The sequence below is a fragment of the Manacus candei genome, unplaced genomic scaffold (assembly GCF_025592945.1).
Source record: "Manacus candei isolate 608988 ecotype Guabito, Panama unplaced genomic scaffold, ASM2559294v1 h1tg000033l, whole genome shotgun sequence".
Lineage (NCBI taxonomy): Eukaryota > Metazoa > Chordata > Aves > Passeriformes > Pipridae > Manacus > Manacus candei.
In genome coordinates this window covers 9,148,048-9,276,143 of record NW_026138081.1, presented here as the reverse complement: position 1 = coordinate 9,276,143, position 128,096 = coordinate 9,148,048, and the positions used below count along the sequence as shown (strand labels likewise).

The following is a 128,096-nucleotide window of genomic DNA, read 5'->3' as shown; positions in this document are numbered from 1 at the left end:
CTACTCCTCCCAGGTAAAGGTAGGTGTCAAAGAGGATTCTGCCATGACCAGTGACTAAGTCATTTGTTTGTCAGTCATGCTTGGCCAAAGTCCAGACAGGGTGTGAGGAAAGCAAACCTTTGTGTTTTCATGACAAAATGTATTTTAGCATAGCAAGATCTGATTGTTCATTTTGTTTAAAAGCCCCTCTGTTTTCAACCTCCTGAAACTGCCAGGAAACACTCCTGCACCTTTGCAGTGCCTCTCCAGTCCCCACGCCTTAAAGCCTTGCCCGTTGTCAGTGCTGAATTGAGGCAGCTATTTAAATCAGGGGTGGGGAATTCATTGATGCTGTGTGCTTCACAGATACAAAAGAAAGAGATCAACCCAGCTCTGAGGAGTTTATGAGCTGATGCAAGCATGACCCCATGCCATCTAAACCTCCTGGAAGCAAGTCAGATTGATGCTCCACAGATAAACATATCAGCAGCTGAGGAACTGTGCACAATGTGGCTCCCATAATTACTAACTCTGGTTCAAAGGCTTTTATGCAAAGGAACAATGGGCACCAAAACAGCGCTGTAGCCTGTTATACACCACAGTGTTTTGCTGTGATGGAAAGGCTTGCCCTGTCAGAGAAGCCTGCTTTCCATGTCCCTGTCCTCTTCACAACACAGAGGCAATTTCTACTGGTAAGGAGGCTATTGTCCACCTTTTAAGAACGGGGATATATATTCTGGCTAAGAAGATGAAAAAAAGGTTTTAGTAAACAGGGAAGAGCCAGTCCAAAAAAAAGGCAGAAGACATTTGCACTTTCGCCTCATGTCCATTTTTTCTCTCTGCTCTCTGAGTTGAGGTTCTGCCTTTGAAAATAGGTCAGTGTTCAGCATGAACTGGTAAACTATGGGATGTGAGCTGCTGTCCAGCCAGCCCCTGCCGGTTCAGGGTGCTTACAGAGCTGCTTTCATCAACTTCAGAACCATCTTCTTCTTGTGCAACTCTGCAATCAGCGATGCATATTATGACTGGGCAGCTTCCTTACATCCAGAGCGATATTTATTTTGCAGGGAAATGCTTTGCATAAAGCATTCATACCCTGCTCACTCAGCACTGCTGAGACAGGACTCTGTGGGCAGCACCCTACATGTGGGCTGAGTCCCCCACAAGGAGCTTTCCAGCCCTTGTGAGAGGTAGCCCTTTTTCTCTGGCCCTTCTACACAAAACTGAATTACCTCTTAGTATTTTTCATCTCTTTACTGAGATGTGCTTTATTTTCAGTCAGTTGCTTTCCTTTCTGCTCATTTTATCTTCTTGACCCCAGAATACCAAAGCAGTGTATTTGCACAGAAGCACCCCAAAGCCAGATCTACAGACAGAACATCCACATTATTTCAGAACAGCAGAGAAATCTGTCCTAGCTGGTGGGTTGCTGGGAGGGGAAGGGAAGAAATAAAAGGGCAGCAATCCTCATACCATTATCCTAACAGGCCCCTAACACTCATACTTTTCCAACTTCATTTCATAGCATGGCAGGTGTGACGTGAAATGTTCCGCTCCCTGACGACCCAGAGAGTTTGTGTGGAAAGTTTGTTCCCTTTTAAATCATCAGATTTCTTTTGCTCTCCTGCAAACACTTGCTTGGAGCTCTGGAGGTACATGCAGGTTGGTGGGCCAGGGCCACCTGAGTGTTATTTGCAGTCAGGGTCTCAAAGAGGTTGACACAGGCTTCAGTGGGAAGGGTCTCTACAGCCAACACTCAAGAGTAGGTGTTGGCAGGCTGAGCTGAATAACAAAAACATTATTTAGTAAGTAGTAGTAACATTAGTGGTAACAAAGTATCTCTTTCATATTGTGCATAGTTATAATTTTTCACTTTCAAGTGCTACAGCTTGCTGGAACTCCATTTTTTCTCTGGGACGTATGTTTCTACTACTTTGGAATATTCCTAGCAAACATTCCAATGTATATTTTTCTTGTGACCCACACTGAACCCTGGGATTTCTGTAGGACGGAAAACTTTCCCTCCAGGAAATCATGAGTTCTTTCTCTCATGAATGAAAGAAGCGGCACGGTCTGTTCACCTCTGAGGGATCTCTCTTCCCACAGAAGATGCATCAGAGCTGCAAAGGTTGAAGGTGCAACTCATTCCTTCTCAGCCAGAAGGCGGGAATCCTGGAGATGTCTGCATCAGGAGTGGTCAGTGTGATTGGGTTCCTCCAAGGTTCATACAGACTCACTGCTGAGAACAGGCCTGTGATCCAGCAGCCCCGGCTGCATTGATATAGGTGGTCACCAAAACAGGATAGTTCCACCCAAAAATCCCTTGAAAAAAAATAATCTATCAAAATGTGAAAATGTTGTTTAGATAATTCCTGGCCAGCATCTGCCTGTAACCCTCTTATCAGTTCCACCAAGTGAGATGAAAAGACAGGGATGTGGAGCACATGAGGCTGTGTAGTAGTTGGGGCTTGTTCCTTGCCAGGAGAGTTTCCCAGGTGTAGAATGACCAAAGGCACCAGCTGAGGTCTTCAGTCAAAGGAGATGTCTGGAAGAACCTTAGAGGGGAAAGCGATCTTGCAATGAGTCACTCTAGGCTCAGGTCTGATATCCCTGCCTAAAGAGGCAGAGGTAATTGCCTCTGATTAATGCTGGCAAACCTCTGTGAACTCCAGTGAGGATATGAAAGGACTGACATGCCTCTTTGAGATGGGGGTAAGATAGAGTACAGCCAAGTGGGGGAAGAAAATTAAGCTAAGATGTAGTTTTTAATTACCAATGAAGCCATGCTCTAGGATGGAAGGTTGAGAGCAGAATTCGGTCTCTTCCTACTTATTTATGCTTCTTGATGTATAGAAATGAGTTTAGGGAAGAGTAAACAGGGCTTGCTGTAGAGTCCCATTTGTAAAATTTAAATGCTCATGCTGCCCCTTCACCCTTTCTTGCTTGGAGGATGTAATTATTTAGACCACAGATGTGGCCAGAGATTTCCAGTAGGTGCCAATAAAATACAGAAGGGCAGCATCAGTGAAGTCAGCACTGATATTTAGCAGAAGCAAAACTTCCTCTTTACTGGCTATGTATCTGGATGATGAAGAAGAAGGAAGGCTGCACCCCGGAGTGTGCCATTCCCTCCTGATGAACACATTGTCAAGGTGCTCTGCAGCTCCATTCTGGTCTCACCTCTGGAAAAGGGAGACGGAAACTGTCCAATACATGCCTGACAGCAAGTGTCAACAGGAGAGTTTTGTGCCCCTCAAATATATCTTTTTGCACCTGAGAATCTGGCTGTACCTTAGCTGGGAGGCATGATCAGAGTTTGGTGGTGGTAAGCTAGCTTCATCCAGCCGTGTATCACGACAGCCCAGCAACACAGAATTCAGTATGGGTTCGGGCACACCTGCCTGGGCCATCAGCTGCTTACCCAGAGAGCTGGCCTTGGAAGCATGTGCTGCTCCTGCCAGTTGCTCTTGTCTACTAAGCTCTGCAGAGGTGTCTCAATAGTCAGAATACCTCTTCCTCCTCTGCCCATCCTAAAAATGATAAACTCAGAGTGCCATGCTCTTTCTCCATCCTTGATTAAAACTAGTTCTGAATCTTGTTCAAAAACAGTTCTTGCTGCTGCTGGGTCCCCAGACCTCCTGTGTGGTATTGTCTCATCCGCCCTGGCTGTGGCTATGCTCAGATAGTTCTGCCTGAGCTACAGATATCAGGTGGAAGCAGCAGAGCAGACATGAATGTCCCACATTCTGCATATTGGGTCCAACTCTTTATTATTCCCTGGGGACTTTATAGCTATATAAAGACACTGTGTTTCAGTCTTCCTCCTGTCCTACCATATCACCAAGGTGGCATATGTACCATTTAAATAGCAATAGGTATAGGGCTTTCTTTTAATCACCTCCTAATTTTGCAGACTACAGTTTTTGTGTTTCCTTTAACAGCTCTAAAGGTTGGAGACATTTGCTCTAAATGAATACTGAATTTCTCCCTTAATTACCTAAACCCCAGATCTTGAGCTATAATCAAGAGAGTTTGGTTTTCCAGTTCTCTCTGGAAACTCACAAAAGACAATAATGGAGACAGGTGTCTGGACACATTTCAGAACCTTAGTCCCATTTTGAGGACTGTGTGGAGAAGTGCTCTGATATTCCTGGCAATAACCCTTATCCTGCTAAGGCACTCCATGAATATCACACTATGGAGGGCAAGGAACTGTCTCTTGCAAATGGAAAAGGGAAAGTCATTCCCTCAAAACCACACAGGGAAATGATGTTAATGCCTGGGTCTGCATTTCCAGGTTTCTGACAACAAAAATTATATCTAGACTTACCCTCTCTACAATACCTAATGCAGTGGCTTTATAATCCAAAAAGAAATGTCTGGAGATGGTGAATAAATGCACTGCACAGAAAGAGGTAGGATACTGCTGTTACTGGCACTTATAAGGCAGCCAGGCAGGCACTGCAGGATGTCCTCTTCCTCCCTAGGTATGGTTGTATTTTATTGGTTAGCATACAGTCCCCATATTTCAGGCTTAGCATCCTGTGAAAGGAGTCTTGTACATGTAAGACTTTACTGTTAGATGCTAATAACTTGTTATTCTACAAATCTATTCGGCTTACAAGAAATAAACCAAATCATCCTATAGAAGATATCACAACATTAGATATCCTCTCCTACCCTCCCTTCAAATTACACACTGCTGCCCAGATAATATTCCAGGGTGGCTGACGTCTTTCATCTGCTCCCTTTTATTAAAACCCCTTAGCAAGTGGAATGAATATTCCTCTGTGCTATATATAGCACCATGTGTACTACTATCCACAGCTGGGAGTACAGCTTGGGTACCCACACTTGGATCTTTATGGTTTGGTTTTTGTAAGCCTTTTTTTCTCTGTGCCTGCCAAGTCTCTGGCTGGCTGGTGGCGTTGGTGTTCCGTGAGAAGCCTGCTGCTCTTCTTTCCTGGCAGAGGTTTCACAGGGTTTCAGTGTCTCCCTCCAGTGCAGTTATTAAAGGCTTTTGTTTATCTTGTGAAATCTGCCCTGTGAATGCTGACACTGACTGAAGTGCTGGGAGAGTTTCCCTGACTCTTCCTCTCGCTGTCTCTCACGGGTCTATTCCCATGAAAATGATCTCAGGTGTGCTGTGCGTCATCAGCCCGCCCCAGGCGCTCTCTGGCTTACTGGCAGGGAAGATGAATGCCCTGTTTCTGAAGCCCTGCTGGGTTGGCTGCTCCTCCTGCCTCAGCGCTGTGAAGAGCCATCCCAGTGGTTCTGGCCACAGCAGGCACCAGCTGTCCCCAGGCACACGCTGCTCCCCAGGCAGGAGCCCCAGCAAAGGGCTTTGCTGCAGGAGAGCAGCAAGGATCCTGCAAAACCATCAGAAACCCATTTTCACTGCTTGGGCAGCATTTTCCCAGCCTCTCTCCCATCCAGCCCTGCAGGGATGCAGTCTGTGATGGGAAAACCAAATCCTCCCACAATGAGCCCTGCTGCAGCACGTGATGCTGACTTTCCCTTTCGTATGAGAAAGCACCTCAGTCTCCGGGGCTGAGGTGTTGAAGCGTCGCAAGTGAGTTCCAAGTTAGATCCCTGACAGATCCCAGCTAGATCCCTGTGTCCCTGTTGCCACTGAGCTTTGTAACTAGGTGTTTCCCTGGTGAAGCAGAGGTAGCAGGGCAAGATGCTTATGCGGATGGCGGAAGAAGGGGCAAACCCACAACTTGAGTGCCCTGAGCTCCCCAAAGTCTAACGTCTGTGTTGTTAAACGACCGCCACAAGCATTCACATGTAGGTAATTGCCTGGAAATCAGCAGTGCTGCCCCTACCAGAAAGCCCCACTGTATCACCAGCACAATGATGGCAGTGCAGCCGTTGGGGTGCCACGGGCTTTGCTGTCCGTGCCTGATTTGCTAAACTGCATTCTCCCACTGTCCTCCTCTGCAGGTCTATGGAGGTTCCTCCATGGGAGGTCAAGCTCTTCCACCCTCACCACCAGCAGAGCCAGGTCCCGTGGGTGGGCCCTGGGTGCTAGCTGGGAGCTGGGGGAGCAGCAGGTACCGTTCCCTGGCCAAGAAATCAGGCCTGACTGTGAGGCTGCCACTGCAGCATTTCCTGCTGCACCAAAAGCCTGGGGAAGGTTTCAGCAGAACCTGGCTTGCTTTCTGAGAAAACAAGGAAAGGGAGCTTTACCCTAGACCCTGGGAAGCCCTTGTCTTTTCATTGTATTTTAATTTTAAGAGATTGTCTGCCCCGCCCAAGATTATCTCATGGGAAAGAAAAGCCTGGCTCAGTGACTCGTGGTGAAACTTGTCCGCAAGCCAAATTTCTCTGCACCTGATGTTCCTCCATAGCAGCAGAAACCAGAGTATTTCAGTTCACAACACTGCCCTAGGGGCAGTGCTGGGGATAAGGGGTTGGAGGGGGAGGATGGGACCCACATCTCCTCCTGCTCCTCCAGAACAAGTCCAGCAAGTTTGGATGCTGAGCAGCTCAGTCCAGGAGCTGGAAAGGGCACGGTGTCACCCTGGGAACGGGGATCACGTGGGTCTGCAGCAAAGGCAACCTGTCTCAGGGATACGTTGAAACATACCTTGCTCTCTTGTGCAATAGGTCTTTGCAAGTAAAATGCTGTATTTATACTGTGGGAACAGAGAGCCCAGGGCTGAACTCAGCAGAGTCATGAGTAAGCAGCTTCCAAGAGGGCCAGGTACCAGCTGGGCCAGCTCTTTGATTCCTTTTCTGTGAGCAGATGCAGACTAGGTGCTGGGTCTCAACCAACATCCTCCGGTACAGCGAGAATAGTCTTGGAACCATACTGTAAAGTTCAAGTGGTTTCTTTGTATATCTGCTTTATCTCCCAGCCTCACTACAGAGTGATTTAGCAGGGCTCCAGGAGAGGAAATGCTGTAAAGGAGAGCCAAGATGTATAAGCAGATCATAAGGACAGCATATTGGGCAGAGGGGACCTCTCAGCAGGATGGAAGAGCAGCAGTTCCATTAACACACTGTCTGTGACAGGACAAACATTCCTTGTGATGACAGTGTCTGTTTAAGCAATGTCTCTGCTCTCTCCTGCTCCTCTGGTGTTCCCGTGCTGCTCTTTGAGAGGCTGCAGAGAGGACCACAGGAGGGGGCCAACCTAGCAGAGAGGTATTAAGAACAAAGGTGAAGCAGATTACTTAGCTGCCACTACAGCTGAGAAAAGTCAAGCCAGACCCTGCTTCCAAGCTGGAAATGGTTGCTTAATTCATACATAGCATTAAACTTGGAGCAATCTGAAGAAAAAAGCCGGTTAGCACCTGAGGATTATATTGAGGGGTGTTAAGAAAGTGATAAGGTTGTTAATGCAATCACACCCCTCTCAGGAAATGGGAGAGGATGCCATTCACAGGTAATTGCATTTCAGCAGGGTTCCTCCTGCTGGACTCTCCTCAGCTCACTTCATAATAATTCAGCCTGTCCCTTCAAAGTAAGTAGGATGTAACTTACAGGGCATAAAGATCTCCAAAAGGACTTTTAGACCTGCCCTTCTGGTGCTGGAAGGAGGCTGTGCTGAGTCAGACGAAACTTGGTATTATTTTGGGGATTAATTCTCAGTCAGGGTTCAGTGGAAGCTCAGGAAAGTGTTGCCAGCTGGGAACCTTCTTGGCATAATTTAGCCTATTTAGAGTGTGCTACCTACTGAAAAAGGAAACTAAAGGGTCCTTCCTTTCCATACTGTGTTCCTACCACTGCTGACACCTGAGCTCAGCTCCTTTGGAGATGGCAGCTGAGAGTGGCAGCAAGCACACTGGCTTTCATATGGATTTATATAACATGGTATGTACCTGAAGTACTTGCAGTGTTGCCTATGCAGGTGGGAATCCCTGATCAGTTACTCTGCTGGATGCAAGGACTGTGAAGGAGTCTGCTGCCCAGGATCCAAGTTAGAGTCCTGAGAAAGAAAGGAGGTACTTTTAACATCTGATGCTGAACATGCTCTGATGGAGCAAGTCAGATCAACTAATCATACGGATCCTTTCTTGTATAAAAGTAGGCATCATTTGTGAGGAATTGTGCTGGCCTAGTAATGGGCTGAGCTAGCTTCATCCAGCTTGGTGGGGCGGTTTGTGTTAGCAACCATATCCCAGGAACTCCCCTGTGCTCCCAGCAGCATCTGAAAATACAGGTTGGTCAAGCAACACTGCAAGGCAGAAACAAGCCCAAACTACCAAAGCACAGATCCAGTACTGCACCACGGAGAGGACTAGAGCAAGGCTTTACAGAGACTTCAGGTGGCTTTAGTAGGAAACTCCATTTAACGAGATAGATTCACACCCCCACCCAGGAGTTCAGCTTTGTTCACGGGTTTCAGGGAGTTTTAGAGTGCTTATTGTGCACATGACAGGATATGGCTCAGTGGAATGACTCACTCCCCAGTAAAGTTAATTCACACTTTGCTGCTATTTCCATTCACAGGTTCTTCTGTAAGCTTTAGTGCCAGGAAGCTGCAAAGCTGGGAGCCTGTTCCAAATATTCCCACAGGTTACTTTACATCTAGCAAACAGTAGATTGCAGGAGGACAGTGTGATCTCAGACTTTGTTAAACAAAAGCAAAAATCCAACCAAAAAACCCCCCAACGACAAACAAACCAAAAAACAATCACAAAACACCACTACCCCCAAAACCCCACAACAACCTCCCCACACAAAACACAAGTTCCCCAGTCGTGTTTTGTTGGTATTAGTTTCCTATTCCCTTCTAATTTCTGAATCCTATTTGCTCATTACCTCTGTGACATTTTGGGGGTTTTGTCTATTTTCTCTCCTATCTCTCTGCTGAACCACCACACTGCACCCTCAGCAGCCTCATTTCCCAGTCCTCTGACTTTGGAGCAGCTATGGGAGCCCAGATGTGGACAGGCAGGGGTCTTGACCAATCTGTAATGCTGAAGATAGGGCTAAAAGGAGGAGTCCTGTGAGCTGTCTTGGAGAGAACCTTTGCATCCTGTGTGACACAGGCAAAATTTTTCAGCACTTGAACAGTGTTTAACTACCAAGGTACATTAAATAAAACTGGTTGCTAAATTACCCACCAGCCTAATGACAGAGCAGCATACTGTTATTAAGGCTCCAAATGCAAGTCCTACATGGGCTTGATTCAGAGAATGCTGGGAGGGCCTCCTGACTGACCCCTGGATGGTGGCTTCTGGGGAGAGGCATTGAAAGCTTTGGATGTTTGCTACTCTGTCTCCCCCAGGAACTTTCACCCTGAGTGGCTGCTGAGGTAGAGAAAGATTAACTGAGGTGACAGAAGGAACTAGGAAGGTTTCAGGTATGAGGTGATTTTTACCATTGCTAATGGTGGTTAGGACATCGAGTGAGAATTGAGGCTATTTTCCCTCTTATGCTGTTGTCAGTAAAATGGAATAACTCTTCCTCCATGTTAAAGCCCAACTTGATTTGCACTGACAAAATTACAAACACAAATTGTGGACATTAAAAAAATTTATTTGACCAAATATTAGATGCAATCACAGAGGAAGAAAGTAGCTCTTAGTACAGTTTCTTTTCCAGAATGAAATAATCCCTGTTTCATACCAAGCTACTGCAGGACAACCCTTGCTCTCCTCAGCAGGAGAGAGGTTGGTGCTCTTTCCACCTGTGGATTTTCTCCATAGGGGTATGGCATGCTCTTTGGCAGGTCACACCACAGCTCCCGGTCTCACAGGCTAAAGAAATGTGTAAAGACCCAACAAACTGAACTAGTCATACAGCAAAGGTGCCTGTACAGGTAGGAATACATGCAGGGATGCATTGCTGAGGGCTTTGTTCAGGAAGTGGTGTCCTACCTAAACCTTTGTCACACATGTCACTCCTAGCTACTGCCTCTATACTCACCACCTCTTAGGACTCCTCCTGGACCTGAATGGCATTTCAGTAGGAGGAGTCCTTTCAACATTCAGCTCATTTTGCTACACCATCCTTTTCAGGTCTCGAAGCTTTACCCTTCAAGTAGCTCCAAGGCTGTGGGCAACTTCCCTTTGCAGGAAAACTCATCCACCTCTTTCATCCTGCAATACTGCCCAGGGAAACAGCAGTCTTGTCTCATGTCCTAGGGACTATGTGAGCTGCACCACAAAAAGAGATAGTTGTGAGAGATGTTTGCAGGCATTTCTTTAGAGCCAGACTGCGTTACTTGCATTTGTCTTTTTACAGGCTCACTAGCTCGTGTAAGCTTGCTTTTGGACCAGGGCAAACCATCCATAGCTATATCTCTTTCTGTCACATCACTCCAGAGCATTCCCAAAGTGATGGGTCATGGCCAGATGCAGAGAACCCCCTGAGTACTGAAAGTATTGCTTGACAGACCTGTCACACCCTCTGCTACATAAACCAAAATGAAATGTCTCTGCAAAGGAAGATTTAGAAATTGATGAAAGTTCTGTAATAAAATGTGAATAGAGCCACAAGGATATTAATCCCCTGAGAAACAGGTGAGAGGGGAAGGGAGCAAACACAGTGAATGTTTTTCTCCAGCAGAAATTTCATGGATTGCCTTTGCTTTTGATTTCAGCAGATAAAGCAGTGACTTTTAAGAAATGGAAGCACAACAGAAATAAGCCCTGTACCCTCCCTTCCTGTTCTGCAGCCTCAGGAAGAACTGTACAAGGTAAGTTCTGTTCTCTTGTGTAGATCTGAAATGGAGGATTTTACTGATGAAGAGGAACTCTCACTACAACATCCTCCTTTTGATTCTGAACTGAATGTATGGATAATATTACTTTGAAATTGATACCACTAGCAAATTTTTCAGGTCCCTAGAATATTCCCTGAATATTAGGATCTCAGCTAAGTAAAATCACAACTTTCATTTAATAACATTCATTCTTCTTTCCTTCTCCATCTCCCTTTCTTCATTCCATCTTTTCCCTTTTTATTCTCTTCTTTTTCTTCCTTCTCTGTTCTTTCATTACATGCATGGCTCTCCCTCTACATTTCACCCCTTGGTAGTGTTATAAAGCCTTTGCTGACAGAGTTTTGTCGCTGCTAGACAGAGCCGCTCATCACCGTTCCTCACCTGTTCTTTCTCTCAAAACACCACACACACAAAAAGCCTCTCAAAGTAGGTCCCCAAGTTCACAACTACCTCTTAAGATAGGACTATAACACTGGCCCCCAGTAGACAGTCCTCTCAAAAAAAGTTTTGCTCAAAGTATTACTGTAGCTCCCAGTCCATTTTCTCTTCAGCCTGCTAATGGCATTTATTTAGGAAATACCTTCTCAAGGGTACTCTCAATAGAGGGCCTTTAAGAAAGAGTGCTGCTTTTTCACAGCCATGTAACTTCTACCTACTTTGGCAAACAGAATCAGAGGGGGAACCCAAGTCTCATGTTACAAACTCTGCAGCCCATGTCTGACCACATTGCAGTTGCCCCTGCCCTACTCTCTGCCAAGCCTGTAAATCAGCCAAAACACAGGCCGATTTCGAAAGTCCCCCACATTTATTATGCTGCATCAGAACTTCAAAAGTGTGTGAGCTTCGACCAGGAAACCGGTCATTTTGAACAATGTAAGGAACCTGCCTGTTCTGGGGTACTGAGTCTTCATGTATTAAAGGCTCCCCTTAGTCTGGGACACTACAGACATGTCCAGCAGGTATTATAGCTGCCTGGACCATTCTACATCTTGGCACAGTGGCAATCTAGTTCATGTCTCCCAGGCATCTGATACCGTACCCAGCAAGACACAGGTTTCCAAGCCCAGCAGCTTATCATACCCTCCTTGCTGGGGCCATAGGAGCAGTCACTCCAAGAAGGTGCAGAGCCAATACTGGCTTTAGGTGTTTCTCCCCTTCCTTTAAAGCGGCTTCAGACAAAGCAAAAGAACTTCTTCCAGCGGCACTTGGAGAGAGTCTTGATGCCTTTGGCAGTCATCTTCTTTTCCTGCCGTGCTTTGTGCTCAACACCACTGACAATGGCCATGTCAAAAACTTCTTTGAGGTTCTTTTGAGTCAGTGCTGAGCATTCCAGGTAGGCTTCAGCCCGGATTTTGTCAGCTAGACCTTCTGCCTGAGGCCGGGGCACAGGCTTCACATGGTAGCGATCCAGGCTGATGAGGACATTGACATCGTCCCGCAAGTCTGCCTGTGTCCCCACTAGCAGCACTGGTGCCCGGGGGTTGTGAGTTCGTATCTCAGGGATCCACTTCTCAGTAATATTTTGGAAGGAGCTTGGGTTTACCACACTGAAGCAGACAAGGAAGACGTCGGTGTCAGGATAACAAAGAGAACGCAAACAGTCAAAGTCCTCCTGTAGAAAAGGAAGGGGGGAAAACAGAAGAGGGGAGGGAAGAAAAAAGAAGTCTTCACTGGACTGATCTTCTAACAGCATGATACTTCAGTAGCTTTTCCACACGTTAACTAGGATAGAAAGACCCTCAGAGGCAGAGCATTGTGCTGATTTTGTGGCCATGCCACGTTTCAGACACAAGTTTCGGAGCTGTTCACCAAATGGCTGGTGCAGGGCTAATGCATTTTCTTTCTTCCCAGTTCAACACTGCCTTCCTCAAAGCCTGCAACAGTCCCTGTCCCACAGGATCAGAACTGGAATATGCTTTGATAGAGCTTACCTGTCCAGCAGTGTCCCACAGCTGAATCCGGACAGGGGCTCCATCCACAAGGACCTGCACTGTAGCAGAAAGAGAATGAGGATGAGTCTAAAGCAGTTGATCAGCATTCACACACACACTTGTACGGGCCATTCCCAAGCACTGTGGGTCGTATCCCATTGAACAGACTCACTGAAGTCACTTAAGTCTGTCCTCCTAGCTGACCGTCCTCCCAAACCTCCCTAAAACAGCTGAAGCTTGCACTGGGAACATTAAGAGACCTGCAACAGACCTTCTGATTTTGTTGGCTCTCAGGTGTTTTGTGTACTTGTCCAGTATTTTGAAAGAATAGTTCCACATTACTGAGCAACTGTTCCTCTAGAGAAGAGGAACCCTTAGCCAAACAGTGTCCTCATTAACCACTCATCCTTCTTCCACAACACAGGAAAGAAGATAAGGATAAAAACAAATTGAGAACTTCAGCAACTTGCTCCTAGCTTCTTGGCCAAGGAAACTCAAATCACTCTCAAACAAGCTATTGAGAGATTTTTCCCATTCAGACCAGAAATCTGGCTTTTAAAAAAAAATTCTGTGAGTGTCCTAGCTAAGGAAAAACAAAGACCTAAACCCATCTTTGAAATGAAGAAGCTATTAAGGAAACAGTGATGAGTGACATCCCCTTTAGAGACTATCCACACACTGAAAACTGGAAAACTGCTTAGTTACACATGTAAAGTTTGCTCCCATTTCACTCCCTAATCACAGTAAGCCTTCATGTGGTATCAGCTGACTCAGACTGAGGGCTGGCAGTCTGGAATGAAACTGTTAGATGTTTAAGCACATAGATACCACAGAGACTGGTTAGGAATTGAGGAAAAGGAGAAAATGGCTAGGGAGCTGGCAGTCACTTGAAAATCCAGACAAAGTGGATGGGGTTGTGGTTGGGTGAATAGAGGCAGACATCGAGGCTAAGGTGACAATGGCTGGCACTTGACACGAGCTAGCAAAACTCCATTTCTCTGTGCAAAGAGGAGGTTTTATTGTCTTCTTCATTAAAAACAAAAGCAAAAGCAAACAAAAAACTCCCAACCAGAAGCCAGATCAAGTTTTTGGAATTCTTGAAGTAATCAGTCAGGTGAGAAAACTGATAGAAACAACTGACTCAGAGAGTTTAACACAAGCTTCTGAAGGAGAACACTCCTCCCTGAAAGGGGGGGAGGGGGCGGGGGGAGGAAGAGGGAGACACAGACAAAAGATGGCCTGAAGTTTGGTGGGAGACTGGAGGAAAAATGAAGGGGTGGGTGCGTCCACCACAGTGCCACTCCTCACGGCATAGCTGAAAGTCATTGCTTCCTTGTGACTGGGAAAAAGTTGGGTTGTTACCATATCTTTGCCCCAGAGGAGGAAGAGAAACCTGTTCCTGATCAAAGAACCTGCTAGATCCTGACTTGATCTTCAAGGCAGCAGGCATTTGCCTTTCTAGTATCTGGTTTCCTCTGTCTCATAAGTGCATTGAGAGAAGGAATTAGCATCTCTGAAATGTTTTGCTGTCTTCAGAAGACAGGCACCACATATATTACCTACTGCTCCAGTGTTTGCACGAAGTTTTGTCATATCTCCTGCTAGCCTGAGCTACACTAGCAACTCTGCAACAGCCCTCCAAATACCGCCCTCGCAAGGTCCGCACCCTCAGGATGAGGATGGATCACGGTACAATAGCGAAGGGGCCGGCAGAACAGGATAGCCTGGTGGAGAAAGGTCACTGAGTACGCGTTTCACCCAAGGCTGCTCTACCTGGCAGTGACACCCAGCAGGAGGTAGCACCCAGAGATGTATGTGGCTGGGTCACTGTCCCAGAGCCGTTTCCCTAATAATGCAATACCTTGCTCTATCTTGTTATTGGCATCGCAGTCCCATGACCAGGATTAAAGTCAGGATGTAAACTGCTCAGTTCTGCTGGCAGTTGCAATTGCAGGTATTCCCCAAGAGTGGGAGGAATTGGGTTGAAATTTCTGAAGTGGATCCTGAACCATAATTTTTGAATCCAGGAAGGGACTTTCCTCAGATTTATTCAGGTTAAGAGCAGGGGTGGGAAGGGAAACTTATCTGTTCTCCCATTTCCTCACAAGAAGCAGAAATTGAACTTCAGAATACCTATTTTTAATGTTTTTGATTTCTATCAGTAGCAAATCCTATGCACCTCTGAAGGCAGGCTTAGTACTTGGGACATCCAAACTGGGGCTAAACCCATGTGCAGCTATTTTCAGATTGCCTATTGCTAATGTGGGCATCTCTGCACTCATGCTGCCTTCACCTTTCTGGATAATTTTATTATGGATTTGCCCTTTCAAAAAAAATGTGCAGGCTAATAACAGTAATTTTAAGCCTCTCTTAGCCCAAATCATACAATCAACAATTCCCAGTATAAAACTGAGCAAGTGGGGGGACATTCAGACAAACAAAACACTCCCTCTAAGCACCCTGAGACTATGACACATTAGATGTCTCATTCCTAGTCTGACTGGAGCACATCTCTAATCTACCAATCTGTATTATCAAGGACTGTTGTGTTTCTTCATATCAAATAAAGATAAGAAATCTTTCAAAGGGCTTTGTATTCTTCTGGGGTTTATATTAGAAATCGGAGCACAAAGGAAGAGGAATGTAGAACAAGAACAAAGATAGCATTTAGAAAAGTGGAAACTAATGAGAGCTCATCAGCTGAAAGGGAAGGCAATTCTAGCCTGACTTACAAAGCTCTTCAACTTTTTGCCAGCTTCTCTTCAATGCTAACTTCAGCACACACGTGGGGAACAGGATGGTTTTCCTGAATGTCAGTTGAAGCTACAAAGCCTAGAGTGCAATGCTGTGATATTTCTGAAGCTAAAACCACCACAAACAACAATAACGAAAAAATTAAGCCCCCATCTATTTAGTCATAACAACACCACAAAACCAGGAAGGTGCCCAAGGTCATGGCACTTGCAAACCAACTCGATACACGCTGGGTTGACACAGAGCCGCAGAACGCAGGACCTCCATCTGCTAAACCTCGAAAAAGCCCGAAGGAGTCGGTCCGAGTCACAGAAACGCCCCCGGGCTGCGCTGACCGCAGAGCGCCCGGCGCGCAGCACCGCGGGCAGCTGCGGCACTGGGAGCGCTCACCTCCGCCCCGCTCGTCCCGATGCCGCGTCCGATGGGGATCATCCCCCGCCGCCCCAGATCCCGCGCAGCCCGGGAGGGCACCTACCGGAGAAGGTGTCAAGGGCGGTGGGCTGGTACTCGTCGGGGTACCCGTTGGTGGTGTAGCTGACCACCAGGCTGGTCTTGCCCACGGCGCCATCGCCCACCAGCACGCACTTGATGCCCAGCTCCGGGCCGCTGCCCCGGGGCGGGCTGTGTCTCCGCAGGGCGGGCGCGTAATCCAGGAGCTCCTGGGGAGGCATGGCAATTGCAATGGCACTGGCAGAGGAGGCTCCACAGCACTCAGCGACGGGAACAGCGCGGCGAGGTCACTGCCATCCCGTGCGAGCGGGCCGCTGTCGGGGCTGCCGTGCGGGGCCACCTTCTCCAGCCCGCCGAGCCTCGCTCCTCATCACTACACCTGCCACCCTACGCACAAAACCGGCCCCTATTTCCCTAGTCCCGCCCCGGTCCGCCCCGCCGGGAGGCGGCCTGGCTCACCCCTGCCCGGCCCAGCCGCCTCCTCCCGCCCCGTCCCGCGGGCGAGAGCCCCGGTCCTGCACCCCCATCCGCCGCGATGCCCTCCGAGCAGCTCCTGCCCTCGGAATTTCGGTGGGTGCCACGCCGTGCTCTGTGTCGTGCACACATGGGAAAGCTGCACTCCATCCGTCCCCCTCCTGCTTCCTTTTCAAAAGAAGCAGGGCCATTGCCCCACCTGGGGCATCTGTGATTTCTGCCATAAAATCAGGACAGGAATAAAGCCAACAGCGCTGGTCAATATTCCGAGGGACACTGAAAAACAAATGCCCAAAATACATCACATCTGTTAACTGTGTGATTGTCATTACAGTCATTTATCTGATCCAGCCAAGCTCTTGCTTTATGCTGACAAAAGCCACAGAGTGTATTATTTTTCCAGCTGCATGGACATGTGCAGGAGTTCCCAGCCTGCTGCCTTTTTTCATATTCACCTTTGGTAGCTCACAAACCACACTGTGCCCTTGGCAGCTGAGAAGACGGCTCCATCCCTGCCCTCAGGAGCCTCCTGTCTAAAGAAGTAGGACTAAACAAACAGAAGGTTGGGAGCACACCACTTAAAAGGAGAGATGTGGCCACAGTATCGCAGCAATCATTGCACACCAGCCATAGCACCTCCAAGTGATTGAAAACACTAGAGGGAAAATATTAATGCCTGCAATACCCAGTATTGCAACATCAGCTTTGAACATGGATCTGTGTCCTAATGGAGGAGCTAAACTCCGGCTGTCTATGAACACCACTAATTTAGTTACCATGATGTCCTTCATGGTGCTCTCAGCTTGTGTCCTGCTGTGGTTTGCATCCACACTGAGAAGATACACAGGTGTTTTACCTGTATTAACACTAAACTTGAGAAGACATCTTTAAGCCAGGCACAGTCTAGAATGCTTTTCCCTATGGTTGACAGAAAGTCACAAGCGCTGCAACCCTTCAGACTCAGTGGACAAAGCATAACCACTCTTTGGAGACAGCCCACAAGCTTCTTGGGAACAAGAAGGAAGACGGCTTTTTCTTTGCAGTTTTCTCTAGCAGTTTGCTTTAATCAACCCCTTCTGTGTTTTCACTAAAGCACAGCCTTAAATTTCTACAGCCACAAAAAAAGGGGATGGTATTAGAAATTAGACTGCTGCTAAAACATGTGCCAGATAGTCTTACTACAGCAAGTGGCTGCAGTCTCAAGGAACTGGCTTGTATTAGATTAGCCTTTTCTGGTGCCACGTTCTTCAGTGCTAGTTCAGAGCCAGGTGACAGCTGAACTGCTCCAGAAAAGGCAAAAAGTGCTGCAACGTGTGAGGTGTGGCTCTGCCTCCAATGAGACAGGCAAGGACACACTACCCCAGAGCAGGCAGCACATCAAGTGAGGACCTTGCAGAGCTTTTTCGGTGCACTTCAGACACAGGCTAACATTCTGTGAACTATGACATTTCCATTCAATCAGAAGAAATGAATGTAAATGAGGGATTATTCACCAAATTGTTTGCTGTTAGCAGTAGCAGGGGGGAGAGATGAAGCTGACAGTTCTTGTTTCCTGTATACTGTTTATTTGGGAATGGATGTCCCTTAAGAAGATACACTGTTGCCCCACTCCACTCTTTTTCTCTCATTCCTCTCCTAAAATTTCTTCCTTCTGAGACCATGCCCTGAGATTATGCTCTTTTTTCCTTGCAGCTTCTGACAGCTGTTGGCTGGCACACACAACTTGTCAATGAGCTTAAGTGATTTTTAATCTATATTTAAACTAAGTGATTAAGCAAACAAACAGGGCAGCTCCCATGGGTTCATTTCTCAGGTCTTGCCTTGCTCCTGACAGTGAACTGAAGATGCAAGTTTAGTTTCACAACACAGGGAGGAGTCAGACATTTTGAGTTTTCTAGATTTTTTTGGTACAGTTTAGGGTTTTTTGCAGTGCAACTCTGTCCCATTCCCTGAGTTGCTGAACCGACAGCCCACAGGGACCAGCTCTGCCACGTGGGTAGCAGGCACAGCAGGAAAGCCCCACTGCATGCTGCTTGCCTGACATGCTCCTCTGCCAAAATCAGCTGTGTCTGAGTGGGAAATACACAGTCTGCAAGGCTGTATTTGGCCTCTCTCCCAAGAGTTATAATTAGTACAAATTATGATGGTCTTTCTCATGATGTGAATTCCCATCCACCAGGAATTAAGTGCAGAAGGTCAAACTCTTTTCAGGCAGATCAAATATAGATTTCAGGTACTGTTAACATTTAGCTGTTACTCAGCTGAGCTGCACTATCATGTGTAGCTTCTAAAATGAAATAGAAAAGCTGCTCCATTAGAGTACAAAGTGATTTACAGTGGAAATAAATCTATATATTTAGGCAGTGTGTGATTGTTACCATCAAACAAACTTTATACATCTGTACAAGTCTTGTTTTTAAAAGAAACAGTCATTTAGATGAAGACACTTCCTTTTCTTCCCATTTCTAATAATTATAGCCATTTTTCTCACTGCTCGTGTGGAAGGAAAAATTCACCTATTGACCAAATTAAGACCAGTACATAAACCAATTTGGATGAGGAGGAAACTAGGGCTTGTCCCTTGTGGGGACAAAACTATGGATCAGCTCAAACTATTCCACATAGTTTCCCTTCTGAAATGCAGTGTTAAAATTTTGGGAAATTGTGACACTGGGCTTTTTTTGTAGCTACTGGTCCTGACTTCATGGGCTCCTGAGAAATATTTCACCTCCAACAATCTCTTATTCTTCACCTCTGACAACGTTGTCTTCTGTGTACCTGGCTTATATTCTGCTCCCGAGTCTTATCTGAAAGTCACAGACTGGAAGCCACTATTGTTTTTGCAAAGCCTACCGATCTACTCACATTGCCTCAGAAAAAGTATCTCATGTTACGGGAGTTGGCAGAACTCAGTTTTAAAAATATTAGGGCTCCCTTCTTACCAAGAGAGAGGGAAAAAATTATCAGCCACTCTTAACACAGTAGTGAGCAAACACAGCCTTCAGCGTTACTTGCATTTGTGCAGGTGGGCTGCGTATGTCAGTATGCTTCCTTTGCAAGTGGTGCCCTTGGATCACATTTCTGAATCCTTTTGCGGTGCTGTGCAAGAAAAACCTTAAATGATGAGAAATGGGGGGACGGTGAGAACAGGTGACAATGTCATTGTGCATTGGGGCTGGTGAGCAGGGATCTAAGACTAAGAGTGGGGCTAAACTGGAGTGCAGGTTCCTGAGCAACCCGGGTCCCGCGATGCCAAGGGATACGTTGAAGAAATCAAGATACAGCCACTGTCCAGCCGGTTGCATTCATAGTCATAAGCAATGAGACAACCAGTGCTGAGTCACCCAGTGTTTTGTCATGCACCTGAGTGAGTATCCTCCCTGGGAAAAATCAAGTGTAATTACCAGTTAAAAGAAATGACAGACAAAAGGGTGAAGACAAGAGCCTGAGCCCAGTTTTCCCTTGCGGTGTGCCTTGTCTGGTCACTGCAACGTGCAGGAAGTGATGTCAAATGCTTCTTCATGTCATTTTCTATCAACTTCACAGAGACAGAAACAGCCACAACACAAAAGTCAGTGAAAAATCAGGCTGTGGTTATTGACAGAAAAATTACTACAACTGAAATCAAAGGAAAAAATATTCTAGTATTTGCTTTCTAATATAGAGTTCTTGATTGATAGGAACTCTGTAGTTTCTGAGTTCACAGCAACAAAAATACAATTCTAGAACAGCTAATGGGTACTTCTGGGGTGAACTGGAGATGTGTGGTTTTGAAATACCTTTTGGGAAAATAAAACAAAAAAAAAAGGGAGAGAAACAACATTTAATGCAGCTCTCACTATCCTAGTGCTTCTTCAAAATAAGAGCATGCCATGGGAAATGCACAGAGATGTTCTGGTTCAGCTGTTCACTGCCACTCTAATTAAATGGGGAGGCAGAGCCACAACAATTTAAGACTACAGAATAATAAGTTTAAATGACATGACAATGTCACTAGCTCAGAAAATATTTTCTTAAATGTTCCAAGGAAAGACAAGCACCGTTCTCAAAGAGAAATTCATTTCCCATCTGACTTGCACAGGAATGAGTCCTACCTCTCATCTGTTCTGTAAATAATTTAGAAGTGTGTTGCCATCTGCTGGAGAAGGTACATCTTTTAATACATCAACTGATAAATGTGAAAGAACAGGCAAGACTTAAGGCACTCAAAGCCCTTTCTTTAAATCTGAAAGAGAAACAGCAAATTTCAGACTACAGACAGGTTGGGAGAGAATGGTCTGAGCTTAATTTATTATTATGTAAATCAATTAGACACTTTATCAAAAAAGAGGAGTTAACAATTAACTGGAATGGGCAAGGGAATTAACAAAAGGAAAGTGATAAAGTTCATATCCTCACTGTGAAACAGGGAAAGGCAGGCAGTTAACACCAGTGAGGAGCTGGGTTGAAGAGGGATTGCTAGGAAAACCATAAAATGCTGAAAGACCACTGTCTCAACCAAGTTACCAGTTTCAGCTCCCAAGCTTATCCTTTATGGATCTTCCTTGAAGATCAGAACTGAGGGATTAGCTACAGGGTCTTGGTGACCAGAAAAAGGTTCCTGTCCTTTTTATCCTCATTGTAGGACTGAGAGGTTACGCTCTAGGTTTCCATGGGGCACTCAGTGGGCTTACAAAGGGCAGAATGATCTGGAATGTATATGTAGCATCAACAGACCTTGGTAGTTCACTTGTGGGAGAACTTCTTAAGGCGTCAGGGTATGCAAGCCTGCAATTGCTGCTCTGGCATAATATGGTTCCACCCAGCGTTTACCAGTCTGCAGGAAGTCTGCTTCTGACAATGAGTCTGAGGAGCTTGGGAGGTTGGTTAATCGTTAGGAGGTGGGCTCTGGCAAACTCATTGTTAGCTTTGATCTCTTTCAGGATAAATTATAATTGCTGTATGGCTCCCCATGTAGGTTCCAATTCAGGTTCTCATGGGTAACTGTGATACCCATGGGTACACAGCCACTGCGATTTCTTTTACTGCATTAATTTGTACATAGCATTCAAGTGGTCACTGAAAACCACTCTCCTTTCTTGTGGGAGAAAGTCTCTTGATTGGATGGGAACATAGGTATCTGCAGCACTATCCTCAAAGCAGGTACAGGAGTGTCTGAGAGCCTGGCTGTATCTTTGTTGGTATCTTATGGAGGCTGTTGGATTCGGAGAATTACACCTATTTGCCTATGGCTTTTATGAATGCAGTGTATTTTTTATGTTGACCACAGTGAAGGAATATTCTATATACAGTGAGGTGGAATGATGATCAGTACTGCATCTGTAGTGGAAATGTAAGAGGAAGTCCAGGGTTTAATTCAAATTATAATTGTGTCACTAGGTTCTGCCCTTACCTCTTCCCACAGCCACATCTTCCGGCTGTCTCCTCTGCATCAGCACTCATGTTCAGATTGTGGGTCACATACTCATCTGCTGTAGGGCAATGAACTGTCTCACTCTACAATCATATATGACCTGAGGTGCACAAAGTGTGGGCTGGACAGGGCAGCCAGGAATGACACAGACAGTGTTGAGGAAGCCCAGATTCAGACAGGCTAAATATTCTAGAAGTCTGGACCTTGGACACATTATATGTTTGTCAAGACCATTATCTAGAATCTGTTCCTCAAGACAGCTGAAGAGATTAGCATGTCATCCAGCATCTGGATGTTGATAGCTGTGTCCATAGCTTGCAGAAAATGTTAACTGTGTAAGTTAAAATTACTGCAAATTACTGCAGCTGTGACCACAGTCACACCAAAACAAGACCAGGATTTAGGTTTCCAATCCAAACATATCACCAAAATCACCTAGGTTCTCTCCCACAAGTTCCTCTTCTAGACTTATACCACTGCTACACACAAAATGTAATCATCTGATTCTCCACACATTCCTGGTGAATCAAAGAGCTGATAAATCTTTTGCCTGCAACCCTTACTCTCCTTCTCAGAATACCAAATCTGTGAATGTAGCACTGGGATATAATTATTGTATATGTTTGTAAATTAAATAATCACAGCAGATGATAGTGCAGATGGACAGAGCAGGATTGTGGGCCTGGATTAGCTTTAGGTTGGTGTTTCATTTCCAAATAAGGTAAGAATCTGGCTTCCAATTTAACCACACTAAAATCAGACACAGGTTTCTCATTAGCTATCAGCCCTAACAGGCTATAACATCTGCCTAAATAAGAAAGAAAATCTCTTTCATTTCTGGATGTGACCAAGAAAAAAAAATTATAAAGATATGTCCTAATCTAGGCTTTGAGTGGAAACAGCCCATAGAGCTGGACACTGAGAAATTTGTGCAAAATGTCAATTTAGCCTGATTTCTAGATATATTTCAAGACAGTTTATTTCCCCCTTACCAAATAACCCTTCAGTCTTCTACTGCTAAAAATATGACTAAGAAGAGAAAAAGTATGAGCATCATTGTTGAAGGCAAGAGGGGGAGACCTCACCTGAAATGAGGGGTTAAACTATGCTCAGCCCTGTTACATAAACATAAGCTGAAGCTACAACTTGGATGCTCCAGGAAAACTAATCACCTCATTTTTTTAAGATGAGAAAGGCAGGAACTTCTTGATAAATCCTGGATTTGGTACATCTGAATGAAGGCTATCATTGGTTATGACTTTTGCAGAGGAAATGAACGCTGTCAGATGTCCTGTATGCTAAAGGACAGTGTTTGAACAAGAACGAAAGGATTCAGACTAGCCACAGTTTATGTTAGGTTGGAAATCAGAGCTTGAAATCAGAGTTTGAAATCCTGAGAGCATTTGGAACAGGTACGAGCTGGAGCAGTTGGGGGAAAAAATACCCACGCTCTCAGACAGATCTTGATAGGAATAGAGAAAGCACTATATGATGTGGTATCTACAAGAGTGGGAGAATGGATCTGATAGTCCAAGAAGTCCCTTCCTAACTCATTACCCTAAAGCTAATGTAATTTGTATGTACCTTTTAAGAAGCTGAAGGAGAACAGTGGCTGCTTATGATGATCAGGATGATTAGACAGCAAAAGAATGTGGTTTTGTTATTTTGGCTCAGAGCTGCCACATAAAGAGGCTAAAGAGTAGAAGCTGGAACTGGGTCTTGGCTCCTGCCAGTGCTTGCGGGCAGGCAGAGTCAGCAAAAGCCATGTTCTGTTTTTAGCAAAGCAGGCAGAGGTGACCCTGTGGAGGCATACCATTGGAGCCTCTAGGAACCCTGCTAGCGTGGGACCTGCATATTTGGCTAAGCACTGGGGAGAAGGCCTGAGGCTGAGTGATGCAGACCACAGCTCTAGTTTATGGGAGTGAGGTGTCCAGTAAAAGACCAGAGAAAAAGGAGATATAACTTTGTGCAAAGGCAACCACATGCCACTGCTGCTAGTGGTGTCTCACTGCCACCTGATGTCCAAACTAAGTTTGGGAAGACCTCCTCGATCTTGTAATGGATCCCTCTGTGTTGCAAACTGTCCTGTACCCTGCGGGACAACATTTCTCTGTTCCTTCCAGAAAGTGAAAATTACATCTAATATACAGTATAAACTCACAGTATAGTATATAGCATACATATAGTATACAGCATACATATAGTATACACATAGACATCTCTATTCATTTTATATAGCCTGGAGGAGACTGAGGGGAGACCTTATTGCAGTCTACAACTTCCTCATGAGAGGATGAGGAGGGGCAGGCACTGATCTCTTCTCTATGGTGACCAGTGACAGAGCCTGAGGGAATGGCCCGAAGTTGTGTCAGGGGAGGTTTAGGTTGGGTATTAGAAAGAGGTTCTTCACCCAGAGGTGGTTGGGCACTGGAAAAGGCTCCCCAGGGAAGTGGTCACAGCACCAAGCCTGACTGAGTTCAGAAAGCATTTGGACAATACTCTCAGGCACATTGTGTGACTCTTGGAGATGGTCCTGTGCAGGGCTAAGAGTTGGACTCATGGATCCTTGTGGGTCCGTTCCAACTTGGCATATTCTGTGATTCTGTGAAACCCAAAGGGTTGTATAAAAGATTAGTCTTTTTGTTAAAGCCATTGTTATAAATTCCGCTAGTTTAATCTAGCAGGTAAAATTGTAAATAACAATTGTTAGCACACCAGAACAAAAGAAACCCTCAAGTTATAAGCACTATTTAGCGATACAGAAGCTGAGTCCAACACATTCAGTCTAGAAAGCCGGGATAAACTTGCAGAGCAAGTCCAGTATAGTTCAAGAACAGCTGGATCCTCATATGCTGTGCCTCAATCATCATTCTAGCAATAGAGGCAAGATTTTACCACTCAGTATTACACAAGAGCCACAACACAGGAGTTTTTACTGGAGTGTTTAAAAACAGACAATCCCTAGCTGCAGTAAGTAGAATCACTATGAAATACTGTGTTTGTAGGACCATCAGGACTGATTCTAGTGCTGCACACTGCTGCACTCAGAAGGGATTTCTCATGCACACGGTGCACGCAACAGGACAGCCTCACCGAAAAATGGGAAAGAAAACTTTCAAACCAGAGCTACAGGTTAGATTACTTTGTTACAGCACCAGGTACCTGGCGGGTATCTCTGCCTATCACGCACATGGAGATTCACATTTCTGTTGCTTATATCCAACTTATTGTAGGCATATGTATTTACATTCTCAGAAGTTTCCACCTATTTCCAAGAATCTTTATTCATGTTCATTAATTACATAGATCTTATTACACATGCACACATATTTGGGAAGGGGTCATTTGAGGGGTCTCTAGCATTTATTTGGGATGGTACCCTACCTCTTTTTATCGTTATTTGGTCACAAATACAGGTTTTCAAGTTTGGCATGCTTCTATCTTGTTATATTCAGCAACGAAACCAGACTGTCCAACTCCCATAGAGGAACTTCTGGTTTATTACTGGCATAAAAAAACTGCCGATAAAAGATCATCTGATTATTACTGACATATAAAACTCCTTTTTTTATTCGAGCAGGCCCTTTCTTATTTCAACAGAAGCTTTTTGGCATCAATGGCAGCGAGCAGAAGGTGCGGGCACTGCACGGAGCCCAAGGCCTGGAAGCAAGGGTACAGGACAGTTAGCCACTCTCGGGGGAAGGTCAGGGACACGAAGGATGCGAATAGAGCCCTGACTGACTCCAGCGCCATTTTGAGGAGGGAGCGGCCCCTCCCGCCCGGGCCCGGCCCGCAGGCGCGGTGCGGCCACGTGACGGGGTCAGCTGAGCGCGGGGGAGCGGCCGGCGCGGCTCGGGGGGCGCCCAGGCCGGAGCCGGGGCTGGAACCGGGCCGGTGTCGGCGTCGGCCATGGCCTCCATCCTGGACGAGTACGAGGATTCCCTACACCGCTCCGCCTCTGTGCAGCAGAGCCGCGCCAGCGTGGGCATCCCGCACTCCGGTAGGTGTCCTCCTGCACTCGGCGGGGCCTTCGGTGTGCGGGTCTTCCTGCTGAGAGCGAGGAGGCGAGTGGGCAGCTCCGGGTGGTGATAGGATGTGTCAGGCTGTGGGGAGTGCTTCCAGGAAAAGGTGTATCGCTGTGTGGGTCGCACAGCTTTCAGCTGCGATTTGTTTCTCCGTTGTTTGCTGTGTGAAATGCTTTGACAGAGGGAGCACCTGATTGCTGGTGGAGCACAGGGGTGATGCAGCGCCTTAGCAGAACTGAGGTGCTGCTGTCTGTGGGAGGGTCTGCACGGCCCCTGTGCCGTGCGGTGCGAACACGCGTGCACCAAGTGGCCTATGCCTTTGTAGTCACAAGTTATAACCAACCACACCTCAGCCCTGCCCCGCTCAGAGCTGTGGTAGCTGGTTGAGAACATTTCATCACTTTGCTTCCTCTTTTATCTCCTCTCTGAGGAAGCCAGCTGTTACAGTGTTATGGATGTGTGCACAGCTGTACCTGTATGAAGTTAGTTTCCTAACTCAGGGGCAGTTTCCGAAGACTTCATTTCTTTCGAGTGGTTCCTTTAGGCTGACTACATGATGGCAAGGTTACCAAGAAAGCAGTCTGTGTCACTATTAAACTTTTCTGTCAAGATCTGTGAAGCTTTGGTATACGGTCCTATTCAGGGAGGTGTCCAATTGATGTAAAGTGATGGTGTGATCCCCAGTCAGTTGTTTCTTTCCTGTGAGAGAAAGCAAACAAATGGCAGGAATATTCCATGATAAATTCAAGCTTTATTAGGTTCAATAACCATTCCCTTTTAGATGCCACCATTCACCATTTTGTTGGGTGTGGCAGGGAAATATAGGTTATGAGACGATTCTGTTCTCTCTGGTATTGTCATGGTAGTACCAGCTGCTGTGCAGAGCTGGCATTTTTGAGTTACAAGTGTGGAAATACATGGACACATTCTTTCAAATTTTTTCTTCATATGGTCTTGCCCACTGTGAATCTTCAGGGAAACCAGGTTGTGAGGTTCATATATGCAGTAAGAATTGATGAATTCTGTCATGCTGTGGATATTATTGAGTGTAAATATGCTGGCAGAATTACTCTGAGCCTAAGTACTGAAGTAGGTATGTTCCTCTTGTTTGTTTTGACAGAAATTGTTATTTTGTATTGTAATGTTAGATAAAGAATAAGTGGCCTGAAGAGGTGTTGTGCAGAACAGTGTTGGGACAGGCCAGGTCACTGAAAATAAATTTTCAAGGCCTCAACTTTTCTTCTTGACTGCTGCAACACCTGTCTCCAGTCATGGCTGCTTTACAGTTGAGAAATCTGCCTGTTTGCTGACAGTTGATGTTGGCAAAGGAAGTTGGGGAAACTGGTAAATGGCAAAGGCACAGCCTAATCAGCATTTTAATTATTCTTAAATCAGACCAGACTGGCAATTTTTAATGAAACTTGGGCTGGTAAAACTTGTGGGCAATCTGAAGTTTAAGCAAACTTATTTTGGAAAAAGATACAATAGTTAATTTCCTGAAAGCAGTCCATAAGGTTAGATTGGAAATTTTGGAAGATGTTGAAACATATTTCTCAGTTTCAGTTAGTTGTCCCCTGCATTTGTTAAACTGCAGGTATTGTTTCTCAAAGTTGTAGATAACCAAGCAGTGACACTCTATCCAACCTAAAGTCCTGCTGAGTTGTGTATTGAGTGTGCTTCAAAGTGGTGCTAGTAGTCCCAGTTTAGAGAGTGTTAGGCCTATGCTCTGTAGGGCAGAAGTAGTGGGGTAGCTTCTATGGTAGTGTCTGCTCAGAGCCCTCTTTGTGCTGTGTAATACCAACCATTCTTTCCTCTCTTGAACAAATAAACAGTCAGTCAAGGAAAACAAATTATTATGTGATTCTACTCTCATTTTCAGCTCTTTTTGCAGTTTATGTGACAGTTTTCTGGCATCCCCTGCAATTCGATGTGCTTTCAAATTAACACTTACAACAAGTCTGCAGTTCTGTGACAAGACAGTAAAGCATATTATTACTTTTCTTTCCTGTTATACATATCTACATGAGTGCTGCTCTCTGTGTTCATGCTCCATGGAGCACGCATTTTTCAGTAAAACTCGGAGCAGGCAATGATCCTTCTAGTCTTTTAGGTTGGATTTTGATGCAGTATGGGATTATTGTTGCGGTGTTTTGTCTTATTTAGTTTTTAAGTGTTCGCATTCTCTCTCCAGGATATGTGAATGCACGACTGGAGAAGGAAACACCAATATTTAACAAGCAAAGGATTGATTTTGCTCCTCCAGAGAAAATTAACAGCTTAGTGGTCTCCTCTAACCAGCTCTGTATGAGCCTTGGCAAAGACACCATTCTCAGGTAATGCTGCCAGAGTCCTGAAGTTTCTGCTTGTTTTCCCCGGCCTGTTTGTTTTTTTTTTTCTTAAGTTATTAGAGAACTTATATTTGCAAACTGGATAAGAAGTCATGAGCCAAATATGGAAAACAGGTAAGGAGTTACATGTACATGGCCTTCTGTTGGAAGCACGCTTTCATGGTTTCTCTTTGCAGGATTGATCTTGGGAAGCCAGATGAACCTAATCAGGTAGAGCTGGGACGCAAAGATGAAGCCAGAGTCTACAAGATGTTTTTGGACCACACAGGTGAGGCAGTGGACCATGTATATTTACAGACAGTGGTCAGTGGTGCAATTCAGCATGCATAACAAAGCTCTGGTGAAGTTTGCTTTCTGTTCTGTATATAAAGAGAACAGGTCAATCTTCTGGGCCAGGCTCTGTTGCCCAGGGACCCTGCTTACTGATTTGCCCTTTTGCTAGTAGTAAATCACTGACTTGTTGTGTCTGTGTTGTGTTTCAGAACTCTCTAAAATGAACACCTGCAATTAGGCTGTTGTAAGCAAGGCTGCTAAAGCCAGTAAAAGGAAATTTTTGGCCATCACTCTGTGCTGTATGGTTTATATAAGGATTTTTAAAAAGGACCATAAAACATCTGCAATTTGTAGCCTTGACTGATTTTAAAAAACTAAATGAAAGTTTGGAAGGAGATGCTTGTATCTCTCACCAACTCCCAGGTGTAGTAGGGAACTCTGGGAACTGTTTATCCTTAGGACACTTATTGAAACACAATACCTTCTTGCTAAAGCATCTGGGACTAGTAATGTAAGTTTGCAACATATGGACTACCATTCTGATCCAACATGGAAATCCCCCACATTCCTGTGAATGCCTGGGAAAGTGTTGGATTAAGTATGTTGATATTAGAATTTATCAAATGTTAGGATTAGAAGCCTCAGGAATTTGGCTTGCTTAGGCACAGTCTTAATTTGTTCTCTCCTTCTCCTTCCCATACCCATCTCCTGTTGGCAGGCTCCCATCTCCTGATTGCTCTGAACACCAGTGAATGCCTTTACCTGAACAGAAGTGTTCAGAAAGTGCGGGCACTCTCTCGCTGGAAAGGACACTTGATTGAAAGTGTGGGCTGGAACAAATTTCTTGGTTCAGAGACCAACACTGGGCCCATCCTGGTGGGGACATCCCAGGGGCAGATCTATGAGGCTGAAATCTCTGTCAGCGAAGGAAGCCTCTTCAGCACTAACCCTGACCAGTACTTCCGACAGGTCTACACTCTGGAAGAGGAATCAGGACCTGCCCCAGTCTGCTGCTTGGAGATTGAACGAGGGATAGAAGGGAAATTTTTTATTATCGCAACCACTAGGAAGAGACTCTTCCAGTTTGTTGGCAAAGTGCCTGAAGGAACAGAGCAGCAAGGCTTCAGCTCCATATTTGCTATGCATGCTGACCATTTGCCCAGCTTTCGGGAGTTTCCGGCCAACTTGGGATTCAGTGAGATAGCCTTTTACACTCCAAAACTGCGCTCCAACCCACGCTCCTTTGCCTGGATGATGGGAAATGGTGTTTTATATGGTACGTTGGATTATAGTCGTCTTGATTCCATTTTGAGTGATGAACGGGTCTGGGTTTATCCTGCTGATATTGACATAACTGTGAACAAGCCAATATCCATTGTACTTACCCAGTTCCACTTCCTGTTGCTGCTGCCTGACCGGGTGAAGGCTGTATGCACTCTGAATGGGCAGGTTGTTTTCCAAGATCTCTTCCTGGAGAAGTTTGGCCTGCTGACGTCCATGATCAAAGATCCCACAGTCCAGCAGATATGGATCCACACTGAGAAAGTAGTGTTCCGCTACCATGTCCAACGGGAATCTAGAGATGTGTGGAAGATGTATATGAATATGAACAAATTTGATTTAGCTAAAGAGTATTGTAAGGACCGTCCAGAGTGTCTAGATATTGTACTGGCAAAGGAGGCAGAGCACTGTTTCCAAAACAAGAGGTATCTAGACAGTGCCAAATGTTATGCACTGACCCAGAACTACTTTGAGGAAATTGCTCTGAAGTTCATTGAAGCCAAGCAAGAAGAGGCCCTGATGGAGTTTCTGATTAAGAAGCTAAGTAACCTAAAACCTTCAGAGAAGACACAGACCACTCTGCTGACCACGTGGTTGACAGAGTTGTACCTGAACTGGCTGGGTATATTGGAAGGAGATCCCTCACAGCGAAATCTCTACTTAGATACACGGGAGAAGTTTCGCACTTTCCTGAGCAGTCCTAAAAACAAAGACTGTCTTTTTAATAATCGGGCATCTATTTATGAGCTGTTGGCAAGCCATGGCGACACAGAGCACATGGTGTACTTTGCAGTCATCATGCAGGATTACGAGCGTGTAGTAGCTCACCACTGCCAGCATGATGAGTACGATGAGGCTCTAAATGTGTTGTCCAGGCACAGAGACGAGAAGCTGTTCTACAAGTTCTCTCCAGTTCTCATCCAGCATATTCCCAAGAAGGTAGTTGATGCTTGGATTTCTATGGGCTCTAGACTGGATGCCAGGAACCTCATTCCAGCCCTTGTTAACTATAGCCAGAGTGCCAGCACCCAGCAGATCAATGAAGCCATTAGATATATGGAGTTCTGTGTCTATCAGTTGGAGGAAACCCAGCAAGCCATTCACAACTACCTGTTGTCTCTTTACGCTTTATGCCGACCAGACTCACTGCTATCATACCTGGAGCAGGCAGGAACCAACCCAAACAGGATCCACTATGACCTGAAGTATGCATTGCGCCTGTGTGCAGAGCATGGGCACCACCATGCATGTGTCCATATTTACAAAGTGATGGAATTATATGAGGAGGCTGTGGATCTCGCTTTACAGGTGTGTGTGTGTCTGTGCATGCTATGATATACAGCAATGTAGCTTATTCAAGTTACCTTGAACAATGGAGCATTGAGAGGAACTGGACAGACTCATCAGGATTGAAGCTGTGCAGCTAAGGCTAGGAGGAAAGACCTGTCTCTATTAACATACTTCTATGCTTTCACAATTGTTTTAAGTAGACAGCTGACTGTTACAAGCCATAACTGAGGGTAGGACCATGGAAAGCACAAGGGGGAGTACTGTCTATCTTAAACTCAGTCTCTGACATAAAATACCTTTAACATATCTGCCTTTATGCAAGACTTGTATAGCTACTGTTAAGGATTCTAATTACTTCCTGTTCCTAACTGTGAAAATTGTCACAGAAGAATGCCTTCGTCAGCTTACTCTGACCTTCGCTGAGATGCTGGATTTTTTTCTATTGGCCTTGCTATGTCTTAGCTGAAATGTGTGACCAGCAAAGATACTCTAACATGGATTTGCCCTTTTTGTGCTGGGCTTTGTTCTCTGTTGGGTAGCAAGCGAATCATCATGGGGGAATACTAGTGGAGAGGAGAGATGTTTGACATGTAAACAAGGAGCAGGCCTGTAGTGCAGTCCTAGGCAAAGAGAAGTTTTCTGTTATTTCCTCCTATAATGGACAGCAGGCTTTGAAGTTGAATGGTGGATAAACAAAGAGGGAAACTTAACTCTGTTTCCTTCTCTGTCCAACTTCTAGGTGGATGTTGATCTTGCCAAGTCCTGTGCAGATCTTCCTGAAGATGATGAGGAACTCCGAAAGAAGCTGTGGTTGAAGATCGCTCGGCATGTTGTTCAGGAAGAGAAGGATGTCAAGAAGGCAATGGCCTGCCTGTCCAGTTGTGCCCTGCTGAAGATCGAAGATGTGCTGCCATTCTTTCCAGACTTTGTCACTATTGACCATTTCAAGGAGGCAATCTGTAACTCGCTGGAGGACTACAACAAACACATTGAGGAGCTGAAAAGGGAGATGGAGGAAGCCACACAGAGCGCCAAGAGGATCCGAGAGGACATCCAAGAAATGAGAAATAAGTATGGGTCTGTGGAACCTCAGGAAAAATGTGCTGCTTGTGACTTTCCACTTCTAAACCGCCCTTTTTACCTTTTCCTGTGTGGTCACATGTTTCACTATGACTGTCTCCTCCAAGCAGTTTTCCCAAACCTTCCTGCCTATAAGCAGGCAAAACTTGAAGATCTTCAGAAGAAGCTGGCAGCTACCAGTCAGCCGTCCAAGAGCCACCATCGTCCCAAGGATGCAGATACCATTAGCCTGGGGAAGGGACAGCAGAGTCGGGAACAGATCAAAGCTGACATTGATGATATCGTGGCAGCAGAATGTGTGTACTGTGGTGAGCTGATGATCCGATCCATTGACAAACCTTTTATTGATCCCCAAAAGTATGAAGAGGAGATGCAAAGCTGGCTGTAGTTTTTCCGAATCTGCAGCTGTCAGTGTGTGAGAGTAGTTTTGTTCACAACTTGTGAAACTTCTGTGGTGGCAGTATAACCTCCAGGAGCAGGAATATGGTGACTTCTGTGGAACTCCAAGGAGAGTAGTGGGGTCTTTTTACCAGGATTACAGAGAAGTAGTCCTGAAAAATGGGGAGATACAGCTATGGCTGTTTAAGAACTTTAGCAATAGTTAGAACTAACTTACATCCTGGAATATATTTAGCAGATGTTTGCTGCTTGCAGTTCTTCTGAGGTTCTCAATGGGAAGCTAATGGAGTGTTTTGCTGTCCAGAAGGAATTGGGAATAGCCCATGATTTGTCTTCCCTGTTGTGTGGTATTTGTTTTGGTGAAGACAAGCTTAAAGGGAAAGATAGTGAAGGACACTAAGCAATGTAGTCTTCATTTATCACTTTCAAAGCTGGAATTGTCATCTGTTTCCTTTTTGCTGAGAATCTATAACCACATACATGGGAGGAACATGAAAGGACAAATGCTCTTGCGTATGTATTTTGTAAACATCATGCTACACAAATACATGTTTCTATGCAATGGCGATGTAAGAATGTGTATAATTCTCAAGCAGGAGTGTCTCATAATACACTAAAATAATTTGCCTGCAATTCAAGATGTGTAATTCTCTTTCTCACAAGCTTTATGCACAAGCCTATCCATTTGAATTTTCTCTAGGTATTGTTTCTGGAAATGCTTGTTCGCCCATTTCTCACTCTCTCCATGCTGTTCCTACTATGACTGCCTTTGTATAGCGGGTCTTGGTTTTGTCTTCACCCCAAACCAAAATTGATGTATGCAGTAATAAGGTTTCAACTGATGTTCTGCAAGCAGAAACACAACCTGTTTGTATTATCCTGAAGTGGTCCTCTTCAAGCTGCACTTGATACAGAGATCTAGTCAGAGTTTCACTCAATCGTAGTCTACGGAAAAGTTCTGTGGTGTGAAATTTTGCTTTGCCCTTTAAAACCAGTACCTTGTGCTTAAAAAGTCTTTTGCTTTCCTGGTAGTATTTGATACTTTCTGAAAATGGCTGTAAGTCACTGCTTCTATCTATTGCTCCAATTTGGAAAATTCTTCCCAGAAGATAGCAATCACTACTTGTGAGTGAGGGAACAAAATATTTTCTTTAGAGATTTAACAAGAGTTCCTTACTTATTTAAAGAAAATAAAATTTTAATTAAATTTTGCCATTTGGGGCTAAATCACAAAGGTAGTAATTGACAGAAGAATTGAATGTTCTAAAAGGAGAAAATCATAGTCTTGTAATTAAGACAATAGAAATTATTGTCTTCTGAAAAACCTTTTCAGTTCTTTCATATGAATGTGCTTGTCTCTCAATCTCCTAATCTCCCTGTTTATAGGGTTGTAGAAATGGGTCTTCATGTTAGTATAAATTGGTGTCCTCAAGGATCTGACCTAAGAATTATGGTAACAATTCAGAACATCAGAAGAACTTATATGCTTTTATTGGGAGCTAACCTGGAATGAATGAATTTTATCTGTGTAAAATGACATGAGTAATAAAGAACAGATCTGACGGTAGGAAGACCTGAGGTTTCGAAATCCTCTTTCCTTTGTCGGAGCCATGGGATAGGCAGTCTTGTTACCACCTGGTGGTGTGTGTTTCTTGGCTTATCAGAAACCACTGTTTCAGTGGTTCCATTAAGAGGCGGCTCAGAAACCCCCACGTGTAGTTTTCTTTGGCTCTAGGAGTGCGCACCAGATGCATATACCACAAATCTCATGTTTCCTCACCATTGTTAACTGAAAAATCATTTACGTGATTTGTTGTCAAGGTTGTGGAGAGTGTTACTGCCAGCAAAGACTGCAGCAGTGATTAAATGACTGGTGCCAGTAGTACAGGAAGCTACATAAAGGTATCTTCTGAACTTTCTTTGCATTGTCAAATGTTTCAAAAGTTTCAATAACCACTCGTGCTTCTTGAAAATTTTGCGGTGTCACTCAGTGAAAAAGGTAAGAGGGTTTGTTTTCTTGGGAGGCAAGTGGGTATGTGGAGGTGGAGGGAAGTGAACTGCTTACTGTTCTCCCATAAATCTAATCTGCAAGGTCTTTCTCTTTGCTTTCAGAATAGCGTTTTTATCTTTTCTCCTTGTAATTTCAACATAGTTACATTTTAGGACTCAGTCCTTTGTTTTTTTAGCTATGAATGAACTGTATACCAGCTGTTACAAATGGTGTGGCCTTGGGCTTTGTCCTTGTCTGTGTGAATAACCCCTACCATTTAGTTTAATGCAGCTAAAGAACAGCATAACCAAAAAGCTGGGTGGGACCCCCAGCCCTGTGTACCCAGAAAAAATACCTGTAGCTAGATCTACACTGAAGAAATTTAATTGTGCAGGCAAGACCTAAAGCAAACTTGTGCCTACTACATCACCTCTCCTAGGCCTTGAGCCAAGGGATGGGGGAAATACTCAGAGTTGGGGGAGACAATGGCGAGTGTGTGTGTTGAAAGAGTTTGTAGAGAATTTCAGGTGCACTTGCTGTTGATCTGTGTTGTTGGAAGTAGCTAACTGAAACTTGAAGAGCAGTGTGTTCTGTCTCCTTTCGAAAAATGAATGCCCAGGCTGGAAATTTAGAAAGGCAAATTCTTAACAAGCCACTAGATGTCATTGCTGTCCATTTAAATACTGAGGTTTGCTGCATAGAGCTACAGGTGTTCTGTAGCAGAAGAAAGAATAGTACAAAAGCGAGGAACTGAACCAGGATCCCAGCACCTTTGGAGGTGTGTGGATACAGACCTCTAAGGTAGTTACTGGAGGTAAAGATGTTAAAAAATTGTCTTTAACTAAAAGGCAATTTTGTTCCCAGATCCCTGTTTTTCAGGTTTTGAGTATCAAAAGATGCATTTACTCTGTTAATTAAGTAAGTATCATAAAATTGTAAAATCATTTATGTTGGAAAAGACCTCTAAGATCATCAAGTCCAACTGCTCACCCAGCACTGCCAAGTCCACCACTAAACCATGTCCCCAAGTGCCACATCGACATGCCTTTTAAATACCTCCCAGGATGGTGATTCTGTCACTTCCCTGGACATCCTGTTCCAATGCCTGACCACTCTTTCATTGAAGAAATTTTTCCTGATATCCAATCTAAGTCTCTCCTGGCACAACTTGAGGCTATTTCCTCTTATCCTGTCATTTGTTACCTGGGAGAAGATACCAACCTCCCCCTTGCTACAACCTCCTTTCAGGTAGTTGTAAAGAGCAATAAGATCCCTTCTAACCCTCCTTTTCTCCAGGCTAAACAACCACAGTTTCCTCAGCCACTCCTGCTAAGACTTCTGCTCCAGACCATTGTTACTCTTTGGACACGCTCCAGCACCTCAATATCTGTCTTGTGGTGGGAGGCCCAAAACTGAACACAGTGTTTGAGGTGCAGCATTTTTTGTTAACTGTATTGTAGTGTAAGTTCTCTACAGACCTAGTTGATTTAATAAACTGTAGAGAGATCATCCTTGGGCTTGGAGTTGCAGTATCTGGTGGCCTCGGGCCTGGCCATTTTTGCTTGCTTCCTCTTCACTTTGTCCTGACAGCAGATGCACAGACTGTGAGCCAGCTCCTTAGTTGCCTGAGTTCACATTTAGTGTGTCTTGTTAAAAGCACCAGTAAAGCTGGATTTGTAATATGATATTGGACGCTGGCTTGCATAAACAGGTAAGTTAGTATGTTTGCTTTTGCCTCTGAGTTGGGGGGTCATAATCCCAATAAAACTGCAAGTGTGGGAGTAAGTACATCTTGTACTCCATCAAAATAAGATGTTGTAGTTTGACTCAGACTGTAGTCATGCATTAGCATGTATTTCTTGGAAAGGGTAGTTCCCAGTCGCCACTGTACTGTCAATGTAAACATATAGACTGTCTTTGTTTACAAGTGCAAATTCTTAGTTTCTAGTGGGGTTTCATTCCTTGCATCACTTCATCCAGCAAACCTGTACTGAGCTGTGGGAAGGCAGAATAAAACTAGGCCTCTTCCTTGCAACAAGTATGCTGAGCTGAAATGTGAGGTTTGAAACGTACAGGACTTACAGTGTTTTTTATTTTTAATTTGTTATTATTCAGATGCATTAAGTATTTTTACCCAGAATAGATGGAGTACCATGTGATTCACTGAGATATGTGTAGTGTTCATGGGAGAATCTTAAGGCATCCGCAGAGAGAGGCTGGCAAGGATCTTCTGTCTTTTTTGTACATCAAGGAAGGGACGCCCTAGAAAGGAAAGGGAATGGTGGTTTCTGTAAAATAATTTGGCCAAACTTTATGTATCTGACTTCAGGGAAGCTTCCTCAATGAAACTGTAATATTGATGGATCTGTACTATTCACACTGAGGTACTGAGGAAGAAAAAAATAATTTCCTTTGGAGTAAGAATTTTGATAAAATTGAAAAGCTTAGGGCTTGAAAGTGGAACATTACAGGCATGCTCTAAATTTGCAGTGAATTATGTATGGGTTCAGCTCCTAAGCTGTCTGCTGTCTCTGAGTGTGCCCAGTCCAGACTTAACACCTTTTGAACCCTCTAGGATTTGAGTTTCATGCCTGTACTGTGATTTTGGAGACGTGTGATACTTCCCCCTTGACTCAGTGTTTGTTTTTTTTCACTCCCAGATTTCATGGAAAGGCATCAGGCTACTTATTTAGAGAATAAGCTTTAAGGCAACCTGGCCTGCAGCTGCTTTCAGGTGAAAGGAGGGGAAAAAGATTAAACAAACTTGTTAGATCTACGTGTTGAAACTGGCTGGGATGGAGAGAAAAAGGGGCTCAGGCATTTCCTCTCTGTAATGGCCAAAGGTATTGGAGGCAGCTTGTTTAAGTAAGACTGGTTCCTTAGGAATAGGGAAGCTACAGGAGCACTCTAAGGTTACGAGTAGAGCTGTAACTGATCCTACACACTCTCTTTGTCATGGTGGGACAGCTCAGCAGAGGACAGTTTCCAACTTGCAACAAGTCAGTATTGGGTTCAGACTTGCCACAGAGCTTCACGACCCCTATGATGATGGTGGTAGAGCTGTTTGAATTTAACACTTGAGCCGCAGAGCTTGGCTGGTGCGGGAACAAGCACAGCTTGATGTGGCTGTAGAACATCAGGCTTTCTCACTACACAGAGAGATTTTCATCATATGCTTCCAAGCACCACATAAATATCCTTGTTTTATAAAGGAACATACAGGCTATACGTGATATGTGACAGATAGTAATTTTGGCATTTCCCTACTTTCCAGGAATTCATATATTCCTGCTGTGCTGCTGTGGTGGCTGTAGGCTGTGTTGTCTTCAGAAGAGGATTAGATCTAGCCTTTTGTTTGTTTAACACATGGTTTGTTTGCTTCATCTGAGCTCGGAATACTATTTGTTGGTAGAGGTTTATTACAACTGAAAGTATTCAGGAGAAGCTGAACCATAGCCTAGCCCTCATTTCATGTTGAATGGTTCATTGTAGGTGGCGGCTTATAGAAAAAGGGTTGAACAACTGGTTTGCTATCCAACACCAGGTATTCTCTACTTCATGCAATTCAATTCCAAGTGCCAGTCACTTGGCATGGGGCATGATCTTCAGAACACAGCCTGAACTTGGAGGCTGCTGGACTCTACTTAAGCAGACATCTGTGTTTCCCAATTAGTCAGTTATTCAACAGTCTTTTTTCATCTCTTTGTGTGTACATACTGAATAGATTTTCTAATAAATAAGTTACTGCAGTGGAACTGGGTTCAAAATAAAGTTGTTCTTCAATCTACTGATTCTTCTTTTATTTTCTCACATTTATTAAAAGCAAGGTGCACAGTGTGGTTTTGAGGGATGTCACAGACAAAGAGCATGAGGGTTGATGGATTATTTCTTTAGGACTCTACAGACTCTACATGACATTTATTAGCAGCTGGCCTGACTGGGTTAGGTGGCTGCTGTATTGTTTTTCACCCTGTGAACAAGATACTCTCTGGTAAGAGCCTGTGAAGTCATGAGTAGTAAAAAATTGTTGGCTATTTAATATGATTTTAGCAAAATAACTGTTGTCCAATTTTTCTCATAGTAGCTATCAACATAATTTTTATCTAAATAAAATATTCCACATGTAGCTGAACCATATGTTGCCATCATTGATAACAGGGCTGTAAACTTTGATCTGCTCATGCTGTTTGACAGAGTTGAACAGAATGTTGCTGGGTGAGGAGGAAACAGAGACTTGAGGCTTACTCTCCTAGATGTCCCAATTCTTTGTTTAATACTTGCCTGTGTGTCACAGCATGACTGTCTCAGATCGACATCGGCATTTGTGTTACAGTGATACTTTCCGCTGAGCAGCCTTTTTGGGAGAAAAACAATTCCTTATGTTCTTCAGTCTGTTTCAAACTTGCCTGCTTGGCCAGTTAATGAGATTGGAATAACTAGGACCATGTCATCTTTCTATGTTCTTCTGAAAGGTTGTTTATGGTAATCCTCAGTATATGCTTCAAAGACTTGCAGTGGCAGGGTTTCCAAAGCAAAAAATATTTTAGTACAGGAAACATCTAATGAAGGGGGAACAGAAATGTTCTCTTCTGTGAACTTGAGTGGGCACAAATCAACAGTGATGATTGACATGTACCTTTTTTATTCATTCTTCTGTCACTGGGGCAGGTACCATCTTAGCAGCCACCTTTGTCTCTAACTCACTTCTTTCACCTTCTCTGCTCATTGCTTTAGCAAAGAACTGTTTGATTCTAACATAGATACTAAATATAGAAAGAGTTAATATGGGGTGAGTGGTGAAGCTCCCTTCCACTAAGCTTGAAAACGAAGGAAGAAAGGAAGAGAATTATGTGGAGAAGGTAACAAGATGCCCACTGACTTTCAGATTTCAGAAGGATGAAACACAGGAGACAGACCAAAGCTGTGCCAGGGTAGTGAATGTAGCTCGCAGTCTTTATTCCAATACAGCAGAATAGTACAGGCTCTGAAAATTCTTGCTTCTGACCAGTCTCTCTTGCCTGAAGTGTGTACCACTTTTCTCTGAGTCGTAGACAGGAGCATCACAAGGTTGTGGCCGAGAAGGCTGTGTCAGATTTTATCATTTGCAGCAGACAAGAGGATGATCTACAAGCCTCCTATATTGGTGGAATGAGGAGGAGTTGGAGAGTAGGACAGTAGGACAGAGCATACTTTGGATTCAGGAGACTTCCTGATGTATAAACAGCTCTCCTAGATGCTGCTGAATGTCATACCTGGCTTTTAGGTGGTTTTATTTCCTAAACTATGCTGTCTGTGTATGGAAATACTAGGATCCTTAAAATGTTCTTAGACGCTTACACAGCTGAGTCACTACTGAGGTGTCAGCAGGACCATTCAGTGTCATGTCTGAATTAATACCAACGCTCTCTTGTTTGGAGTAGCTGTGCTGAGCTGTCTGAGCAGCAGAGCAATAGGATGGCTGTTTTAACAAAGTTTGATATTTAAATCTACAGAGATTGCCCACAGTAGCATGGTCTTGTTGAAGAACTGAGTCTGAAGGTTTTGAGGGTTTTTCCCTGCTTTTTCGGTGCCACAACTAACATATGAAGAGGATTTGGCTTTTCACTATGCCCCTCATCTTTCTGACTTATACCATTAATGAGTATGGGAGGCTCAAGATGGTTGGAGAAGGTTGATAAACAGGTATCCAATCTTGCAGAGAAGTGACTGAGGTGGGTCACACAATATCCCTATTCAAAACAAAAACAACCCTCCCAAAAAGCAGTGTGGCAAACCTCTCTACTAAGTCTCTTTCTGTTCCATCTCTGGAAGTTTTAAGTTAGATAATTTGGGTCACAAGCTATACAGAACTCTTGGGTTTTGGCAGCAGTCCAGTTTGGTAGCCTATGAAAAATTATTGTGTCCAGGTGCCTACTGAGTGGGGACATAAATGCAACATGTCACAGGCTGCAGCTGTTAGATGGAGATTGCAGTAATGTCCCTGGAACACTGAATTTAAAAGAAAAAAAAAAAGGCAAATATTTGAAGAAATGGGGGTGTTGCTCTCTGCCCTAATGTAGTCCAGTACATATCAAAGTCACCCCTTTCCTTTAATAGCAGGAAGGAAATAAGATCTGTATCTCTTGGGAACAAACTTCTAAAACCAACTTTCACTTGCATTCCTATGTCTCCTTTTAGTGCCTTTGAATGGTAAAAATTCACATTCTCACTTTTTCGTCACCACAGCCTGGATATTAGATCACTCTAGGATGTTGACTTTTGGTCACAGTCTCATTAACATCTTAGCTTGGGTGTTGGTGCTCCTCTCCCATGCTCGAGTGCCTCATAAGGATTCTTATCGCCCCAAAACAGTTACTTTGGATCCCAGCCCAGCATGTGTGGGCATTGGCAGGATTTGGATATTTATAGAGATTTCTACTTCCTTCTTTTCTTTGGGCCACTTTCTTACTACAAGAATTCCTTATTTCTTCTGTGCCCCAATGAATGCAACACTCCTAGGGTGGTATCTGGGCAGTAGATGTTATGTATATGCCTTCCCAGCTGCCAGGGCCAGTGCAAACAGGTATAACACAGCACTGGTCTGTAAGGCACAGGGGGAAAAAAAAGGCACTACTTTTTTCACACCCTTAGATATAGTTTTGGGAGATTACTTAGCCTTGTTGATTTATTGTGTCATTATTAAACTCAGATATCTTGACATCTCTATCACTATTATAATGTGATTAGAGAGGGAGAGTCAAACGCCCTGACCATTTTTTCTGGTTGAAATGGTCCTCTGGGTCTTTAGAGTGGCAGAAGGGTGGACCTTTCAAACAGTACAGTGATGGTTTTGTTTTGATCCATTCCTTGAAAGGTGAATAAATAAAATCTGATTCTTACAGAAATCTTTACAATTACCAGTTAAAGTTTCATCTGACTTTCTAGGTAGAGAAGGAGAGCAGCAGTGGTAGCTACTTGACAGCTCCACGTGTGCAGAGTAACTCAAAGCATTTGCTGACTGACCAGGTCAGCTGATGATGGGAATGCAGAGAAGCAACTTCCCCTTTGCTTTCCCTTGCTGGAGGTTCTGGCTGGGTTTCTCTGTTTGACTCACATGTCATTTCCCTCAAAACTTATAGGACTCTGGTAACTCTGCCTCATTCTGAAATTCAGCTGAAATTTGTCAGTATGTCTCTGTTAGGAGTTTGGCACCAGAAGTAGGATTTAAAAAGCTTTGTTTCTTTTGGAAGCCAGGGGAATAATGTGAATATTAGATCTGAGCTGCTGTAATCAAGATTTGGAAGGACTACAGGGAATGGGGCAGGACCCTGAATGCATGGCTGGAAAAGGAAAACCTGCAGTGGACATATTTTGAGCATTTCTTACAAGAAGGCACTAAGAGACTTGACTAGGAGACAGTACTTGAAAGAGTGCGTAGTATCCTCTATGTCTCATTAACAGATGGTTCTAAGAGCCAACTGTGGAAATGCAAACTCATGCATGTTTGTGCTTGCTCTGCTTGTGCCTCTCCTGGCAGCACTCGCTGGCATAATCTGTTGGAAATTAACCTTTTGCACGAGGTATCATTACAGAGGCTGGTATAATTCATCCCACTGCCTGTGACAAATCTCTGTATCCCCCCTCCACACTCTTTCCAACAAGAAGGAATTCTATCAGAATGGTAGACAAATGCTGGGTATAGGATCTCACACTTGTGATGGACAAACTTTCTTCTCCTGCTGTAAGTTTTTCTGTGCTTTCGTCCATGATTGTCCACACAATCCTCTACCCCAATTACCCATTGATTAGGGCTCCTCTGGTAATCTGCCAGATGCAGGTTTGTTACCAACAGATGGCAGAAAGCATTTGAGGTAATGAGAGAAAGGATAATGATTGCTGATCTGCATAATAATCAGCTTGTGAACAGGTTTTGTGTTTTTTTTCCTGTTTCCACTGGCTCAAAGATTGCACTGTCAGACAACTAGACACCTCTTGAGTTAAAGAAATAGTAAGGGAAGAACCCATTTCTTTCAACTACTGTTAAGATTTCTGAAGATACATGTACTCTCCATCATACAGATTAAGATTTAGTCAGTCACAGGTTGTGCCCAGAGTGCTAGGAATGAACATTCAGTCCTCTTGCGATCAAGACCTCTAACCAACCAATGTAGTCAGAAAGACTTTCCCTTTTCTGTTTACTGAGACAATTTTCCCCACCTTATCATGAGGCAGGAAGACCCTTGTTTTCCTTGGACCAGCATCACCTTTGCACTCTCCAATACCTAGTCTGAAAAAATACCTTCCTACTTCCATGTGTTTTGGAGTTCTTTAACCAAATTCTGCTGCTTTGCACATTGAGACAACCACACCACTGCCACATGTCTATATCTAAATTATTCTGGAGTCCTTGCAGGAACAAGTCTTTCCTGTCATACTCTAGAGCAGTGTTACTGGAGTTATATATTTTATAGCACCAGTTTCCTATGCTGCACAAGACCTGTAGTACAGATTTTTACTATTTGAAATCTATATACACTTAGACTCTTTCTATTACTAACTATCCCTATATGAAACAAGCCATGTAACACTCAAAAATTGTCTTGGTGCCATCTACAGTGAATTTTGGCAAAGGATTTGGATTGAAGAACTTTGCCCAAAAAGTCGCCTTAGACATGTACAGGAGGTGAGTGCTAAGGCTGAGCTGTTCTACATTTATCCCCCAGGAGGACTGGTAGACAAAGGGCACAAGTTTCCATTGAACCCCTTTACTTTGTGAAATCCCTTTCTCTTTCTTCATTTAAGATGATCTAGATGGAGGTTTTTGAAATTCAGACTTGATTCCACAGAATAGTAAATGCAGCTTATTTCCCTGAGAATTACACTGGGTGCTGATAATGCAGCACCCTCCTGCCAATTCTCTGGAAGGATGGTGTTTATCAGAATCTCAGCTGTATCATGTGCAGCCATGCACTTGTTACTAGTAGTTCTAGCATCTGAACCTTACAAGGCCATCACTATCTACTCCTGTCAGTGTGTTACACCTGTATTATCTGGAGGAGAGGGAGAATTTTTGTTTTTGAGCTTGTACTCTAAAACACAAGGCTTTACTATTAAATCTGGATGCCCAGCTACAGATATTGCTGTTGGTTACAGGATTTTCCTGTCCTTAGCCCGGTTTCTAAGGAAACAGCGCCTGGCCATCTGAGCTTGTGCACATTTGTTATATCCTTTTTTTCTGTGTCCACGTTCTTTCCTCTCCAATTTCTGAATTTATTTGCCAAGTGCAATTTTATTTGACACATACATTGTGAAGTTGCTGACTTGCTGTAAGTTTCCTGAAAATAGGTGATAGGGAGTGTCTCTTACTTGTGGCTCTATAAACAATGCCTGTGGTGTATGCTCAAAGTTTGAGTTACTAGACAATCTGTATGAAAGAAAAATAGGGAAGGCTGCAGCCAGAGGAAAAACAGCTTCTGATGCTGTGGCTTGTTAGACACATGCAAGTCCAAATGCTAATTCATATAACAGCCATTTTCTCTAATTCGACTTCTGCAACTGCTTGCGAAAACTAGTCACAGTGGTCACTGTGAAGGGAAAAAAACTAAATTTCTTGTACTTTTCAGAGACTATCTGTCCTCATTTAGCAACACTGCAACATGACAGACTATCCTTGTAGATGGCTGTGGGACACTTACTAATATGTTCTATTTATTTTCTGGAAAGAGAATGGCTGAACTGTGTCCTGTGATAGAGAGACCAATGTTTCTGAAGAAAAATGGAGCCTTTAGCTATTCTGTTGAACAGGTGACCCTTGATTAAGTTGGGTCTTGCCCAGAAGCCCTGCAGAGAGGGAGAAAAGCCTGAGGCAGAGATTTCATGTGCATCTGAGCTGACATTCGTTTCTTCTGGCTTGTGGATGGCAGCAATGGGCAATAGGACCTGACAAGATATGTGTAGGGAGTGAAGAGGTGAGAAAAGGGAGGAGAACTTTCATCTTTCATCTCTTGGTGATAGTGAGCTTTTTAGTTTACTGTTTCTCAGGCTGCTGAGAGTTTGGATATGTAAAGATAATGTGTATTCCTAAGGCAGGATCTCTCTTGATGGAAACAATAATCATGACAAATGGGAGTCAACTGCGAGACTGTGTGTATCCTGACAGCAGCATGCTGGGTGAAAAACAGACTTCTTGGAACTGATCAGAGTGTAAGTAAAAACAAGTATGCAGGGGGGGAGTTGTTTTTGGTTTTTATGTTTCTCCCAATGAGCACTGTCTGTTAATACTTCTTTCTTTGCTGGTACCCAGAGACCTGCCTGGTGTTAACTGATTCCAGGGGAATTGGCAGACTTTAAAGTTCAGTATTGATGCAGGGTTAATGATTCTCTGCTGAGGGAGACTGGGGCACTCTGCAGCAGGACTGCTTCTTTGACTATGCACAGGCCACTTGGGAGATGGTAACAGCACAGGTAATGCTGTTAATGCTCTGCTGGTAATGCACAAAGCTCTGTCAGGCAGCAGAGACTGGGGAGAGGTGTCTCTCATTCTTAAAGGGGACTTCATTAGCTGGGTTAGGGGTATGTGTGTGTGGGGAAGGGAGGTTTTCCAGGAGAAGAGATGGAGTCTGGACTGTGTCCATTGCCCCCCCCCATTAATCTTTGCAAAAGACAGCTATATTTGTTAGCTGGTAGAGCTGAGTTACTTCACTGCTGGCAGAAGGTAATGCTGCTGAGCTTGCTTCCTTCTGAGGGAGCTCGAGCAGGACTACTCCAGCCAGTGAATTCCCAAGGACTATGTGTAGATTGAGGCTGTCACACTACTTACAGTGCTTCACAGATGTATTGGAACTTTTACGTCAACCTTTTAAGTGAAGGAATGGAGAGTGAGGGTTTATTTAGGGAACAAACAGAAGTGCCTCTAGAGTTCAGAAATAAAACCAGAGGAACTATAATGTTTTTAAAAGCATCCCTCTCTGTACGTTTCTTTGAAAGTGTTTTCAAGGCTGCTGTGCAGTGTAATGTCACTTCAAGCCTATACAAGATCAAAAATGCTGCTCTTTAGCAGGTGAAAGAGAGGCTCAAATGAATGAGGCAGTATTTCTTAAGGCAGTGTATTCAATAAAGCAGTATCCAGAACCTTTCCTGCTAGCAAAAGTGAGGCTAAGCTTAGAAGCCACTGAGCTACTGTTAATAGCTTATGACAGTTATTTTCTCTCTGCTATTATCCTGGCTTTGATTCCTGGCTTTGGTCCACTTAGTGATACTGTGCATCTCCTGTGAAAGATGTCCTGTGCAGTGTATTTTTAGATAGCAGAGAGGTGAAGAGTTTCATGTTCAAAAGCAATTGATTTGTTATTGATTACAATATACCTAACTGCTTTCTCTGGCCTTAGTCTCTTGCAAATGAACATAACCAAAAGGAGTAAGAGGAATTAGAGAACAGATAACTCACACTTCTACATGTCTCTGTCTCATCCTTATTTGCACATGCATATCCAGAGTGCTGCTGAACACTTGTGTCTGCTGCTGCTGAAATTGGTGCTCAGAACTGTTCAGAAATAAATTTCAGGGTTATTGTTATTTATCCAGTACACCTGCTTCCACGTTCTTCTTCCCTTCTTCTATGGAAACCCTCAGGAATGCCACTTTTAAGGCTTCAGAGAGTCAAACTACCACAAAAACATTGCCAGTGACTTCACAGAAACAGTGGCTGGCACAAGGCATTTCTAATTCCTTGTAGTGCTTAACTGAGAGTTAGTTGAGAATGCTGAGCTATTCATTAGCACACATAACAACAGTACTATGTGGTACTTCAAAGATGGAATTTAAACTCTGCAATAGCCCCACTGAGATATTTTATTGCCTTTGGCTTGAGACCCTTTCTTCCCAGTGAAGATGTCTGGCTTCATAAGTGCAGGTTGCTTTATTTACAGATGCCACACTTTTAATTCGTCTTTAAAGGAACTCATTCATAGCAGTCCCAACTCTAGAGTGAATCTGAATGTGTTTTGTGTATGATGTGTGATTCTGAGACAGGACTGGGTACTTGTAGAGGCTAATCTTTCTCTTTAATAAGAGCTAGGAAGCTTTGCAGCTGCAAGTGGTGTAAGTTTTTGGGTCTCCCACAAAGCATTCCACTCTGCTATACATCCTGAGTCTTGGTCAGACCATGGTAAGACAGGATACTTCATAAAGAAGGGGTATTGTTTCATAACTGTCATAGTTTAATCTGCCACCACATATGAGAAGTGCCACAATTCTAGTTTTTGTTCAGCAGGGCTCTGCTTCCTGGTCTCAGTTACTGGGCTGACCAAAGGAAAGATTAAGAGTCTATTTTTAACTGAGTATTGATTATTTTTCCCCTTTCCCTCTTTTTATAGTATAATATATCATGAAGGACTTCATGCCATCAACACCTTTTTCTCAAAACTGATACTAACCAGAACCAAATAAAATAGCTCATGATTAGTTGCCATTTGCTTAATGCTCTTGTCCCTTGAAGGTGTAAAAATCTTAATATGTCTTCCTGGTTGTGATACCTGCTTACTCTGTGACCTTTGAGTCACATGATTATATGATAAAATGGGAGGAATGATACCTGTGGCAGATGGCTGTGTGGCTATCTCAGGCTCTCAAAGCCAACGGGAGTGTAAGACACAATTATTTCTGAGTCAGAAAAAACTCTGTCACCATGCCCATGAAGGGTATTGGGAAAAGAAAGCTCCCAAAGAAAGTCTGTTGGAGGTTTTCTGTCCTCTGCCTGGATTGCTGCCAGAGCTGGTGACGGAATGAGTGCTGCGGCAGATTAAAGTTACACTAATCCAGATCATCCAGAAATGCGAGACCTCCAATCATTCATGAGTTGGCCAGAAAATTAGACTGTTGCCATTCTAAAAAAGAAAATACTCTTTCCTAATGTTCCACTGGGACTATCATATTGCAATCCAATGACCTTACAGTGAGCACCTAGTAAGTCTTTGGTGGTTTCTTGCTGCTCTTGCTTCATGTCTTCATTCCTCAGGAATGAGGAATACTCTAAAGGCTACCATCTGTGAATATCCATTCAGTATTGCACCTTGATTAAGATATGCATAAGTTTTTGAAAGTTTTTATTTATAAAAGCAGTACCTGCAATAGTTATCTAACTGCCCTAAGCTACAGGCTTGGGGATTCAGGGTGCAGATATATTGCTTGAGCATAATCAAACCCGATTTTCAAGAAGGGCAAGAAGAAGAACCCTGGAAACTACAGGCCTGAAAGTCCCACTTCAGTGCCTGGTAAAGTTATGGAGAAGATTATTCTGGGAAGTATTGAAAAACACCTGAAAGACAACGCTGTCATTGGTCACAGCCAGCACGGCTCCATGAGAGGAAAGTCCTCTTCATCAAACCTGATTTTCTTTTATGAGAAGGTAATCTACCTAGTTGATCAAGGGAAGCCAGTTGCTGTAATCTTTCTGGATTTCAGTAAAGTTTTTGATACTGTCTCTCACAGTTCTGTACAAAATGTCCAGCCCACAGCTGGATAAACACATCACGCAGTGGGTGAGCAATCGGCTCACGGGTCGAGCACAGAGGGTAACAGTGAATGGGGTGACATCAGACTGGTGACCTGTCCCTAGTAGGGGTCTGCAGGGCTCCATCTTGGGCCCTCTGCTCTTCAACATCTTCATAAATGACTCTGACACAGGACTAGAAGGGATACTAAGCGAGTTTGCAGATGATACAAAACTCAGAGAAGGTGTTGAATTCCTTGAAGGCAGGGAGGCCCTACAGAGAGACCTTGAGGAATTAGAGGACTGGGCAATCCCCAGACCATATGAAGTTCAACAAGGGAAAGTGCTGGATTCTGCACCTGGGATGGGGTAACCCTGGATGCCTCAGGGCATACAGTCTGAGGAATGAGGTGCTGGAAAGCAGTGCTGTGGAAAGGGACCTGGGGGTCGTGGTTGAAGGTAAGCTGAATATGAGCCAGCAGTACCCTGGCACCCAGGAGGGAAAACTGGCCTGAAGTTGTGTCAGGGGAGGTTTAAGTTTGATATTAGAAAGAGGTTCTTTACTCAGAGAGTGGTTGGGCACTGGTTGGGCTCCCCAGGGTAGTGGTCACAGCACCAAGCCTGACTGAGTTCAAGAAGCATTTGGACAGTGCACTCAGGGACATGGTGTGACTCTTGGGGATGGTCCTGTGCAGGGCTATGGGTTAGACTCAATGATCCTTGAGGGTCCCTTCCAGCTCAGCATATTCTGTAGTGTTGTGAAAGAATTACTATCACACAGTCTCAGTGGGGCTTGAACCTACAGAATGCCTCTGAGGTACTCAGGGCTTCCACGGACAGCTTTCTTTCCTAGTTTAAAATGTGATTGAAATAAAGTGGTCTATGCTGGAATGACACCAGCTGAGCTTCCTTTCCCTGCCTAAAATCCAAGCCTGTGGTCAGTTTTTCCTGCCTTTTTTTTTTTTTTTTTTGCACTTGAGCTTATGCTTATCATCTTCTTAGGGGATTTTCTGTATTACAGCAGAGCATCATCTTGCATATTCTGAGACATCTCGTGACTGCCTTTTTATGTCCTTTTTAATCTACCCAGTAGAACTATTCTCTCTGGCACACAGCACAGTCTGGGCTTCAGTCTGATCCTACAGGTATTGTAGTGAGTCAAAATAGAGTAAGGGGGATATTCTTCTCTGAGGATTGGGCATGCTGGGACTGAAAAACTTTGTGCATATACAAGAAATAGCAGTGAGTGATTCACTTGCAGTCATGTGAGTTTCTCTAGCAGTCTGTTCCTGTTTTCCCTTGTTATAAAAAGTAGCAAATGCACTTCCACCAAAAATCTCTGCAAGAGTGGTTGACTTTCATTGACTCTTCAGGTACAAACAAGAGCAACAACACTGTGGTTGTAGTTTATAGATTTTTCCCCTAGAATAAAACCAGCTCTCATGGAGAGTTAGACTATGCATCTCTCTTGTTAGCTTTCATAAAATAGGAATAACTATAAGAGCAAAAATTGTAGGAAAGCAATGAATGTGTTCTGCATGTTTGTTTAGATGTTGGAGGTCAGGTATGAAAGGCAAGCTCCTGAGGCAGGAGCCCCCAAGGCTTTCAAGCAATCTTGCCAGGTGAAGAGGTGAGATCAAGAAATCTTGACACTTAGAAAATGAGGTTCTATTGCTTCTGTTTTGGGCTGCCAACATTTTTTACACTTCCTTTTACAGCAGAGAAGGACAGAAGCTATCTTTGAAAATACAAGTATTTCATCATTATCTGCTTTCAGAGTCTGGGCTTGAAAACAAAATGTGAAAAGAAAAATGCAAGAGATGGCGTCAGTGACTGTTCCATGTTGCTTTATCAAGCTCTTCTGTACAACTGTCACGTAAGGAGACCCAACCCTTATCTAAAAGTGAAGTCATGCTGCACAGCCACAACTTTGTCATAGCTGCATATGCAATGTATGGTGGGTGATGCCATGTGGCTCTCGAAGTCCGTCAGGCTTGCCTGTTGGGGTCCCCATCCTCAGAACTTCATGCCTATTTCTGTGTAACTGATATCCTTTGCCTTTTGCAAGAAGAAAAGTTAATGCCACTCCTTGTCTAAAGCAGTGCCATTTTTCCCCCTAATGAACCCCTGGCAAATGCTATATCTGAAAAGATATTTTCTTCTGTAGCTTACAAGCTGATTGATCTCCTGTGGGTCAAGGGTACTGTGCCAGGAAAGGGAAGAATTCAATTCTGCCTTTTCAAGACTAATCCTGACATGCCAGTGTTTGCATGCTGGAAAGTGTTTCTGTACATTTCTGAGGATTATGAATATAATCCAATACAGCTTTTGTGCTAGCGTGTCCCTTCCTCTCCTCTGGCACCAGATCCAGGCCTCTGGGTTTTGAAGACCTATCTAGGAAGCCTCCACACCTGGTTGTATAAAGTGTTTCTGCTTGCAATGAAACTCAGCAGGACCCAATACCCTATAATAGTGTTATTAGGGTGCTCTGGTGCTACAGAAGGCCTGTTAAAAGTTTGGCCAAGTGTCAGACACTCAGTTTGGCTTCCCCTGAGCTGCTGCAAAGTAGAAGGAGGTGCTTAGAAAAAAGGACTTCACCTGTGGTTTTTGAGGGCACTGTAGCTCCTCAGTCTTCATCTGGTGCCGGAACAGTGCTAAAATTGAGTGTTGTTCTGTCTGCTGTAGACTTTGTCCTGAATGAGATTGATTTGCAAAAAGCAATGAGGGTGGGGGAAGAGGAGAAGAAATAATCTGGTGCAAACAAATAATCTGTGTGTGCTATTACACCAGGAGTATATGCCACAATTCTAAGGGAATTTCTTCTTCCTTTCCTAGAAGAGAGAAAAAGGGGAGAGGGGGAAATATCTTTAATTTAGCCATGTTTTCTAAGTTAAAAGAGAGATTTGGAAAGTGTAACTGCTTTTGCAACCCCCACTATATAATAATTCAAGCTGCTCACAAAGCTTACAGGCTCCTCTACCTCTCCAGTGCTGGTTTTTTTCAGCTATGGAGAAATCTATAGTTCTGGCCCTGTGGCATTTTTTAGAGGCATGGGGATGTTAATGCTAGAATCTTGGCAACTTTCCAACCAGAGTAATTACATTCTGCCGACCTGAAATTCTTCCTGCTTCTACACAAGGTCACTTTAGGCACCAACAGAGCCAGGGCTACAACTCGGTGCCCTGCTTTGCCCTTCCCTCCATCCCCTTGGTCTATCCTCCAGGCACCTTCTCCTCAAAGGCACAGAGGGCTCCTTGCTCACTCTAAGGTACCTAGTGCCCTGTAAAAATTGAGCTAAGAAAATGGGTCTGATCAAATCCCCTGAACGACTGTCATTAGGTTTTGAAGTGTGACCTGATATCCAGTTTCCTTTGATAAGTCAGGGGCTGGTATTTTAACAGACAGTGGCTCTTTTCTTTTTCTCCCTTCGACCCCTTTGGAGCCAGTGTGGCACAGCTAATTCATGGAGGAAATTACATTTATTACTTCTCCTAGCAAATGCGCCCCCTCTGCGATGCCGTTTCGTGCAGCGTAGGACAGATGTAAGTCAGCCAGCCCATTTTCCTAATTTCATTTGGAAGGATCAAGAGACACCATGCTGATCTCGCAGGCTGGGGGCTCAGTCTAGAAAGAAAAGACGCAGCAGTTTCCTGCATTGATGGAATCTATGGCCTCGCCCCAAATGTTGGTTGTCCGAAAAGAAAAAATCTCAAGGACAAAGCATATCCTTCCAAAACCAAAACAAACTGCCCCAACAAACCTCCCTATGTGACAGCGCTGACTGGGAGGAAGGGATCTGGCTTTGAGGCAGTAACTCAGCTGTTGTTTCAGTGTAGATCTCCTTGTGCTGCCTTTGCCTTCCCATCCTGCAAGGCAGAGCTGAGAAAACCCTTGTCCAGGATACTCTGATATTCAAGGCAAATCTTTTCACATGGTCTGTCTGCACAGTCTCCTCTGTGACTGTGCACAGACCTAAATCTCCAGCCACTAATCCCACAGGTCTTTGTGTATTAATTCTTTACAGTGCCTCTGTGCTTGCTTTCCTCTTATGCCTAGCCTCTCTTTGATGTCCCAGCTTGCAGGTTTTTAAAATGACACAACCTAGGAAGGATTTGTGGGAAGGATAAAACATGTGAGAGACATTCTGGCCAGAGTTGGGGCTGTTTTTGTTGTAAGAAAAAAAATTGCAGTTATCCTCATCTACGCTTTCTGTTTTCTTTTTACCCTCCTTATCATTTGCTTGTTTTTCTTCAGGAGATGGTGCTAGAAAGAGGCATAGTAATCATGCCTGATATAATTATACAAAGGGGGTTTGAACCAATATCAGGATGGTCATTCAAGCTTTTTGAATTCAGCGGTGCTATCAAAACAAATATTACAGGATTTGGTCTCAAATCCATCATTCTTGTTTGAAAGTGCTAAGAAGTGAACAATCATTCAGAACCAATATCCATACCACCTCCACCTCAGACTGCATTTAACACTTGTATGGGTTAAAAAAACTGAAGAGTCAGGAAAAGAAAGTGTAATTGCATTTCTACTTTAATCAGACCTAACTCAGTCCTCTGTGAAGGTTTAATCTTTGCAGTGGATGAGGCTAGATTTGATGGTGTTTCTTGAAACCCATAAGATAAAAGTGCTGGGACAAAGTCTGGTTTTCAAATAACTATGAAACTGTATGAATAGCATACAGCTAAACAGCATAGCTAAAGGTTAAAAGGACTGATCTAATAGGGAAAGCAGATGACTACATAATATTACGGCTGTTTTTGAAAATGTATTAACCCAATTTCTAACCTTGCAGTCAGCTGCCTCAAAATACTATTGCCTTTGGCTTCAAGCCAAAGCATCACTAAGCTACACAAAATTACAATAACCTATAGACAAATTTAGAAAATGAAGGAAAAATAGAAATCATCATATTTGACACCTCTGTTTGTGATCTCTTGCTATTGTGTTTGTATCATCAGTATGCAATACAGTCTGCTATAAGCCAAGGCAGAGACAAGTGGTGTGTCGTTGCTCAGGGTGTGTGGTTCTGGGGCTTTTAGGTGTGCCCAGCTGTGCCACTGGGGTGCCAGTCAGAGGACAGGCTTCGGCATGTCATGCTATCTAATCACTGCAGCGTTTGGTCCTTCAGCACTTCCCATGATGACACCAGGCTTCAACAGAAAATTTGCTTGATTAAAAAGCACCAGTTTAGGAAACAGTGGGGAGACTGCAAGACTGCCTAGGTAAAGAGAGGGCACGTCTGCTGGCAGGCAAGAAAGCAAGGCAAGGAAAAGGGTGAAGCCTGCAGATGGGAGAATTAGTGCCTGCTGTTTGTGGGGCAAGGGCAGAAGGAGCTCCTGCCAGAAATCTGGTGCTGGCAGAGGGATACATACGCACACGCACGCACACGGAAGGAAGTGTGTGTATTCATGGGTGCATATGGCTGAGTCCATGTGCTTAGACATGTGGCATGTTTATGCAGATTCTTTATATGTATGAACACACCAGGAAGAGGTCTGCCTTTTCAGAAGTGATTCACAGTTTGGGGTAAGCTAACACGTTGCTTCCATGCAGCTTGCTTTGTCAGGAAGACTTGAGTTCCTTCTGCTCTGCAATTGCAACCCTCTGAGGAGCAAACAGCAGTTACCTTGGAAAAATGTTTGGTCTGGTGTATCTGCATGTGGGAGCAGAGCATGGAGCCCACAGTCCCGCTCAGATCGCATGCAGGGAGGCTGAGTTCCTGAGACATGCAATGCTAAAGCTGACACTGTCGCTGCATCCACGCTGAATTTTAAGAGCAGCCTCAAGGCTGGGCCTGAGGCCAAATTTGCCGACTGTCCACACACAGGACTGGGCTGAGGGTGAACCAGTGAGTGTATTCAGCAAAAGTGCCTTGAATGAGCTCTGTGTATTTACTTGCCACACAGGCAGGTCCCTGTGTGCCATGCCTGCCCCATCTGCTCTTGTGGCGATGGCACATGACTGACAGGCACACAAAATATCCCAGTCTCTGCCTCAGTTGTCACCTGCCACAGGGGCAGCTGGGATTAGCTCCACTGCAGCTTAAGGCTAGTCTGTCTTCAATCTCCTGTCTGGCTCGGTCTGCTCAGGTGCACATTTTTGCAGCTGTGTCATGTCAGGGAATGCCTTTACCCCTTTTGTAGTTCATTCGCCCCTCCTGATACAGGTTCCTACTATCTGACCACCACTGCTGGGACCTTCAAGGTTCCCAGGTGGAGAACCACACAGTTTTGTGTCCAGTAGCATTGTACTAAGCTGTATCTACACACCCGTGCGATGCAGTACTTGAATGGCAAGTCGTACTGTGCATCAGGCAGTCACTGTTCAGACATGGTATAAACTTTTCTAGTGACCCCACAGAAAGGTTTCTAGTACTGAACTAAGCATAGAAGGATAAATATGATAATTTACCCATAAGATGCATGAACTGGAAAATTTGCATGTCATCCAACTCTTCTCTGGCATTAACTTGATGTACTGCATCGGCAGATTGCGAAATTAGGCTTTTTTCTCTAAAATTCAGTTTACTTTGAAAAAATAGGCATCATACATCTGGCCACAATTATACTTTTAAGAGATTAACAAAACAGATACTTGGATTTTTTGTTTTAATTGTTTAGGCTCAGAAATGATCACTTAATTAGATTCCCCACTTTGTTTTTTTAAAATCTTTGAAGGTCTAAGTGCCATAGAAGCAGGCAAAACCTATGTGGCTATCAATGTTCATATCAAAATGGCATGGCATGGCATTACACTGGACAGGCATCAATCTAGAAGCAGTTTACTATACCATGATTTATGGTCCCACTTCAATGCAAGCACTTTAAGTACTTTGAAGAACTGGGGCTGAGTTCAGGTTCAAGTCCTTGTCCTGCAGATGTCTCCAGGTTTTATTATTGATGGATTTGCCATGAGAAAGGAGAAACCTTGGAGCCAAACACATAGGACAAGTTAAAAAACACTAACCTGTGTAACACAGCTTAAAAGAACTACATCAGCAGTTAAGTACCTCTAAGGCAGATAGCAATAGGCAGGAATGGCATAAGAGTATCTGATATAACCCTTTCCAGCCCTAGGATGCACCCTCATCCTTTTCTTGTGCCTAAACAGAAGCTTTCTCATTTGTCAAGAATCTAAAGAATTCTTGTGTGCTGCAGACAGTTGTATTGAACCACCACCACCAGAGTTTCAAGTTGCTTTCTGGATTGTGAGCAAAACTTGAGACCACAAACTCTGCTTGCTTGTCCACATGGAGAATGCAGCAGCAGTTTCTTGGGTCTGAAGGGATGCTGGGTGCGATGGGCAGCCCTGAGCTGTCTTAGCATATGTGTTGGATGGCTGCTGGCTCATGATATTCCATTCCTAAAGAGCAGTCCAACAGCCAACTGATGATTGTGAAAGACTTGTCCACTCATGAATGTAGGATTCAGTACTACCTGCCACATGGAGTGAAGAAGGTGCATCCTCCAGCTTTTTCTCTTATTTATGCACATTGCAAAGCCTGTCCTTCCCAGCTTATGAGAAGGCAATGGCCCCATCTTCTGTCAAGAGCAAAATCCACAGAGCGCCAGGCTGTTCCTGTGACATTAGAAAGGCTCAAGGAATTCTGTCTGTCCTTGTTTTGGGGAGAACTGGATTCTTTGCATGAGTCCTTATTAGAAATTAATACCACTGTTTTTGGTTTGTACAGGTTCAGCCATAGGATGTATTTGGCCGTATTTGTTGTTCACAGATTTTCTGGAGGTCTGAAAATGAGGGGATGCAACAGAAAGAATTTCAGATGTTAGTATATACATCTCCTTTAACTATGTGAAGTCCCTAGGGTCATTTAAAAATCTAGAATTAGGGTATTTGTGTTTTCTGTGCCAAACATTGGTTAAATTTGCCAGTAAGACCCTCTGCTCTCTGGATCACTCTAGTGCAAAAGATTAAAAATGTTAAAGCAGTGTCAGAGTGATTTGCAGCAGCATCTGTGTGATGATACAGCAGACTTGGAGAAAATTCTACAGAATGGAAAATTGGAAGTGCTTTAGAAACTGTAAGGAATATTGCCACCCACCATACAGTGGGTAGAGTCAAGTTGCTGTTTCTGGCCACCTTGGCAAAACAAGACAGATGCCCTTTGGATAAGTCAGGTCCTTCTCTCCAAACTTCTCTCAGGCTGCCTGCAGGCTCCAGCATACAACTCTACAGACTGTGCAGTTTTGGCATGCTTGCATGCAAGTCTACTTCCCAGTGAAGAATGGATTAGGTGATCAGAGCTTAGGAGGAACACCGAACAGTGCCACTGTGGTTTGAGCAGGTTCTTGCCCTAAATACATAGGCATTAAAAACCAATTTGTGATAAAAAGAAAAAAAATCAAACAAACAGGAAATATCTTAAGAAACTGTTACAAAACAACTATCAGAAAAACATCTTGCTTGTATTTAAACAGGGAGAAGAGGCTAGACACTAGCCTGGCAGAGGAAGATATCAGACACGCAGGAAGTAGTGGGAGGCTTAGGAAACTTAAATGGCCAGTGGGTTGGAGACAACACTGGGCTGAGGGAGTGTTGCCAGCCTCCCTGGGGAACAGGCTTTAGAGAGCAGTGCATCCTTCCCTGTAAAGGGCACCATGGGCTGAATTTCAGGAGAGGGGACAGAATGGAGTGTTGCTGGTACTGTTTGTTCCTGCCTTTGAACATATCTGAAGAAAGCCCTCTGAATCGTCCCCTTCTCACTGGTTGCCCTCAGGTCAGGCCTGCAACAAGATATTTTACCACTCAATGTATGTGTCATATATTCATTCTCCCCTCAGTTCTTCCTCCTCTTTTGCTAGGCTCCTTCCACCTGTGTCCACTTACTTCTAGTCCCACTCCACAAACCTCATCTGGGACTGGCAACTATGCCAAGAGCGGCTGATGGGTTGGAGCATATATGCTCCACCTGCCAGTCCTTGCTTGAACTGGCCTCCAGTAGAAAGTGGGATGCAAAGCTGAGAACTTGAGAACTTTCACATCACCAAAAAATAAGACACTTCCATTCTGCGTAATTAATCTTATGTCAAGCCAGAGGAATGAATGGAAATTTTAATAGATATGCCAAGCACACTTAATTCTGCAAGTCTCTGCATGACACCCTCCTTCCCACCACAACACATGCACGAACTATTTCCAGATTGCAAATATAGCTGATTAACTGTACTCATTATTTTTTTGGTCTAGGTAACAAGTTATGTGTCTGAACAGGTTATTTGGCAGAATTCAGGAAGCTGAGTTCAGGTTGTGAACCCAGAAATTCCTGCTCTACTCTCCCACTTAGCTGAAATCCACCTTTCTTTTCCCCCCTTAGAAATAATCACCATGCCCAGAAAAAAACTTTGTTTTGATTGTGCTTAATAACATAGTACCTGCCTCAGAGCTCACCTAACCCATTCCCAGGTGTGTATTTGCCAGAGAAGAGACACAGGATGCTGGGGAGTAGTTTTGATGGCTCCTATTAAAAAACTTTCATTGAGTGGGAAAGAAGTCAATAGCCATTGAGCCAGAAGAGTGCAAGACTCATCCTGACTCTGCATCCCCTTGGGAGTCCAGATCCCCTTCTCTGCTGAGCTACCTTCCCTTGTGGGAAGTGCACAATTCCCCTTTAGCCAGCCTGGGGAATCTCATTTACACCTGAAAACTAGAGCAGTCTTGTGAAGAGACTCAGAGTGTCTTCCCAGCCTGTATATCAGGACTCCTTTCTGGAATCAGGGAACTAGATGTGGCTGTGCTGTACTAAGTCCCTCAGCTTCCTTCAGATGGGGAATCCCCTCTGAATCTAGATATAATCTCATTACACCTGTGCTGAGTATACCCTGATGGCATCTTGGCTGTGTTTTCCCTAGTATACAGATAATAGTAAAGTTCTAAATATTCCCTTGACCATCCATACATAGGACTCCTCACCCTTCTCTTGGCATTGTCAGCTTCTTCTGCTCTCTCTCCCTGGTAAAAACCTTTCTTCCCTTTGTAGTGCTTTGTGATGAGAGTTACTCAGCTCTCCCAAACTCTTTCCCTGGAGTCTTGCAAGAGTACTGGCAGTGCTTGTAGGGGCTTTCTCATTTTGGAATGTATCTTGGTGGAGCCACTAGGCCCCTGTTCTATCCCAAAGTAGCCTTAAATCATGCATACAACTCCATCAGATGAATTCGTACTTGATAAATGTCATTGCTGGCATTGCCTGTCATGGAGCTGAGCTCAGACATTGGCACATCTGGACCAGACTGAGTCTGTCTCAGAGCACTGTGCTGCAAGGGGAGCCCAGGTACAGCTCCTTGTTTTATGCTCATCTGCTCTATAATGTGCTGTGTGGCATAGCAGCATTGCTGTGTGCACACCTGGTGGGTTTGGGACTGCCACTGTTTTTGAGAGAACAGAACAGCATTTCAAAGCAACTAGAGATCATCAAGAACACTTTGGCTGAAGTCATTCAGACTCCCAGAGCAAGTCTGAACATGTTGGTGCTACTGGATTTCATGAGAACCAATATGTTCAAATATAGAAAAAAAAAAATGAGAGAAAAATATATGCAATGATACTATAGCCAGAAGGATGTAGCTCAATCCAAGGTGAAACCTGAAGGAAGGAAATAGAGTACTGGCAAAATACAAGTGATTTTAAAATACAAGTGATCTTTGCAAACAAAGATACCTTTTGTGACCATGGCCCTTCCTTCTGCTATATCAGCACTTTGTCGGTAACAGCTTGGGAGTCTGAAATCAGTTTCTAAACCCTTGACCTCTTAGTGTGAAAAAGCAGCAGCAGGAGGAGGTGGATTTGCTGTGGATAAAGCTCTTTCGCACAAACTGTTTGTCATTTAATATCAATCTAAGGACAAAGATAGCCATAAATCCATGGGAAGCACCTATATTTTGTGTCCACTACCAAATGGGATGTGTGCCAGGCAAATGGACTGTGGGGTGGCTAGGCTCTTACACTGTGAAGAGAGTGTTGCCAGAAAATTGGGTAAATTACAATTACACGAGAATTAGATTATTCAAGCAGGTACTCATCATGGCTAGGCTTTGCGAACGAAGATTTAGGAAGGCTCTATCCACATTTGTTACAGGCACGCTGTCAAGCAGGTACTATTGTGTTTGTATTTATCAATATGGCTCCTATTTAAATGTCAAACATGCCATTAATTCAAACTAGTTCTTCTTTTCAAACTTGATACAAAAAAGGTGATGAAAACATAAAATGAAATTAAATGTTTTGATAGATGTGATTTTTCCTGCCTTTATTCCTGCTTTCCCCCCTTTGCCTGAGATGTCCTCTTTGCAAATACAATTACGATATACTTCCTTTCTGAGTTTGGAAGGATACAGACAGGATGGAGGACTGGCAAGTTCAACATCATCAAGAGATCACTTTTTCTTTTCCTTTGCAGTGCTGTATAACTGCTTGCTTAAGTGTGTTTACCCTAGTCCATGCAGTATTGTAAAATGTGTCCCAATGCACGTATCTGACTAATTTTTCCTTTTGGACTGCCCACAGGAACTGTTCTGGGGATGTAAACTCCCAGATTGTCAGGCCTGATCATCTTGTCAAAAATCCCAGTCCCCACTTTCTCGGAGATCAGTAGCTAACTGTACAATATTCACTTCTAGCCTTCAAAGGCTGTTCCCTCTCTTGGGGACACCTTTCTATCTCTGTTTCTGGTAGTTTTTCTAGAAATATCAACTACTCCACACTTCTGAGTCCTGTAACAAGAAGGCTTGGAGAACTGGTCAGTTTTGTGGCTGCATGTCTGCGCTCCACGGGAAGTTATGTGTCAGAGAACAGGGAATTTGCACTTCTGGTTAGGCAGTGGTGTGCTCATGGCATTGTAACATGAATATATTGCTGCTCTGAGGCTCTGCTTCCCTGAAGGGACTAAGAGACTCAGAAAAATGGGAGAGAATGTTTTTGAATGTCAGCAGTTGACAGCTGACCATAGCAAGGACTCCAGGAACCACCTTCTTCACTGCACAGAAGTGACAAGTTTAGTAGCAGTCTCTACTCTAGCCTCCTAAAGCTCTATGACAGTGACCACTGGGTTTGGTGGTAAGAAATCTGAGCCTCGGGTGCTTCTTGAAGCTCAGTCTTGCCTTTCCCAGTAATCTCTTTTTTTTTTTTTTCCCCTCATTTTTTCCCCTAGAGTATTTCAGTGCATTACAGGGGAACTCTAAGCAAATTGGGTATCAGTGATCTTCCATACCAGGGCAGGGTCATTACAACCTCCGATGACTTTGGTGCTAGGCAGAGTGATGCCATGGCAGCACTGATGTCTGCCCTGACCTGTTTGTCTCTTGACACTTGTTCCAGGGAATTTCTCTGCCCTATGGAGTACACAGAGGCAAACAGCTGCTCTTACAGTGCACTGTCCCTGAAATGATGCCCTAAATTGTGGAGGAGGACAAGCTGGCCATTTGAGGAGAGTTCATGGCTTCCTCCTACTGCTGCCTGCCACCTTGAGTGACAAAAATCCTTCAACTCTTCCATAGCACTGCAGCAGCATTCACCTGCCAGCTTGTCTGTGACCAGTGGCACACTCTTCTAATGGCATTTCACCAGCGTGCCCTGCCACACTGACAAATATCTCCCTTTGCCAAATATATCCTGAGAGTTGTGATCTGCCTAGGGCTATGTATGTCTAGCTTTCCAAGGGAGCATGCAGGCTTTTGTCTCACTTCAGTTTCTCCAAGCAGCAGCAGAGGTTCTTCAATCTCATATTGCCCCAGTTGTTACTTTTTCTTGTCCCAGACTCACCCCTTCCCTCCAGGGCTTCACGTGACCCCAAACATCTGGAGCATCTGGCATACCCATGTTAGCAAGAGAGGACAGTCCTGGGCTCTCCAGGCTGTGTGTTCCTGACGTCTTGCTGCTCAGGAAGCATGGGGCTGGGCTGCCGAGTGGCTCATCGTCTGCAATGCAAGCAGCATCTCCCCCTCCCCACACCCAGACAGACCCAGATGCCATGGTCGGCAAGCGAGGGCACCATGAGGGGACCTGCCAGCTCTGCCACTGCAGCTGCTCCCTCTGTTGCTGGCAGCTGGGCTTGAATATTCATGGCAACAAAAGATTAGCACTGTGTGGTTTTGGCACTGGAGACAGATAAACTTTCTTGAGGTGCCTGTGGCTCTGTTCTCATCCCATTCAAAAAGCTTGCTCCCTCTCCCCTGCTCCACTTGTCTGCTTCATCGACCAGCTGATTCTCTTGCTGCATAAATGGCCTCTGTTGGGAGAGGGAGGCGAGCAGCTTGATTAAGTATTCAGCAAAGTGGTTCGGAGTCCAGACAAACTAGTGTGGATCTTGCCAACACTTGCACTCAATTGGCACTGAGGAAAGCCAGGGAAAAAGCTCATTTATAAATAGGCAAAATTTTGCAAGGCACCAGAGAGGACTTATGAGCTGCTGTCTGCCGATGAAGTAATTTAGACATTTAAGACTATCCCTCTGGCTTCCACTGGGGTTTAGGGTTTTGAGTGTCTAAAGAATATTCAAGGAGACTTAGACCTTTCAGTTGCTTAGAAACTTTCCAGTTTCATCTCACATCATTACTGACAGGTTTAAAATACTATCTGCCACTTCTCCCTCCCTGCTCTGAACTGGCCTGGAAATGGAAAAAAAAAAAAATCAAATTAAGAATTGTTATCAAATTATTGATGTTGGTCAGAAGTGGCGGAGGAGAACTCTGCTACTCTCCTCCTTTTGCCATTAGGTTATTTTTTGTGAAGGGAGCCTGGAGTCATGAAGTTGACAGCACAGTATAGCTGGCAGCTTTGAAAACTGTCTCAGATGAAGGGATGACCAACCCGGGCAGACAGAAAATGTGAGCTGGGAGTGTGATGTGAGTGCTCAGTTGACAATGTAGGAGACACCCTTATTTACCCTACATTTGAACCACTCTTTGTCCCTTTCTTGGCATATTCTTGGCAATTTTCAGTCTTCCATGGGCTGGCAGGGTTGGGCCACATTTAACCCAGAGCAGGTGGGTTGCTCATGCTTGGAAGGGAAGCCGAAAAAGGTAACAGGCAAACAGTGTCTGGAGGCTGAAGAAGAATTGGTTACAAATGACCAAGCAAACCCATCAGCGTGATAGTGGTGCTGCGGCTCTCCCTTGGCACATGCTATTGCCATGTGCCATGCTGGGAGTTGAGGTGCCCAACCTAGGCTTCTCAGCCTTCCCCTAGGACTTCACATTAAAAATTAGACTTTATGACCCCCAGATGAGTGCTTTGTCAGAGTTAGTATCTGGTAGACAGAGCAAACTTTTCCCCCCAAATTTAAGAAACAGTATGTTTTCAGTCGGTGGAGAGAGAGCAAATCATCTGACCTGTTCCAACTCTCTGCCTTAGGGTGAGATGAGCCACACCTTAGAAGTGCTTGCATCTTTTCAGATGTTAGAAGGGAGTCGAATCAACTAGATCAAATGTAGACATGCTGTAGATAGATACAGCAGCTAAACTGATCTCCCCCACAGCCAGGGATATAACACCCCAAGGATCATCAACTTCTCCAAAACTGGAGGAGACCGAAAATGTCTGAGACCAGAGGGATGAACCATGTTCATGCTCTGAAGAACTGTGGATATAATGGCTCAGCACCACATAACACTGACAGTGTTAAAAATGGAGAGAGAGGAGTTTTCTAGATCTTCCCCAGGACACCATATAATTAGGCTTTGGGGGCCCAGTAGTAAATGAATGCCACAAAAGGCTCCCTGATGGGATCTGCTCAAAGTAGCCAAATAATTATCTCACTTTGGTGAACCACACAAGTCTTCAATTCAGGATGATATTAATAGTTTATTATTTGCTACTATGTGGGAAATGGGAATAATTTTGAGTTTTCAATAATTTGCTAGGAAATTAACTTCTGATGCCAAAAGCAAGGCTTCTGCATTGCTAACCATTCTCTGAGGGTGACAGCGGGGGAAGAAAAGAGCTCAGGGGCATGGCCACCTGCTCCTTCTCCATCTGATGCTACCACAGTCACAGATTGCCCAGATTTAGCTTGACATGTCTCTTGTGAGGACAGTTGAAACAACCCTATTAGAAAAGAAGAGTAAAACAGTTCAGAAATGAAAGGTAAAATTTGTTTCTGCCAGTTTTATGAGTCTCTTGGGACACAGGATCCTCACAGTGCATGAAGTCATATTGTAAGTCCAGTGCTCTCTCAGAGTCAACAAGTTTTTTATTATGAGGCAAAATGGTCAACATCCTTAGTTGGAATAGGACTGTTCAAAGCTGAGATTTTCCTCTCATGCCCTCACAAATGACTTCCTGGTAATGGTGATCACCCCTTGGGTTGTTAAGTGGCAGTCTTTGGCCGGGAGGCCAGACCACGCTTCTCAGCTACATATTGCTCTCTTGCCTTGAGAATTCACTTGAGGAGATGCAATATGACACTGTGCTGGTTCCTTCCCAAGCACCAGAAGGACTTTTCTTACCTCTTCAATGTTCTTTTTTATTCTCGAGCCCCAGGTAGGATCTCAAGAGTTTTCCTTCAGCAGATTGTTATTTCCTTCTCTTTTCACTGATTTTAACAGAGTTCTCCATTCTCTGTTTGCAGATAGGAAGAATTTACCACCCCATGCATTAACTGGTGCCTTCCCTAGTCCCCTGTTGTCACCTAGTGCAGCATTTGTCACTATTATATTCTGAGTCTTGGAAATGCTGCTAACTTTCTCATCCATGCTGTATGTCACAAGCAGCCCTGTCTCCTTTATTCCCCTTACAAAGGCAAAGGAATCAGCACACCAATTTTTATTGAATCCAGATACATGGAGACACAAGATGGACTTGCCACTTTCTCATGCCAACCCAGAGCAGACTGCAACTTCTTCACTTTCAACCTCTCTTGATGCTGTCTCTCTCTGGGGTCATTGTACTGATGTATGTAGACAACACTGCCTCTGCTGATATCAAAGCTGTGAGCATTCCTAAGCTGCTCATTGCAGCATCTCAGGCGATAAACCGTCATCTGGTTGTGCACCACAACTTATTCACAGCCAGTTTCATTGGAAGAACAGAAATAAGAAAGCAGCTTCTCCATGGCAGCACTGGGACACTGCAGCTCTTCCCCAGCGAGCAGCCTCAGGGGCAGCCTTACCTCATTCCTAGATATAATCACAACAGCAAATGTGTGATTCATGTGGAGAGCAAAGCCAACTCAGCTTCAACCCTCTTGCATGAAGAACTGACCTATGATATTCAGGCTTTATCTGCTGTTTTTATTTTAAGTAATAGCAGATAAATCTTCTCCTAATATAGATTTGAGTGTCTGGGAAGGCACATAATTATTCATTAGCATGAAAGTGTTTATTAACCAGGTGCAATCCCTCATCTTAAAGTGTAAAATATATCTGATGGCCTCCGAGAAATGGGTACAGGGCAGAGCCAAGATTTGGGACTCCCTGCTTTGAACTCTACTCTGGGAGGCTCCTCCCTAAGAGCTAGCCCTGCTGCTGGTCACATTACTGCCACTAACAATCCAGATGTTTCAATATATTGGTGCTTAATAGCTATTGCAGTAAGTGGAACATTCTGGGGGCCCCAATCCTAGGTGTCCTTAGAGATGCTATCTACTTCTCGCTACGTTTAGCAACTAGAGTTTGACCCAGGGAGCTTTTGTTGTTGCTCAAGGTGACTTCTGGCTAAAAGTTGTACTGGTAGCTACAGCCAGTGCTCTTACCCCATTGCTGGCAGCTGCCTGGGATGCCACTGGAGAAGTACCATCATACCTTTGCAACAAAACAATACTTTACCTCCAGATAGACACAAACAGCAGTCTTTACCCAGTGCCAGCGTTGTAAAACAGGATTATTCATACAATCATATTTTTAAAGCTTCTCTTTCATGCAGCTTCTATGCAAAGATGCACAAGTGCAGAGGTAAGGAGACATTGAAGATTAAGGAGGATCTGGGAAATGAAGCCTTTTTTTACATTAACTTTGAATGCTGACAGACTTTCAGTGAAGCTGAGAAATACAGTGATGCTCTTGCAATTGAGAAGAGCTATAAGAAAATGAGGCTTTTATTTCCTGAGCACAAGCACTATGTAGAGGCCTAGAGATGACAGCTGTGCTAGGAAACCAAAACACAAAATGGACTAAAGAAAGACAGAGAGACACACGAGGCATCTCTCTGGGGCATTTTAAATAACTTTTTAAAGGACTTTTAAATAAAGGCAACCTGGCATTTTTCATTTGGTAGAAATGACAGAGGCAGAGATTAATTTGGAACCTGCAAACTGAACAAATCTACCTAACTAATTTCCTGACGAAGTGCACCACCACAGTCAGCAACAGAGAGACTGCTTAGCTGATAGAAACGGCCTGGGTTATAAAAACCAAACAAACACAAAATCTCCTTGCAGTTTGCATGGAGATTCCAGAGATAAGGCTCTCTGAGAGTACAACAGGAAGCTCTGAGTTGGCAGCAAACCTTCTATAAGGAATCTTGGAAGAGCTTTAAAGAGGCAAAGTGTTGGGACAGGGAGGGGAAATGAGTAACAAACAGGAACCCTGAACAAAAACAACTGACTTTTGCGGGCTGTGATGCCGTTTTTTCTCATGCAGCATGGGGAGGCAAGGATGCTTCATTCTTAAACTTTCACCTTTGATGACAACAGGCTAAGCGTCACTGTTACGTAGCAAATGATTGCATTTTACAGCAGTTCTCTCCTATTATCTGTCCTGTTTCTTTTCTGTGAACTAATTATTATCTGTGAATTGATCTTACTGGGAAAGAGATGCTGGTTTTCCTACTAGATGTGCATGCATGCATATGTGTGTGTTTGCAGATTATCTGTGTTCTTTGGGGTAAGCACAGAACTTTCCTGGTGACACTGGCAGGCAAAAGTCCTTATTGTCCCATGAGGACAGAGACCCCAAGGAACACGTACCGAATGTGTAGTCCAGCATTATGATGTAAGATTGTGATGTAAGTTGTGATGTTGTCTCCATAACTGGAATATGATTGTTTGGGATGAAGAAAATATATCTCCTTGCCTGATGAGGTTAGTAAATTGTATGTATGAGTAGAGACAGGAAGGAAAAAACCTGGTTACAACATGTAGTCAGATGGATCAGCACTTTTGAGCAGTTTCTTGCTTAATAATGGAATGCCTTGATTAAAAATATGGCAATTAGTTGGAATGAGGTATTGTAGTGGGCTTGGGATGCACACTTGGTCTGAGGAAACCAGAGAGACAGGACACAGACAGCTAAAGCTTCCCTTGGCTGTAACTCCATGCCATGCACCAGGCCCAATCACAAAACCTTTGCTTACTCCTGAAGCTGAAGCCTTAGGTAAGTCCATCTGTAGCTAGTCTTTCCTGGCTTTCTAATGGCAACAGTAGTGCTTAAGTTTGAAAGCATGTCTAAAAATACATAGACGTAATGAATTTTTACGGTGCAGTTAAGTGCTGTGCATGCTTCTGATCAAAATTTGGAAAAAACCACAGGTGTTATTGTCTGTTTCATCCCCTATCAGTTTAAGCACTTTAACATGAAGACTCTCAGGACCGAAGCTGTGGAGCACAGGCAGCAGACCTTGCAGAGGAAAACATGGGAGTTCAATCAACAGTAACTCCACAATTTTTCCAGGCTGACACTTTTAAAAAATACTTACCCAAACTACCTGCCTCTTTCCAGTGAAAGAAAATGACAATTACACCTTACATTTTATCTTATGGCCAATATAAATCAGCATCTTTCCCTGATTGCACTAAGGGACAATATTTTATGCCAGCGAGTCACTTGGATTTCCAGAGTGGCTGGTGTGGGGTCATGAATTGTCATTTCTTAGAACTGATGAAAGTTTTGTAGCCATAAGAGCATTTCTGAATTAAAATAAGTGACTAAAGACTGAATGAATGGAAGCAGTTTGGGTCACACGAATCCTTCCTTAGCATCTCAGAGGAGACCCTGTCATTTTCAGACCTCAGAGGAGCAGATGATGGGATGTCTATATTTACTGCTCGGCAAACTGTCAGTGCAGCACACTAACAAATTCATAAGAGCTGCCCTTACAAGAACTATTAGTAGACCAAGTGATTAATGGGTTGATCTGTTGAAACTGTTAGTTTCCTAAGAGCATGACTGAGTGGACTCATTGCTTACAGTACAAGAAGCTGTTATTAACATTCCAATAGCTGGTTTTCGTTAAAGACATCTGTGACTTGGAACTGTGAAAGACTGTTTGGTTTTGCATTTGTGTCATAAATAAATGAAACACTGCATTTGTATACCCAGCACATATTTCCTTTAAGGGGTTTGCTTCAAAGCAGTCAAAGCGAAATACATTGCCTAGTTGGCAAAGGCAGCTGATGGGGTACCACTTTGCAGCTCATGGACTTTCATATCCTAGAAGGACAATGTGACCTGGGGAGATTTTGTGTTCCTTCATGTGATGTTCCTTTTCCACGCCAAGATGCTACTATGCTTTTACACAACATGTGGACCCCAGACACTTGGGAACTTGCTTTTTGGCAGCCATATTTCTCATTTACAAATACTGCAGAAGAATTTCTCCCTCCCCATCCACAATGCCACATATATGCTTCATGCTTGTAACTCCTTCTCCAGCTGCTGGAGAAAGCAAATCAGAACTGTAATTACCAGTAAATGTTGCCTCAACAAAAGAATTGATTTTTTTGAAACTGTCAGCAGCCTAGGAAAGATTATGAAATAACAAATGGGGCAAGGACACGGGATAGCACAGTGCTTAAAGACCTAGTTCCTCTAGGCAACCTGATATCAGCAAACTGATGAGTCACCTAGGCTTGGGTCTAGAAAAAGACTTGGGCCCTCAAGGCTGAATCATGTACTGTGGAAATCCCATTCAGCTGATGTTGTGCCCATGTCACTGATGTTCTGTGGGCACCGTGCATTCTGATATATTTGTAAAATATGCAGTTGTCATACATGGAGCACAAAGTATCTGAGTCTGAAATCACTCATCTCTCTTTCTACCCAAGAGCACTAACCACTGGATTGCAGGCAAGGGCGCCTCTTGCCCACTCTCTATGGTGGTTAGGGCTTTGGTCCACAGGACCAGCTGGAGGACATTATCTCTCTCCTGAGCCTGCATCTCTCAGGCAAATGCCCCATCTCCTGAGTGACAGAGTTTAGAGAGAAAAGGCACTTTTAAACTGTTAGGCTGAAGCTGTTTCCCCTGTGAGTCTAGCCAGGGATAGTGATGAATATAGTAATTTAGGTCCTTCTTATTCAGAGGGGCTTGGAAGGGTTTGGCTGCTGAATCTCCTTCTCCCAGGAATCTGCAATCTTAGGCTGGAAATGCATGAGACAGAGCAAGAAACAACACAAAAAAGCAGCAACAACACAACCTGAAGCTCCACCAAAAGGGACGGCCTCAGGACTTCACACTGATCACAGGAGCTGGGAGATACTCACAGAGGTCTTTGGACAGGAAAGGTGCCTCCTGCTCGGGCTGAAGGAGTGAAACTCACTCAGTATGCCCACAGAAGAGTCCTTGCAGCCTCATTCTAGGTGGGGTGAAGTAGAAGAGCTTTGGGGACACTATTTGTTGTTGAGAAAGGATTGGCATTTTACAAGAAATTGTGTCCTCCTCCCCTGTGTTCAGGAAAACTCTTGGTCAGGTTAGGAGGTTGGGACTCTCCAGGCTTTGTTATATTAGGGCCTCTATCTACACACCTTGAGCATCTATAAACTGCACAGAAGAATGTTGATCCATTGCTTGGGTCAAAAGGGGAAGAGCAGTAGTAGACGGAATAAATTTCTTGCAACACTGGGCAGGACACAGATGGGAAACTGTTCTCCTGCTATAGGAAGATGTTGTTACTGAAATAGATGAGACTGCCTTGAATTTTCAATTACCAGAAAACTGGATAGTTTCCTCAGCAGATGGGATGTCTTACTTCATACTCACTTTTATGTCAGTATTCAGACCCCACTTAGTCCTCTTTTTGTGAATCATGTTTGTAAACTATGGTGCAGCTATTCAGATATTGGGCAAGGTCCTGCCAGTTTTTGTATACTGAAAGCCTGGAATCTATTAAAACAATGTCCAATTTCCAGGTTCATCTGTCATACTTCCTGCTTTCTCGGGGGCAGTTTTAGATCATGGACTAAAATGTTCCCAATGACCAGCACAATGTTCAACAATGACCTCCAGACTGGAGGTACCATGTGGGCTAGCTAGAAGGTGCTGCAGCATATTTTCATTACTGTTATTCTGAGTCAGGAGATGTCTTTGCAGCTGACACAGCTTCTGTGCTTTTGGCTGACTGAAAACTGTGTAAATGTGATGAACATGACACCAGGACTTCCAGACAGGAGGTTCCAGAGTTCAGATTTGACAATCCTATTCCATACTCATTGCTGCACTAGCACATCAGAGAGTGAATGAAGAGTCTGTGGCTGCTCACAAAAGACCACCTCATAATGCTCTCATCTGACATCCTTCCCATTGATCGACTCTGGCTCACAGGCTAGTGATGAAGCATGCACTCCACAAACTAAGCAGCCACTGTTTAAAGTGCAAGGGCCTGATTCTTTTCTCACTCACAGCAGATGGAGGAGAAAACACACCAGTCAAGGACTCAATGTAAACGGAGCTGGCAGAGCTTTCCTGAGACGGCAGACAGCTTGAAACAATGGCTCTGAGAAGTGCGTCCTGCCTTCATTCATCGCACTAGGAGACTTGCCACTGAGTCCCATGAAAACAATGTGAACAGCCATATTCAGGGTTTCACTGCTGATTATTTTAGCAGACAGGATGGGGACAGGGTAGGAATGAAACCCATATGGGAAGTGGGAATTGCATGGTAGGAAGTAGGGAGACAACACAGAAAAAAATCAGGGAAGGGGGAAAGAAACAAAGCCAGGAGGGGGTGAAATAATAAACCCTCAAGGGCAGACATGATGGTGATAATAAGGCACTTGCTCTTTATCTCCAAGTGACACTGGATGCAGTGTGGCAGGAACAGAGCTAACAGGATGAAGATAACTGGGCCATTTCTTCCTCATTGCATGTTTCACTTGTCTTCTGTGTCCATTTGGGGAGAATTGTGCTCTGGCTGGAGGACACAAACTGCCCTTTTGGCATACCCTAGCCCATGAGCTGTGAGAAAACATCTTTCAGCCAGGCTGAGATTAGGCCCCTAGCATGGGCCAGGATGGGAGGAACAGTCTTCTGGAGGTGTCTGTCCTTGTCCACCCCCCTCTGCAGGGAAACAGAGTTGTTCTCAGAGGAGGTGAATTCCATCCCAAGGATGGGTAGAAAGGAGTGTGTGTGTGCTGGATGTGCCTGCACTGCTCAGTGGTGTGTCACTGCAAAACTGCTAAACTGCTCAACCCTGCACTGCTAAACTTAATGGTGAGCCACCTTCCTTCCAGGTGCCAGATGCTTCGGACAGGTAACAGGTCTGTGTTTCTTTCTTCCAAGAGGCAGCAAATTATAGCTCTGGGAAAGACATACAGTACATCTGTACTGGTAAATTAAATGAACCCAGGGCTTCTCTCAGGCATTGAAACCCGCTAGCATTGAGCCACTCATGCCCATGTGCTAATTCCTGCACCATGCCTGGAGCTGTGCACTGCTGCACAGGACAAAACTGTGCAAGGGACAAGGGACACTTCTATTTGACAGAGTAGGCAATATACCCAGTGCCTGGCAATATTCAATTTACTAGTATAGAGGAGCCTAGATCCTAGATTACAGCAGACACATCACTATCTTACAGGAGTCTCATATGTACTACTGCGTCCTGCCATTCCCAAAGGACCTCTGGCTGCTGCCCCAGCTACTGACTCTTGAGCAAAGCGGGGAGTGTGTTAAGGAAACGATCCAGTCTGACCATCCAGGTGCCACTCTAGTAGTCACACTCGCATTACCAGTAAGATGAGGTTTCCTTACTAGCTTGGCCCCCAGTCTCCCATACCAGAGTCTTAGATGTCTGGATCCTTAAAACAATTTAATCATGGTGCAACAATAAAATAACAACTCGAGCCGGGTGCCTCAAGGAGAGACCCTGAAAAAAAGAAACCCTGGGCTTTTATACCTTTATAAATCTAAGCATGTAAAAGTCTGGAGTCATCAGCTCCTGCTGTCTCTGACTGTCTGGTCACCTGGGCCACAGATCCCTGTGCCCTTTGTTATGCAAAGGGTCGGTGCCAGGTCACAGCCTCTTGCCTTGGGGTCCTGCCACCCAGAGCTCAATCTGCAGCTCCATTGCAGCCGCACACCGAGCCACCAGCACCAAATGTATTCCTCAACAAGTGGAAACATCTTGACACAATCCAAGAGGATTCATCTGCATCTCTTCACCCAGCTCTCACTTGTTTCATGAGCTCTGAAAGAAGACATTGCTACACTCTGCAGGGTGAGTGACTCTGGTTGTTCCTGTCAACAAAAAGAAAGGAGAATTTCAGGTTTCTGTCAGAAGTGGTTGGGATTGACAGCCGCCTGCTGCTGCACAATGGGGGAAGCATCCTTAGTACTGTAAGCAGGATGTTTACTACCAGGGGTTCACAGAAACTACCAGAAAGGGTTGTGATAAGTGGATCTGATATATTTTACAACCCTTGAGGGCCTTTTCCTAATTTGCCATGTGATTTATCAACCTGTTATTGTCCTCTAGTGCTTTCCACATATTGATGGCACTGACCTTGAAAAGCCCATGGCCTAATATGTTGAACAATATTATTGTGTGTGGAAAGACAACAGAATTCTAGGTCAGAGATTGGAGGAGGACGTGTGATTGTGGAGATTGAACAAGCTGGAGACTATTTACAAGCATCGCTTGTGCAGGCCACATTCTCAGGATTCATGAGCAATATCCACACCCTGGTGCTGTTGTCACTGCAAGCCAAGAGAAGCAATTGACCTGCCTTCTCTTCTGAGCCATGCACAGCCAAGCTGCTGCTGAATCCTACAGTGCAATGCAAGCTCCATCTAGTTAAGTCACACTAGGGTCTTGCAAAACATGGTGCTATTGTCCCTGTTTTACAGAGAGGGAAATGGGAAGGATGCTTAATAAAGCTGTGTAAGATTGTAGAGCATACCAATGGCAGAAGGAAACACATCAATCCCTGAAGCCACCGCTTGTGCCATTTCAGGGGGAGTTCTCCAAACTGGGAGATTTGAGAGAGGCTCCCACCGTACTGGAGGCATTGTCCTGGGATCATGTCCCACCTTATGGAGTCACCGCTTGGTTTCTTATAACTAATGCAATAAACACTGACCTAAGAGATCACTTCCCCTCCTGCTCACTGCCAATGCAACTGAGGATATTTCTTTATAAAGGAGAATGTGACCTGAAAGTGTTTCATGTGCCAGTTGGGCTGCAGCTGCTGGGTGAAATGCAAGCAAGGGTCAGGTCAGCAGGCAGTTCTCCATGCGCTTCCAACAGGACATCCAGTCCACACATCCTTCAAATTAAGGCTAAATATAGACTGGGTTCATCAAATCCCGAAGCTGCTAGTTGGAGAGGAATACGTCCTGGACTCCTGCAACTAGAAAAATCCCCTTCAGATTTGAGGAGCCTATAGCTGGTTTATGTTGCCTAAGCACGTGGGATGTTGAAGCTGAGATGCCTAACAGATGTCAAGAATTAGAATAAGACTCAGCTCTGGTCTTTGTTCTAAACAAAATGCAAAGTAAACCCTGTCTCAATCCCAGTTTCAGACAAGTCCTGTGCCACCACAGCTGCACAGACCTACTTTTGCCTTAGAGAGGCTCCCCAACTGCATTTCTGATCTGTTTTCAACCACAGAAAAAGAGACAGGGAAGATCTGTTTTTCTAGTTCATTAGTTGAAGGTTTGCTGAAAAAGCAAACACTAATGAGAGTCTAGGGGTGGTAAATGAGTTTTAATGTGGAAACTGACCTGGGAACCAGTCTTGAAGAGGAAGATGAATTCTCCCTTGCAGAAAACAGAGCAGGAGCTCCAGCAGCTTGGGGTTGCAGCCCAGTAGAATGACCAAGGAGAAGGGGATGAATAAACTTCCCTGTGTGGTGAGGTCAGTGGCTGGCCCATTTGGGAGAGCAGGTGACATAAAGCAGGCTGGAAGAGTCGTTGGTGTCCTCTTAGCAAGAGATACCCAAGAGACAGCAGTTTGTTTCTGCTTGGGAAGCAGGTAGGATGCTATAACAGTTGAGGAGCTTGTTGGGTGTGTGGGGAAATGTCTAGTCCCAGAGCTGGGGTTAGCAGTGGGTATGTGGCTGTCAGCACACACTGCAGGAAAAGCCAGGGCCCTGCCATAGGTGCTGGTGCGACTGGAGAAGGCCTCAGTGATCTAAGTACAACCTTTGCCCCCAGTCTGCGGTTCTTGTGGAGGGCACCTTAGATCTCCTCACCCACACCAAGGCAGCAGCTTGGGGTGGGGCAGGGCCTGCCATGGATTTAAGGACACTCAAGGTGACAAGCCTAACCAGCCGCCGGGCACCATGCCTGGGCTAACGCTCCTTTATCCACTCAGCGGGTTGTTGCCCTGGGCTCCTGCAGACACGGGAGAGGAATCTCCTGTGCTTCTCCCAGGGGGTTTATCGTGTTTCCAGTGGCTAGCACACCGCAGAGGCCGGGTGGGCGGCGGGGTGGCCGCTAGGTGGGTACCGAGGGCCGGGCCGGCGGCGGCGGGGGGCGGCGGGGGGCGGCGGGCCCGGCCCCCGTCCCGCTGCCCCCGCACACGGCTCAGGTGCTCGGCGGCTCCCGCAGCTGTGCCGGGCTGCAGCCCGCCCGAGCCCCGGCGGGTGGGCCCCGGTGTTTCCCACCAGGTGTCCCCGTACTGAGGAAGAAGCGGACTAAGCACGGCGGAGCGGTGCCATCAGCCTTCGTTTCCTCAGGAAACGGCTGGGACCTGTGAGCGGCCGGCAGGCAAAACCTGCTTCAGATTTAAACCCTGCCCTAGGAAGCGGAGCCTGGGATTCCCTGGCACCTCCGTAGGGAGCTGGGAAGTCATACAGGCAGCCGGTGGATGGTGGAGCCTGGCGGAGAGGCCGCTCGCCGGGGCTCCGTGCGGGGGTGGCGGTGTGAGTTCCGCCGGCCCGGGCCGGGCTCCGCTCTGCATCCATCCCCTGTGCTCTCTGCGCTGCCGTGAGCTGCAGCCCTCGGTGTCTGCAGGAGGATGAAAACACCCGAGCAGACTGGGTTTGCCTGGAAGTCCCCAGCAGCTGGAGTGGAAACAGCCCTATTTGTTCCCTCCTGAACTCTACGGGCACTTCTGATTGACTTTTGGGGAGCAGAGTACAGAATCCCTCACAAAATTAAAATGTAGGGGATTTCATCAGAAACCAGTGTAGTTTGGGCTTTCTTGCAAAACCACTGAAATGCTTGTCTGCCAAAGAGATCAAAGCTGGTAAGTCAGGAAGCTTTCAGTTTGGCAAAGGCAACTTTGCTGAAGCCATGTCCAGTCTGATACTTCAGATTTGCTCTGTAGACAATGCATGTGTCCCATACAGCATCCAGATATACACAGTTTGTGGAACTGGTTTAAGGCAAGTGAACCAGAACCCAGGCAGAACCCCCAAATGTACCTTTCCACAAGATTTAGAGCCAGCACATGGTCCCTGAGCTTCCTTCACATAATGACTAACTAATCCCATCTCTGTAAGGAGGCCACAAGCTTCTAGAAATCAATCTGAAGTAGCAATTCCCTAAGAGAAGGGTCTATTTTTACAGTGGTGATGTGGAGATGGTGATCCTGCTTTTTCTGGCAACACTGGAGAAATTCCTCTCACCAGCATTGTCCACCTGCGTGCGACAATAATAGCCGATGACTCAGGATGACGGGCTTTGTGACACTTCCATCTCTCTCATAGTTGAGTCACTGGCTGGGATGGGATGGGCCCAGCTGGGAAAGCAGTGTGCAGGATGTGTCTTGAGTATGCAGCCAAAGCAGACAGGTCCTTTTCATAAGCCTGCGTGCCAGACCGTAGGTAAATAAGGATGGCTAATGCAGGCCAGACTAAGAGCATGGCTTCAGAAGGGCTGTGTTTCCTCCCTTGGTCCTTTATATCCCTGGCTGCAGGGAAGCACAGCAGCATCTTCTGGCTCCTTGGGGAGAAGGAGGGCCAGGGAGTGTCAGCCAAGGAATGAAGCACAGCTGCAAGGCACCATGTCTCCCTGTCCTTCTCCATTTTTCAGGAGAAGTCCTAGAGTAAATTTTTATTTGTTCACTTCTTTCACACTCTTCCTGTTTAAGGCATTATTTTGGGGCAGCATTGTGGTATATACATGTCCTAAGGGCATTTCTTTATCATAATGCATTTGCAGTTCTTTTATGTTTTTTTTTAACTTCAAAATTTTGGTATTTCTAATGTGTTATGAGGGCATTTTCTGCAGTTCTCTTATGCCTTTTCTCTTTGCTCTTATATAGTGTAACTTCACTCTAACCTTGCCTTTTCATCTAGAAAATATACAGTGGAAAAATGCACTACATCATAATGTTATGCAAGTGTAACAATTAATTCAAACATTTCTTCCATGAAGGAAAACAGAAATTCTTCTAAGCATGTAGAAACTGAAGCCTCACGTCTGCTTTTACTTATTCTGACATCAGTGAGGAATGACACCAACAAGTTTCATCTAAGTGGAGTTAGCAGCGGAGAACGAGTCCTGGATTTTCACATGTCTAAATGTGCACTTTTCAAAGTATTGATCCTTCAGAATATGTCCTCAGATAACCCTAGCTCTAGAATAGCACTCACAAAGTCAGCAGTGGGAACAATGAAGAGCTGGGAGAGGGATGAAGCTGTGGGATGAACCCCCAAGGTACTATAAGCCCATGGCAAGACGAGTATCTAGGAGTAGTTGCACATTGGAGCAAGCCCAGTAGTACCACCATGTGATGCAGACCTGCCAGCAACAGTGGTGGGCTGGCTTAGCCAGCGGTAGCAGGTGAGCTGGAGCAGTGTGGAGCTCAGCATGCACTAGGCTCCCGTGGGCTTTTCCAACTTTTGAGCCAGCTTTTTCAGCCCATGCCAAACTTCACGTTTTTGCAGCTTGCTTGCTTGGGATACCACACTCCTACAACTAACTGAAGTGGAGCTGTTGCCCTCACAAATGCAGCCTTGTTGCAGCCATACCAACACGCAGCCTCGTGCAAGCCAAAGCAGCCCCAGCCCATAGTAAATTATACTAACACGAGCCCTGGGAAGGGTTTCATTTAGGTAAAACTTCTCTAACTTATCTCAGTTCTCACACTGAGAAATTTAGGGTTCAAATTTTGGAACTGCTGTCTTGCTCATTCAGCCTCTTGGAAAAGGCGTCGGTCATTAAGGCCAGAAACAGAAAGAGATGGGACAGCTGAGCTGAGGGCACTATGAGCTGGGCCAACATGGAGCCACTTCTACTTTGCTTTGCAGAGAGTAAAAACCATCTCAATTTTTTAGATACAGGAAACCTCTAAAGGTTGTTTTTCTACCATTTTTTTTGTCCTTTTAAATATGATTATTCTTTTTAACAACTGGTTTCCATTCTGTTTTAATTTGCATTTTAGATTGCATTTTGGGATTGATTCTTTATTTTATTTGGATCTGACACAAATGTCTGGTTCCAAGTGCCTCTAAAGGTTAACAACATGAGGCAGCTCTCGTTTTATCTCAATGGATTGGGCTGAATTGAAATGTAAACTTTGGACAGACCAGTTTTCTTCCCAGATGTTTCTGTTCGTGGTTTTTCAGATTGTCCCATTTCCCAAAAGTAACTGGGGGATGGTCTCATTGTGGTAATATGGTCAGGAATTTTGATGTAATCCCTTGCATATGAAAAAGGTAGATGATGCCCTTCCAGCATTTTTTATCACTCAAAACAAAATCTCTGTGCAGTATCTATCCTAATTGCTCATAACTAGCATAGCACAAGCAAGGATCAACTCTGTTTGTAGGATCAACGTGTTTATATTTGTTTTCGTGGCTGTGGCAGGAGAGGCTGGCTGCCTATGCTATAACCTTTCCTGTCTCCACATTGCCACATAACTGCCTTTATTTCTCAGGGCAATCCAAGAAAAAAAAGGCCCTTTTTCTGTTTTTCACAGAATTTTCCTTGAAATTAAAAGGGGCATATATTGGGTTGTCCTCCTGGCAAGGCTGTGCTTCAGCAATGTGGGACCCCAAGTAACAGTTTGAGGTAAGCTTTAAAATATCATTTCTAAAGCAAATTTTTTGTCTCTTTCCCAATGCCCTGGCCCCAGCTGTGGACAGTCTTGCAGATGCTTGTGCTCAGGGCCAGCTCAGCCCTCCATGCTCTTTCCAGGGGCAACCTATAGCCCAGGTCTCTGCAAGTGGAGAGGGACTCACCAGCTACCCCACAATTATGAACAGAAGAGAAGATGCATTTGGGGACAAAAGTTACCCTGGGCATTTTTAACAAACAGCGAGTAAACTTGGTGGCTTTCCTTTGCCAAGCTGCAGTTTGGCAGGTCTTGAGGAAGGACTGAGCAGGAATGCAGAATCAGAAAGGTTCAGGTGTTGCAAGCAGAACAAAGGTCACAAATCCAAAGCAAAGGCTGGGACATGAGTACATCTTTGAAACTCCAGGATAACATCAGCTGATTTCATGCTGATGAGCACAAAAGTCACCAGAAAATGTTTGTGCCACCTTTTGGAGGATGACACAGCTCCTGCCCTTTCCCACTGGCAGCCATACCTGAGGATAAAATACACTGGTGACATGCAGGCAGCAGGGGTACAATCTACACTGGCTGAACCTCCGTACAGGAAACAAGTGTTTTTCCTTCAAATGCTCAGGCCATTTTTTCCTTCCTTTTTTACATGAACGATGTTAAAGTGCAGTTGTCCTCTGCAAAGTGGTTTTGCATAAATAGGGCTTGTCCAGTCTGATTCGTGTGCACATTCAGAGTAATTTTTGATGACTCAGTAGCCAAAACGTAGTGAAACCACTTTTTTACTCCTTTGGTCTTTACACAAATAACCAAGTGAAGCTTGGGCTCTCTTTTTTTTCCCTTGGACATTGTCAACAGACTCAGGCATAACATGAACTTTGGACAGATGGCATCTAACATGAGAACTGACCAGTCTGTGCCTCCCCCAAGCCAATTTACTCAGTTTCTTTAGGTGTGGTAACAAGTTGGACTTTGTCTGCCTCCCGGCTCTGCTGCTGAGCCCAGTGAATGCTGTAATGCTGCTTGGCAAACTGAGGGAGAGCACCCTTCAAATTGTCAGCTACCTAGACTGGGGAGCCAATTATTCAAAACTTGGGAGTGAGGAGAGAAGATGAAAGAGGATACTGCTGGCCCCAAGCCATAACACAGGTGCCAAATTTAGCAGCATGGTTGCCTACGCTTTTTCCTGGGCTCAGCAGAGGTGTGGGTATTTACAGCACGGGACCTAGGGGTGCTCCCCATGCAGACAGGCATGTTTGTGTTTGTCACCTCCGTGTCAGGATGAGCCGGAGGCATGTGCGCTCCCCTCCCCCTCCGCTTGTATCCTGTTTTCCCTGTGAAGGAAATCTGGGCAAGCGGGGGCGGAAGAGCAGTGGGGGGTCCTGGGAGCCGTGGCGGGCTTGGTCAGTGAAGGCAGGGTATGCTGCTGCACACCTGCCCCATGAGGCAGGTGCAACCCAGGGGGCTGGCTGCTGCCCATGCCCCTGCCACCTCAGACCAGGAGCCCCCAGCCAGGGAACACCCACCCTTAGACACCATCCTCCCCGCGGAAGCAGTGTTCAAGGGAGTGTGGGGACACCAATGAGGACTGTGGGAAGTGACGCAGGCAGGAGAAGACCAAAGGGCAGGCACTGCTCCAGCCAGGTGAACTTTCCTCGACCCAGTACCTTGCCTTCCAACCAGCTAATCTCTTCCTAACACTGTGTGGCCATAAAGTGATAAATGCTGGTGCAGTGAGGTCAACAGCTCGTGTATGGAAACAAGAATTTGCAGAAATTAACATGGTTGTGATGAGGGAAAAGATAACAGATTAATCATCTGTGTGCTACTCAGACATGGGATTGAGGTAGCAGAACATACTGGTTAGGTGGTGACAGCAAACGTTGACTTCCAGCATGGAGTAATGCAAGGAGGACCTATCCAAGAGGGAAGGGAAGGGAAAGCAGTACAGGTGAACCTGTGAAAACCTATTTCAGACACCATGCTACACAAGCATCAAAGGACTTGGAAAGAAGTGAAGCAGAGGAAGTCTTTAAAGAGGGAAAGGGAGATGATGAAACCACGGGGGAAAGGTGAGATGGTGGCTGGGGCCTTTCATAAACTGGTTATTGAAGAAGTCTGTCTGATGATCCCTGAAGTCTCGCAGGGTCTCAGGCTGCTCTTGGGAGTCCTGGTAGATGGAATAAATGTGGTCCTTTCACCATTAAGATCTTGATGTGTGTGAGAGGAGAGGCCACCTGAGAGGAGAGTGGATTAATACGTCCAACTTAATGAATATCTCAACCAGGTCCTTTCAGAAGTTACAGGAAAACCCATAGTGAGTGATATTAATAGAAACATCCAGCTCACCACCTCTTGAGATTTGATTTTATTTTTAATTTATCAGTTTATGTACACAGCTCAAATCCTCAGCTGCTGTGAACGTGTGAGCCATGAGCCACAACCAAATCACAAGAGGCGGATACACTATGTATAAGTTGGCTAAATAAGTTCATGGTAGTGAGACACGGGTTCCGGAAATGGTCACAGATGGATTTAGCTGTAAGCCAAAGAGATAAAGCCCTTCAGTTCAAAAGGATGGGATCTTGATCACAGATTGGGGTTGCTTGGCATTGTGTTTGATTTCCAGAGGTGGTACAACCAATACATTAATTTATTTAGTATTTCAACATGATGGAATATTCATAATACTGCACCCCCCACCCCAGCAACTCTGCCTGTGTCCACATGGAAGCAGGTCCGGGATGCTGTATGCAGATGAGTGTTTGCAGGAAGAGGGCTCTTCCACACAGGAAGGATATTTTTATAAACGGGAAGTGTATTCTCCTACCAGATTTACTTCAGTGTCCAGTCCTGATTTAGGTGGAACTGTCTCATCAAGGAGAAGAAAACAAGAAGTTAACTCACAGGATGGCAGAACAAGTTAGCACATGATAGAAAAACGCACATCAGCCTGTTTCTATTCACAGTACTGATTTCAGACGGGTAGTTATTCTACCAAGTTTAGTGAATTGACTTGAGCTACATTTGATAATAAAAAATCAGAAGGATGCCAGAGTTTTTAAAAGAAATGGCAATAATAGTAGTGACAGCATAATACTCATTGACTTCCATGACACCCCTGGTGAGTGGTGCTATGTATCTGCATGAATTTGCAGGATTGAGGCCAAAAGAGGTAACAACCAATGCATGAGCGTGTCCATCCCTGGCCATGATGTTTTTCTCTTCTGTTGTGTCATCCCCTCAAAAACTTCTGCCTTACTCAGCTGATAGATAAGTTAACCTGATTTTTTTACTTTTATTTTTGAAGTGCACTCTTTAGATGGACAGTGCAGTGGAAGTAAGTATGTCAGAAATAATTCAGCCTCTGATTCAGTTGTGCATTGCATCAGCCAGTTGTATAGGAATGGCTCTGTAACAGCACACACTGGCAGCAGCAGCCACAGCTGCAGGCTGTGCCTGTGCATGCACTCTCCTCTGTTAATATCAGGGTGAGCAATCCCACAGCATCTCTTACTGCTGATCAGCAGCCCTTGCTCCTGTGCAAAGCATCAGTCCTTGTGATGACCCTGCTGTGCTCCACATGTGCATGGCATAGCCCAGCCAGCCCGAGACCCAGTAAGACCCTTCCATGACATGGTTACAGCATTAGTGGATAAGGGAAGAGCAACTGATGATGGCATCTACCTGGACTTGTGCAAAGCATTTGACACTGTCCTGCACAACATTCTTGTCTCTAAACTGGAGAAACGTAGATTTGACAGATGGAGCTCTCAGTGCATAAGAATTGCCCAGATGGTCACACTCAAAGGCTTGTGGTCAGTAGTTGAATGACCAAGTGGAAAGCAGTGACAAGTGGTGTTCCTCAGGGGCTGGTACTGGGGTTGATGCTGTTCAACATCTTTGTCAGCAACACGGACAGTGAGACTGAGCACACTCTCAGCAAGTTTGCCGACGACACCAAGCTGTGTCGTTGTGCTATACACCCTGGAGAGAAGGGATGCCATCCAGAGGGACCTTGACAGGCTTGAGAGATGGGCCTGTGTGAACCTCATGAAGTTCAACAAGGTAAAGTGCAGGATTCTGCACATGGATTGAGGCAACCACAAGCACAAATACAGGATGGGCAGAGAATGGATTGAGAGCAGCCCTGAGGAGAAGCACTTGGGCGTGTTGGTTGACAAGAAGCTCAACATGACCCAGCAATGTGCACTTGCAGCCCAGAAAGCCAACCGTGTCCTGGGCTGTATCAAAAGAAGAGTGGTCAGCACGTCAAGGAAGGTAAGACCTTACCTGGAATACTGCATCTGGCTCTGGGACCCCAACATAGGAAGGATGTGGGCCTGTAGGAGTGAGTTCAGACGAGGGTGATGAAGATGATCAGAAGGCTGGAGCACTTCTCCTAGGTAGACAGACTGAGAGAGTTTTTCACCCTGGAAAGAGAAAGCTTTAGGGAGACCTTATAGCATCTTCCAGTACCTAAAGAGGGCCAATAAGAAAGCTGGAGAGGGACTTTTTACAAGGGCAGGTATTGATAGGACAAGGGATAATGGCTTTAAAATGAAAGAAGGTAGACTTAGATTAGATATAAGGAAGAAATTTTTCACTATGAGAGTGGTGAGACACTGAAACAAGTTGCCCAGAGAAGTTGTGGGTGCCTCATCCCTGGAAGTGTTCAAGGCGAGGCTGGATGGGGCTTTGGCCAACCTTGTCTTTTGGAAGGTGTCTCTGCGCATGGCAGGGAGGTTGGATGTAGGTGATCTCTAAGGTCGCTTACAACTCAAACCATTCCATGATTCTATGAGCAGGACCAAGGGACCAACACAGGGAGGAGTTAAGATATGTGGTAGGAAATGTGGAGAGCTTAAATTATGAGGACAATATGTGGAAAGATGGTGCAGGAATGGAGAAGGTAGGGATGCTCCTTTGGAGAACTGGAGATGTGTTGCCTAAAAGCCTTTGCAATTGCCTTTCACTATGTAAATTAGTGTAATTTTTACCAAGAACATTTATCTCCACAAAACCAGAACACTACAGCTTTAAAATTTTTTTCCCTACTTTTTCATTAGTTTCCCAGTAGCTTTATTTGAATTATTAAAAATAAAAGCCTTCAACTTAAAAGTGAAAGACACTATAACATAGAGCAACTCACTGCTATTGCTTCAAAAACTGCAGAAATGAGTGCAGGGAGGGTTAGAGAGGACCAGGGGGTCAGGCCATCCATGAGAGCGTAGGAGAGAAGCATGCAAGATGTACAGGGGAATACAACTGCTGTTCTCCTGGGCTTTTATTACTGTTTCCAAGCTTTGATATGCATGAGAAGGGAGGAGAGTGGCAATCACACCCTCCTCAGCATGTCTGTAGCCTGGCAGACAACAGGAGCTGATGCAGATGCCACCCAGGTAGGGACATTGTCTGTCATGGCTCCTGACCTTGGTGATACCGCATGCAAGTTGAGGAACTTGAGTTGAAACATGGCTGTGTATTGCAAATAAGCCTTACAAGGGGTCCTGCAGCAATTCTGAGATGCACCTGCCTACATCCACCTTCCCACTGCACAGGGCAGGTTTAAAAGTGTGAAGTATCAATCCCAGGGACAATTTGTTAAGGTGAAAAACTCAGGAGAAGACGCTGCAGATTTAAATAGGTGTCTGCTGGGCATGGATGAGTCTCAGGATGTGTCCATCCAGCTGGTACTGCATTAAACTAGCTTTCCTGGGTGCTGCCAGCAGTGAGGCAGGAGCTCAACCCAAATCTCTTACTACAGAGGAAGCTCAGTCTGGACCTTGATTTGTAATCACTCAAGACTTTTTCTGTAAACTAGACCAAATCAGATGAGCAGATCTAAATCATCATGTTCCCTTTGGCTTCAAAGATGACCGGGGTAAACTGGGGTTATACTTTGTCACTCCATCCCCATCTTCCAACCTAACAAATCTGATCTATATAATAACGTAGGAATGTGCAGGAATGTAACACAGTGTTTGGTGGCACATGTGTCTCTGCACGTACACAGGAATCATACATGCATGGCTTTAGTGCCTGGCAATGTCAGAAGTACACTGTCAATATATTTTTTAAATAGAAATCTCTGGTCGGGATTTAAATAGAAATGACCTGGTTGGTCATTTAGCTGCTGGAGCATGTCATTCCAGTGAAATGGCAAGGGAAATCCAGGTGTGACTGAAATGTGAAACAGCTCTAACCCATGCCATAATGGTGGTATCTTCATTGAGCCACTTCTCAGAGCTGCTGGTGCCCTCTTCCTTGCCCACTCTGCCCAGCCACCTCCAGCCCTATGAGAGGAACATGTGGTGTCTGGGCCGTGACCCTTGCCAAGGATGTCTAGGCTGCTCTTACAAAGCAGTTGGAAGTTTCAGCCTGCTTTGTTGGGCTATTTTCTTTTTATCTGTTTATGTTTAGACCAGTTTATGACTAAATGACTTTGGTGGGAAGAACTACACCTTTCTTACATAGTTCTCCTGATTTCTCAGAATTTGAAGCTATTCTCCAGAGACCTAATGGCATTAGAAAGCAAAGCATATCTTCTACATTCAGATCAAAACAGCAAATTATTTTCTTCAGCTCAGGTCTCCCGATTAAATCCTGTCTAGTTTGTCAGTGCACTTCCAAGACATATGCTAGAGAAAATTCACTGTATGTTTGGGCCATGTCTTCTTCAGGCATCTCAAAATCAGCAAAGTTCATGGGGCTGTGCTGGATTATACTTGTCAGAAATGCAGGGACTTCTATCTGCTTCTGTCAGCAGAGCTGCAGAGAAGTCCGAGACCTTGGAATTTGTGGATTTTAAAAAGTATCAAAATACTCTAAAAATGAAAGCAGAAAGATTACTCACTGAGATTTTTGTCACATATCCTCACCAAAGATTAAAAAAAGGAACATAAATTAATTCTGGGATAAATTCTGCCGTTATCAGTACCTGTGCAGTCCAATGACTTTCTGCTGAAATGGACTATGCAACAGGGTGATCTGTGGTATAGCAGAGTGCAGTGAGAGTTGTTCTGATTTTATACTGACGTGACAGAGCTGAAAGTGGATCTTAAGGACTCCAGGTATTGTTCAAGTAATGCACAGAATGCCCGAGGGAGCTCTTTGGAGGAACAGACAACCCAAGGTGGATTTAGGGAGGAGCACGTAAGTGCAGGGCTCTTACTGCCTGCATCTGACTCCAGGGTTTTTGATTTAGCAAGTATGTGCTACACACATGACATGCTGAACAGGACAGTTCTTAATACAGCAGTGGTGTCCTGCTTATGCCAAACAACAAACCTAAGGGCCTAACATCAAAGACAGATGGTACCACCAAGCACTCTAACACCCAGGAGGGGAGCAGTGTTAAGAAATTAAAGAAGCAGCTGAGAACACTCTTTATCAAGGGTGCTCAGCCACAGAGCTCTTCCTTCCTCAGCATGCAATGTGCCATCTCAGAATTGAAGGTGCTGAGCAGCCAGGCTGACAGCCAGAGGCCCAAAAGCTTGGGAAACAACAGCCTGATGCCACAGTCTACCCAAACCAAGCTGGTCTTTCCCTAAACTAGATCTCACAGAAGACACAAACCTGCTCCCTCCAGCACCTGGACTTTCCCCATTTCACCTCTATGTCATAACAACATTCAGTGGCTCCCAGTCCCACGCCTGGGGCATAAACCAGTTGTAACAGCCACATCTCTCTCCTCTTTCACTTTCCTATTGCTAGCCATGCCAAATCCTTCCCTCACCATACCAGAGTCGATCTGCATGGAGCTTGATATCCCAGTATCACACAAGCGGACTTGGTAAGAGATAACTGGAAGTGCATATGCCAGGATATGCCTCAGGTACCAGCTGTTTCAATAAAGAGACAGATTAGGTTTAAAGGTACTATGCCCTCTGCTTGTATGCAGCATGCATAATGCATAGCCCAGACTGTGTCAGCCATTACTGGGAGGTGATACAGGGCATTTGTAGCTCTGCTTCTGCTCTGAAATGCTCTTCTAGAGGGGTGTTTTCCATGTCCAAGGCTTTTATCTCTGCTGTCCTCAAAACATAGAGGACTGTGGGTCTAGACACTGAAATCTTATCTGTAAAAGTTCGTAGTTACTGATAATTCAACCTCCTCTTCTTTAGCTGGCATTTGTCATTAAATAAACAGTGTGCTTCCTCTTTCTCTCAATTAAATTGTGCAAATCAAGAGTAATTCCGGCTCAGTGTCAGCTTAAAACAGAAACCAAAGGCCAGGAGTAATTTTTATTTGTAAGGAAAAGTTCATGGAGGAGCAAGGTGCCAGATCAGCAGCCCAGGAGACTGCAGGGTTTACTAAAAAATGGCCTAATTCCCAGCAAAGTCCCTGTGCCTTGTGTTTCCTATTGAATGGCCCTGTGCCTCCTGAAGGCTCCCTGCCAATAGGAAATGCTAATCTCCTGCACATAGGTAGGATTTCAGGCACAAGTGGTGCTGCAAAGCTTTCCTGAACAGGTGCACAGGGAGCTTAGCTCATGGCTTTGACTGGGAGAGAGGTTGGTCCACCCAGGCCCACCAGGTATCCATGCTCTCCACCACCACAGCCATGGCCACCCCTCTGGCGGAAACCGGACCAAAGTCACCAAGTCCCTTCTACAGCTCTCCCCAAAAAGGGAAACGAAAAGAGAAAATAACAACAACAAAGGATGTAGCTGATTCTCTGCACTTATTATTAGCGGAGGAAGGGCTGGGATTAATCACCCCCACAGAAGCAGCTGTAAAGGATGGAAGTAGTTGATCAAAGTGGACTTTGTTATTCCTGATGTATCATTCTGCTGAGCAATGAGAACTAGCGTGAGGCACTAGACCTTCAAAAAGACTTTAATGACTCCAAGGCTCAAACCAAGGACGCTGCTGGAACTAATCGAGAAGGAAATCCAGGGCAAGGTGGAAATGGTGGAAATGAGTGCTTTGGTCCGAGGAATTTTTCCACATCTTTCATTTCCTAATTCCATACATTTGAGGTAATAAAATTTGTAGTGGCGGAAAAAAGAAAAGTGAGACAATGGGGAATGTTCCTCTGTGGAACAGGGCTACGTGTGGCTTGGCTACACCTGTTTGCTGCACTGTTGCATGAGGGGAACAGAGGGCACCAGGATCTATGCCATTTATCACTCCCAAGATGTGACAGAATTGTGGTCCCTCTGTTTCGTCCCATCCTATAATAAGCCTTCCTACTGCTGGACAGTCACTGAGCACCTCTGAGATCTGGGCAGGCTCCCTTTCCTCCTCACTGGAAAAACAGATGCACAACAATCACGTTCTGCATCCTTGGTCCCTCTGTTAGCTGTGGGGACAACAAGCCACCCTGTACTGCTGCTGGAAACTGTAATAGAAAGCCATGAGTGAGTATGGAGAACCTCTGCATTCCCTATAGGAATGAGTCTTGGGGAGCCTGCTTTTCCACACTGAAATGGCACTGACTTGGTGAAGCTCTGCCAAACATAAGCAAGGCAGCTCTCACCCTAGGTTGGAAAAGAAATACATACTGTAAAGGGAAGCTTTGTTCCTGACACATCCACCGTGCCCTTCTTTCTTCCTTCCTTTCTTCCTTCCTTGTTTCTGTTCATAAAGCAAATGGGTCCAAAACGCCATTTCCTACTGCGTAGTGCTGTCTTGCCTGAGACAATCAAGGACATGTTGCCTAGAAGTAGCTGCTAACAAAGTATTGATCCTCTCTTGAAACAAAGGCCATGAATGCATTCATGTCCATAGACTCTGAGTCTATCAGAGCTCATCTTAGCGCCCTCACTGGGTAAATGACTCAGTATTTTCCTTAAGCCCTATGCTTCAATCCTACTCAGGAATAGTGTGGTCCATCTGCCTTCAAATGGCACATGATTTTCCTGAGTGAGGAAAGAGTAAAAAGTGTGTCAGACTCTCAGTAAGCAGAACAGTGGGTGTTAGTGGGTCCTGAATCAGAAATCCGGTGGGGTGTGTCATTCTGGCAAAGACCATAGCTTGAGAGGCAGGCATCTCTCCCTCCAGAAGTTCTGGGTGTTAAAACTGGGAATGCTAGGTAGCACTGGAGCTGTTAAGGTAGTGCCCTTCTTGAACAGTAGTAGGGTTTGGAAACATCAGAGCTGATGTTGAGCTGTTACTTTCCACCAACTTGGTCTTGCAGCAGAAAGCTCAGATCTTCCAAGGTATGGTATAGATACTTGACAACAGCGAAGAAGATGGATGAAAGCAGGAGGCCTAAGGGTGCAGTAGACTTCAGTCCACTTTCAAGTCTACTGCTCTGCTCATTGTGTGGACTTAGTTGCAGCCCTCTTCTGCTTGGCTGAGTGGAGGGCAGCAGTACCTTCCCCTGCCTGATCCATTGCCTTTCCTTGCTGCTATTACCAGAAACACCAGAGAGACACAAGCATCAGGGAATATCTTCTCCGTTATTTTCTCCCTCTGTTTCTGGCAAAGACCTATGGCTCTGTTTCTTGTCACTTTTGGCAGGAAGAATCCAAGTGTGCATTTTGTGTTTAAAAGTCAAAACTGAAAGCATACCCCTCCCTTCCCCTTTCCCAAGTCCCACAGCTGTTGAGTCAGCTATTTTACTTTCTCAGCTTAAACATGCAGCAGCATATTCTGGTGAGGGGCAAAACAAACAAGCCTTTGGAGGGGACAGACAGGATGAGTAATGGAGAAGCAGGGCCACATGCCTCAAAAGGGAATCTGACACCCCACGTGCTGGCCAAGGAACTTGCATCTTGACTGTCACAGCATGCTCAATGCTGCATGGACTTGGGGACCCAGTGGACTTGTCTAAGTCATATTGTACTGGGTGTGTTACAAGCACAGCAGGAGCTGCTTGGTAGAAGAGGAGTATGTGCATTTTTGGTGGAGAAGAAGTACTGCAGGGAAATACTCTGCTGTACTTGATGCAGATGGTACCCCATAAACTGCCTCCTCTGAAGTAGTTGTGCTTGCTTTTGGCTTTCGTGGAGGAATGGGGCCTTGTCCTGCTTATGACCCAGCGTCCTCCAGTAGCAGCCGTTCACTGTGACTCAGTCAGTGTGTGCATAGCCCTGCTTCCTCCCTCCCAGCCTGCTGTTGCACTCCTCTACAATGGTCAAGGTGGACCTGGCCTGAGCACAGCTGTCTGTGTCCCTGGGGATGTGACATTAGCTGAGGTAGGGAACGGCTATGGCTGCATCCCCTTCCTTCTGATGTGGAGATATTTTCTGGGGGAGCACCTGTTGGGTGTTGTAAGAGCATCAGGACATGGTGAGCTTCTCCTCTGCTCCTCTGTTCTGCAAAGGTCTGAGGAAGGCAGGTATCTCCAGCAACAGTGAGCAAAGAAACCTGGTGTCTCATGCTGCCCTCCTGCTTCCAGAGACTCCAAGGATGAGTCGGAAGAAGCAGAGCCCCACAACCTCAGCAAACATATCTGAGTGGGCAGAGTGTGGCACGCTGAGAGACAAATGAATTCAGAAAATTCAGTTTCTGGTGATGTCCTAACTCTGCCCCCAGAGTCACCAGCACTCTAGTTCTGCCAAAACAAACACAGAAACCTGGCCAAAGAAAACAAAAGCAAAGCAGTCCACAGCAGCAACCACAGGTACACCAGCACCATCCTCCTTCAGACCATGGTATCCAGATATCTGCTCTATTTGGATATGCAACTTGGTTAAACAGTTCCACCGCAGAGTTACCAGTATATTGCACAGGGAACACCACAGTCCCAGCTTTGCCCTCCATAGACAGCCCATCAGAGATGGGTAAAAGTGAAGGCAATGAAGCACAGGCATTCAGCAAGACTGCTCTTGGTTCCCAAACAAACATCTGGACATTTAAAATATTCGTCCTGGTTGGAAGCTTCATAAAGGAAGGCAGAAGCATCTCTTTCTCTCAGAGCTGGGGGGCTAAGGGCCATTCTGAGGGCAGCAGCTTTCATACATGCCTAAGGATGCTCTGTCTGGCATCCATTCACCTGGACTCCTATGTATTTGGAAGATGTGTAGAGCTGATAGGGCTGATTTCTTCCCAAAATGACTCTTAGGAGCAGTGGAGCTGCATGAAAAAAAAAAAGATATTTGTATTTTGAAAACATCTTCCTGTGAGGTCTTCTTATTTTCTCTTCCTTTTTTCTTTTTGTTTTTACATTCACGGTGGTGAGGGCACAGCATGAACCACATCAGAAAGCCAGCAAATCCTAGACAGAAGCTGATGAAAAGGGGGAGTACGGGCAGTGAAGTGGATTTTATAGAGTGGGAGAGAGAAGCAAATATGGCTGAGAAAGTTAATGCTGGTGATAAATTAAGGCAAGACCAGATGGATCAGCTTTGCTGTGTGTCCTAGACTGAGAGTAAAGGGAAATATTCATTCGGGGTGAAAGTCCCTCAGTACATAGGGGACTGCAGCCCCTTCCCATCCCTAATCAGTGCATACTCACAAGCTACTATCTAAAATTGTAGCTGTTTCACAGTCTGCTGGCTGCCCACCCAGCAGGCAGCCTCCCTAGTACAAAGAAACTTTTCCCGGGGGAGTTCCTGGTCTCACAGAACAACGCAAACACCGAGGACCGAGAAAGAAAATTTTGCTAGTTTCAGCTGGCCTGGTGAAACCTCCCTGCTGCTGCTTGGGAAGTCACAGTGCGCGCAGCGCAGCAAGCAGGTCTTGCAACAGTCTGGGACAGAAACACTACGAGTCTGGGTGTCTGTGCTCTGCTGCCCTTTCTCAAGAGGCAGAGTGAGGCGTGGTCGTGTGCACGATCGCGGAGAAGAAAACGGGGCTACAGCCTGCAGGAGCTGGTGTTTTTGTCTCTCCCCAGTGAGGGATGCTCAGGGTTTGGGGCTCAGAGGGATCACAGCTTCTTTGAGTGCAGCTGCAGATCAAGCCAGCAGGGCTTGGTTTTGCAGCTTCCTTTCACACTTAAGGCCTATTCTGGATTACCAGGAGAGAAGCAAGAGGGCTGGACATGGTTCCTTGGTGCCAGCAGTCATACGAACACCTGGAGTGAGCTGTGGCACTGCACGTTCTCTTCTCTGGGCTGGCAGAAGGCAGGTGCCTCCACCAAGGCCACAAACGCAGCCCACCTCTTCCCAACTTGACCTTCATTCTGGCCTGCCCTGAGCAACCCTGTGGGCTTGCTGCTGTAGTGACCCTGCAGCCTTTCCATCCATACTTAGCAAGGTTAATATTCATCTCCCACAGTGTAGTTGCTGACTGACTCCCACAACATGCCATATGATAAAAGCCTAGGTCAGGGCAGCTCTGACCCTGCCATTGGCCACCCAGAGCTCAGCTGGCAGAGAAAGACCAAGCCTCTCATGACTGTGCTAGTGACAGACCCTGAGCTTCCAGTGCTGGGGGCTGAAGAGGGCTGAGAGTCTACCTCACTGTATGGGCGCCTCCAAGACCTGCAAGACTGTGTCTGTGCTATTCCTTGAGAAGTCTCTTCTTTGCCCAAAGAGAATGAAACCAATCCTGCACCCACCTAAGTACTGCCTCATCAGAGCAAAAGGGACTTGGGCTACTCATCCTCAATGTGAGGATCCCCCAGCCTAGGGAGCAAGGCCACACAGCACCCCTGGCCATAAGGCTGCTGATGAAGGAGGCATCCCAGAGCTGCTTGGGCACAGCACACCGGGTTCAGGGTAACACCGCTTGGCTGACTGCCCACCTGGCTGCTCACCCAGGAGGCAAAGAGGGAGCCTGCTGTGGTATATCTAAGACAGGATCCTACTGGAGAGAGGGAGAGGAAGAGGGTCAGCTGCTGGGTTGTATTTCAGCATTGCACACTGGTTTACTCCCTTATCCCTTGCTCTGCGGCACACTCCCAGCACAAAGGACTTGACACCAGGTGATTATCTGAAACTGGAGACACACAATGTTGGTGCATCTCTGGTTACAGATATTGTACCCAAGCCTTTGCTCTTACTGATCATGAGCAGGTTCCCTTGTGGTTTGTTTTTTTTGTTTACTTACATAATTAATACAGTGAAATGAAAATACTGTCCACATAACTATGAGGATGTCTCATGACCAAACATAACTACTATTTTATTTTAAGGTGACAGTTACATGAGGTAGTCTTCACTTTTAATTATTCATGTTTTGAACACGGTGTAGTTGCACACATCTCCTTAAGGCTTCTGCGATTATTGGCTATTGTCTGTTTCTGGACCTGAGGCTTCCCCCAAGGTTGGAGTAGAAATTTTCACCAGCTGCCTGAACTACACAGATGTTGCACATCTGTTTGACAGTGTTTACTATTTGCAGGACTCTTTTAAATAAATATGCTTTAAATCTGAACATTTGTCATCCTGGTCAAGATGGCTTCCCTGAGCTCTGCTCATAAGACAGGAGGAAAAGGGAAGAAGCAAAAAAGAAGCAAGGAGAAGAGAAGCAAGCAGGCAAAAAAGGAAGAAAGATGGAAATGGGGAGCCAAACTGAGCTGCACACTATCGCACGGTTTATTAATATTTGATCAGCATAATGAATATTCATCCTCATTATTATCTTATTGTTCCTATTTGCATAGTATGTTAAGCATGAAAAGTTTCTTCTGTGGGTTTTTTCATTGCAAATTTTGTCCCTGGAGAGATTATTTCTCCCTATCAGGAGAGTCTAAGAGTAAGGATTAATTAAAAGAAAAAAAAAAGAAAATATGTTGCAAGACTATTCCTTGTGTGTCTCATAAAAGCCAAAGCCAAACGTCTATCATACATCTATGACTTACAGGGTTCTATTGACTACGGTACAGTTTTAAAGTATGTGTGTGCTCTGAATTGGTTCTTATCTTTACACAGCAGAAGTGCTACATTTCAATGTGCCAATATCTAACCCACCGGTTAAATTTATTTTGAAGATTATTTAAGGGGTGGATGTCAAACTGAAATGGCACCGTCCTGGAGTCTGGCCAACTTCTGTGGCTGAAATGCAGATCAGCAGAAGCGCCCGTGTCCCTCAGCCTCACGATTTGCCCCTGGGGCAGAGATGGAAAGAGATGTGGGGAATTGCTCCTGAAAGCTCCTGGCTTCCGGAATGGTGGCAGGATGCCATGTAGCACCTCAGCGTGGCCAGGTGGGCTCTCCCCTGATGCTGCCTGGGGGAGGCTCCTGGCACGGCTGCCCTGCTGCCAGGACCAGCCGTTGCTCAGTAAGTTATCCAGAGCGAGGAAGGGACGGAGTGGGAGAGGAAGAGCAACCACGAGCATTGATTTATTTTTTTAAAGCCTTGACACTCTGGCTCGAGGTGGCCATGGCCCAATCCGGCAACCCTTGGTCTGAGGAAAGCTGTGCCACACTCCCAATGCCCACAGTGGGGCCGGCAGCTGCCCACCATTCCCGACTGCTACACAGGGGTCTTCATCCTCTGGTTCGTTCATAGAGGAGAGGAACCTTCATTGTGTGATGGTGGCCAAGCATGTGGGCAGCTTTAGTGTGGGATTGAGGGCAGTGCATCCCATGCCTCTCATCCCTGCTGCCCCAGGTGGGGAAAGCGGGGGCCAGAGCTGTACGCTGGGAAGGTCTCTGGGCATTTTTCTCTTCAGATCAATGGGTACTTTTTTTTTCTGGAGTAAAAAAAAAAAAAAAAGAGTGGAGAAGCAGCTCGCCAGTGGCAGTTGGAGGGGGCCATAAGGGCCTGCTGCCAAGGCAAACAAGGAAGCCACCTGATGTGACTGGGGTCAGATAAGAGAGCCGTCACTTGAGGAGCAGGTGCTTCCTGTGCTGCGCACCCGGCCCAGCCCACTGCCCACTGCCTGCTGCAGGCAGGCACCCGTTTTTGCTGGCCATCCCGTCCTGTGTCAACCCCTGGGATCTCAAGGGATGGGATGGCCACATGACACCAACATCAGTAGTCATGGGGAGCTAGTGAAGAAGTGTGGGTCCAGCAGGGAGCAGTGGGGATAGCTGGCTGAGAATGCTGGTCCTCCTGCCCTCACCCAGAGGTGAGGAGCATGAGAAGCGTTGCTGGAGGCATCCCAGAGAAGGAAACTGAGGGTCTGAAGGACATCTGGGGTGTTTCTCCACCCTAAACATGAAGTGAGATGGTGAGCCTAGAGTGGGAGAGCCTGGGGATAGTTTTTGTGCTTGCAGGGTCCAGATAAAACCAGCCAAGGGTTTCAGAAGCTGGTTTTCCTCTTCTTTATACAACTGAAGGAAGTCTGGACCCCACTGCAAGGGGGAGGACCTTGCCTGGAGGTACCTTAGAGAGACCCAGGTGCGTAAGGGGACACCTAGGTCACTTAGAGCCAGCCCCTTCCAGCCTGGGACAGCCCATCTCACCCTCTGCCCAAAGGCAAGGCAAGGATCTGACTGCCAGGGGCCCTACAGCCAGCAGGAGGATCTGCAACAGGGTTAGGTGGTGCTCTGTTTTCTGACAGTAGCCTCCTCTGTATGCAGCAATATAGATCATATTCATAAGGAAGGATGAGGTCAGCACTTCTTTTGGAGTCCATATGTCAGCTGTACTTCAGCAATTGTGCTCTTTGTTTACTGCTGTCTCTCTTTTTTCTCTCCTGGTAAAGCTACATTTACTGGAGAACACAGATCCCCCATCCCTTTAAAAACATACTGTTTCCAGACCTGCATGAAGATGAGAGGAGGGATAAATAGGAAACCCAGAATGTGTTTTTCCCTTCCCTGTGCACAGCCAAGATGGGAACATGAGCATTCAGGCAAGAAGCTAAGGGCAAGTCTGGTTTGAAGGTTGTGCAGCTATATTGTCACCCCATGCCATAGTCTATAGTATGTTACACAAGGCAGCGACAGACCAGGGGCTACATTCCCCAGCAGCCATGTCCTCAGTCTCCCCTCTAGGAAATCCACAGCAGATAGGAAATGTATGGACAGAGAGGAATATACTTGGGAGCGTGTGCAGAGCAGCTCCCCCACAACGTAGGTATGTGATGTTATCCTCCAAGATATGGAAGAGAAGCAGGCCACAAAGAACAGCAGGTGGCAGCTACTAATGAGTTTTCTTAACTGGGCGTAAACTGACTGAACTGACTGATGACAGCCTTTTGTTTAACAAGTTAGCATTTTACCGTGCCACTTTCTAGTAGTAAGAGAAGGTTCGTAGTCTCCTAGAAATGGGCAGAAGGGCCCTCAGGAGGTAAATCTGGTCCTACCATGACTAAAGGTGGGCTCCCAGCTGCTGAGGTTATGCTTGAAATAGTGAGAATGCATTTTCATGAAGAATGCTTACCAGTAGCTACAGGAGAACTCAAGGCTTGGACACCATGTCTGTTCCTCATCTCTATCACTGCTTTGCCTTGTGAATTTGGATAAATCAGCTTTGAAAAATAATGGTGATAAAATAATTGCCTACCACAATGTGATAGTTTCAGACCACTGATTACTTAGTCCCTAGCAGATAAATATGCAACTCATTGTGAGTGGGAGAGGGAAGTTTTTCAGAGGTGAATGAGTTAATGCTATAAAGCTCTCTGAGAGCTCTGGGTGATTAATTAGAGCTAAGAGGAGATTTGTACCTGAGGGCTCTTTACTGGCTGATGAGCAAGCAGATCAGAAAGGCCAGATGTAACCATTACAAATACGATTGTGCTTAGAATGTCAGAAATTTACAAAACAGGCAGAAAGGCCATTGTATTCCAAATAGTGCTCAAATGCCACGTCACTCGGGAAGCCCTGCATGTATTCCTCTGATCTTGCAGGCACATCAATGGCATCTCTGCTGGATTGTGTTTCCTAAGGGGTCTACTTCAGCTCTAGAGCATGCTATTTGCCTTGGAGAGCCTTGGGGGGCCAGCAGTTTGCTCTACCAACCCATCAGCTATATCTGCTGTGTGCATCACTTCCTTGGGCTGGGATAGCTAGTGCTGTGGCTGAATGTACTTTTGGGTATCAAGTTCTGGTTGATAGACCTTCCCTCTGAAGGCAGCAAGTTCAGGGTCCTGTCTGCAACCAGCTTTAGGAGCATAAAAGCACACACTGCACAGAAGAAAAACTTCCAGAGGGCACATTGTATAACACAGCACAGAGCAGAGTCATCTAAGCAAGCTCTGAATGTATAGACCTTGGTCTAAAAGCAGTCTAAGGGAAAGAGCTTGGGGTTGAGTCTGGGCAAAGAGCTTGGGGTTGACTATGGGCAAATGGACTGACCCGAGATGGAAGCCCCAGCTTTTTCACCCTAGGTCTGAGGAGAACCTTCGCCTCAGCCTTCTCCAATCTAGCTTTCCGTGCCTGTGCCTTGCTCTAAACCTTTGATATTTAGGTACCTGATACCCCTGGCTGTGCTATCTTCCCCTCACAGTCTCTCCTTTAAAGCGTTGCTCCTTGTATTATCTGTGGTCGCTTCCTTTTTGCTCCGTTCCCAAACACCAGGTCTATTCTTGGAACGTCCGGCTAGAGTGCTTGTATTGACGTCAAAATTACTCAACAGTTATTGTCAGGAAGGACTTGATTTGCATTTGAATAGAGTGGCTTTTTAATGTCTCAGAAATAAGATGCTGTTGGGGACAATGTTTGGAAAGATTCCCCAAGGTAAATGTAAGGAGGCAAATTGCTCGCGCATCTCTTCTAAGGACTTCTCCAGTGGGGGAAAAAACAACCTGTGTGGAGTAGAAGAATATGGCTGCTTTCTCCTGAAACCCCCTTCCTGTACTCTGTCCTCAAGACCTGTCAGAGAGGCCACAGTGCTGCTCTGGCTTCCTGCCAGGGAGGAACTACAGAGCTCACAGGCCCCTCTTGGAAATACTGAGGCAAATGTGAAACAGTCACTCATGGATGCTCCTGAGGAGGAGAGGTAACAGAAGTTTAATGGGGATTTTCCTGTAAAATAAGTGACCAACATCATTCTCTCTTTTGGCACCAAAAACCTGGGTTTGGATGCACCTTGGTCGGTTTGTCTCCCAGAATGATCCCCCAGGTAAAAGACAGGATGGGGATCTGGAGCGTTCAGCAACAGGATCACTATTTCAGGACTCAAATCTGGGACTGTGAAGTCTCCTCAGCTTTTCACATGCCTGAGGATGTGGTGTTATGTCCCTTGCTGTTTGCTGTGTGGCTAATGCCTCAGATGAAATCTTAACGCCATGATCTTGTCTATGCATGAGTGTTAAGACAGCCAATTGTCAACATTTGGTAAATCTAATGAATGCAAGTCATAACTTAAAGCTTGCTAGCTAAACGAAATTGCTGCAGGGAAAACACTAACTCAACCCATGGGACTAGACTGCAAGCTTTATCAAATCAGGCTTTTTTTTATTATTCTTATGCCTAGGTTTTAGTGTATTCATATAGCTGGGTGTCCAGTGCTTTTGTCTGTGAAAGTTTCTCATCAGCTAGAAACTGAAATGCCCCTTTTACAATCAGCAGTAGGGAACTTGGTGCTGTTCTGCTAACGGCAGTTCCCCATGAAGCAGGCTGTTCATTAATTACAGAATATTCTAAGTTGGAAGGGACCCAGAAGGATCATCCAGTCCAAGTGAATGGCCCATACAGGGATCAAACCCACAACTTTGGCAGTATTAGCACCATGCTCCAACCAATTGAGTTAATCTCAGGGTATGCAGATATGCTCTCATCTGGTGAAATGGAGCACAGGAACACACAGGGTTGCAGGAACTAATATCACCTGATTAATAGCCTGGGCTTTAGTCTCACTAGTATTAGAAGTTTCTGACATGTGGAACTAGAATGGATGCTGCTTTTCTGCAGGGGTGGATATATCCTGGGACTCACCCAGACATCTTTGGTACATGGTGTGCTCATTTTTAAGCATCTGTGCCAGTAGTAGAGGTTGGGCCTTTGGCTCTTGCATGATCACTTGATTCTGCTATGCCTCATTTCCCCACCTGTGAGACAGGGATGACACTTCTGCCTGACTTCTTTAGAAGGACCTGTGATAATTCTTGGCTGCAAGTGTAATAGGTGCCTTGTAAGTACCTATGGCCAACAGAAAGCACCTTCAGGTAGTACCTCTGTGCAGCCTGAGATGTTACAGGCAGCTTTTTCCAGAAAGCAAGCAGGGTGCTGAGAAGATCTTCAGAACTATCCTAGAGCTCTGCATCCTCCCCAGACATACAGCTCCAAGGATCTCCCTTGCTGGGTCTGCCTAGATCACATTGTTGAGGTAACCAGACTCAGCTTTTCTATTCCAGCTCTTCCTTGCTCCTTACCCAGCCCACTTCAGCAATATACTCAGGGCAATGTGCCAAGGTCTTATTTTCTATCATGCTGTTACCAAGAAGGATGTGAAGCTTCCCAAGCTCAGGCTGATTGCATGTTTGTTCTGAACAGTGCTCTTGTTTACAGATAAACAGACCATGGTCCCATCCGTGTGCTGTGCACAGAGCAGCGTGGGCTGGGTTGACCTTCTACTGCGCCTCCCAGGTCTTCCGCTCACCCGCCTTTCCAATGGTGGAGGTATTGCTATGTCTGTTTTCCTTTCTGAGAGTCTCTGGGGAGGTGAACTTTAAGTCCTGCCTAAATTGTGCAGAATTTGTTGGCAGAGACACTGCCTTGGCCTGTTGTCCAGCCAGACCCTCCAGGCAGCATCCCCCATCAGCACTGCCCACGAGAGTGGTGCAAGGGTGCTTGGCAGACCGAGGACCAGTGCCCTCACAGGATCACAGGACTTTGAACTGCAGCTGCCAGTGCAGACCTATGAGGGACACCAAAATCAATGCCACCATTCAATTAGCAGGCTCACAGCAGTTGCTCCTTTGGAAGTCCCTCTGGCCTGGACAGCAGGGACACATGCCAGGGGGACACGTGATAGGCAGCATCTGTGCTCAAAGAAAGACCCTTCCTCTGGTGCCAGGAAGCTGCTAATAACTTGTATGTGATTGAGGACACTGCTCTGCTCTGGGAGTCGAGTATCTCTGGCATACCATGTCACCCAAGTGTCTTCGCTAGCCTTCTCTGCCTAGGGGAAACTACTTCCCTGCCCCAGGTTAACTACTACTTGACTTGATGCCTTCAAGGCAGCTTGGTGAGGAAAATCCCTGTGGCAGGGGAAGAAGAGCATGTTCCCAGCTAAAACCTCCATGCTCAACCTAGGTTGCAGGGGACAGATCCCAGAACGGTCATGGAGAACATATCTGGCGGGCTAGACTCAGCTCCCACTTGCAGTATCTCTATGATCCTGTGCAAAATGTACACAGGTCCCTGACCCATCCCATTCCTCGTGCCTGTTTTATTAATCCATACTGTGTCAGCAGCTGCAGATGCTGGCTGATGAGACATCACACAGCCCAGTATATGCTGTGTAGCGTGGAAACATTTACTGCTTGCTAAACCAGAGCCTCTTGTGTTATTGCAGACCAGAGAGATTCTCATCCCTAACTTCTTCCTGTACTTTTCCCTGGTAGCTGTGTGTGATGTACAGTGCAGTGCAGTGCTATCAGGCTAACCACACACAATGTCAGGAGGAGGTTTTTTTTCGATTTACCCCCTTTAATGGCAAGATACAGCTCCAGCTCAGTTTTAGTTGTGAGAAGCAGACGCACCTCATCTCAAAAGCAGAACAAGGCATGTTTCACCCCTCCACTGTGATGGAGAGGCGGATGGCGTTAGCACCCTGACTCACGGTTTGGAGATGGGGGTAAGAACTGAGCTTAAATTCGGTTTAGCTCACCCAGCTGGACCTTGTCAGGGCTGACGTGACACTGCTGTAAGGAAGCTGACACCCCTGGGGCCTGCACCAGGGACACAGCAGACTTGAGGGGAAGGTCACATTTCTGGGCCCCCAAAGAGGTCCAAAGTGGCATCACTGGGGGAAGTCTTACTGCAGTCTGCACTGGCACTGGTGCTGGTGGCAGGGAAGTCCAGGCAGCCAGTTTCTTCTGGTACGGGTAGTGCTTTGCATGCTGGGAAAGCTGAGAAGCCTGACTGGGTGAAAACCAGCAGGATGGCACTGGAGCAAGGGAAGGCAACAGAAGCAAGCATCCAAGGAGGACCATAAGTGTGTGAGTGATGTTCACTGACATTTCCCATGCCCAGGGAGAAACTAAGAGATGCCCCAATTCTGCTGCAGCTGGCAATCCCCTGCACATTTCCCAAACCTTCCCAACTAGTGTTGCAAATGTGAGTTTGGGAATTGAGGGGTTTAATGTAGTGTGCTAAAACAAGCAAACTCAGCAAATCCCAGAGAATATGTTGCATCATTTTGCTTAGGAACACGAAACTAGCACCCAAGGGAGACTTCAAAAGACTGCAAGATTTTGCAAGTTTCTGATGAAAACTAGTTTAAAAACCTGCATCTATTTTACCTCACTGGGAGGTACTTTTGAAGTTCCTGAGTCCATGCAGGTCAGGTGCTCTGGATTGTTCTGACCTTCTCCCCTCTACCATGATCTGCTTTCGTCAGGACAGACAAGCTAGGCTGTGTCCAGCTCTGCTCCTAGTAGCTCTGTGAAGCTGAGAGATGAGGAGTCCAGAGCATGTTTTGACCCACTCAAACCCTTCAGTCTCTCCAGTTGCATCTAGACATTTTTCAGATTAGTAAATGGGGTAGTGCTTGGGAGGTCAGTTCGTTCATCTCATGCAAGGACCTGAACCCAAATCTCAGTCCCACATGCATACCTGTTCTCATTTTTGTGCTGAGGCAAGAGGCCTCACCAGGGGCCTCAGTCTCCAAGAGGCAACACCGTTAGAAGTTATGCAAGAGCACACTGGGCCCAAAAACATAGGTGGGAAAAGAAAGCCCACTCCTGTTGCTGCAAATGCAATGCTTTGGAGAATTCAGCACCTCGACAGTTAACACTGCATGTACAGTTCACAACCTCCTGGTACCTTCCAAGTGTGGCTAATCACTCAGATCTCCTGCCCTCCCCAGATCTCCTGCCATTGACATGGACTTTCTCTTTATAGCTCTGCTAGAGCGTGTTCAAGTTTCTGTCAGAATCAGAAACATGCCACACGCTGCTCTAATCCCTTTAGCAGTGCACAGGCACAAGCAGCTCTCCAATAAAAGGGTGAGTGCCACCCCTGAACTTCACTAATTCGTCACGGTCAACAGGATTTTTTCCCTCTCTTTCACAGCACAGCAGTAACTTAACAAGCCTTTGATGTGCAGGCTGGTCCCTGTCGAATCTACAGGCTGATGAAAGTGCTGAGGGCAGCAACGGACAGGGGATGCTCAGCTACTGAGTGAAAACAAGCTTCCCTCTTAGCTGTCCCGGTCATCCCACAGCAGAGGAAGGAAAGGAAGAAAGAAAAAAGAAAAGGAAGGGTGAGGAGGAGGTCTTTCCCAAACCACCTCATATCATCCCCCCAGGCTCTCCCTAAATGCAGTTTGGGTGCTTCTGTATCCTACAAGGCAAGAGACCACCCACTTCCCTCCATATCCATCCTCTGGCAGCATGGCAAGGAGTAAAACATCCTCAGTCTGGTTCTGTCCTCCTGGCAAAGAAGCAGGGCTTGGGACTCCCCAGGTCATCCCTGTTAGATTTACAATTTGTAAACGCTTAGACAGATGGGCCTGGCTAGTTCCACAGAAATGCTGTACAGGATACAGCAGGGGCCCTGCTGAGCAACATATTTTTTCCTCTGCGCCTTGCAAATTGCAGCCAGCAGTGAGCACAAGAAGGTTTTTTTAAACTCCTGTGTTTAGGAAATCTCTCTGCCATGGCTGGTGAAGAAGGAAGAGCTGAGTGTTCTTTGGGTGTCAGTGTGAAGGTACATGCTGAGCTTGGAGCCACTTCTCAGGTACATGAAATAATGTGCCTCGCAGATTGAGACATTGAGTCCCTTGTGTTCAGTGATCCCAAAAAGCTTTCAGAAAGTAGAAGAGGGCTGTGGGCTCACTCTGCCTGAAGTCCTACAGTAGGTCCCACGATTCATATCTGTGTTTGTGGAACACATATTTGTCAGCTCTGAGTAATGGATGGGATATCTTGGAGGCCAAGACTAACTTTTATGAGGCCATGCTTGAAGCTCCATCTGTACTACTCACATCAGTCCTGCTGACCCTCATTAGCTGCCAGTCTTTGCCATTTCCTTCCTGCTTGGAAAACCCTTCAGGCTTATTTAACTCATCTCAGTGCCCATGGGCCTCAGTGGCTTTAGGAAGACAGAAGGTGAAACTCAAGAGCAAATTTCCCTGTGGATTAGGGGGAGAGAGCACAAAAAGTGAGAACAAAAACCTCCTTGGATGAAATTGCTACTCCCACAGCAGGTCTCAGCTTGCCAGGGTGTCCCTCTTGGGGTATTTGGTATTTGTCCTCACAAATGACAGTGATGGTGGGTGCTGGTACTTGCTCAGTAAATGCCATGGCCCTGCTGTACGTGTGCATAGATGTGCCACGAGAGTCGCTGTGAGCCTGTTGGGGTGCGCACTGAGAGTCTGTGTAGCACACAGGAACCAGTGGCAAGGGTTGCTTAGATGACACATGCTGGTTTCTCAGAAACAGCAATGCAAGTTCCACTTTCAAGCACTGTCAAGTCCATTTTAAGGGTCTAGAAAGGATTGTGCACACACGCTATGTTTATTAAATACATATACAGTTAAACACAAATCAGGATGGCTCTTTTCCTTTCAGGATGGTGACCCTGGTCTAGGGAAACTGATGAAACCCTACAGGAGGGAGATCTGAGTCATGAGAGCTTCTCATGGAAACTTACTTCCTGGCCTCCTTTTTGCTGTGCACTGAGAATAGGAGATGAACTAAGGCATGGTGGAGGCAAGCTGCAATAGCATGAGCTCTCCGAAGCACGATAAGCAATTTTCATTCCTATTACACATGTGGTCTTCAAGTATCTACAGTGTTTCCTGCTTCTTCTTTATCCCCTTTGTCCTCCTCACTCCCAGCCCTGCTCAGGGAGCAGCCTGTGGTCTTTGGTCACACATCCATTCAGTAACTTGCAAAGTCCCATCATTTATAATTCTTAGACACACAAGCTGCCACTTTCACATACGGAAATTCCCAAAGGTCAGAGAAGGGAAATGGTTAATTCCTTTTATTCAATGCCTAACCTCCCCCCTCATCCCCCACTTCCCACCCCCACCCTGTGTGAACAGGAAGCTTGAAAAGGAAAAGCGTTCTGAATCCAGCAGCTGGGAATGGAGGAATTCTGGAACTTTATGCTGCAGAAGCTCAGAGACAACAATAAAGGTTTCCCCACTATCCAAAGAGCAAGTACACATATATATATATATATAAATATATTTTTTTATATCTATATAAAGAGCTTTCTCTTCAAACAAACACATAGGAGATGGGAGGGGTGAAAATCCCAGCAGGCAAGTACTGAATTGGCTCAAGCTCTAGCAAGCACTGGGAGACCTGACTGCATCAGAAGGCCAGTAAGTTGGAGAAGCTGGGGAGAAGCCTAGGCAGGTGATGTTCATACAGGTGTGATTTATATTTTGCTTGTGTCTTGTTTGCACTGCTGAAAGACATGATTCCAAAAAAGCCCCATTTCAAATGTTAAGTGACATGGGAAATGGTCCTGAAGGTAGTGGGCAGGGATGTTTCTCTCTTTGTAAGACCAGCCCCAGACATCAACATCTTACATCCCCTTCAGATGGGGAATTTGGGGTGGCTGAAATCTGAGCTACCTTTGGACTTTTGCCAACGTGAGTAGGAAGATGGGAATGAGGATGATTTGGTTAGAAAGTACCAGAGTGCCTGCCAGGACTGATGGGAAGCCAGACTCGTGCCCCAAGGAGTTTACTTGCTAATTGAAAGCAGAAGCCTGTTAAAACAACTTTCCAAGAGTCTGGCACTCCAGAGCACATGCCTATGCTTTTGACACTGTGGTAGAGATTCTTAGAGATCCTTATGGAGGATGTTAAGATGCTGCAAAGTTTCAATGAGTAATGTGAACAAATAATCATCTGAGAGGCAAAGATAACGAGTTCAGTCACGTATGCAGCACTGAGGGTGAAAGAATGAATTTGGCATGAATAACTTGGAATATATCCTCCCACTTTCAGAGGCTGTAGCCCAAGATGAAGGGTCTTTGAGCCTGATGGTCAAAAGGAGCTACTAAAGTTACTTCTGTGCCCTCTCTGTGAGTGTCTACATGCAATTGCCCATATGCAAGCAGCAGCAATCTCCAAGAGAGGTCTGAGACCAACCCCTAGCTTTACAGGAATGCAGATGCTTTAGGTGGAGTTTCACTCTGCAAAGATGGAGTCTGCTGCTGTGCCCCAGACCTGCTGCAGCATGCTGCAAACCTCGGCACCACAACCCTTAAACTAACTCAAACATGATCAGCTGAATGTTTTATTTGAGTCTAGATTAAGGTGCTCACAGATTCTGTAGACTGCCACCAGAGTGATGCAAACAGGGGCAACATAGCCTAGAAGTTTTACCAAAATTGATTACTGCTTAAAAAGCCTTCTCTAGGCTAGCTAGGGTGAGCACTGGCAGTTACATGGCAATAGGAGAGGCAGAGACCCTACATTTTATTTCCCTGCTGATCCCTTGAATAATCTGTGTCACTGTTCCATGGGGTTGTGAAGAGCTTAGAGCTCCTTGGAGGAAGGAGGTGCCTGGAGAGGTGCTATTCCACAAACTGGAGGGCACAGCCCATCTGAGGGTTGCCCTATTGTCCACAGCGCTTTGCTCTTTCACCTTTCAAGATCTCAGAAAAAGGAGGGCTATGAAAACTACCTTTATTCAGCCTTCATGAAGTGTACAGTAACAAGTAGATGCATGCAACCATTGCCATCAGCAGTACATACGTGTAATGACCACCTGGTCCTGTGAAACACAGGGTCCTGCTGCTCCCATGTTTATGAAGGGCTTCCACAACTGGAGGAGGCAATGGTAAATAAAAGAATGATCCAGTGGCCCAGTTATACCATCCCTCTGCATTTGTTACTCTAAATCTGCTCAACTACGCAAAGTCACGTTTGTACTTGGCTCACAGTGAAATTCATCACAGTCGTCAGATATTTCCCCTTTGGAAACTTTGGGTATTCTCTTCTGTTTACAAATCTGCATTACTTGAATGCTGCCACTGCTAGGATATGATATAATGATCAGATTCTCAGGCCTACTGTGTCTCAGGGGACCCCACCCTGGACTCCCTTACGGGCCATGCCAGACAGCCCTGATGCCATCTCTCCCACCACTGACCGAGTGGAAAGGGGCATTGGCAGTGCCTGCTCCCCTCTAGCATGCCCTGGTTGGGGTGGCCCCAGAGACTGTGGGCAGATGGCATAGCTTAAAGCAATCCCACCCCAGCCCCAAGGCACTGCTGGCACTGCACCAGCCCGGATCAGATCACAGTGAGTCCCCTGTTCTGAACGAGCTGTCAGGCTGGGAAGCAGGAGCACATTTTACCTCGCTGCAGACCCCCTCAGTGCAGAAATGTCTCAAGGTTTTCTCCCCACCAGAGCTATTACACCATTTGCTTGTTTCCCTCGCACTAAGCACTAACTGACGCGAACGTGTGGTTACTGATCTGCATGCTGTCCCATTCCCTTGCATTGTTTTGCCATCCATCCACCAGCCCTGGGTCCATCCATCCATCTGCTGAGTTAGGATCCACAATCTCTGAGGACAGGCAGTGTCCTGCTGTGTTTGAAGGGGAAATGCTGCTTGAGTCACTGTTGATGTAAATACCACATCATATTTTACAATTGCTCTAAGGCAAGGCTTCATTAGTAGTATTTTGCGATCTGACTTTAGGGACTGCTTTCTGAAGTTTTCCTCTTTTTCCTTTTCTTTTTTTTCCCCCCACTGTCTTGTTTGTAACATCCCTTTTGAACTTGTGACAATAAAATTTCCTTCCCCACTGATTTAGTCCTTTTCCACTTGGCACACATGGACATTTTCCCTGCTGTTTCTATGGAACCAAAGTCCCCATGAGTCCCTTTTGTTTACTTCCTTGCAAGTAGCCGAGCATCGTCAGTGAGGTCAGAGGGAAGGTGCATGGCTCTGGGAATAACAAGAGCGATGCTGCCAACACCAATAGGCTGTTAAATTAACCTGCCTTGACATCTCTCCCATTTCAGACTCTCACTTTAAAGATAACAGGGTTTATATATTTCTACCCACCAACATACTTCCCAGTTTCAGCTGGCACCCAAAATGAAAGTACCAAAAATACTATAAGAAAGTCGTAATATTCGTGCAGTATCTAAGCCAGTGAAGATAGGGATGAAAAAATGCCTGACCTCAGGAACAGGTCTGATTAGCTTTGGGATACAAGACTCCTGTTGCGCCCTCTCTGGCATAGCATTGTGGCACTAGTTGGGTCAGCTTGTTCCACCAACACCACCAATCCGCAGAGGCTCACCAAGCCTAGGGACCAGTAGAGCAGCTCATACCATGTTCAGATACAGACAGTTATTTTGTTTGTGGGAAGGGAGAAGATTAAATGGAAATGTTTTCCTGAAGCATCACTGGCCATTGCTGGAAAGGGCATATCAAATTTTTGGGGCAAGTGATTTGATCCTGTGTTGCAGATATTTTGCTTCAAAATGATCTTTGCTCTGCAGACAGAAGGTGCTGCACAGTGGGTGGCACCTCGGGCAGGAGCCCCCGGACTCTAGCACAGAACAATGCTGCTGGCTGAGCCATACCAACCACTACGCTCCTGGGTCAAGCTTGATCAATTTTATCCTCAGATTCATCCAGGAGAGATTCCTGACTAGAAATAGTCCAAACAGGATGAATGTGAGAAAATACGTAATTTCAAATTACTTCTGCCATCTGAAATGATCTGTAATGCTGTCTCAAACTGGACACTGAGAAAGTGTTAAATAGTCAAGTGAGTCGCAATAGAACAGGTGAAGTGATATTGGCTGGTAGCAGCCTGCAGGGACGATGGTTTCTCCACTGCTGAACCAGGTGGCTGCATAATACCCCGCGATTAGCACCCACCAACCCTCCCCAGGCCTGCTGGCTGCAGGGACAGGTGACTGGCTAGCAGGGGACCCCTCACATCAGCTTGGCTCCTCTTACACAGCAAGGTCTTTATTAAACTTTCAGGGGGGTTGTGTGTGGTGTTTCATTGTCTCCCTATTTGCAATGCTGAGCAACAGAGTGGTGCCTGGTTTGCAAATCTTCAAGCAGAGGCAGCTGTCGTACCTGGCTAGTTTTAATCACTGCTATAATTTTGACGATGTCCTTTTACCTTTTAGCCCAATTGCCCTCATTCTTCTCTTCACACACACCTCGGACCTTGCCTTGAATGCAACTAAGATGAGCCCATGCCCATGGGAGTCTGGTCCTGCATATTTGGGACATCCTTCCTCTCTCCGATCATCATAAATGAGAAGCAGCTTGGTTGAAGTTAATGACCTAGATATGGAGATGCTTTAAGGAAGACAGTGACCATTGTAAAGGTCCCTGTGCTACCTTTCCTCCGCAGACCAAACCAGGCTGAGATGTGCTGTCTCCCAGGAGGGATATGGCTGTGGGAGCAGATGTGCTACCACTGCCAGGCTGGGTCCCCATCTGTGGAGGCAGTCTCCACTGAGGACATTACTTGGTCTTTTCAGTTCATGTTTCCATATGAAATATGCAAATGTTTTGCAAAATACAGTGAAGAAAGCTAAATAGAAAATTTCCCTTTGAAAACATTTTTGTTCATGTTCTTCCTCACCTCCAGCTCCAGCTCTCCTGTCCTTCCCTTCATGCTCATTTTTTAAAGTGAAGAGAAAGAGAAATAACTTGAGAGAAAGCAGAACATCCTCCACCCTTTACACTGTTGTTGATAAACACTTTTCACTAAAAATCACTTTAGAAATAGACAGTTGTTTAGACAATAAAGAAAACCCTTATTGTCATGTGTTGTACTATTGCAGCTGAACCCCTGCTCACCAGGGAAGAAATAAGCACGTATGGAAATGCTGGTGATTGCTCTTGAGCAAAAGTCCCTGCTCCAGGGACTTTTTGGCTGCAGCCACACATCCCAGGCAAACTTGGCTTCCCACCACCCGTGGAAATCTCCTGAAGGTGGGCAGGGGATGGAGCTCCTTACAGGACTTACCAAGCACAGCCATACCAGTGTCATTTTGTTTACAGCAGCTTCTAGTGAAATGTTCAGCCTACATCTACAGTGAAGTAGAAGCAGAGACATGTATGTAAACTAGTAGGGCAGGAAGCTCAAGGTAACTTTGGTCCTTCTGAACCCAGGTGTATAGAGGAGGAAGCCCCACCCCACCATACACAGCAGCTGAAGGTTTCCCTGCTCCTCAATGAAGACCTGATGAACCACTGTCTCCAGCCTGCCAAGAGCAAGGTGTGCTGGCAGGGCACTGCCACACACTGACCTCTTCTACCCAGCAGGGTTCAGTGTCACAGAGAGGGATCCCAAGCCTGCCAAAGTGTTTCTCTGGGTTGGCATATGCAGCTGGGGCCATGAGGCTTCGGAGCTTTCAGGGACCGGCACACGTGCCAGGGTTGCAAAACTGAATTTCTTCATGCAGGGGAGGTGTGGGTGGGGAAGAAGCCTCTGAAATCTAATCTCCACCAGATCTTCCATACTACACCTGTGCACAGAGACTCAGTTGGACACAAACTGTGAGACATCAAGTTCGTCCAGATCAACTTCAGAAAAACACATTGTTCAGTACCTTGAAAATTAAAGTGGTCTGGTGATGGAAATAGGAAGCTGCTGAAGAACAGACTAATCATGTTGCTTTGTATTAGCTCTTGCAATACAAAGAATATAGCAATGAAAAACTTTTCACTTCCCGAGTTCCTCAATATACTTCCTCTTACCTAATTTCTTTGTTATGCAAATACAATTTCTGTTCCCATGAACAAAGAGGATGCTTTGTTTTGGTTTCCAAACATTATTGGGAAGGTGAGTTTCCAGTTTAATCAGTAATTACATTCAGGTCTGGCTGCTGTGAGATGGAAATTATTTCTATTTTTCTCCTCGTAGTCCCAAAATTCCTACCTTCTGGGTAGAGTGGGACAAGAGGGACAATGTTGGCATTCTCTGGGTGCCTTTGGAGTATAAGGCTAATTTTAAGAAATGACATCAACATTAACAGACCTAAATCCAAGTGACTTTCTCAAATGATTAAGACCAGGTTCTTAAAGACAGTCAGATTTTTCATTTTGGGTGAAATCAAGGGGATTACGTATTTGCATGTCCTTTCATACAGTTGGACATAAGTCTCTCTTGAGAACAGAGCACAAACTCTAAATCACATAGGCACTTTTGCAAGCAGAAGTTGAGAAGCCTGATGCTGATCTCTGTTATATCGGCGTGAAGCCAGGGTAAGTGCAGCAAGGAGCTGGATCAGAGCTAAAGTTGAAGGGAGGAAGTTCAAAAGCTTGTTTGTGTTCTCCGGAAGGCAAGCATAACTCACTAAACAAATGTCAGGAGGGGTCACATCCCGCTCTCCTAGAAGCCAGACGGGAATTAACCTGAGAAGAAACCCATGTCAGAGGTGAACCACAGGAGGCTGAATTTTAAGAATATAAGTGGACGATTGAGTGCATAAAAACAACAGAGGAAAACAAACAGGAGCTGTTGCATTGGGGTTTGCCCCTCTTTACAGACCATGCATATATCTCAAAGGGTTGCAGTTGCCAGCCTGTCTTTGCAAATGAGCTTCCTCCACAGGGCTCCTTGGAAAATACGCTGTCTAAATCCCTACAGCAACCAGGCTGCTGAAATTACAGCATTTGTGTCTGAACCACTCTGTCTTCTACTCGGAGCCCCTTCCAATGCTCTGGCTCTCCTGCATGTGTGCACCTGCCTGGCCATTACCCTTTCACAAACCTGCTGAACCTGCAGTGTCTTTCTTGCAGCTATCAGCCCTTTGCACTGCCTCAAGGAGAGCAGGGTAGCAGTCAGCCACGGAGATGGCTGATGTTGTAGGGCTGCTGTGCAAGTGCAATGCTCAGAAGGAAAGCAGGGCTGAGGGAGAAATCCACTTCCATACCACATCACAAGCAGGAGCATTCCAGCCTGGGGAATAAGGAGGCTACTGTCATCCCCACAGCCATCCCCACTGCCAGGGACCTGCAGAAGACAGGATCAAAACTATTGCACTTATTTGGTTTTTCCATTTTTTTTTCCATTGAAGGAGAAATAGCTAGTGAAGTGTCCCAGATTCCCTCAAGAGCATTGTCTGGTTGGTGCTGCATGCTGGGTGGAACTGTAGCTGGAGATAGAACGTGGGAAATGTAGACAAGGTGACTGCTGTGGGCAGCACAGGTGAGGACTGAGACCTGGGACTGATTTTAAACCCTTGCTCTTGTGCTGACTACTCTGCAGGACTCATTTTGTGTTGTTACATTGATGGTTTCACACAAACGCATGTGTTGGAGTGATGCTGAAGTCTAAAGGGTATGTATCTAAGACAAATGATCTATTTTCTTAGTGTCTTTAATCCAGTCTAAGTTGCCAGCTGACCTGGTGATCTCCTGCATTGTACATAGAAATATCACTGTTGCAGAGTGATTCAGATTGGCATGTTGATCCAGCAGAAAACTAATTTATGGGGGGAAAAAAGAAAAAGAATTCTGTCGGTTCTTTCTGTAGCCTCTAGGATTGCAAGGGAGTGAGAATTCAGTGCAAGGGAGGTACCAGGAATTCGTGGCTAGGAGCAGGCAGGAAGAGCAGGACCACCCTTTCACCAGCAACCCACGGTCAGATCTGATTAAGCCTAAATGGGAAACTGCACCCTGAGGGTCAGCAGATATTATTCCTGGTCATTGCACAGCCTCGTTGTCCTCATCGTTCGTGTCTATTTTGCCTGGGTGTAACCCTCCTGGTACAAACACAGTTACTACTGCAACATCTCTACAGGTCTAGGGGGAGAGGCTGAGATTCACTGATTTAAGAACACATCATCCTCCCAAGGTCTGAGCTTTAGCTCTGAATTGTACAGAGGATCAGCCATGAACAGGGTCAACATGATCTAGATGAATTAAGCCATCCAGAAGAAAGCATTCTAAAAATCACATCCAAATAAATAAAAGGATAAGTTTGAAAGAAGGAAAGCTTGTGAGCATTGATAAGGAAATGAGCTCCAGGGGTAAAATAATCAGGAACATCCTTCAGCAAATTGTGGCACCTGTACTTTGTCTACAAATGGTGTTATTCAGGTCATGATGCACTGTCAATCCTGTACATAAGGGCAAAAAAGTGAACCACCAGGATGAACTGAGAAACTACCCTGTCTGTCCTCAATTCTGGCTGGCTGACAGCATGGGTAATGGTTTATTTTCATTTCTGTATATTTCATGTCTGCCTGGTCAATATTCCTGACAAAAAAAGCCTAAAGAGGAATTTCAGTAATAAATTCAGTCAGTCAGACAATAGAGTAGGGGTTAGGGTCCCCCTTACTGACCATTCCCAGGGTGTTTGCTGGTGGAAGGGAGGTGCCGATAACCTGGGCAGATATTCAGGCTTCCGTTTGTTTTGCTGTCCCACTTAATCCTCACAGGGCTGAAGCCAGCAATGCTTAAGTTAGATTAATGAGCTGAACTAACACAAACCTGCAATCTTCAAGTACATACTCTCCTGTTTAACACTGTGAGGTCCACTACCAAGAACAGAAAGTTCAGATACAGGTCACCATCAGGAAACCTCTTTATTCCGCTTTTGGTTTTTCTGCAGCAATGAAGGAAAGATTGTGTCCTGAAGCCCTGGTGATAGGAGACTATGTCTCTCCTTGGGTTGGGCATGGAAGGGGCTGAGCTTATTCAGGTTTTTGCCTGCTGCTTCCACCACAGTCTCTGTTCCCAGCCAAAGAAATGAGCAACAACTCAGCCGGCTTCAGGGAGAAACCACTGGAGGAACCCAGGACAGAAAAGCATCATCTTAGTCTTAAAGGTCTACCATTAAGTGAAAACATTTCTTTAGCATTTTAATTTTGAAGTAGCTGTTGCTGTTCACTCATGGTAATAATATATTTTCTCTGCATTTTGTTTATTGTGCATTATATATTGTATTGTATATTAAGGGGGGTAAATCTCCCCCTTCCTGGGTAACTCAAGAGATTCTGATCAGATATTTTAGGAAATCACAGTACTGAAAACTCATAAAGAAGAAAGCTGAGTTGCAACTGAAAGAAGGGATGTGAGGAAAGGTTGTGAGTAAATAAAAGGCCATTTTTAAGAGAGACAAAAAAAATTCATCTCAAGGGAGAAAGGGGGAAAGGAGAGGAAGGAAAGGAACTTCCCTCCTGCCAAGTGCATATGTTAACCCCTCCACTCTCTGAAAAGCATAATTTCTCAACAAAGCAAAATGAAAGGCTCGTGGCTGAGCTAAAATTAAGACACCCACTTCTGAGATAGACCTCTGAAAAGTGCCAGTAGAATCAACTGCTCTTCATGCCAATGGAGCTGAAGAGAGACTGGCTGCAGTTCAGGAGTCAGATAAACAGGTGAAGAGCACAAAAAAGGTAACTTAAATAATTGGAGAACCAATATAACTAATTTTGACTATAAAAAGGATTTTCCCAGCTTGGCAAGATCGCTGTGATGCTGCAGGAAGTATATCTCCTGTTTGAAAGTGCATGAGAAGGGAGCATAATTCCTTTCTTCTGTAAATGGGTCATTATCTGTGGCAAAGCACTGCCAGGTGCTCTGTTATTGAAATCTCCTTGCCTACAGTGAGGGACCCAAATCCAAGAGAATAGACATTGGCTTCTGTCACATCAAGCATTTCACCTACACTCAGAGTGGGAATTTCCAGTCGTCCTGCATATGATTTCCATGTGTGTGCTGTGAGTGTGCTGCGTCTTCCAGATCACATTTAAGAGGACACTAACTTGTGACTGTGTCACCTTTGTCTGGTGCCCACAGGATGTGTGTCTCATAAAGAAATACATGGGGCCAAAATTCTGGCTCCTCTACTGCCTTTCAGCTACCTGATGAGGCTGCAAAGGGGGCTGGAGAGGCAGCTGGAGGAAGGGGAAGCAGCCCAGATTCCTCCAGCCCAGACTCCTCTTAACTCGGAAATAGGAAGATATCAGTAGCAGGAGCTTAACCAGAGCTACTGTGGAGCCCAGTCAGGCCATGATGGCAGGTAGGCCTGTGCCAGCTGCAGCTAGATGTGGGAAGTGTCATGTTGCCCACACAGCTTGTTAGGAGAAGCCTGTGAGCCACTGTGGTGGGACGTTTCCACCTGCTTCCCATACAGGCTGGTGCACACTCACCCAGAGCTCATCCCTCCTGGATCCACAGGGTCTGCATTACCTGCAGCTTGCAGATTTGACATGCCCAGCCCAAGAGAGTCATAGAAATAAGCTAGGAAAGCATCACAGCCTGACCTCTCACCAGCAGGGAAATCCCGGGAGTTTTGAAAAGAGCAAGAAGAAATCCTCTGCCATCTCATGAGTTCTCTCCTCCCTCTGAAATTCTTTGCATGTAGACTTCTCCAAATCTGTGCAAATCTGTGAGACCACCCTCTGATAGAGCAGTAATGGAAACTTGGGGGAATTTCCCCTGGTATGCTGAAACTCACGGACCATTTAGTGTGTTATGATTTGGCAAATGTGACTGTAAGGAAAAAGTTCCTTCTCTTTGCAGATGAGTGTCAAGTCACTGCAATTTCACCACAGCCAGGAGTCTCTGAAAGAAATTGAAATGTGAGGCAGGCCAAAATTTTCCTGGAACACCAAGATCATTGGACATTATCTCTTATTTGGACTGATATAAATCAAGATATATATTTATTGCAGATAGCATGAGGAGCAGACATGAAGGAAGATCAAAGCCTGGATATAACTAACAAGAGAAGCTGCATTTATGTCAGCCAGAAAAGGGTGTCTTTGCCTGGATATTGTGTTCAGGGTTTTCTGTATCTCTGAGATTTTATTTTCCTTTTCCTAACCATAAAAATTATGAAATGAGATTGACATAAAGATAAGAGGCAAGTAAAGTAGTACTCTGACTGAGCTGAGAGGGTTGGCACTGACTACCTGCCAGCTCTGAAACTCCTTCCCCTTCCTCCTCCACAACAGAGAATCTTTAGTGCAGCAATGGAAGGCAGCGCTGTAAGCATTGCCCCAGGCCCTGTACTTCACCTACCCCTGAGACAGTGCAAAAAAAAAGACTTTCCTTTGAGACCCAGCTACTTTATGAGCCTTGTTTTGCTCTTGAACGCCCACTGTGGATACTTGAAGCAGCCCAGTTGAAGGCAGCTGATCTAAACCTGCACCAGATCCCTGACAGCAAGGGTTGAAGCCCACCCTTTGCCACTGTGGGGGAGGCAGCATTTTGGCACTGCTGCAACAGCACTGCTGCTCTGCACAGCCAGGGCATGGGGCAGCTTTTGCTGGCTGAAGCAAGAAGAGGGCTCCGAGGTGCAGCAACCCTTCTTGGAACTGGCAGAAGGCTGGGCACAGGACACAGTGTATGTGGCTGCATCCAGCTCAGGACTAGTCAGAGCACAGGTAAAAAGTGAGTCCAAGAGAGTCCACTACATCTGATAGTATAGGACCATATGGTGTACTCATGGCTCGGAAGGCAGTGCTGCCCCTGGGTACAGTATGGGGCAGCAGCTAACAGTGTCCAGGGAAACCACTACAGAGCAGCACATCATAACCCCCAAAAAGAAGTAATGACTGCATTGATCCTCCAAAGTAAAAAAACTGCTTTCAGGAAAACAGAAGACCAGACAAGCAGCCACTTGAAATAGCAAACCACATAATGTTCTGAGTTGGAAGGCACTCACAAGGATCATCAAGTCCAGCTCTTAAGCGAACAGCACATGCAGGGATTGAACTCGCAACCTTGGCCTTCTTAGCACCATGTTCTAACCTACTAAGCTAACACTATATCTGCTTGTGAGAGTCTGACTCTTAGTTGTATAGAAGCACAGCTATGTTATTTTACTACCATAGCTAGAAGATTATTTATATGTGCACAGTACAATTTTTAACTCACGTTTCAGGCATCTGTGTTTGCTGGAAGCGAGTCAAGCTAGAAAGTGTTCTAGCTCATGCTGACACATACAGAAGGCTGTTCTCTGCTTCTGCTGAGAGCCTCTGAAAAGAAAATGCAACAGTTTGGAAATAACTCTTGCAGTGACAACTCCATCTTATTTCTTCATGTTAGAGAAAGAGGGACGAGCACAGGGAAAGGTAAGTCATGTTTGCACGTAGAATTTGGACTGTCTGGAAATAAGTGGTGATGAATGGAGGCATCACATAAAGAAACTGCAATGTGTCCTTCACAGAAATATTTCAGCCTTTTGCATGTTCAAACAACTTTCTTTCTTTTTTACCCTCATTCTTGTGGTCAAAAGCAGTGTAAAGGAAACAGTTCCTTTCAGTGGAACTTGGTGTATGCATTTCCATATCCATTCCAGGACAGAAACACCTTGAGTTTAAAAATTACCTCCTGTGTGAGAGGCAGTTCCCTCCACCTTCATCACAAGTGAGGAAAAAAGAGATGGTGTCATGACATCATACTGCACAGCCCCAGGAAGGAGGCAATGCAAATGCAAACCCAGAGCAGACCAGAATGGGAAACGAGCAGAGTGAGTGCAGGACTCAGACAAAGCTTCATGGGATGCTGGTACTGACATCTGCAATAAAACACATCTTTCTGTATCTACATCACCCTGAACTCCAAGGTACCAAAGACAGCCATTGCTGCATGGACATCAGTGTATTTCTATCAGCCACTGCAAGCCCTGTAGATACAAGGCAAGGATACCTCTGGCACTCCATGGTGTGTTTCTCAAATGTACTTGAAAAACAAGGCACATTTCTGGGGAATTTCCCACTGATTAGCCTGCAGATAAGCATTCCCCGGAGGGATCTGGACCTCTCTGCTAGGACCCTCTGGGCAATGCTGGCACTCAGCAAATGACTGGCACAGTCTTCCCAATGGGCTCAGCATGGTGCTTGCAGAGCCAGAGGTGGTCAGGACATGAAGCTGCAGAAGCCTTCCTATGAAAACTTGTTTCTAGGCTACGTCTCCCTGAACTCCTTCCACTGAACTAATTAAATGCTGATTTACAGGAATGGTATTTGTTTTCACATTGTTTTTGTTGTTAGCAATTGGACAGGATGACAAAAGGTCTCTACAGGAGCTCAGTCACACAAATGATTTAAGGACCCAAAGATAATGGCACCACAAAAGATCGTTCCCATGTCTGGGGTGCTGGTATCAGGCAACGAGAAATGACAGCAATATATCCACCTCAGCAGAACTGCTATGTGCTGCTCTGGAGATAAGCATTCTTGCCAGCCTTTTACACATTCATGTGTATTACACTTTGCTGTATTTTTCACTGTGGAAAATAGCCATAAGGAATACTGCTCTTCATCCCAGGTAAACTGCCTTGTTTCAGAGATTTCTAAAGTCCACAACAGAGACTAGGACTGGGGTTGTCCCCAGATGTTAATGATTCAGACACCTCTATGTGCATCTATCTGTGCTGAGGATAGTCATAAACTCCCAGGCAGTTAGATTAGAACTGAAGTAACCAGGAATGTCTCTCTAATGGCATTCTTATAAAATATTCCCTAAGGGCTAACCATGGGAAGCCAGTGCACCATAGGTATTATATACACTCACATAACAGAATCACAGAATCATTTAGGTTGGATAAAACCTCTGAGATCATCGAGTCCAGCCTTCAACTGACCGCCACCTTGTCAACTAGACCATGGCACTAAGTGCCATGTCCAGTCATTTCTTGAACTCAAATATACCACTCCTTTCCTGGATCCTAATCTGTGGTCATGAATGTGGGTATACAAATTGTCGCAATTGTGACACTCATCATACTGAAGCTGCAAGAGCTGTTCCACCCCACCTTCCAGATTTAAACTTTTTAGTTTGCTCACTAATGGGTTGCTTGCAACAGTACTAAGCAAAGAAAATTTGGTTCAGACACTGATTTGATCAGAGCACCCAAGGAGAGAAAAGGGATCCTTTTTGACAGCCAGAAGCAAACATGGATGAGGCTATTGCACAGTAGCATTCATCTACAGCCAAAGTGATCCCTTCACACACAATGAGAGAAGACACATAATAGAAGAATAGGTAATATTACCTTTATAACAGTATTTCTGAGTGATGCATGTGAGTTTAGTACTGATCTATTTTACCTGGAACTAAACAATACTAAATGATTTTACTGAGCTTCCTAAAAGCATGTAAACCAAATGTAAAGTAGATGTGTACTGCCTGCTGCAAACATCCCTCAGCTTTAAGGTTTAGTGCTAAGAAGTCTGAAAATGCTGCTGTGAAGCAGCTTCCCTGGTACAGACAGTTATGTGAGGAAGCTGCTGTGAGGGACATCAGCCATTCCCCTTCCTAACTTAGGTACTGCCTGTCTCATTTCCACATTAGAGCCCATCTCCTGCTCCATTGCGACCACTAGCTTGTCCACTTGATTGGCAGGGGAAAATGTTTGTCAGGCCAGCTGAAAATTTCACTCCACCCTCTGAAATAGCAGCTCTGCTGCTCATAACATCAAACAACTGCATTAAAACCCATGAGGCTCTCAAGGAAAATATGAAGGGTAGATGGATCATCTACTAATGTCCAATAAAGTTTGAAAGTCTACAGTCTATGGAGTGTGGCCATGCTTCACTGGATCCTGGATCCTGAGGCTGCCAGGTTCCACATTAAAGGAACAGTAGGGCAAAGCAATTCATAGACTCCTCTGATATACACCAGCCTTCCCAGGGACAGCCTTTATCTACTGTGTGATTTCTTCATGGTTTGCCTCTGAAAGATGATTTACTCTGCCAAGTGCCTGCTGCCTACCCTTGGCCTGCGGTGCAGTGCTGCCGTTTGAAAGCACAGTACCCCACTGAGACCCTTCTCTTGTGGGCACAGAGCTGGCAGGACTCTGCTCAGAAGGCTCCCTCCTGGGGCTTTTCGGAGAGTACTTTCCCAGGCTATGAACCACTGCACTTAGCAGCAGTCATCTGTATCTGGTATTCTTTAAATGTCTCAAAAACATCAAATTATATGTAGAAAACAACCTGGGAACTGTTGGGGGGGGGGGGCATCATTTTTGGGTTTGAACTGTCATTTTCTCAGCAGGTGCCTACTTTCTTTCCTTGTAATCTTCACCAATATTTCTAGGAAAAGAAAAAAACCTGTTCTCTATCCTCTGCTCGGAGAACTCTGAACACATGAAGAGAGAGCAGTAGCAGGGAAGCTTTGGGGCATGTCTTCTCCAAACTCCTTTCTATATGGAGTTCTATTCTTTCTTAATAAATTGCATGTGCTTCTTCTCAGAGAAGGTACAACCATTAAAAAACACAGTCCTGACAACGTACCTAATAATGACCAAGTTTGTAACATGATAACAAGAAGGTGATGAAGCTGTTTTAATTGAATGTGTCTAATCTGGCAAAGTCAGGACAAATGCAATTCCAGGCAAGGCTGGAAAACAGGTACAGCAGCTGTTTGGACACTTCTAGTCTTGTAGACACTTCTAGTGGACAGGAACCACTATTAGCATGCAGGGACAATACTAGTAGTTATTTGCACAATAGTAGTTGTGCTAATAGTAAATTACAGCACAATTTCCTTAGCTCTCTTGTAGTCACATGACTCCACCTATTCAGCTCCATGATTTCATCCTCACATGGGAAAACCTTGTTTTCCCAGCTCAGTGTCTAAATCACATATTTAATCCCAAAAGGTGTCAGCCCTACATATAAAATTCTTTGTAGAGTGAAGAAGGACACCAGAAAGTTTATAATTGTTTTGAAATGCTTATGGGTCAGACTGCAAATAGATATCTTCCATATCCTCTTTTTCGGATTTGAGTAGCCCATTAGCTTTGTAACATTCTCCATGCATGCAAGTGTTTTCACTGCCCGAGTAAAGTTTCTCTATCTCTTGTTCTGCCCATTTAAATCCATCAATCCCCTCTGTAATGTAATGCCGAGGATACAGGATAAAAAGAATTTTTTCCCTAAGCCAGCACAATAACTGACTTCAGCAGATAACCTTGCTTTACCTCTGAATGTCCTGACTTTGTCTGGCCACCCCATTCATGTACTGCAAAAATCACAAACAAGAATATGCAGGATGAGGAGGCAGTTAACTGCAGGGGAATACAACATTGAAATGAACAACAAACACTGGATTCTAGGTCAGATAAAAATCTCTTCTTTGCCTCATCACCTAATTGAAAATACTTCCCACAAACAGTATGGAACATTGTCTGCTGTGTGGAAGTCAACTCTACTAAAAGGACTCAATGATTTCTCAGTGACTTTCTCCAGCCCCTTGGTCAAAGCCAGAAAGCTAAAATGTTGTAAGTCAAGTTCAAAAGGATAATGGAGCATTCTCCAAATCCCTCCTTATTCCACCCCCCCCCAAATCCCAACAGTTTTGTATAAGGAGGATCCTGAAGAGCATCAATGAAAGCACCGCACAGAAGGGATCAATGACTTTCCAATAAGATGCTGCAAGCCCTAAGGAAGTTCCCTTCTTTATTAACACAGCAGTTGCACCAGCTTCCTACCTCCCATAAGCAGCTCTGGAGAGCAGTGTCAGAGCCAGGAGCCATGGTATGTGCAGGATAACCATAGCTGAGGAGGAGGTTGGCACTCACCTAAAACCTAGAGAAGGCAAGTATCAAGTGGGACCTGCTTTGGATGTAGAAGGTTCCTTGGCAACAGGCTGTGGGGATCTTTCAGCTGAGATCCTATAACTCTGCAATCACCATTCATTGCATCTCAGATACATGCTGGAAGTTATCCTTCCTGTTGCCATAGAGGTCTTCCAAAATTGGTTGATTCCACCTTTTTATTTCCACACTCCAGCTCTCACATACATGTAATCTCCAGCCAGCAGTCGGTAATGAGGATTTCTGAGATGCCTCTACAGTGAGTTGGTCTACAGACATAAAATGCTGATATCACATAACACATCTACCAAACTATACATGAACGTCCAGAGAAGGGAACTAGAAAGACTGCTGTGTTCTGATTACATTTCCTTGGCTGCTTCTGGGTTGCTCAAAATGTTCCAACCCTTCTTCCAAGCTTAATTTAGCAGCACAGTATCAGGTAAAGAGCTAACTAGTGACTGTTCACAAGCCTCCACAATGTTATTCTCCTGGATTTGCAAACTTCATCAGGGATCAAGCCATAGAAAACTTTTCCAACAATCTATTCTACCTGGCAACTGACATTTGCCATAGCTTTTCTGTATGGCACTGACCTAACTACCAGCTCCCTTTCAAAACAAATTGTAAAAACACCCTACCTCTTCTTCAGTGAGGACAGCAGAAGACACCACTTAGCCCTTGTCACTGCATGTGACATGCTTGCAAATATCTTGCAGCAGCTCCTAACCTTTGGAGTTATTTATTTTTTTACCAGTTACTGAAGAAAACAATTGCAATCTCCTGCAGAAAGCAGTTGGCAAGATGTCAGCTAGAAATAATTTTTATAGGAAGTTCTTTCTTTTGCTTTTGATACTGTGGACCCTAGATGGTGGGACAAAAGTAACTCACATCCAGCTAAAAGAAATCAAGTGATAACTCCCTTCCCAGCTGCAGCACAGAAGAACACCCCCTATGCTTTGCTGGCCCTGCCAGGCCCAGTGGTCCAAAACCATGGTCCTCCAGAGCACACCCAGACATTATGTCCAAAATACAGTCTTCATCATTGCGCCCTTCTCAGGTCTGAATCCAGTTCTCTGTAAACTGCTCCTACCTGGATCCTGTTTCGATGCCCCGGTAAATCTGCATTTTACACGTAGTTATCTGGCTTGTCCATATGAGGCACCCAAATTTCTCCCATCGTCCTTTTCACACTTTGAGTGGGGCACCTATCCAAGTGATCTGCTTTCATCTCCTGTGTTTCCCCTGAAAACATGTCTAGTCTGGATGAATTACTTGCCGTTGTCCTTCCCACGTGTCTGTTTGAGACATACCCAATTTTTCCTCTCACTCGAGGCAGTGCCTCCTTTAGGAAGCATCATGTCTTGGAAATGTATTGTTGCTCAGGCAGCTTAAAGGCAGGTTCTTGGTCATAGTGACCCTGGCAGCTCACTCAGCTACTCTCCTTTTTCCAGTTTGAGGAGTGTCTCTGTTCTCCACTTTGTATCCCTCCCAACCACATTGTATGTATAACCTCCTTTCCAGCCACACAGCTGAGATTCCTGCGCAGTGATGACTGACTGTAGATGTTCCTCCTCGTTTCTCTTTGTCCTGTCTTATTTGTTCTCAATCCAACAGTCTCACCACATTATCCTGTGGTTTATTGCATCCCAAATTTCATTGCTTATCATTCCTTGACATTCCCATTCCTGGATAAGGGAGGAACGAGACTTGCCCTTACACTGAAGGGGGAAAAGTGGACCTCACTCAAAACTGAGCCCTCTTCAACCCTTCAGGCTGCTTGAAACCCTCTGCCTTTTTGATTCAGTGAGGGAGAAAATCCCACCGAGAGGCAAGACATGAAACCTTTCTGCACTGGCAGAGCATTATCTAGGGATGTTACCACTACTTAATAAGTATTTAATTTTATCAAAAAGAAGTATTTTTCATCCTCAGGAGCTTTAGATTCTTTACTGGGCTCAGAACTGAGGTTGTGACTAGCTGTGATACCTGAGGTAATCTTTAGCACCTAGACAAAATATATATTTTCCATAGAAGTCACACATCTTCAATAAAATATGAAAACTAGCAAAGAACTTATGGTTCATTTTGGAAAACCAAATAAATTACTAACTTAACTGAGGTCTAAATTTAAGAATTTCTAATGCTGTCATCCCAGTGCTGGGCTTTCTCCTGATGACAGAGCAGTCAGAGAGAAATGCTATCTCAAAAACTGCCAATTAATTATTTCCCATCTAAAAATTGAATCTTTGTGTTCAGTTGTAGAGGAAAAAATCCTAAAAACTTTGGTAGGAGGGCACTAGGTGCAAAATCTTGAGAAACATCCATGCACATTTGCCTTTTCCAGAGCCCGGTTGGTTTACACAGGGAGCGATTTCTCTCAAAGGATCCCTTCTCCATCTCAGCCAACCAGAACAAATGGGAGTGGAACTGCCTGTCCAGGCAGCCAACTGGAAGCTAAGCTCAGATTTTGATGTAGTTCTTCCAACAAACATTTTGCACCTGGAAAGAGCACATGAAAACTGGAGGACTGTGGCTTAAAAATTAAAAGGTAGATTTAGGAAAAAGACCCAGAAGAACATGCTGGAATTTTGATGTAGGACAAATCTGGATGGTTCTCTGCACCTTCAGATTAGCCCAGGTGCAATGCTTCACTTCTATATTTACCTATTTATAAATATGTATGGTTTATCTTTTACTTTCAATACATTGGATTCCATTTCATCATGAACCTGTGATGTTTGGCATGCATATCACCGGAAACCTAGCAGATTGAAATGATCATCTCTCAGCCTTGAAACTTGACAGCTGGTTTCTGAACGTGAAACTGGCACAGAGGTGAAATGTCAGTGGTTTTAGGCACAGTTCAAATGACTGTTCATCCTTTCCGCACAAAGTTCAGTTCATTTTCACAAAAAGAGACGTGCTTTCTCTTAACAGCTACTTCTTCCCTAGAGTAAAGACATATGGTCAATAGAACAACTGCATTATCAAATGCAAACAAATTCAGCTCTTGGTCTCCATCTAATCATAATACAGTGTTTATCCATCCCATGTTGCAAGAGCGTAATATGTTCCAAATGGGAATTCTTGAGAAAAAAAGGCCTTCATTGCCAACCGTTTCCCCTCTTCATGGTGAATATTTTTGTTAAGAGCTTCAGGAACTGGAATTTCTCTAAGCAATATCCTATCAACACAATCTAACTTCCCCCACCACCGCCACCCCCTGCCCCACACACACATTTCGATTAAAGTTACAGAAATCATGTGTTGCACAATTCAAAGACACTTGACTTCTCTCCGTTATAGTATGTGCGCAGGAAAACCCCTCTCTTGCTTCCTCTCATTCCAGTTTGAGCCTTAGACATTCCGGTAAATAAATCCAGCATTCACACTGGAAAGGAACATAAAACGTTTTCAAATCATACACACTCTTTTCCTAATTATTTTGTACCAAAAAGGTCAATGAACGTGCTTTTTCTTCTATAGCTGGAGGGAGTGTTTGTTACTTAATATGTATTGAGTAATACCACATTTGCTATTCCTGGAATCTTCCCATTCTTGCAATGCTTTTCTTACTGTGAGGGTATGTGCCATGTTTCCTTACATCTCTATCAGGCAGCGTAAAAACAGTGGGTGATAGTGAAAAATGAAGCTTCAAGGTCGTAGCACCTGAGTGAGACAGAAATAGGACATAAGACCACAGTTTTTCCCCTTTTAGTGTAAGATCTCATGTGGTTAGAAAAAAATGACTTTTTGCTATTCTTTTTCATTGCCTCATTACATGGTGCCACGTGTATGCTCCAAGCACTGTTTAACCTACAAACTGCTGAAAAGTTCAAGCCAATGCTTTGGTTCAAGAAGGAATGAAACAAAATGTAGAGAAACACAAGAGGGTCGCACAGTCTCATCCTCTGTAGCAGGAACACCAAGCACAAAACATACATACATACATACATAAATCTTCTGCTTTTGCTTGGAAGGGAGATCGGAATTACTACAATGTTGCTCTTAAAAAAAAACCCAACAGATTAATGATCCTTTTTCTGTTGCAGAGAGGAATGTGATCTATGAATAACACTGCAGTTCTTCAGATTGCTTGAATGAAGTGGATTGTTATGCTTATTCTTTAAAATGTAACCTTTGTTCCACATTTAGATTCCTAAACTTCCAGCCAGCAGAGTGTATTAGTCTTGCTGACTAAATGAAAAAAAAATTTAATTATATCTGGATCTTCCTTTTGATCTAGATTTTTATAGGCAAAGACGAAATCACTTTTTAGCATTTTTCAAGGAGTATAATATTTATTAAACTGAAAAGTGGGGTTTTCATAGTTTTTATTCTTCTAGATCTTATCCAGCACATCTATAATTTTCCAGCCTCCTTCAACCTCTCCAAGCATGGCTATCAGAAACAGATCCAATAAGCCATTGTGGTTTCCACCACTGAAGTGCGTCCTCTCTGCGACCTCCTGATGCATCCTGATTTCCCTTTTTGCACACCACAAGGCCTGTACAGGCCCTTTTTTTTTTTTGTGCCAAATTATCACATTTGGTCATCATACCCAAAAGTTAATCTATAATTCTTCCAATTTTTTCCCCAGATTACCATGTTTCAAGGTGTCATTCACACGAAAGCAATGAATTCCATAGATGGTGAGGTGACAGAAATGAAGACCATAAAAATAAGTTTCATCTCAGTCACTGACTGAGCAATCCACTGACTAGAGCAAAGAGTTACAGAGTGAACAAAGGAAATAGTCAGTGAATCCCTACTTCCACCAATCTTGTCCAATGGCAGCAATCAAGAATATGCCCGGAGTCCCATCTTAACCTCAGATTTGTCATGCCATTGCAGGATTTAAAATTACTGTGATCTATTAGATCACCTTAAAACTCATGCACTTCACCTAGCATTTGGAAAAACAACCTGGTTGAACCCAAAGTGTTCAACAGCCAGGGGAACAGAAAAATCAAAGCCATCCTCTTAATAAGCTTATAGAAATAGGGGCAGTTGGTCAAGGCATGGCTTGCCAAAAGGTGAACCATGAGTGCCAGTAGTAGAAAAGGAAAGACTGTAATCTCTGGATAGAACAAAAGCACCTCTTTCCCCCAGGGAATGGTGCAATTCTGTGCAGTGATGGTATATGTTGTGCCTGCTGTAAAAAGGACCAGGACATTGTTCAACCTGTGCAGACCTAAAGAGACTCACACTAAAGGACAATCTCTATCTTGCAGATGATGCAGACTTAGGTTCACTGCACTCATCTCTCTGTTCTCAGTAGTTAGTCCAGGGGACGGATGAACTTGTTAGTGCTGGCATCGATGTCTGACATCGGCAGATGTGATGCTGATGGTCACAGAATCATGATGTCAAGATGCATTAAAACATTTCCAGTTTAAAGCAGGTCCATGTAAAGGCCTGACTCACTCTGCATCCACACTGTAAATTCACTGTCCTGGGAGAAGAGGACTCTGGATCCCAGGCCACCAGGAGATGCTTCAGCTCATTCCTCACTCAGAGAGGAAATCATGGACACCACAGAGCCAACACACTGTGCCTTGTCCTGCTCCCACACCTCTCCACCTCATGCTGCAGCCACATTCCCATTGGCACTCTGCCTACAGATTTTCAGCCACCCTGACATCCTCCAGTGCAACCCACCTGGGGTTTAGAAGAAGCCAAGGGTGATCCTGCCAGGGGCCCGGGGAAATCTGGCCTGGCCCTGCATCCCTAAGCTGATGGATGCCACGGTAGTCTTTTCACTAGATGGAGCTAGCGGATGGGTGCTAGCAAGTCCGCCTTCCCTCCTGGAGGTGCCCCACGGCCAGCACCACTTGGAGAGCAGATGTTATCCCATGCAGACCCCTGGCTCCGCAGGGCCCATACATGGCAAGGAGAGGAGGTTTCGATGACTAACTTTTTGGCTGATGCAAATTCAGAAGAATATGTGAATGTAGTGTTCACAGAAGTACTGGAGGCAATGGATTCAAATGAAATTGGGGAAAAAATAACATTGCTGCAAAGCCAGCTGCCTCTGGTACAGGAGAAGCCGACAGAGAAAGAACCAAAATAGTGCTGGAAACAGTGCTGCCCACAAATGTCCCAGCAGTGATGAGGTAAAGCTCTGGAGTAAATTTCCATTGTCCTCCAAAAGCTAAGTAAACATCTGGGGGATTGCTCAACATGAGCTCTGCGTGGACAGGGAAAGTGCAGAGGTGCCGTACAGGCCTAAAATAATGCATCTGGCGTGTCCAGAGATTGCACCCAAGTTCAGCCACATTTAAACCTGTTGTACTAGAAGGTGGAGAGGTGATGGACTGATAGGTGTTCTCCATCTCTGATTCACAACATCATCTTGTGAGGCAGCCTAGTTAAAAATCCCAGTGCCACCCAGAGTACACATCCCACACCTTCTCCCCTTAGTGCTTCATGTCCCAACCATCCCTGCTCAACATCCCACAGCCAAGCATCCCTCTCCAGGTGCCTGTTCCCTCCACCCCAGCTTCCTGATCCCACCGCTGACCTCCTCTCCATTCTGGTGCTGAAGCTGCTGCTCCAAATCCCTCACCAGCTGGGACACTTCCATATTGCCATGCCCAATACTGATGTAGATCCAAACCTCTGAGCTATGCTGAGGTTTCAGCCCTTCTGCTTTTGTAGTACTTTGATGGGTGCCCGACTTTGCACACATTTTCACATCTTCTGTTCATTATCTCATAACCTCACTAATGCAGCTATGGTCTGCTTTGAAAATTGATACCTGATCTTTGTTACAGTCTGTTTGCAGAGGTAAAAATGGGAGCCGATAGAAATGACTTCGCAAAAAAACAGGTGAAAATCTACAATATGATTCAGCAAGGTGAAACTGGTAATCAGCTTCAATAAATCCCACTCCCTATCCAGGAAATCTGTTCTGAACACTTTCTGACTCATTTGTTTCTGTGACCTCTGTATATATTTTTTCATTATTTATGAGGAAATGTTAAAATTGGTCAGGGAGCATAAATTTGTGACTAGTAATAAATTTAATCACCAATCCATTGCTCAGCATGAAAGACTGAGTGAGTACTCCTGGGACTGTTCTTTCTCAGATATTCAAACACTATTGTGGAGTTTCTGAAACAAGTCAGCATTTTATCAAGGACATGTGATATGTTGTGTGTTAGCCAGACTTCAGTGAAATGCACATTCAGCTTCAATCCTTTTTTAATAGATTTTTGTTTGTTTTGTTTGCAAGTATATGCCTCAGAAAGGCAAAGTGGGTGGGTGGGTGGCTGTGGGCAGAAGGGTGCTATCCCTTCTCAACACTGCAGTAGCAGCTTCATTCTCAGGTTTGGCTTCCCTCCCTGCAGGAGCATTCAAGCATTTTTTGCCTTACAGGTCCACAGAGGAAAACCAGGTCACCCTTTGAGAGGTCATCTTGGAAGCAGTGGAGTTTGGCTGTAGAAGCCAGTGGCTTTTACCCAAGTACATCCTGCAAATACCTACCTTGATCATCACTACTGGTGGGTCTCTGCCTTATCTGCAAAGCAAACTCAGGTCTGGCAGCATCTAAATGAGGTGAAGGTATCTACCTTCATCAAGGAGCCTAAATACAAACTGCTGTGGTTGATAAGCTCAGCTTGCTAAGCCTGCACAGCCCTCCTGGCTTTACCATCCCTACTATCCATCACAGAGGCGTTCCCACATTCCCACACCACTAAGCATTATGCAGGGCTGATGTGTTCCTAGAAAGTATTTCCTCAAGGTTCGAGTCAAGAGCATTACATCCCCAGCCTGCCTGATGCTTCTACACATCCCTCTCCTCTCTTACAGAGAGGAGACAATTGTGCAGCAACAGGGGATCAGGGAGCATGGGGTGATGATTCTTCTACATGCCTCTTATACTTCCCTAACCCCCCCAAAGCTGTAACATGAGAGCCAATACTTTTCCAAGTGGTCATCAGCATATGCTGACAGCCACAGCCCTGAACAGTGGGTCCATTCCAGCAGCCAGAAGCACCTGTGGCAGTGTTGGGTGTCCACCACCCACTCTAGCACTGCACCCCAGCATCCTGCTGGGATAGAACAATAGCCAAGCCCCTGGTGCCTGCTGAGGGAAGGCAGGGGCTGAAGCAGGTGACACGCTTCACGCTCCACTGCCAGATGCTGGCAGACTCACTTCAGGCTGTTCCTTTCCACGTGTCCCCTCTCCCTTTCTTGCCTGTGGGACAGCCTGATGGCATTGTCCCCTGAGCCCAGGCCTGTCGCTATTAGTCCCCTGGCATATGGAAGCTGCAATGTCCCAGGGCGCCACTGCCCGCGTGAGGGGCTTCCCTTCTGACACTCCTGCATTCAGCCTGGCCCACGCCAACATCACAGGGGGATTTTTACAAAGAGGAGAATGCTTCCTTTCAGCAGTCTGGGGTCAGTGCAGGGCTGCTTCACTCACAGAGGTCAATCATTAGGATGCTCAGAGATGGCTGGGATGCTTGGGAAGGGCAAGGTACTCTCCACCCCTCTGCTTCTCCCAGCACTGTGCATTGTCATGATGATAAATGAGAGAGTGAGGTGGGGAAGCTCTTGACTGCGCGTGGCCTGAACCCCTGGGGGTTCACAAACTACTGCAAAGCGGCAGCTGATAAAATGGTAACTAATTCAATTAGTGAAATTTAATTTAGGTGGGGAGCGGATGGTGGCTTTGCCAAGACCATATGGGAAACCAGTGGTGTTTCCATATAGAAGAACTTAATTTAAACAATGAACTCATGGGTCTTCATAACCCAGCAGCCAAAGAGCCCCCAGGAAGCCCTGGAAGGAGTTGTACTGATTAATCAGACAAAAGACTGGCGGGTCCAGGCCAGAAGGGAGGAGGCAAGTGGGAGCAAGTAGCAAAAATTATCCAGGTTCAGGTCGTGAACGTGGCTGAGTTGAAAGAAAACCCTTCCAGCATCAGAAAATAGTGTTTATCTCCTCACATATCCCCTGCCTGCTTCCTCCAAGCAACGTGATCCACGACTAAACCCCTGTAGCCCAGCGGGAGACAGCAGGAGGCTCAGACGTGCGAGGTGAGAAGGAAGAGCTGGATACGTGCTCCTCATCAGTGGGGAAACAGTTACAAGGAGAAATGCCAAACTTCTGCAAAGACTAATTAGAGTAAAAGGCTTCCTGTCTGTCAAGGCCCTGCACTGCTGCACTCCCTCCAAACACCTGCCTTCAGAGTGCCTGACCTTTCAGAGTGGGAGGGCTGGCCAGTGTAGTGAGAGGAAAAGGGGGAAACAGGCATTTTTGAGGGGAGAAGGGAATGCCAGAGCCAGGGTTGAAGAACTGGCAATCAGGAAAGCTGGGGTGGGGAGACACTCCCTGCCTGCTCTAGGGGAATCACACTGCAAAATTCATAGGTCATAGCAAACCTCACCTTTTCTAACTGGAATAGGATAAAAAAAAAAAAAAAAAAGAGGGATTTTTGGTTTGATTTGGCATTGAGCCCCTGCAGAGTTTGGAAAGAGTACTGTGATAGAGTCCTGCTAGTGAGCGCCTTCCCGGCACTGAAACTGTGGATGTAAAGCTTCATGGAAACCAATTTCTAGGTCTGAAAACCTGGGAAGTCCTGCTTGAAAGGCTGGCTTGTTTCTCTGGTTAGGGAACAGAAACAACACCACGTGATGACAGCAGCCAAGCACCACAGAGAGACAACTTAAGTAGCAAATATCGGACATTTTGGGAGAAAATACTTACAA

At 45.2% G+C, this 128,096-nt stretch overlaps 2 protein-coding genes across 3 annotated transcripts; one reads left to right on the top strand and one right to left on the bottom strand.

The window, feature by feature from the left end:
• Positions 1–9,773: 9,773 nt before the first annotated feature.
• On the bottom strand, positions 9,774–16,253 carry RHOV (ras homolog family member V). The gene is made up of 3 exons (XM_051791322.1): positions 15,821–16,253; positions 12,592–12,650; positions 9,774–12,272 (listed from the first exon to the last, which is right to left on the bottom strand). The coding sequence occupies exons 1-3, from the start codon at positions 16,014–16,016 to the stop codon at positions 11,832–11,834; spliced, it is 696 nt and encodes a 231-aa protein (XP_051647282.1). The 5' UTR covers positions 16,017–16,253; the 3' UTR covers positions 9,774–11,831.
• A 9,241-nt stretch (positions 16,254–25,494) lies between these two features.
• Positions 25,495–122,368, top strand: VPS18 (VPS18 core subunit of CORVET and HOPS complexes). Of its 2 annotated transcripts, XR_007905211.1 has the most exons (6): positions 25,495–25,682; positions 27,899–28,040; positions 28,232–28,323; positions 29,047–30,917; positions 31,639–32,902; positions 122,358–122,368. XR_007905211.1 is itself a non-coding variant. In XM_051791869.1 (5 exons), exons 1-5 carry the CDS (start codon positions 25,592–25,594, stop codon positions 32,365–32,367), a joined length of 2,925 nt encoding a protein of 974 aa, XP_051647829.1. In that variant the 5' UTR covers positions 25,495–25,591; the 3' UTR covers positions 32,368–33,949. The 2 variants fall into 2 exon arrangements, 1 of the variants encoding a protein (XP_051647829.1); XM_051791869.1 differs by lacking the exon at positions 122,358–122,368 and having other exon boundaries at positions 31,639–33,949.
• Positions 122,369–128,096: the final 5,728 nt, after the last annotated feature.

What these genes read in the sequence shown, in the direction of transcription:
- RHOV (XM_051791322.1), bottom strand. Translation starts at nt 16,016, where the DNA reads ATGCCTCCCCAGGAGCTCCTGGATTACGCGCCCGCCCTGCGGAGACAC. An exon ending in CGCCCTTGACACCTTCTCCG is followed by an intron (nt 12,651 to 15,820) that starts GTAGGTGCCCTC and finishes TTTCTGCTACAG; the next exon opens with TGCAGGTCCTTGTGGATGGA. An exon ending in TGTGGGACACTGCTGGACAG is followed by an intron (nt 12,273 to 12,591) that starts GTAAGCTCTATC and finishes CCTTTTCTACAG; the next exon opens with GAGGACTTTGACTGTTTGCG.
- VPS18 (XM_051791869.1), top strand. Translation starts at nt 25,592, where the DNA reads ATGGCCTCCATCCTGGACGAGTACGAGGATTCCCTACACCGCTCCGCC. An exon ending in CGTGGGCATCCCGCACTCCG is followed by an intron (nt 25,683 to 27,898) that starts GTAGGTGTCCTC and finishes TTCTCTCTCCAG; the next exon opens with GATATGTGAATGCACGACTG. An exon ending in GATGTTTTTGGACCACACAG is followed by an intron (nt 28,324 to 29,046) that starts GTGAGGCAGTGG and finishes TCCTGTTGGCAG; the next exon opens with GCTCCCATCTCCTGATTGCT.